The sequence below is a fragment of the Manacus candei genome, unplaced genomic scaffold, assembly GCF_025592945.1.
Source record: "Manacus candei isolate 608988 ecotype Guabito, Panama unplaced genomic scaffold, ASM2559294v1 h1tg000070l, whole genome shotgun sequence".
Taxonomy (NCBI): domain Eukaryota; kingdom Metazoa; phylum Chordata; class Aves; order Passeriformes; family Pipridae; genus Manacus; species Manacus candei.
The window spans coordinates 2,595,414-2,735,697 of NW_026138118.1; the positions used below are offsets into that span (position 1 = coordinate 2,595,414).

General features: G+C 53.8%; 1 protein-coding gene across 2 annotated transcripts; it reads left to right on the forward strand.

Moving 5' to 3' along the window:
* Nucleotides 1–10,270: 10,270 nt before the first annotated feature.
* PTPRU (protein tyrosine phosphatase receptor type U) lies at nucleotides 10,271–77,972 on the forward strand. Of its 2 annotated transcripts, XM_051807085.1 has the most exons (32): nucleotides 10,271–10,460; nucleotides 28,223–28,351; nucleotides 36,306–36,577; nucleotides 36,652–36,733; nucleotides 37,600–37,715; nucleotides 37,810–37,984; nucleotides 38,931–39,224; nucleotides 39,805–40,113; nucleotides 43,692–43,801; nucleotides 44,110–44,311; nucleotides 45,159–45,261; nucleotides 45,679–45,952; nucleotides 47,576–47,612; nucleotides 48,122–48,260; nucleotides 50,295–50,324; nucleotides 51,610–51,767; nucleotides 55,124–55,314; nucleotides 56,800–56,872; nucleotides 57,791–57,867; nucleotides 58,595–58,612; nucleotides 59,413–59,449; nucleotides 59,775–59,872; nucleotides 59,956–60,072; nucleotides 61,087–61,241; nucleotides 62,704–62,839; nucleotides 62,923–63,072; nucleotides 63,174–63,347; nucleotides 65,825–65,965; nucleotides 68,456–68,581; nucleotides 71,295–71,452; nucleotides 72,540–72,675; nucleotides 75,157–77,971. In XM_051807085.1, exons 2-32 carry the CDS (start codon nucleotides 28,321–28,323, stop codon nucleotides 75,217–75,219), a joined length of 4,182 nt encoding a protein of 1,393 aa, XP_051663045.1. In that variant the 5' UTR covers nucleotides 10,271–10,460; nucleotides 28,223–28,320; the 3' UTR covers nucleotides 75,220–77,971. The 2 variants fall into 2 exon arrangements, with proteins under 2 accessions (XP_051663045.1, XP_051663044.1); XM_051807084.1 differs by lacking the exon at nucleotides 10,271–10,460 and having other exon boundaries at nucleotides 28,225–28,351; nucleotides 36,306–36,566; nucleotides 75,157–77,972.
* The last annotated feature ends 62,312 nt before the right edge of the window (nucleotides 77,973–140,284 follow it).

Below are 140,284 nucleotides of genomic sequence, written 5' to 3' on the forward strand. Positions count from 1 at the left end.
CGGGTGGGCACAGGAGCATCCTGCTGCATCTGTGTGATCGCAGGACCCTGGAATTATTTAGGTTGGAAAAGACCTCTAAGATCATCGTTTTGAGCTCTGTCGCCCGAGTGGCACCACAGTGACACTCGCTGTGATTTGCTGTGGTTTTTATCCCTGAAAACCTGTTGATGGCAGAGATTTTTATCCCTTGGTTTAGGAGGAGGAGTTGAGCCCAGCAGGTTAAGCCCGACCCCAGGAGTTAAGCCCGACCTCAGGAACCTCGTGTGGGCTGTGTGTGCTCAGCTGCAGCTCTCCCAGCACTTCATCAACATCCCATCCCTGGAAGCTGGAGCAATCAAGGCCAGGTTGGAGCAACCTGGGCTAGTGGAAGGTGTCCCTGCCCATGGCAGGGGGTGGAAGTGAATGAGCTTTCAGGCTTTTCCAAGCCAAACCATTCTGTGTTTTAGGGAGAAAAGCCCCTTTTCTTCGATTTATTTCCGGCCACCCTATCTGGGACGAATGCACCCACCACAAGCAGGGAGAGCTGCAGGGAAATGTTCATCAGATGATTATTTAAAACAACAGATGCCTGACACAAGTGGAGAGGAAAAAAAAAAATCTCTGAGAGTAATTTAATTCAATGTTTTGTATAATTATCTTGAAGGAAAGGTCTCATTTATTCTTCCAATTAAAGCTGATGAGATTGGAGGGGGAAAAGGGAAGCGGAGCCTCCTGCCTTCCCCATCGACCTGTCACAGCAGAACAAACAGCAGGGCTTAAAAATGATTCCTCACGTGAGATTGGACTTCTCTGGGTGCTGGGAGAGCCTGTATATGAATCTTGGTTTGCTCAGCACAGTCTGTGGAGTTAGCAGATTCCTCCCTTAACACCATCCCTCCCTATGCCAGCCCTGGAGCTCCACTAGTCCCCACGGCCCAGAGCATTCCAGGGGGTTGAGAACCCCTTGGTGGGACCAGGGGGTGTCCCTGGTGGGTCGGGAGCTCCAAAGGGAAGTGGTCACATCCTGCTCCTCCCAGACTTTGGCATCTGCAGTTTGGGGGATCAATTCTGTCCCCGCTCTACAGCACTAAAAATAGACTTCTCCCACAGTTTAGTGGGATCCTGAGCACATCCATGTCCTCTCACCATCCAAGGAGATGAGGCTGTCTAGGTAATTAAACTGCTGGACTGATTGGAGCTCTGATGGGCCAATGGTGATGTGGGGATGATGGAAGACTTCCTGAGGTGCAGGTTGATAGAGAACTTCTGTCTTCTTTAAGCTGACTTCCAGCCCAAGGAGCTCAGCAGCGTGTGGCAAAGGGTTAATCACTAATTAAAGCAGCCAAATGAGAGGCCTCTCCATCCCCTTACAAACATGTGCCCCCACAAACAGGGGCTGGCAGACAATTTATGATTATTCTGTTGATGTTTCTCCTGTAACAAGCACAATTTCTGGGTGATTAATGACTACTTCATATCCTGGAATTGCACTTTTTTGTAGGAGAGATGCATGAAAATCCCCTTTGCAGTTGAGGGTTTGGGAGTGGGTGGGGAGAGGAGGAAGAGGAGATGGTTCCTCAGCACTTGGATCTGGCCAGGGGAAGGAGTGATGCTCTGTGCTCCTCCTGCTATTGTTAATGAGCTATAATTCATCATATTATGATTTATGCAGCCACTGATTAATTGGAGTTGCTCATACTCAGCCATGGCCTGAAAGCAGAAGTGCTGCCAATAAGTTTGTGCAGAGCAGGGTGGGAACAAGCACCTGGGTGACACCAGGGTGACACTTGCTGTGATTTTATCCCTGAAACCTGTTGAGGACAGAGATTTTATCCCCTGGTTTAGGGGGGAATAACCCCAGCAGGTTAAGCCCGACCCCAGGAGCACAGTGCTCTCCCAGCACTCAATCAAGTTAATGTGGAATTATTAATTAACTGCTTATAAAATTGACACACTTTTTAATTAAAGGGGATAATAATCTATTGCCTTTTCGGTGGAGAAATTGAAAGTGTGCCTGCTTAGCTTAGGAATAATTAGGGAAGCTGAGGCTGGAGAGATCACTGGGAAGGGGTTTTGGGGGGGGGCTTTTGGTGTTACATCTCAGTGGCTGTCCCACCACAGCCAGAGGTGGTCCAAGCCCTGCTGGATCTTCTGGACATTGGGTCAGGATACTGGGCTGGGATCCCAGGGCTGGGATGCACCAACAGGTAAAAACAATGTGCAAAATAATTCCCTTTTCCTGGCAGAGAAGGGGGTGCTCAGGATCACCCTGTGGAGGGGCTGCACCGACCCCTTCTCCCTTTTCTTCCTGGTCACTGCAGCCACCATCCTCCTCCTCCTCCTTCTGTGAACAGTGGAGAGTCTTGGGGCCGGGTCCATCCCCACCTCCTGTTTTTTACAAGGCTTAGGGCTGTTATTTTCCCATTTGGAGCCCCGCTCTCCCCAAACCCAGTGTGCTGGCAGAGCCCCCTGGCTCTGACGTACATCCCCTTTTATTAGACATGCCTGAACCTTTGAATGAAAAACACATTGTCCTTAAAGACCTGCTTTACATAATCCTTGGCTTATCCCTGAATCCCTCGTTTAACACCTCTGATGGGGGCTGGACAATCCCATAAACTCTTGAATCCTTCACCTTAAAGCTTGTGCTCGATGCTCCCGGCTCTGCGTGGTGGCGAAGGCAGTGGGATGGGATGTCCAAGGAGATTTTATTTCATTTTCTAAGCACACTGACAGCTGTTTCTGGCCTCTCTGTGTTGTTTTTGTTGGTTTTTTTTAATCCTCCTTTAAATTGTTTCATTGTCAGATAATTGAAAAAAAAAAATGTATGGAAAGAAACAGGACGCTCGGCGGCGAATGGAGAATTGATGAGTTCTGATCCTCTGCCAGGGAGATGAACAAGGAGGATTCAGCTCCAGCCGTAAATAAGGAAGGAGAGGGAGATGCTGAGAGGATCCAGCTGTGCTGGGACATCGTCCTTGCTTGCTCCTTGCTTTTCCCATCCCTGCTTTTTCCTTTGCCTCCGGTCCTCGGGTTGTGCGGTGGAGTTTGTCCATCTCTGGGTTCTCAGGGGATTTAATGCAAAAATCATCCTGTTCAGGCATCTTTCCAGCTTGGGACAGTGCAGGAGCTGGGCCTGGGGTCATTGTTTGGGGGTTGATGCAGAATTGAGGTGTGTGTCCAAAGGGAATCATCCAAGTGTGTGTGGGGGGGGGCACAGCTGGAGGGGGGAGATGCTGCTTTTGGGGAGATGCTGCTTTTGAGCCCCATGTTGCCCTGATGACACCCAAAGGTGTCATCACCCCTGTGTGACTTTGCAGGGACATCTCTTGAAACAGCCTGAAAAGTTGCCCAGGTGAAGAAAAGCACCAACTCACTGTCTTTTATCCTTTTTAAACCGTGTTTTAACTTTTCTTTTTTTTCCTCCTGTTGGCTGCAGACCCGAAATGCTCCTACTGGAAACTGTGTGAGCCTGACCCATCTTAATTTGGGAAAAGAACTGATGGATCAGAGGGTTCTGCTGGTTCCAAAGCCAGTTGGTTTTGTTTGTTCCTGTTAAATGCCCGATGAGCCCTTTTTGTCTCCAACTGCTGAGCGCATCCTTTCTCCAGAGGGGTTTGGAAAACCACCAAACCAGAGCTGCTGATGCTCAGAGGAGGCCAAACAAGAGGCAGGAGAGCTGACACTCGGATGATTTGCCTCCCCCCTCAAAAAACAAAACCCCTTCTCTGAGGCAATGCCAAAGGACGTGGCACAGAGAGTTTTGGTGAAAATTTGCTTGGGTTTAATGCCTTTATTCTGGATTTTTGTTTTGTTTTGGGGTTTTGTTTGTTTGTTTGTGTTTTTTTGTTTCTGTTTGGTTTTTGGTTTGGTGGGTTTCTTTGTTTGTTTGTTTTTAAATTACATTGGTTTTATTTCAAAGTTCAGGGACAGGGAAATCCACTCAGTTGGAATGGCAGCTGGGCTGAATAAGTGCTGAGTGGCTGGTTGGACAGACATTCCATGGTACTCTGGAATATTTTTGGGGTGAAAAAGCTGTAAAAATTCCAGGAGCAAATATGGCTCTCCCAGACATTTCCAGATGTGGGGTAGGGACTAAAACAGAATCTTGTGTCCCCAGTAATGTGATTTTTAACTGTTTTACGTGAAAAAGCTGTCAGATGCTGGGTTAGGAACCACAGGGAAGTGCAGAGCTACTCCTCTATTTCAACCCCACCATCATGGAGGTCTTTCCAGGAATTAAAAAAGAGACAAAAATGACCCAAAGTGAGATAAATAGGCCCCAAAAAAGGGTGGCTGGAGGAAACATTTGGGCTAAACCTACTGGAGTGGCAGCAAAGCAGCTGGTGGGTGCAGTGGGTGCAACCCCAGGTGGGTCTGGAGGTGACACCAGTGGTACCAGTGTCCCCACATCTGTCACACTCCATGGAGGACTGACATGGGACATTTTAGTGGGGTGGCAGAGGGGGGGACAAGCAGAGCCCTGATAAGTGTTGGGATTTTAGATTTTGAAGTGGAGCTGCTGCCTCTGGAGGGAGGACCTGGGCATTTGCATCACTCTGAGGAAATCCCTGTAAAATCCCACTGGGGGGATTGATGGCACTGGGAGATCAGCTGGAGCCCTGCAGGGCCAGCCCAGGGGCTCCCGGCTGCCTCGCTGGCTCCGGAGCATCTCCCACAGGGACTGGGATGCTGCCATGGGATGTGCTGGATGTTTCACCTGCAGTGCAGCTCATGGGAAACGCAGGGGCAGCTTGAGAAAGCTCCTTTTGCGAGGAAAAGCAACCCTTCTCCTTGGGATTAGTGCCTGGGGTGAAAAAAGAGCAGTTTGCTGGATGTGTGTGGACCCCAGACTCAGCCACATGTGGGGCATCCGTGAGGCTGTGCCACTGAGCACTCAACAACACACTGTTGGAGCAGCACCTGGGGGAGGATTTAGCTCTGGGTGTTGGCACTGATCCTTGGGCTTCCCAATTCCCTACGGAGAAACCCCAGTGCCCTTTGAGCCCAAACCCAGAGGTGGGTCGGGTCGGGTCTTAAATAACATCTAACATCTAACATTTTCCTGGCTATTTCCTCTGGAAGCTCTTGTTCATCCCTTGCACTGAACAGGAATAGGGAGTTTTCTTTGGATGAAGGCACAGGAGTTATTTCATCCCTTTCAGGCTGTGATAACTCATCTAATAGCCCCATTACATCCGGCCACGGCACCGCGTCTGACCGCTCAGGGCTGGACAGACGGGGAGGGGAACAGCAGGATGAGATAATCTATTTTGTCTGTTAAGAAAAGGAAAAGGGCTTTTGGCATTAGCGAAATGCAGGTGATTTGAGAAAATAGCAGGGACTCGTTGGAGGGAAGGAACTGGATGGGGGTGTAATAGGTGGAGGCAGAGAAAAAGCAAAAGGAGGGATGTGAGGGGAAGAGGGAGAGAGGCTGGAGGAAAGGGAAAAGGAGGGAAAAAGGCAGAAGGGGAAGATTTGTGGGTGAAATGACTTAAAATTCAGTGTAGGGGGTTGTGTCCCCAGGCTGTTTGCTGCAGGGAAGGCACTGCCAGGAGCGAGCCAGGGAGGGGCCGAGGGCTCTGTGTCCTGTGGGTTCGATGGGGAAAAATGGGGAATTATTGTGCTGGCAGTAAAGGTGGTATTCTGAAAGAAATTAAAATTTAATGAGTTTTGGCATGGAAAGCCCTGGTCAGCGTGGAGATGGTCCAGCTGGTTTGGGGGAGGCCGGTGGGTGCCACAGCTCTATCCTGCAGCTACTGGGATAAGGGCTCAGGGCAGCCCCTCTCCCTCAATCAGAGGGGTTTACAGAGATATTTGAGAGGAAAAAAAAATCCTCCCCAAAGTACCATGGACTCCTAAGAGATTAAAAGCCCCAAATCCCAGCTTTTTGCCCCCAGCCTGGGAGAAGCCACAAGATGTGACGGGGCCGGGCTGCGCTGGCGGCTGCTGTCACCGAGCACCCCGGGGCTGAAAACATTTCTCCCTCGAGTGGGAGGGACAGTTCCAGTGGAGACCATTTGCAATCACAGCAGGGCCTATATTTTTCCTGCAAATGACTATACTTGAAGAGCGATTACTTCATTTTAACTCGATTGCTCCTGCAAGACGCTCGGGGCTGATGGCAGCGGGGAGACAGGGCAGGGGAAGGGCTGGGACTCGTGTGGAACCCATCCTTCCAGTGCTCAGGGTGGAAGGAGATGCTTGGCAAGGAATCAGAGATAGGATTTGCACTCCAGGAATGGGGTAGAGCTTGGTCCTGACGGGTTGTCAGTGGCTCCATCCCTGTAGCTGCGTGGAGAAGTGCTGTCTGTCCATCTGTACTTCCATCCTCCCTGCTTCCCTTTGTCCCCTCCACGCAGGATTAGTCCCAGGCCATGTGTGATGGGTGCTGTGCTGTGCCATCCCTGTGCTCCTGTCTGTACCCCTGTCCCTGCTCTGGCCCCACCTGGGGAGGTGGTGACAGGCCCTTGGCCAAACTTCCCTGCCTTTCAGACCTGTTGGGCAGACGGGATTTGAGCTGGATGTGCTGGAGGGGGAATTGTCCTCATCCAGAGCCCCAGGGACAATTCCTGCTTGTCCCCAAACCTGGTGGCACTATGAATGAATCCCTTCTATGCATGCACCACCCCCTCCATGCATCCCAGCCATGCATCCCTCCACACATCCAGCAGCTCCATCACCCCAGGAGGTTCCTCCAAGCCCCTTCCCCAGGGAAGGAACCCCTGGGAGGTGACGGCTTCCCGTGCCCTGGGCCAGTGCCAGCCCTTCCCTGGAACAAGGAGCCTTTGTGGAGCCCAATCCTGCAAAATTCAGGCTGTGTCCTGTGTGCATTAATGATCCTGGTTAAGCAGCACGATGTGTCACCAAGAGAATCCCAGAGCTCACCTGAGGAGGTGGTAGTTGGGACTGGGGCTGTGAGGTAATGGAGCAGGATAGTGACTCACAGGGAATTGAGGGCAGTTCTGTTGTGACAGGCTGGCTGCAAAAAAAAAAACCCTTTTTATTTCAGTTTGCAAAGCGATTGGTTTGGAAACACAATTTTGGAGTTTAAAAGGCAGTGGGAAGCACAGTGCAGGGCTCCAAGAGGCTTGTGTGCCTTAAAAACTCCGTGTTTCCAGGTTGGTTCCCCCAGAATCCTGGGAATATCCTGCTGCTGCTTGGCCTCAGATGCCTCTCCCTGCTGAAATGAGATGTTTCTGTTCAGCTGCTGGGACAACCCCCCCCATATTCCTCCCCAGTCTGGGCAGAGAGTGTGCCCAGCTCATCCATTGGGTGCTGCATGACCCAGGTCCTCTTCCCAGCAGGATTTTGGGGGTTTTTCCCTTACTTGGGGTCTGGGGGACCCAGCAATGCCAGCACTGTGCCAGCCCTTCCCTGCCTTTGCTGCCACATATCTAAGCAGCTTAATTCCCTTATCAGGCATTATTTTAACAGGCTTTTAGCCCTGCTGGGAGGGGATTTGTCAGGATCTCTCTGTGCTTGGCACGGGGCACATCCACACCTGGCTGGGGGCTGGTGTGCTCTGGAGAGGGGTGTCCATCACCCTCTGCCCTCCCCCCAAATTGTGCTGGTCTGGCTGGGTGGGTGCTGCTCTGGTTTGTCCCTGGATTCCCCGTGGGAACAGATGAATCACTGCAAGTGTCACCCTGGAGCTTACCTGGCTGGAGGGCTGCTGGGAGCAACTGGGGAGACTGGGAATGGAGGGGAAATGTTGTGCAGCAACACAGGGAGGGGTGACACTGCCAGGGGGATGTTTGGGGCTGGGGCTCTGGGGTGACCCCAGATCTGCTGAGCCCCTGTCCCAGGGAGGAGGGGGCAGGGATGGGCTGTGCAGCATCCCTGGGTCAGTAGGTTAGTGCAGTGGGTCAGTGCAGTGTCCCCAGGGCTGTGCAGTGTCCCCAGGGCTGTGCAGTGTCCCTGGGTCAGTAGGTTAGTGCAGTGGGTCAGTGCAGTGTCCCCAGAGCTGTGCAGTGTCCCCAGGGCTGTGCAGTGTCCCTGGGTCAGTAGGTTAGTGCAGTGGGTCAGTGCAGTGTCCCCAGAGCTGTGCAGTGACCCCAAATAACAAAGCCATCCCAACACAGAGAAGTAGCACGGCAGCATCCCTGGGGATGAGCTAACTTGGATGAAGATTTTGGTGCTAGTGGGCGGTGTTGTCCCACTTCCAGGACTGGGAGCTTCCCGGTGGATTCACCAGGCTCAGAAACACCCAGGTACCATCCCCTGTCCCCGCCTCACCCTGCTGGGGGCTGGCACTGTGTGCTGCCTGGGCAACATCATGGCAGGGTGATGCCAACACCAGGGCTTCTCCCTGTGTGACCTGGGGTGAAAACTCCCAATATTTCCAGCGTTGTTTCCCTCTGCCTTCCAAGTTTCCCTCTGCCCAAGCAGTCTCCCACCCTGTAGCCACAGCCAGGGCTGGGTGACCCGAGCACGGATCACGCCGGAAAGCTGATGCAAAGCCCCCCCTCCTCCTCACCCCAAACCTTTGGGAAAAACATTTTCCTCCAGAAACAGGGCTGGAGAGGATGTCGGTGAACAAGGGGCCTTTCATCCCCGCTGGCAGCGCCGACAGGGACACCGGGGGCTGCCAGTGCTCCGTGCCCGTTCCTGCGCCTGCGCCCGGGAAAGGGACGGAGATTTTCCTTCCCTCTGAAAACCCTCTTGGGGTTTTCTCCTTCCTGCTTGCTCTGTGTCCTGCACCCCTCTCTCTCCACCCTGGGGGACAGTGGCTTTGCTGGGTGTCACTGGGGTCCCCTGTGGCACTGCCACTCCCCATCCAGCCTTGTTTCCATGTCACCGTCCTGCAGGGCAAAGTGTCATGTCCCTGTCCCTCGAGGACACTGTGGTGGAGGATCAGGGGGTTTCAGGGACTGAGGACCCCTGTGTGGGGGTGGAGAGGGCAGGAGGCTCTGCCCCCAAAGAGCAGCAGGGCCTCTGTCCCCAGTGCCCAGCCTGGGGGTCCTGGCTCTGCCCCACAGCCTTGGGCACAGCCCGTGGGTGATGGGGGGCACCTGAGGGGCTGGCAGCACCCACCCCAGGGTGGGTGTCACCCCTTCCCCAGCCTCCTCCCTGCACCTGCCCTGCAGCTGGAACCCCCCCGGGATCCACTCCAGCTGTACCCATGAGGACACCCCTTGTGTTTGGGGGGATCCCGGGAATCCTTCTGCAGGCGGGACCCCCCCACCTGCGACTGTCCCTGCATCCCTGCACACCCCTAAAACCGGGGACCCCCAGTACCAGAGAAGCCCCCTCCTTTAGCCGTGCACCACCCCCTCCCCACAAGTCCCGGGACCCCCACCTTTCCTCTCCCCCGGTACTCTTCCCCCTCTCCCTCCCGGATCCACCACACCCCCTCCCGTAACTCCCGGAACCACCCTCCCCTCCCCTCCCCTCTCCCCCCGGCACTTCTTCTCATCCCCTCCGTACCTCCGAACCCCCATCCCTCTCCCATCCACCGGGGTAACTCCCGGGACCTTCCCCTCCCCTCTCCTTCGCTACCACAGCTCCTTTCCCTTCCCCCCCAGTAACTCTCGGGACCACCCCCTCCTCCCCTCTCCCCCCGGTACTTCCCCCTCCTTCCCTCCGTACCTCCGAACCCCCTCCCTCCTCCATCCCGTAACCTTCCCCTCCCCTCTCCCCCGCTACCGTAGCCCCCTTCCCTTCCCCCCTCCCCAAAATAACTCCCGGGACCCCCCTCTCTGTAATTACCCACATCCCCTCCGTACCTCCCAACTCCCCTCCCTCTCCCATCCGCCACCCCCCCGTAACTCCTGCGACCTTCCCCTCCCCTCTCCCGCGCTACCGTAGCCCCCTCCCCTTCCCCCCCTCCCCAAAATAACTCCCGGTACCCCCCCTTCGCCCTCCCCTTCCCCCCCTCCCCAAAATAACTCCCGGTCCCCCCCCTTCCCCCTTCCCTTCCCCCCCTCCCCAAAATCACTCCCGGTACTCCCCCCTTTCCCCCTCCCCTCCCCAAAATCACTCCCGGTACCCCCCCTTCCCCCTCCCCTCCCCAAAATCACTCCCGGTCCCCCCCCCTTCCCTTCGCCCCCTCCCCAAAATCACCCCCGTACCCCCCCTTCCCCCTCCCCTCCCCCCGTCACCCCCCCCATCCACCACCAGGGGGCGCCGCCTCCCCGCCCGTTCCCTTCCCGTTCCCATTCCCGGTTTTCCCCCCCCCCCATCCCCATCCCAAATTCCCCCTCCCCTCCCGGCGCTGACGTCACGGCCGCCGCCGCCGGTATATTTGAGGCTCGGGGCGGGCGCGGGGGCCCCGCTGCGCCCCCGCCGCGCCGGATCCGCGGGCGCGCAGCGGCGGCGGCCACGGCCCCGCCGCCCCCCCCCTTCCCCCCCCGCCCCGCGACCCCCCCCCCATCCTCCCCGGGGTCACCGGGCACCGGCCGCACCATGCGGAGCGCTCGGGCGCTGCTGCTCGCCCCTCGCCCTGCGGGTCTACGCGTTGGACACCGAGACGCCCGCCGGTAGGAGCGGGGCAACGGCGGGGGGGTGTTGGGAACGGGGGGGGGGGGGTTCTTGTTCCGCCACCCCCCCCCCCCCCCCCCTCCGGAACCGGGATGGGGGTTCCGCCGCGACCGCCACTTGCAGCTGGAGGGTCCCTTTTCTACCGGAGGGTCCCCGGGACTTTCCCCCTCCATGGAACCACCGGGATCCTGCCGCCCCCCCCCCCCCCACTCCCCGGGATCCGGGATGGGGGTTCCGCCGCCCCCCCCCCCCCGTCCCGCCGCCTGCAACCGAGATCCCCCGGAGACTCTGTGCTGCCGGAGGGACCCGCCTCCTCCCCTATGGAGCTACCGGGATCCTGCCCCGGGAACCGGGGTCTCGTGTGGCGCTGCCACCCCTGGGAAGCGGGATGGGGGTTCCGCCACCCCCGTCCCGCCGCGGCGGCCGCCACCTGTTCCACCGGAGGGTCCCCAGGACACCCCCCCGATGGAACCACCGAGGTCCTGCCGCCCCCCTGCCCGGGCTCCGCGGTCCCATGTGGCACTGCCGTGCCCGGGAAGCGGGATGGGGGTTCCTCTCTCCACCGGGGGAACTTTTCCCTCCCGCTGCAGGGGGGGGGATCTCGGCTGCGTCCCCCGCGCCACGGATGCTCCGCTCGGTCCCGGTACCGTCCGAGTCCCCTCCCGCCGCACCCCCGGCAGGGAAAACTTCCCCCGGTGGCAGCGCTGGGGGGGGATCAGGAGAAAGGAACCCCCATCCCGGTTGCCGGGGGGCGGCGGGATCCCGGTGCTTCCATCGTGGGGTCCCTGCGGGGGTTTGGGGACCCTCCGGTAGGAACAGGTGGGCGGCCGCGGCGGCTCCGCTCGCAGCCTCCCGGCTCTCGTTGTGCCGCGGGGATGCACAGTCGGAGTTGTACCGAGACGGCGGTCGATGGACTCGATTTTATTCATTTATATGTTTTTAGTGTTTCCCTCCTTTCCCCTGAGCGCCCCAGCGGTCCCCGGGACCCCCCAAAGCACGGGCTGGGGAAGGGCTGATGCGGGGACCGATCCTTTCGGGAGGCAGGGGCTCGATGCTGCGGAGTGCGGGATTTTTGGGGCTCCCGAGGCGCTACCGAGGGCTTTGTGGGGGGAAACTAAGGCACGGGAGCTGGTGCCTCATTCCAACGGGTCCCCGGCGCTGCCACCCCCATCTTTTAGCTAATGCTCGGCACATCAAAGTGTATTTTGCCTAGTTCTGTAGTTTTTCACCTTTAAATCCAAGCAGGCTCACCTGCACACAGTCCCCATGTTGGTGCATGATTTTGGGTTTTTTTTTGGGTAGTGGCTTTTCTCCAAAAATTATAAATAGTGACACCCGTCAGCAGAAACAAGAGACGGCGGCTGACCCGTGTGGTGGGGGGATGGAGACAGGGATGGTTGGGGGGATGGATACACGGGGGGATGGAGGGGATACGAAGCTGCTGTGGCTCCCCGGCTTTGTGGGGTGGAGGGAACGGGTTTGTATTTGAGGAGGGGGCAGTTGTGTGCTGGTTGGGGGGAGGATCAGCTGCTTGTGCTTCAAGGCAGAGCAGGGGAGGTGATGAGGACACTGAGGCAGCTGGTGAGGGGCTCTGTTCTGCCAGAGGAAGGGGCTTCTGCACCCCCAGGTGTCAGAGGGGGGTCTCGAGCTGTGCTGCCCCAGCCCTGGTGTGTGCGTTTCTCTGCTGGCTCTCGGGGCTGAGCTGCCGCAGCCTGTGAGAGGTTGGAGGGGCTGTGGTGGGGACACCTCGGGGCTTGGGGGGGCTCTGTGGGGTGGTTTTCCCTCCCAAGCAAACCCTTTTCCCTCTGTGGGCTCCCTTCCCTGCGAGATGGCATTAGGGAAGGGCAGGATCGAGCCCGCTCCTGGTGTAAATCAGGAGCGTGTTTATTCCAGCATTTCCCTGAAGATGCAGAGCAAGCTCAGCTCCGCAGTGGAGCCAAAGCAGTGGATCCAGCTGGAGGTGAGGGGTCTGCTTGCAGCCCCCCGGCTCCATTGCAGGTTGCTTTTTAGCTGGATCTGATGTTTGCTCCTGCCGATGTGGTTTGGCCGCCTGCAGGGATATCACCAGGCTCATCCCTGGGGCTGGGGCTGCACGGTGGGCAGGGCTGGGAAAAAAATATTTAAGCCCTTTGCACCTGCTCTGGGATCAGCGGAGACCCCGGAGCCGGTCACGGGAAGGACCAGCTGCTTGTCTCGGTGGGGATTTTCAGGAGGGGGAGAGGTTTTCTTGCTTCGCCTTTGCAAAGAAGGGGCACAGTGTGATCCCTTCTGCAGGTGGGGGAACCGAGGCACGGCGTGTCCGTGTCCAGCTGAGCTGGGAGGAATCGAGGTACCCCAGTCACGGTCCTTCCACTGCCTTGGGGTGCTCTCGTCTCCTTCCTGCAGCCTTCAAACTTTTGCAGCTCGTTAGGATTTCGCAATGACCGAGCTGTCGGTGCCGGCCCGTTGTGCTTGTCATGGAGAGGACCGGAGTGGTGTTGGGAGGCACTTGCTGACCCTCCAAACCGAGTGATCCGGGGGGGTCTTGCGGTGCCAGCGGGCTGTGACAGGGACCTGTGATTGTCCCTGGTGGGATTTGCCAGCCCCATCTCGCCTCTCCGGGCTGTTTGCGGTAAAACACGGAGCCTTTCCCTGCTGGAAGCCTGTGGCCACGAGCAGGCTGGGCCCCGGGGCAGCGGGTTGTGCAGGCTCAGCTATTTCCCTCCTCCTCTTGCTTTCCCCGATAAGAAAGGTGGATGTGGCACTCGGGGACGTGGTGGCCTTGGAAGCGCTGGGGAAGCAGCTGAACTCGATCTTTTCCAACCTAAATAATCCCACGAAGCGCAGCTCTGCTCCCTCTGCACTGCACCCCAAAACTTCAGCAACGAGCTGCCCCCCGGGGGTCCCCAAGGCTGTGTCCCCCCAGCCCGTGTCCCCCTGCATTCCCAGGCTGTTTTCCAGCGGTGGGGACACGCGGCCGAGGTGCTGCCTGGCACTCCTGCCGGAATTATGCGGAAGCTGTTTGCACTCGGCTTCGACTTCGTTAGCGGCAATTAAAGCAAATAAAACCTTTGGGTTCGCAGCTTCCACTCGGGAGGCTGGGGTTGCTGGGGAGCATTGGACTGCGGTCGGTGGCGGCTCTGGTGGCACCAGGACCAGTTTTGGGGGGGATTAGGGGGATGGTTGCTGGTCGTGGTGATGAACCCCTTGCTGGGGGTCAGCCTTGGGGCCCCCCAAGCGTCCTGTCCCCCCCCGACAGCGCTGGCAGGAGGTGGCGGGGCTGACCCCGACCCCGGCGCGGCGGTGCCGTCTCGGTTGAGTGAATGGGAACAGCCAAGCAGACGCCGTTTGCAGGGCTGGGATTGGGGTCGGGAGCAGAGCAGCCCCTCGGCGTCCCTCTGTCCCTCCCTGGCCGTTAACTGTCCTGGGGGTCTCTCGGGGGTGCTGGGAGAGGGGGATGAGCGGGATGCTCTGCCTGTGCCTCGGGGCGGGGGTCAGGAGCGGGGCGGCCCCTCCTGCTGCTGGGGCACAGGGTCAGTGTTTTGTTTGAGCTCTCCGGTGCCTCATCCTGCTCTTCCAGCGCTTTTCCCGGTGGTTATTTCCCTCCACCTGGCTGCCCAGGGCTCTCCCATGCCAAGGCATTTTTTCCTTCCCAGCCCTCCTTCACCGAGCGCATAAAATGTGCGAGAACGAGAATGTTACATTTTCCTTGTCAGGCTTGGTTGTTTTTTTGTTTTTTTTCTCCTTCCTGCCTGTTCTGCCGTGCCAGGGAAGAGGCTCTTTCTCTTGTTTGCTCCTTCGTGTGTGTGTTTTTAATGCCCTGGGAGCACCATGCCCTTTCCCGGAGCGCCCAGACAGTGCAAACACCCCTCGGGCTCCTGCGTCGGGATGCTCCGGAAAATCCTGTTGACGTGCCCGAGTGTGCCCAGGGCAGAGGTTTCTGGCTCCCAAGCCCTTGGCTTCGCAGTGTCCCCTCTCCACACACCGGAGTGGGGTGGATTTTCACCATCTCTGAGGGTGAAGCTGAGTTTAGGGATGTTCCAAGTGATGCTGATGCTCCTGGATGGACCTGTCCCTCTGGCTCCGTATCTGCAGCTCCGTGGTGGAGCCTGGCAATGCCTGTTGGTTTTTTTTTTTTTCCCCCATCAAGACTTACAGTTGTATTTGTTTCATTTTTACCCTTTTCTTCTTGTTCCAAAACTCCTGTTTCATGTTTTTTCCCCTGGGTGCCTGGACCTGCCCTGGCCTTGGGAACAGGGATGCTGGTGAGTCACCTCCTGGCCCTCACTGCACATTTTTCCCTTTGTTATCCAAACTAAGACAAACCAGCTCTATTCCAGCTTCCCTGGGAGCTTTCCCAGAGCAGAGCCCAGCAGGATCAGCACCCTGGGGGAGCAGGGACACCTCCTGGAAGACCAAGGCAGGTGCTTTTTGGTGGCTTTAACCCCTGTCCTGGCTGTGACAACCTCCCTGTTGATGTTGGTTTTTCCCCTGATTGCACCCGGGATGGAGCTTTTCCATCATTTCATCACCCCATCCTTGCTCTGCAGAGGGGCTGAGAGCCCTGACCATCCCAAAACACCCCATAAAAATCCTCTCCTGGCTGCAACCCCTCTCCAGGGATTTGCTGCTTTGCTTTTGGCAGCTGTGTGAGGGTTAAGCATGAGGGGCTGGAGGCAGAGGAAGGCAAATCCCTGCTGCATCCCTGGGAGCTGGGAGGTAGCACAGGCTCTGGAGAGCCTTATCAACGTGGCCCTGCCATCTGCCTGCCTAAACCTCCATAAATAAGCTTTTTAATAATCTATTATTAACATGCACTATAATTGTCTTATTAGACATGTCTGGGAACCTTTAGTTACTGCGTGATTAAATGTCAGGATTCCCAAACCTCCTCTCTCCCGTGGCAGCTTGGGATTTGCTTCGCAGCGTTCCATGGATCCTGCTCTCCCATTCCAGCCTGGAGACACACCCCTCCTTCCCCCCAGCCTGCAGTTGGTGAAACTGAGGCTTTCCCCTCCGGACAAGGAGGATTCCCAACAATTAATCCCCTGGAGCTAATTGCCTCCTCGTTGGCAGCCTTAAAATAAATAAGTCCTGGAGATGGAGCTTTTCCTTTCCGCTGCAGGTGGCCTGGCAGAAGCTGCTGCTGCTGCTTTTCCCTGTGCTGGGATGGTTGTGGGTGGGTGATGGGGTGGGAGAGAAGGGGGTGCCAGCCTGGCTGGAGGGGACCTGGGGGCACAGGACCTGCTTTTCCTTGCCGGGTGAAGGGCATCTCTGGGGAGGCAGGAGGAGGGATGTGGAGCTGGCAGGTGCTGGAGGGACTTTCCTGGGTGTTCCCTGAGCTGTTTGCTTTCCTGGCCCTGGAAACAGGAGCTTCTACACCCTGTGCCCACATCAAAAGCCAAAGTGCAGCTGCTGGAAGGCAGAGGCAGAAGAGCCTGTGGGGCAGCCCTGTGCCCCTCACCCCTGCCAGCACTGGGGGTGGCTGTGACACACCAGCTGCCCTTTGGGCTGTTATTTTATTTGGTTTTCTTAACTCAGGAGTGTTTTTCCTGCTTACTGGGTGGTTGTGGGCTGCAGTTTATTCCCTGGCTGCTCCAGGTCCTGCCTGGGTGTCACAACCCTGGTTTGCAGCACCTGCCTGGGCACTGGTGTGGGTGGGACACATGCCCATGGGTTTAACCAGAGGTTTAAGGGGCTCAGGCTCTGTACCCTCATTTTTCTCACCTGCAGAGTGAATCCAAGCATGGATTGTGGTGAGCCAGATGGGGCTGTCCCTGTTTCCTGCCCCTGGGTACCTTTGCCTGGGTACTGGTGCTCTGCTCACTGCAGGATCAGGATGGGAAAGCTCCCCCTTCCTCCTGCCCCCCTTGCTGTGGGGTGCAGAGGGGTGTGGGGGCTGTTCCTCTGGGATTCCCAGCCTTTGGAGTGCTTCTTGCTCCAAAGTGGAGCCTGGGCTGCAGTGGGAATGCAGGGAGAGTGATGCTGCTGCAGTTTGGGGTTCAGTGGGGCTGTGGGGTCCTGCTGTGTGACCCCACACTGTGGGAGCCTCCTGACTGTGTTTGCCCGTAAATTTGTCATTTTCTGACCTTCCTGCCTCCCAAAGTGCTCCAGATGTTGAGGAGACAGGAGCTGGGTGAGGGCTGGGGGGTGCTGGGCACCCCTTTGGCCCCTGGCTTCCCCCCCCAGTGTCCTGCAGTGGGTCTGGTGGCCCCAACTCAGTGGGTGGGCTCTGGGCAGCCCCACTGCTGATGGGGGAGCAGGGACACCCCTGCCATGCAACCCCTGCCCAGGGACCCCTCTGCCCACCCAGAGGAGACCCCTGGAAGCTGGGGAAAGCCCCCATCCTCACCAGGGGTGCAGTGGGGAGCAGAGCATTGCACTGGGGGGTGGAAGTGTATTGCAGCTGGAGCAACTGCCTGAATATTTTTGTCATACACTATTTTTTGATGCCTTTTTTTTTTAATTTGACTTGAAAAATACTGGCAGACTGCCTGTGACAGGGTGGCAGTACTGGAGCTCTCCCTGGCTCCACAGGGCTGCCAGAGGGTCCATCCTTCCCTGAGGGTCCATCCTTTCCTCCTGTGGGGCTGTGCTGGTGCTGGGCTCTGCCCCAGTGCCCACCCACCATGGGCTGGGGAATCCTAAATCCTGAATAAGCCACTGCTTTGGTTTCCTGGACTCCCAGGTGGATCTGACCTTTCTTGGCGTTGTTAAGTTAATCAGGGTGGTGGCTGGGATGTGGTGGCTGGAGGTGCTCTGAGCTCTCCCAGACAGGACCAGGGGACAGGGTCATCCATGACCTGATGAGTCTTAACGAGGCCACTGTCCCCAAGGCTTTGTTGGGTGCCTGTGGGTGAAGAGATGAGCCTGGTGTGCTGCTCCTGCTGGGGATCCTCAGCCTAATTAGCCCAATTAGCCCATCTGAGGAGCAGAGGGGGGCTCAGGTCCAATGTGCTTCACCCCACAACTGGCCCATCAGCTGCTGGATGGGTCCCCCGGAGCAGGATGGCATCCAGAGGCCAGTCTGGAAGAGCAGCTCAATCAGTTGCTGTGGCCCAGGTGCTCCCCCAGGGTGGGTTCTCATCCTTGGGGTGCTGCCTGAGGGCTCTTCCTGCTGTCTGCCAGGAGATGGGGGGGATGGCCCTTTGTCCCAGGAGCTGAAGGGGCTGGAGCATCGCAGGGATGGACTGTGGCAGGCTGCATTTCCGTGCTCACATGGGTTTGGAGGTGTCCATGGAGCTGCTGGAGTCTTGGGAATACTCTGCAGGGCTCCTGGGGGTGCAGCCCCCTCTCTGGGCTGTGCTGTGTGGCCCTGGTGCTTTAATTCCCCCCAGATCCTGAGTCGTGCTGGTGGAGGGTTCAACAGCAGCAATTCCCAAGCCTGGTCAGGAATCCCAGGCAGATCCACCCAAGGATGGTGTCTGCTCCAACATCCCTGCTGCTGGAAGCAGTGCAGTTAACAGCATAAATACTTGTCACTTAATTACTGGGTGCTGCAGCTTGGTTAATTGAATTAGCTGAGGTGGGTGGTCGCCCCCCCAGCATGTTAAGTCCCTGCTGGGACATCTGCTTTTGGTGGAGGTGGGTTCCAGAGCTTTCCAGGGTGTTTTTGGGCAAGGAGCAGCTTGGGGGTGACTCTTGAAGCCCCCCCCAGTGCCATGGATGTGGTGCAGGTTCAGCCACTGCCCTTCTGGGTCCCCTCCCAAGGACTCTCCTATTTCTGTTATTATTTCTACTTATTTTTACTGTATTTCCATCTGTCTGCTGAGTGATAATATCCCATTGATTTTCTGCAGCCAGCAACCAGCTTGCTTTCCCTGGATTATAACAATATTAGGCTAAAGCAGCACATCCCCACACTGGGCTATTTCTCTTTATATTAACTGAACTTTTTATTTAGTCTCTCGCCCAGGCTCCTGCCTGGGGAGCTGCTGCTCACCGTGCCTGCCTCTCAATGACATTTCTCCATGCAAGGGGCCATCTCCTGCCCTCCTTCCCATGGGATGGCTGGGTCTGGTGGCTGCAGGTGGCCAGGGATGGGAGCTGGAATCTGTCCAGGGCAGGATGTGTGCAGGGAGGGGGTGAAAGGTGCTGTGCATTGGGGTTTTACAGGGTGTTGTGTGCACTTCTGGCACTGCAGGGCCTCTTCTCTTCAGTTATTCCTGCAGAATTAGTGTAATCCCAGAGTTTTTGCTGGAATGGGTTAAAGGTACTGCAGGGGGTGGGCACCTGCCTGTGTCTCAGCTGGGTTTTTATAGGACCTATGAAAATAAAGAGGGCAGGGATGGACTTTGAGCAGCTTTGCAGAGAAAAGAGAAATTTGATTATTTTTTTTTTCTTAACCATTTGTGCAGCCAGTGCTGGAGGGGAGGTAATAAAGGCAATAAATGAAATAAATAAGAGCTGTTGAGGGAAAGGCACCATCCACAGGCTGCTGTGACTCTGGATGTACAATGTGCTGTCCCTGAGTGGGGTGGCTTTTATACCTGCTGTCTGTGTGGATGCCTTCACCCAAGACCTGAGGACATGATCCTAAAGGGATTTTAACCTCTGGGAGCACTGGGTGGCACTGGGATGATGGTGGAGACCATGAGATGAGTTTGCTGGAGCTGCTGGTTTTTGCCTCAGCCTCAGGGATGGATGGATGGATGGATGGACAGGTGGATGCTCAAGCTGTCACTGGCTGGGGGTGGCTCAGCCAAATTCATGGACTGGTAAAAACAAACCTGTTTGTTTTTTTGGGGCTCAAGTAGCCATATCCCCAAATTTACCTGGCACGGTCCAACACACAGACCCATTGAGCACAGGAATCCTTTTGATTCCCCCGTGGAGGCTTCTGCTGGTGCCTTTAAGCTCCCAGCAGATCCCAGGCCCCCCCATTCCACAGCAAAGGGTCCAGCTGAGCCCCCAGCACTGGCAGCCAGACACAGAAGGGATTGATGTGCCCACGTCAGCCCCGTTGGCACCTTCTCCCCCCTTGGTGTCAGCCTGCCCACAGTGCTTTTCCTGGCCCTTCTGGTGACACAGAAGGAGGAGGAGGGCGTTGACCTGGATTTTGGATGTGCTCCTCTTCCTCCCCTCTTTATTCCTCCCCAGGGCTGGGAGCAGGGCTGGGCACGGTGGGGATTGTGTGGCTGGGTGGTTTTCCTGGGCAAGGGCTTTTTGACAGCACAAGTGGCCCCTTTCTCTGCCCTGAAAGGCCACAAATAACCCTCAGAGCTGCCTCCTGAGGCTCTCCCAGCACTGGCATGTGATCCATCAGGGGCAGGATTAGCCCACCAGCACTGAGCTCCCACATCCATCACTGGGGAGACGTGGACCCCCAGGGCAGGACCGAGGGTTCCCCCCATCTTTATCCCTGGAAAAGTGGGGTTGGTTTGGAAAACTTGCTCTTTCCCGTGATTTCTGCAGCTGGAGCTGGTGTTGGAGCCCCCCAGGGTTGTGGTGATGCCTCTGCTGCATCCTGGGGCAGCTGCTTTCCCTCGTGCCAGGGGAATATCTGTGTCTTCAGGCATTCCCTGGAAGCAGCTCAGGGCTCTGTCACTCTTGGGGCTCACAGCCCTGGTCTCTCTGGGTCCATGGGAATGTGGGGTGGATAGTCCTCAGTAGGGATGTGGGGACCTGATGGTGATAAAGGACCCCGGGGGGAGCTTTTTTCCCTTTTATTTTTCAGTTTATTTTAATTTCCCCTCCCCAAGGTGCCCCCCAGCTCCACAGCCCGGGAGCTGGAATTGCACCTGAGCAATCCATAGAGGCAGGATGGAGATTTCCAAAGGCCTGCCTTGTTTTTTCTTCCCAGGGAGTGGAAGAGGCAGCCCCAATGATGTGGATTTAGTGGCCTCCTGGCTGTGGAGCTCGAGGGTGTTTTTGTGCTGCAGGGGGGGCACAAGGGATGCTGGTCCTTTCTTGGAGGGATCCAGATGCTTGTCTGGGTTTTCTCTCCAAGCTGGATTCCTCAGTGCCAAAGGATTCCCAGCCCTTCCCCTGGGAAGGGCAGGAACAGCCTTTGGGTGGGGTGTTGAATTCACACATCCAACTCTGGGGTTAAAACCTCCTGGCTTGGGCCCCCCAGCATTGCTCCAGAACAGCCAGGGAGGTGCATTCCAGGGAGGCATTCCTGGTGGAATCTGCCTTGGGATGGTGCAGCACCCTGGTCCCAGTGATGCTGATCCCCCTGGAGCTGCTTTGGCTGTGGGATATGGAAGAGGAGCTGCATTTGGCAGCTGGATGTGCCCCAAGGAAGGGCTCTGGCAAGGTTAGTTCCTACCCCTTTGCTTTTTAAATGCGTCTTCACCATAAAGTGACCAAGTGTGGGCACACCTGGTCCTTGCCCAAGCACAAGCCATCCCCTGTGGCATTCCAAACCCTTGGAGTTGTATTTTCCCAGTTGTATTTGCTTCGGGGTGCCTGTAATGAATCCAGATTTCCCAAATCTCCCCCATCCCCGGGGTCCTTTGGAGGCTGCTGGGACTGGGAGGTTTGACACCTCCACGGGGACCTGCAGGTAAAAACCATGAAGAGTCTTCAGCAGCCAGAAAAAAAATTAAAAAAAGGAAAAAAAAAAAAGGAGATTTATGTCTTCTGTAGTTGGTGGCAGATGGATATTGTTCTCCTAGTCCTGAGCTTTCCAAACACTGAGGTTATCAGGCATAAGTGACTTATTATGCAAATCCTTCTGTCTTAATATCTGGCTGCTCTCTCCCTGGAATTGCATTGGCCAAACCCCACGCGTTCCTGGAGCTGCTAATGTTTACACATTAGCTCCTTTGGCTAATAGACAAGGCTTCAAGTTGCAAATTGATGTTTCTTACAGCTGAGCAAATTATTTTTCTATTAAATACAATATTTAAAATGATTTGGAGCACCAAAACAAACTACTGGTGAGAATTTTAATGGTGCTGCTTTCCGTGTTGTTCTAATCAGCTTTTATCAGGGCTGAGAAGTCAGTGAATTGTTTTATGTTTTTTTTAAAAACGTTTCTGTTTGGCAGAATTGGGGAACAAGTTGCAGAGGGAGGGGGTTTATTGGGGAACAAGTTGCAGAGGGAGGGGTTTTATTGTCCTTTCAGGGGTGTGTAATGCACAAAACAACTTTCAGACCCCTGTGAGTGAGCAAAGGGCAGCTAAGGAGGGATTCAGCTCCTCTTTGCCTGGACTAGAAGAGGTTTTTCCCACTTCTGAGACAGAAATCCTGGGAGGTTTGGGCTTGGCCATGGAGCTGTTGGGGTCCCTGTGTGGCTCTCACTGGGAATGCTGTGGCACAGGACCCGCTCCCTGCCTGGGTTTTCTCTCCCAGCTGGATTCCTCAGTGCCAAAGGATTCCCAGATTCTGTGGCATCATCCCCCTGGGAAGTCTGAGCCCTTCCCAGATATAAGTGGGGTCTGTGCTCCCGTATCCCTGCGGAATGCTGTGTGTGGAATGTCTCATTTGAGGTGGATTGCAGGACGTGTTCCCTGCCAGCACCCGGGGAAAAGCAGCTCCCAGTATTTCCTTCCCAGGGCACATTCCCGTGGGAGTGTGCCAAGGAAATCACCTTTAAATAGCAGCTGGGATGTGAGAGGTGGGAGGCTGGCTCTGCTCCACGGGGGTGCTGGGGAAGGGATGGCACCTCGTGGGGATCCTGTATCCCAGAAAACCCCGGCTCCCTGGGCTTCCTGCCATCCCTGGGGAATGGTGCCAGGGCTGCTGGTGTTATGGCACTTCACCAAATCACCCCCGTGCCTCAGTTTCCCCATTTGCAGCAGCACTTGAACCATTTTATCCTGTGTAAAGAGCTTCGTCCTTTGGTGCAGGAAAAGCATCTTCCTCACGTGCATTTAAGAGGAGAGGTCATGGGTGGGATATTCTGGGGCTGTGTTCCTCCAGCTCCATCCCTGCTCCTCCTGGGAAGCAGGGAAAGCTGTGGATTTGGGTGACAGAGGAGCTCTGCTCACCCCCTGCCACGCTGGTGGGATTGGATGATGGTGGTGGTGGGTCAGTGGTCACAGCCCTTGAATGTTTGCATGGAACCACTTGGCTGCTGGGGAGATGTGTGGTGTGGGTCCTGTGGAAATCCCACTGATTTCCTGCTGATAATTACGTGGGATGAGGGGGACAGGAGCTGCTGGAAAAGGCCAGGGCTAAAAAATTTACCTTGACTCCGAAAGGTGTTGGCTCCCCTGGCTGGCACCTGTGCCATGGGGGGGAGTCTTGTGCCACTCAGGCTTCTGCCCCAGGATGCTGCACCCCAGAGGTGACCGTGGGGCTAATCCAGTCCTGGCTGAGCCAAGATGGGAGCAAAATGGGCTTTTTTCCATCAGTAAATCCTGGGCACCCAAGGAGGGCAACACCACCACCCAGACCCCTCAGGGCATCGTCTGATGGGGATGTTACACTAATAATGCACCAGAAAGGGGACAGGCTTTATAAAAAATGGGTTTATACTCAGAATTTTAGCAAGTGCAGCATCCCCAGAGCTATGAAAGAGGGGCAGGTGCCCAAGATCCCATCGTGGATGGTGCTGGGCTGTGATCCCATCGTGGATGGTGCTGGGCTGGGATCCCATCATGGATGGTGCTGTGATCCCATCGTGGATGGTGCTGTGATCCCATCGTGGATGGTGCTGTGATCCCATCGTGGATGGTGCTGGGCTGTGATCCCATCGTGGATGGTGCTGTGATCCCATCGTGGATGGTGCTGGGCTGGGATCCCATCCTGGATGGTGCTGGGATCCCATTGTGGATGGTGCTGGGCTGGGATCCCATCCTGGATGGTGCTGTGATCCCATCGTGGATGGTGCTGGGCTGTGATCCCATCGTGGATGGTGCTGGGCTGCCCTTTGGCACAGGAGCCTTTTCAAGGCTGCTCCGTGGAAGAAAAGAGAAGCCCGTGGAGCAAGTCCCAGGGTGCAGGAGGTTAAACAGGAAAGGTTTAAGTGTGTAATTAACTTTGAAGCGAGAGGAGCGGGGCCCCGGCGGATGAAAGAGCTCGGGCTGGGCTGTGGGCAGGCGGCCACGTTCCTCGGTGGCCATGGAGAATTAATTAGATGCTGTCCTTTGTGCTTGGCTCTCTGGTCTTTCTTTTCCTCCCTCTCCTTTGTGAATCCCTGTGCTTTCCTCCCTGCCTTTCCTCCTCTCCATCCCTGTGGAGGGGGATGCTGGGTGGCAGCGGTTCCCAAGGGGTGCTGGGTGGCAGCAGGGCCCTTCTCCCTGCTAAATCCAGTAAACTGCCTCTTTTTCTCTCTTTTTAAGAAAATTTAGCTCATCTGGCGTTTAACCTTCGTGTTCTGCTCCCCTCTGCCCACTGTGGTGGTACCCAGGGGGATGCTGAGCAGCACTGGTACCAGGCGCCCTGGCAAACCCCTCAAGCCATCTTTTTTTGACTTTCTTTTTAAATAATTTTGCTTCATCTGGTGTTTAACCCCTGTGTTAGTGCTTGTCCCTCTGCTGCCTTCTGCTTGGGCACGTGATGGTGCCGTGGAGGTGGCAGTGGTGCCTGGAGTGGGGTGGCAGCAGTACCAGGGGAGGAGGCTGAGCAGCACTGGTGCCCATCTCCATGGCAAATCCCTCAAACCACCTCTTTTTTCCTTTCCTTTTTAAAAATTTCGGTCTGTCTGGTGTTTAACCCCCACGTTGGAACTCATCCCTCTTCTCCCCACTGCCTGGACACACCACAGGGGTTTTGTTTATTTAGGGTGTTTAATGGGTACATCTCATCCTTGGCATGGGATGCCTGTCATGCATGGGGCAGGCTCTGGATTTGGGGTGATTTAGGGGTGTTCAGGCTTTGTCTTGGACACACAACACCCCTCCAGGAGCAGACCAGCAGCTCCCTGCAGTATTTTTAGCTGCTCTGGTGTTCAGATCACACCTCCCTCACTCCTTCACCTCCCCGCCCCGAGCTGCTGTCACCCTGGCCTTGAGCCAGCACAGGGAACTGGGGGCTCCTTGTTTCCTCCTGGTGATTTTTAGGGCATATCCACACCCAGAGTAATCTCATCCTGCTCCCTCAGCCCTTAGGATGGATATAAAACCCTTCTGTTGCTGCAGACAGGTATTTCAGATTCCGGTCTCCCTGCCCTCCTTGCAAACACGTCGGTGAAACCTTAATTCTTTACCCTCTGCTCTGGGTTTCTCCCCTTTGCCTTCACCCCCAGCCACCCTTGGAGCTGGGCTGTCGGCATTTAATTGCTCAGGTGTTAATTTTTATGCCCTTAATCTTATTGATGGGGAAGGAGAACCTGCTCCTGCCCAGCCCTGTCCTTGGATGGGGGAGAGAGACAGCGCCAGGAGCATCCCATAGCTCATGGAAACCAAGGCTCTGCCAAACCCTTTGGATTTTTTCCCCGTGTATACAAATCACAGACAAATTAGTCAGGGAGATGGAGTGGCCAGTGGAGCTGCCCTGGTTTTGTGCCGTGGATGGGAGGGAAGGCTCGTGCTGGGAAAAGCACTGAGCAATAAACCTGTCCGGGGAGGGAGACGGATGGGCTTGGCCAGCTGTGCCTCTGCCAGCAAAATATCTACTCCATAATTGCATTTTAAACTTCTGGAGTCTTGTGGGTGGCCCAGGGTCCTGCTGGGGGGGGATGGAGCAGTGGGGAAACTGAGGCACGGGGTGGGTTGGTGGCAGTGGGATTTGGGTGGGGAGATGTCCCTTCCTCCTCCTCCTCCTGGGCTGCATCTCCCTGGATGTTTTCAGCAGCTGAGGATAGTTTATTGGGGGTGAAGGAACCACTTTTCCCTGTGTCTCTGCCAGCCTGGAGCGCTGTTTGTCTCCTCTCTGGTTTCTCAGACCAAAAAAAAAAAAACAACAAACAACCCCAAGAACAAATTTCTGCCTCCAAGAATATCCCGCTCCAGAGCAGATCTTGGAAAGAAACACTCAGGCTTTTTTTTTCTTCTTCTTTCTTTTCTCTTTTAAATCACTTGGCACTTAAGTCTCTGACACTGTTTTATTTTGAAATTTATTTTGTTTCCTTCCCTTCCCGGGAAAGTTTGACAGATTTGTGCTTTTTTTTTTTTTTTTTTTTTTTCCCTCCTCCCGTTGGGGAAAGTGCAGCCAAGTTTCAGATTCTCTCTCTCTCGAATCCGACGCGTCTCGTGGCGAGAGCTGAGGACCCGGGGGCTGCAGTGCGGGGGCACATCCCGCACGTGGGCTGGGCAGACGCTCCGTTTCGGGAAGGGTTGGGAAGAAAGCTGTGATGTCTCGGTGCCTCCAGGCGTACGAACAGGAGAGGACTCGCTTTCTGTTTTCTCAAAGAGAGGTTTCTTACGGTTCCGAGAGGGAAAAAAAAAAGCAGCTGGTGCGACGGAGCTGGGGCGCGCCCTCGGTGCTTTAAAAATATTAGCGCAAAGAGGAGGGAGAGCTCCAAAGATATGTAAAAGAGTTGGGGATTGTCGCTTTCTGGGCGTTTTACGGGCTTTTTTTTCCCCCTTGGTGTTTGGACTCGTGTTTGTCTGAGCGATGCATCCAAGCATCCCCCAGCACGGGGAGGCACAGCCCTTGTCGGCAGCAGCGAGGCCATTAACCGGCCAATCCCCGGGTGGTGCTGGGGGAATTACTGATGTAATTTGGGATAAAACGGGGAAAAAAAACCCAGCAGAAATAATCCCCTGGCCCGGCTCCGCTTTCCTGCCCTCCCGTTAGGGGATGTTTGCCCTTTGTTCGTTCCGCTTGCTCAGGGCTTTTTGAACACGCCTGCCCTGGTCAGCCCGGGGGCCCCTTGTCAGCCCAGGGCCACCCCCCTGTCAGCCCCAGGCCCCCCCCCCTGTCATCTCAGGACCCCCCCAGTCATCCCAGGACCCCCCCAGTCAGCCCCAGCCCCCCAGTCAGCCCAGGACCCCCCCAATCAGCCCCAGGATCCCCCCAGTCAGCCCCAGACCCCCCCTGTCAGCCCAGGGCCGCCCCTGTCAGCCCAGGGCCCCCCCTGTGAGCCCCAGCCCCCCTGTCAGTCCCAGGATCCCCCCATGTCAGCCCCAGGATCCCCCCATGTCAGCCCCAGGACCCCCCCAGTCAGCCCAGGACCCCCCCAGTCAGCCCCAGCCCCCCAGTCAGCCCAGGGCCCCCCCCGTCATCCCAGGGCCCCCCCCCGTCATCCCAGGACCCCCCCAGTCAGCCCCAGGGCCCCCCCCGTCATCCCAGGACCCCCCCAGTCAGCCCCAGGACACCCCCAGTCAGCCCCAGGGGCCCCGTTAATTAGCGCTGGTTCCCCGGTCCGGTGTAATGGTGGGTTTAATGGGACAAAGGGTCTGTGTTAATGACCCAGGGGGTTTAATGGGACAAAGGGTCTGTGTTAATGACCCAGGGGGTTTAATGGGACAAAGGGTCTGTGTTAATGACCCAGCCCCCTGCGGCCCCACGGACAAAGCCGGAGCTCCAGGGCTGGATGGATGTGGGATGATGGGCAAGGCTGGATGTGGGATGGAGAGGCCGGTTGTGGGATGTCAGGGGGGATGGATGAGGGATGATGGGGGTATCTGGGTGCAGGATGAGCCCCCCACATCCTGGTTGGATGTGGGAAGATGGGGGAGCTGGAATGTGGGATGATGGATGTGTCTGGATGCAGGATGGGGGGCTGGAATGTGGGATGTTGCAGGTGGCTGGCTGTGGGATGGTGAGGGCAGCTGGATAAAGGATGGAGAGGCTGGAATGTGGGATGCAGGAATATGGAGGGCTGGATTTGGATGTTGCAGGTGGCTGGCTGTGGGATGGTGAGGGCAGCTGGATAAAGGATGGAGAGGCTGGAATGTGGGATGCAGGAATATGGAGGGCTGGATTTGGATGTTGCAGGTGGCTGGATGTGGGATGATGAGGGCAGCTGGATGAAGGACAGAGGCTGGATGCAGGATGAGGGGGCTGGAACGTGGGATGATGGGGATGGCTGGATATGGGAAGATGGGGGGGCTGGAATGTGGGATGCTGGGAGTGTCTGGATGCAGGATGGAGGGCTGGATTCACGGTGACAGGGGGGTCTGGATGCAGGATGGGGGTTCTGGAATGTGGGATGTTGCAGGTGGCTGGCTGTGGGATGGTGAGGGCAGCTGGATAAAGGATGGAGAGGCTGGAATGTGGGATGCAGGAATATGGGAAGGCTGGATGCAGCATGGGGAGCTCTCTCCATGTCACCTATCGTGGGGACAAGTGACCTTTTAGATTTACTCCCAGTACTCCATTTAAATTCCATTTAAATGCTCAGCCAAGCACCTTGTGGGCCAGGGAGGTGGTGCCTGGCTTTTGCCTCTGCAAAGGGTAAAAAACAACCCCAACCCCCAGCAGATAAATATCTAATAAAATATAACTTATAAAAGGACTCAGCAGCACTGTCCCACAGCTGGGGGGGCTCAGTGGGGCATTTGTAGGGTGTTGGAGGTCCCTGCTCAGACCTGCCACCCTCGTGTTGGGCCATGGGCAGACCCCAAAGAGTCCAAGGTGGGTCCACAGGCAGAGGGCTGGGGCCAAAGCAGGAATTTCGTGTGGCCACCACAGCCCAGTGCCTTTTTTTGGGGGAGAAACCCCTGGTACAGTGACCACCCCCTGGGAAGCAAAGCTGGGAGCTGCATCCTGCTCCCAGGGCTGAGGCATCCCTGGGAGCTGAGACCTGCCAGCTCATTGCACTGGTGGGGCAGTGACTGGGAGCAGTGGGGCAGTGGCAGCACTCAGCACCATCCCCTGCTCACAGGGGGGGATGTCTGAGTCCCCCTGCATTCTGGGGGGCAGGACACCGCCCTGGGGGGGCTTCTGGGGAGGGAGCAGTGGCTCTGGGGGGTCTCAGCAGGCACTGACAGGACTCTCCCCACAGCTGGCTGCACCTTTGAGGAGGACAGTGACCCGAACCAGTGCGAGTACAGCCAGGGGGAGGAGGATGACTTCGAGTGGGAGCTGATCCGGAGCTATTTGATGCCTCACCTGACGCCTGACCTGCCTCACGGTGAGTCCTGGTGCCCCCCGTGTCCCTGGGGACCTCTGTCCTGCACACCAGGGCTGGCCTGTGTCCTCTCCTGCTTTAATTCCTGCTTGGAATTTAAATTTAGGCTTGGCTTGTGTGGGCAGGGTGGGTGTGGTGTGATGAGCTGTGTCGGTCCTCAGCACAGCAAGGCAGGATGTGTGTGTCCCTGGGGGAGGGTGACACTTGGGGACAGGGAAGGTGGGACCCTGTTGCTGCTGGGGGAGGAGGGATCTAACAGCCCAGCAGGGACAGGGACACTGTGTGGCTCCAGGTGCCTCCATGTCCCTGCCGTGCCACCCCCAACCTGGGCCTGTCATCTGTCTGGATGTGGTTTTGGGGTGGAAAGCAAAGATTCCCAGCTTTTCTCCCTCTCCATGTGACCTCTGCCATGGCTGGGTTGGCTGCCCTGGTCTGGCTGAGGGCTGTGTGGGGGATGTCCCCTCTGCCTGGGATGTCCCCTCTGCCTGAGATGTCCCCTCTGCCTGGGATGTCCCCTCTGCCTGGGATGTCCCCTGTCTCCCAGCCTGCAGCAGCTCAAGTGGCTTTCCACACTTCCCATGGCTCTTGGCAGCATCTCCAGTGACACCAAATTCCTCCTCTGCAGCTGCTGGCAGCCAGGATGCACCCAGATCCCCTCCTAAAGGGGCACCCTTGGAGCTGCTCTCCGTGCCTGGGATCTGCAGCCAATGCCTGCTCTTCCCTCACTGTTGTCTCCTGCAGGCTCATGAGAAATTCCCACCTCTGGGAGATGTGGAAAAGGGGGATACAACATGTTTCTGGCTCTTTCAAGTGCAGGGAAGGGCTTGGAGTTGGAGGCATCTCCGAGGCATCTTGGGAACTGTAAAGGAAGAAAATGCAAATGGACTTTTTTTTTTATAAATCTCATTGCTTTTAAGCTGTTTTTTTGTTATTTTCTGAGTCCATCTCCTCTCTAATGGCCAGGCTGGGGGAGCAGAGCCAGCCAGGCAGCCATGGGGAGCTCCCCTCTCCCATGAGGATGATGTGGTCATCATGCCTGGGTGGCATTTGGGGGCTTTACTTGCTCCCTGCTCCCAGATCTGTCCCCCCGTGACCCCCTTGAGTTGTCCCTGAACCCATTTGCTCTGTGAGATGCACTGGGCTTGGGATGCTCCTTGTTTTTGGGACTGCTGGCTCCTGCCTGGTCCTGAGGCTCCATCTCCTGCCCAGCCTGGAGGGCTGGTCCTGTGCTGAGGATGGGCAGAAAGAGGAGAGCTGGTTTAGGGCTCGACACTAAAAACAACCTTTTTTTATTTATTAAAATATCACCTGCTTTATAGAAAACTCTTTTCTGCTCCACCAATCTGCCTCCAGCTGTTTATCCTGTGCCTTGTTCATGCCAGGGCTTAATTTGGCTTTTCCCCTCCGCTAACTCTCCTCTTCCTTTACCTTTTCCCATCACCTTTTCCTTCCATCCCGTCCCCACTGGCATGTCCTGGGTGCTGGGTGAGGGCAAACGACCCTCAGCCTGCCTGTGGGACTGCTTTGATGGTTTTCTAAATAATTGCTTTAAACTGCACTGTCCTAATTGGTGTGTGTCCAGGGGGGGTTTGTCCCTGGGCAGAGAGGGGGGAAGCAGAGCTGGGGCTTGAAGTGGCTCGTGATGGAGAGTCTGAAACGTGTCATTAGTTGGGTTTTCTGCTCGATTTTCAGCTGTCATTTAAATCTGCAGTGAACTGTTTAAAGCCTGGGGGCTTGCAGGGGGCTGAGAGTGGAAGGGGGCTGCTCTCCTTGCTCGAGGAAATAACTGAGGCTCAGCAAGAGATGGGGGATCAAAGGAATGCAGAGGATTTAGGAAATGAACTCCAGGCTCCAGGGGGAAGCCGATGTGACTGTCCCAGGTTGGATGGTGCCCTGGGAAGAGCACCCAAACCTCCTGGGTGAGGGACAGTGACACCCAAAGGGATGCTCATCCCCTAATACCAGGTAGATCCTGTTTTCCCATGGTCCTGGGGCACCCAGTGGGTGCAGGGCCCCTGGTTTTGTGTGGTTTTACCCACGGGGCTCCTGCAGCCTGATGGTCCTGCAGTGGCTGAGGGGGATTTCGCAGCACTGGGGCCTCTCCAGGGAGCACTTTCAAAAGGAGCCTCGTGGTCTTAGATTAAAATGAGTTTTTATTGGAGATCAGCCAGTTTCAAGGAGCAGAGGATTTATTGGAGCGGGTGCTGGCTGCTGGCCACCTGCCTCTACCTTTCCAGCCTGCTTTCCTTTTGCTTTCTTGTTTGGTTTGTTTGTTTTTTTTCTCCCCTGTCTCTCTTTCACCTAAAGATGATGGATGGGTCTCTCCCACGTTGCAATAGTGATTTTTATTTTTTTTTATCTCTTTATTGTTGGTGTTTTTTTTTTTTAAAGGAGCAGTGGGGAGCCAGGGAGGGCAGGTGTGAGGCTGCAATCCCACAATGGTTTGGGTTGGAAGGGACCTTAAAGATCATCTCATTCCACCCCCTGCCATGGGCAGGGACACCTCCCACTAGCCCAGGTTGCTCCAAGCCCCCTCCAACCTGGCCTTGGACACTTCCAGGGGTCCAGGGGCAGCCACAGGTTCTCTGGGCAACCTGTGCCAGGGCCTCCCCACCCTCACAGGGAACAATTCCTTCCCAATATCCCATCTCTCCCTGCCCTCTGGCAGTGGGAAGCCATTCCCTGTGTCCTGTCCCTCCATCCCTTGTCCCCAGTCCCTCTCCAGCTCTCCTGGAGCCCCTTCAGGCACTGGAAGGGCTAAAACAACATCTTGATGGGTGAGTTTTTTCCCTCAAATGGCAGTTTTTCCTAGATTTTCCTTCCAAACTCAGTGGCATTAGGAAACCCTCTGTGACTCAGAGTTTCTGTGCCCTGCATGGAGCTGCCGTGTCCCTGTCTAGCCCTGTCACTGAGCTGGGGGGTGACCAAGCTGTTGTCCCCACCCTGGTGAGCTCTGCTGTCCCTCCATCCCCTCCAAGGAGTCACTCCTTCAGCTGGCAGCTCCAGCTCTGCTTCCCAACCAGCTCCTGCTCCACATCCATAAAAACCTTGCAAAATGAAGCCTGATTTTTTTGGCTCCCTGGGGGAATTGCTGTGGGTTGTCCAAGGCCACAGGAGATCAGCTCTTGGTGCTGGAGCTTCCCTGGGAGATGCTCAGGGCAGAGGCAGGGATTGAATCCCTGATTCCTGTGCCTGCCCTAAGATGGAGAAGGACCTGACACACGTGGAGGCACTGACAGCTTCATTTTCCAGCGGGATTTCCTGGAGACAGATGCTGCAGTGCTCAGACCTGGTCCCTTGGCACCTCTTGTCTGCCTCTCCCTGTCATCCTGCCTGGCTTTCCACTGCCTTCCAAGAGCTCTTGGAATTATTCTTTTCTTTCTTTATTTTTATCTCTCAGTGGTTTTGTAGGAGGAAAAACTCATTGAGACAGGGAAGCAGAGGGGGAGTGGGTTCTCCTCTCCTCTTCTTGCAGGGCTGTTTGGGTTTTTCCTGGAAGGATCAGTGGCAGGCAGGACCCTTGGGATGGGCAGCGTGATGGGGAGAGCTGCCCCTTTCCTGCAGGTGAGCAGGACTTCACCTGGAGCTGGGGGAAAATCCTGTGGGAGATCTTTGCTCCCCAGCTCTTGGCTGAGGTTATTGGAGGGTTTGATTTATCCTCGAAGACCTGCTTTGAATTCCAAGGAAGATCTGATCCCACAAGTGGGAAAATTTACCTGGAGACCCCCCATGAGGATTTGCTGGGAGGGTCCAAGGCTCTCTGTGCTGGTTTTGCAGCTCAACCCTCATCATTGACTTCTGCAGAGCAAATTGCTGGGTCTTCCTTAGGGAACAATGCTGGAACCTTGTTTCTCTCTTCATTTATCTGATTGAATTATTATTATTTAGTGCTTTTTGAGTCTTTTCTTTTTTTCCACAGAGCACTTGGGCTCTTTTCTAAAAGCAAACCTGAAAGTGAAAATATAATACATTGCTGCAGCTGAGATGGGGGGGGGGCACAGAGGGGCTGATGTGTTATTTGTGGTGACAAAAGGGGGGTGACAGCTCGCCTGGACCTTTCTGGTGTCAAACCAACCTTAGACTGAGGATCAGAGGAAGGATTTAAGGAGCGATGCACGATATTGATGTGCACCCAAATCCTGTTTTGGATTGAGGTCTCCACCAGGAGATGCCTCAGGGCTGCTTCTGCAGCTCACATTTCACGGGAGGTTTGGAAATGGTTTCTCTCATCGTGGTTTTTGGAGCAGATTTTGGCTGTGTGATGCCAACATCTGGATACAGCTCCAAAATAACCCTTGGCTGGGATAGTGCATCAACCCTCTGGCTGCTGGGAATGGTCCTGCCTGTCCCCCTCCGCCTTTGGACACCCCTCCTCTCCATCCCTGCCTCCAGCTTTGCTGGCAGGAGTTAAGCTAAGCTTTAAAAGCTGGAATTTGGCAGTTTGCACAGGTTTTGCTGCAGCTCTGCTTTTGCCCTGGCTGGGAAAGCTGCTGGACCCTGGTGTGTGCTGAGCACCCAGTGGGGTGGGGGCTTGGAGGGGATCCCTGGAAGTGCTGGTGGATTAACAGGGAACAAGTGGAAGGTGTTTGGGGAATGCCCAAGTCCTTGCTGCATCTCTCTCTGAGGGGCTGTGCAGCCCCCCTTGTCCTTGGGTACCTGGGAGCATCCCCTGGAGCTGCCTGGCAGCATCCCAGATGGATCAAGAGCCCAGGGAGGAGCAGGTTGGGGACCTGCTGTGGGACTGTGTCTGCAGGCTGTCACCCCTTGTCACCCTTTTGTCACCTTGTCTGTCCTGCTGCCTTTAGAGCTCCCTGGGCACTGGTGCTGCTGGGGGAGCACCCACGTGGGGCTCTGCTGCCGTTTTATTGGGGTGCATTAAAAAAGCAGCCCAGAAATCTCACTGACAACCACAAACATCCTCTTTTAAAAAAAAAGAGAGGGGCTGCTGAGGGTGTTCGTAACCCCCAGCCACCTCTGCCTGGAGCTCCCTGCTCCAGGATATTCCCAGTGCCAGGAGATGCCCCTCGTGGGATGCAGGGACAAGTGTAATCATAGAATCATGGAATGGTTTAGGTTGGAAAGGACCTTAAAGCCCATCTTGTCATCTTGTTCCACCCCCTCTATAGGCAGGGACACCTTCCACTAGCCCAGGTCACTCCAAACCCTGTCCAGCCTGGCTTTGGACACTTCCAGGGATCCAGGGGCAGCCACAGCTTCTCTGGGCAACCTGTGCCAGGGCCTCCCCACGCTCACAGGGAAAAGATTCCTTCCCAATATCCCACCTATCCCTGCCCTCTGGCTGTTCCAAGTACCTCTGCTTCTCCTGTGTTTCAAAAAACAAACCCAACCCACACCCTGGGCTTGAAGCAAAGTCCAGATATTTACAGCAGAGGAGGATATAATTAGCACAAAAGCAAGCAGTTGGAACCTGCTTTTTCCGATGCCGCAACACCGGGAAGAGAATTAATGGGGGAAAATTGTGTGTGTGGGAAGCCCTGTCTGATGAGGGAGGCTCAGGTGGATCCCTGCTCCCAGATGGCCTTAATGGGCATTCCGTGTCTTTTAAAATAACCCCTCGGTGGTTTAATTTTAGTCTTGGCCTCTTTATTTTGGTCCTGTGGCTCTTTGTTTGTGAAGGGAGGGCGGGAGGAAGGGCCTGCGTTTGTTAACGAGGGCCAGTTCGTTAATGAGGTGGCCTTTGGGACATGTCCCCTGGCACGAGGGGGGGGTCAGCAGTCACCCCCCACATGCCACAGCCTGGACCAAATGGAGCTGATCTCGTTGGAGCAGAAGTAATTTTGCTGGGGGGAAAGGAGAGGAGAAAAAAGGGAAGTCTGGCCGCGGTGCCTTCCCCTCTGTCGGTGAAATGAGCTGTGCTGGGCTCCAGGGACATGAATTGTCATCCTTTTAGTTCACCCTGAGTGGCCACCCCAAGGGGCCAGGTGGCCACGTGGGTCAGGGACACGGGGAAAATTGGCCTTTTGGGTGGTTTCTTTGCCTTGGCCCAGCTCCCATCCCTGAGGGATGCACTGGGAGATGTGGGTGGTACCTGGCACTGTGTCACCCCAGCTGAGGCTGGGACCCCCTGGGTGTGTTGGGGTCCCCTCAGGTGCAGGTCCCAAATGCTGTGGGGGATGGATGGGTGTCCTCTGCAATCCCAAATACTGTGTGGGATGAATGGATGATCCTAAATGCTGGGAGGGATGGACAAGTGCCTCCTACGATCCCAAATGCTGGGGGAGATGGATGGGTGTCCTCTGCAATCCTAAATACTGTGTGGGGTGGATGGGTGCCTTCTGTGATCCCAGATGATGGGGAGGGGATGGATGAATGCCTCCTACAATCCCAAACTCTATGGGGATGGATGAGTGGCCCCTGTGATCCCAAATGCTGCAGGGAATGGATGGGTACCCTCTGCAATCCCAAATGCTGTGGGGGATGAATGAGTGCCCCCTGCAATCCCAAATGCTGTGGGGGATGGATGGGCTCCCCTACAATTCCCCTTTGCCTTCATTAGGCTTTTCTTGGAGCTCCTCAGTGAGAGCTGATGGGAGGAAGTGCCTGGATTTGGAATTAGCCAGTGGTGAGAGCCATTAATAATGGAGCACAGACTGTCAAGAAAACAATGGTGGGCTTGGATAAACGGCCCAGCTTTGCTACTTACAGCTCCTGCTGTTATTAAAATGGAGATTAATAATCCCCTCGCCTTTGGTGAGGGGGAGGATTTGGTGGGGCAGCTTCTTATTTTCCCTGTGTCCCACCCACCTTGTACCCCAGCCCCTGGACAGCTGGGACTCCTGTATCCCCCTCCTGCCTCCAGACTGCCTGACTGGAGTGTGCAGGGCAGGGAATGATGCCGCCTTTGGGATCCCCTTTTGGGATTTTCAACCTGCCTGCCCCAATAATTAAGGCTTCAGGGTTGCACTGGGGGCTCCTGGCTTTGCTGCTGGGGATGTGGGGGGGACAGGAAGTGGGATACCAGTGGCTGCCAGTGGTGGGGCAGGCCTGGGAATGACATTCCTGGCATCCCGGAGAGCAGCGATGGTTGCACTCGTTAAGCAAACGAGCTTTCTCCCCCTGCTGTGCACAGTTTAAACTCGGCAACAACTGCGTGGTAAACGATGGGAGGAGCTGGGAATGGGAATGACACAGCTGGGGCCCGGCTGGGGAGGGGGACTGACGCAGCTGAAGCTGTGAGAATTAAAGGGCAGCAGGTGGAGGGTCTCTGGTGCCATCGAAGCCATTCCTGACCCCGGTGCCCTGGGAAGAGGGGGCAGGTTATCCTGGAGGCAGCTGGTCCAGTCCTTTCCTCCTCGTCCAGTAGCCAGGTTCCATCTCAGTGTCCTGCTGCTGCCCACATCCAACAGACTCCATCCTGTCCTGCACATCCCCCAGGGCATGGACCACTGTCCTGGGGAACATGAGCATCTTTGTGATCCCACATCCTCCACCTCCTCCATCCCTGCTGGCAAAGCTCAGGAGGTGTGGAACAGGGGGATTAAAATCATAGAATCCTCTGACCTGGACAAGGACCCCCAAGGATCATCCAGTCCAACCCCCAGCCCTGCACAGACACCCCAACAATCCCACCCTGTCCCTGAGAGTGTTGTCCAAACCCTCCTGCAGCTCTGGCAGCCTTGGGGCTGTGCCCACTGCCCTGGGGAGCCTGGGCAGTGCCCATCCAGCCTTGGGGGAAGAACCTTTGCCTGAGATCCAACCTGAGCCTGCCCTGACACAGCTCCAGCCATTCCCTGGGTGCTGTCCCTGCTCCCCCAGAGCAGAGATTGGAGCTGCCCCTCGGGAGGAGCTGCAACTTCTCCTGAGCTCTGCCCTCAGCCTGCTCTGCTCCAGCTGGACACACCAAGTGCCCTCAGCTGCTCCTCCTATGGCTTCATCTCCAGGCCCTTCACCATTTCCTAGTTACTCCACGCTCTCCCTCTTCTCCCTCCCTCCGCAGGCTCCTACCTGATGGTGAACTCCTCCCAGCACGCTCCAGGCCAGAAAGCTCACCTGCTTTTCCAGGCCCTGAGCGAGAATGACACCCACTGCCTGCAGTTCAGCTACTTCATGTACAGCCGGGACGGGCACAGCCCCGGCACCCTCAGTGCCTACGTGCGGGTCACGGGGGGCCCGGTGGGCAGCGCCGTCTGGAACGCCTCGGGCTCCCACGGCCGCCAGTGGCACCAGGCAGAACTGGCTGTCAGCTTGTTCTGGCCCAGTGAGTACCAGGTGAGCCCCAGCAGACCTCCAGCCCCCCCCTCAGCCCCCCTGGCCACGGGTGACTGCAGTGTTTGGTGCCGCAGGTCCTGTTCGAGGCGGTGGTGTCCGGCGAGCGCAGGGGGTACCTCGGCTTGGATGACATTCTGCTCCTGAATTATCCGTGCTGTGAGTGCCAGGGGGTGGGGCTCGAGGGGGGTGGCAGTGGGGAGGTGGGTGCTGGTGTCCTGGTGCCCGTTGGGGTGATCCTGGAGAGAGCTGGTGGACTAAGGCCGGGTGCAGCCTGGGTGTCCTGTTGTCACCTGGGCTGGTGGAGCTCCATCCCCTGGGCACCCCTGAGGCTCCTTTCTCCATCTCCATCCCCATCCCTGCCAGCTCCAACGTTGCTTTTGTTTTTATAAAACCTTGGAAAAGCACAGACTGAACATGGGGCTTGAGTGTTCCCGTCAAGAGGGTCCACCCAGACCGGTTGGAACCCAAAATCCCAGGCTGTCCCAACACATTGGCTCTTGGGGTTCGCCACTTACTTCTTCCAGAGACCTGCCCCTCTCTATCAACCCCAGAGCCTGCCTCTGGCAGGGATGCCAGAGGGTGCATCCCTCCCTGGGACACTGGCTGTACGGAGACAGGAACAAATTCTTGACTCTGAGCTGAAGCTGGTGTTTGCTGGGTGCTTTGGTGTAATGCTTCTCCTTGGTTGGTTGGTACTCCTGTAAAACCTTTTGCCAAAATGCTTGGTTTTTTTCACTAAATAAAAAGAAGTCTCCTGGGAAAAAGTCTGTGGCTTTTTCTCTTTACCTGAATTCAAGGTATCAAAGAGCTGAAGGCTCTGGAAAAGTTCACGTGGGTGAACTCTTGGAGTCTAAACATCTGTAAAACACCCGGTAAAGCTCGAGGCTTCGGGACTGGGGTTTTGGAGCTCGGCCCCAGCCACGACATCCCGGGTGGGTTTTTTGGGCATGGTGGGATTTTTTTTTTGAGGATCCCCTCAGAGCTCGGCCGCTTTGTCACCTCTCCCTTGTGCCCTCTGGCAGCCAAAGCCCCTCATTTCTCCCGCCTGGGCGACGTGGAGGTGAACGCGGGGCAAAACGCCACCTTCCAGTGCGTGGCCGCCGGGAAGGCGTCCGAGGCCGAGCGCTTCCTCATGCAGGTGAGGGGTGCTCCTGGTAAAACCCCGACCTGGGGACAACGTCTGGTGGCCCTGGGCGTGCCTGCAGTGACGTCTGGTCTCTCCCGTGGCGCAGAGGCAGAGCGGCCAGGCGGTCCCCGCCGCCTCGGTGAAGCACATCAGCCACCGGCGCTTCCTGGCCACCTTCCAGCTGGACGAGGTGTCCAAGGCGCAGCAGGATCTGTACCGCTGTGTCACCCAGTCCAGCCGGGGCTCGGGGGTCTCCAACTTCGCCGAGCTCATCGTCAAAGGTGGGTGATGTGCTGTTGGGTCTCTGGGTCACGGATGGGCCGTCCCTGCTCTGCTGCTGGCAGAGGAGGAGGAAGGTGGGATGCCCGGGGCAGTGGGATCGCAGTTTCTTCTTGCTACACACAGACTTTGCATCATAAAAACCAGGAAACTGCCTTTGCTGGTGGCCTGAGATGATTTATTTTTGATTGCAGTAGGTGGGAATTAATTAATTATGGTGAAACTGTGTGGCACCACGCTGGGCTGTGTATCTCATAAAGATAATTAAGGTTTGATCAGATGAAACCCTATTGCAGCTGTTAAAGCCTCACTGAGGGCACATGCACAGGCTGAAGTTTGAGGACTAGCTGGTGCCCTCCTGTACTTTGGTGTCGATCCCCACGTCCTCTGGGTGGGGAATCCGAGTTTGTCCCGTGCTTTTCAGCATGAATCATGGAACGGTTTGGGTTGGAAGGGACCTTAAAGCTCTAATTGTTCCACTCCACGTGGCAGGGACACCTTCCACTAGATCAGGTTGCTCACAGCTCCATCCAGGGCCTTGAACACTTCCAGGGATGGGGCATCCACAGCTTCTCTGGGCAACCTGTGCCAGGGTCTCACCACTCCCAGAGTAAAGAATTTTTTCCTAATATCCAATCTAAACCTACTCTCTGTCAGTGTGAAGCCATTCTCCCTTGTCCTGTCACTCCAGGCTCTTGTAAAAGGTCCCTCTCCATCTTTTTTGTAGGCCCTTCAGGCACTGGAGGACCACAATTAGGTCATGCCTAAGCCTTCTTTTTTGCAGACTGAATGTGGTCGGTTTGTGTGGGAAGAGATGTTTGGGATGTGTCAGCTGTAACGAGTCAACAATAAAATTGTGGCGGCCGTGGTTGTGCCAGCGTTGGCCTGGCTCTGGGAGCTGCTTCTGGAGGGGGACGCTCCACCTGCCCCTTCTCTGTTCTCTTCCAGAGCCCCCCACACCCATTGCACCCCCCCAGCTGCTCCGGGCCGGCTCCACCTACCTCATCATCCAGCTCAACACCAACTCCATCATCGGCGACGGCCCCATCGTGCGCAAGGAGATCGAGTACCGCATGACCTCGGGGCCCTGGTCGGAGGTGCACGCTGTCAACATGCAGACCTACAAGCTCTGGCACCTGGACCCGGACACCGAGTATGAGATCAGCGTCCTGCTCACCCGGCCCGGCGAGGGGGGCACCGGCAAACCGGGGCCGCCCCTCATCAGCCGCACCAAGTGCGCAGGTGGGTCCCACGGGGCCACCCAGGGCGGCTTTGGGAGAGGTCCCCTGCCACCCCCAGCCCTTCCCACCACCCGTGGGCGTGGAAGGATGTTCACTGCCATTAATCCAAGCCACCCACGTGCATGTGTTGGCAGAGGAACTTGTCTCCTCGTTAGCGCCGACTTCTCCCTTCACGCCAATTAGAGCTAATTAAGCTTCCCAGGGATGGCACTCTCCTCCTTTCAAGAGCCTGAAAGGGGCTTGGTGAGAACAGAAGGGCTCCCATGGCCTCTCTATCTGGTTATCTGGGGCTGCTCATAGGGTAGGTGCTCCCGGTGGAACTGGTGCCCGACTTCACCTCCTCAGGGAAGGGATGAGCCCATGGGGGCTGCTGTCCCTGCAGTGTTGGTGGCTGTGAGACCCAGTGATGTGCCTAGCCCTGTCTGCAGGGCAGCAGCATCCTGTGCTGGGGCTGGTCCCAGTTTTGGGGCCAGGGTTGCTCTCTGCACTCACCCCTGTAGAAGGGTTTTCCCTGACAATGCACATAAATCCATGAGACGTTTTTCTTCCTCGCTCATCTCTCCCCGTCTCTTCCCACGCAGAGCCCATGAGGGCCCCCAAAGGCCTGGCTTTCTCCGAGATCCAGTCCAGGCAGCTGACACTGCAGTGGGAGCCACTGGGCTACAACCTGACCCGCTGCCACACCTACACCGTCTCGCTCTGCTACCGCTACTTCGTGGGCAGCGGCCACAACCAGACCTTCCAGGAGTGCGTGAAGATGGAGCGGAACGCCAACCGCTACACCATCAAAAACCTGCTGCCCTACAAGAACATCCACGTCAAGCTCATCCTCTCCAACCCCGAGGGCCGCAAGGAGGGCAAGGAGGTGGTTTTTCAGACCGATGAGGATGGTGAGTCCGCTCAGGGAGGTGCCCCACCCCCAGAAATGGGACTCTGTGGCTGTTGAACTATCAGTGTGTTTCTTGTGGTGGGCTCTCAGCCCAGGGTGGGAATATCTCCTGTGGCATTGAACTTACAGGGAAGTGAAAAAGGTGTTGCAGCCTCAGGGCTGCGCAGGGGGAGGTGAGAGAAAGGGGCATTGGTGGTGGTTGGGGAAGGGAAGTGCTTGGGGGCTGGATGGGGGTGTCACTGCAGACACACTGCCCTCGGCCTCGGAGTGGAGTTTGACCCATGCCCGGTCTGGTGGAGGGTGTGAGAGTTGGCTGATGCCCAGCTCCTCCCAGCACAAGCCTCCTCACTCATCCCTTATTGGGAACCAAAGCCTGGTAGTGATAATAACAGCAATTAAAACAATTAATGTTTTGTACTTAGGTAACGTCTTTTATCTGCTTGGTCGCTGATGGATCCAGCACTGCTGAATTCCTGGGAGAGAGCTGTTAACCAAGGCAGGAGCAGCTTTACTTGGCTCCCCCAGTGCTCTTCCCCAGTTCAGTTTGCCCTGGAGCAAGTTCAGGTTGTGCAGATGAGCTCTGTGGTGATCAGGGCCCTTGTTTTTTGGCACAGCATTGCTCCTGAGAGGCTGAGCTGTTGTTTTCCCCCTGTTCTGGCTGTGCCCCGGGGTTGGGTCCCTGCTGCCAGCACCTGAGTGGGGTGATGTCCTCGCTGGAGGCTCCATTGCTCCATTGTTTTGGAATCTTCTCCAAGGCTGTCCTGGAGCTGGGGCCACTGTGCAGGTCTCCCAGGTCTGGCCTTACCTGCACTGCGTCTCTCCATCAGCAGTGTTTGGGTCACTTGGGCTCTGGAGAGCAGTGGATATGGCAGGAGGCACAGGACAGGGCTGGCTCTGTGTGTCTGGTGCCACCCATCAGTGACAGGCCACATCCAGGGCTGGCCTCTCCCACTGGTGACTCCTGCTTGTCACATCCTCTTTGCTGCCCCACAGGGATCTCCCCCGTGTGCTGTGATGCCCCTTCAGGGGCAGTTGGGCAGCCCCCACAGGGGCAGAGCTGCCCCTCTCATGGCTGGTGGGGCCAGGGGGCCTCATCCTGCTCCGTGGGGGCTTGTGTGGGTGCAAGGAGCTGCTGCAGCCCTGGGTGGATGCTGGGTGCTGAGCACCAGGAGCATCCCCGGCTCTCCCAGAGCCACGTGTTAAACAAAACCAGAATTAATCTCCAAAGCACTTTTTTTAGCATGAAGAATCAGCAATTAAGGTGGAAGAACTGATAACTGCAAAAGACTGGCTCCAGACCCCCTGAGGAGAAGCCTTCCGTGGAATTCCCCTGCATGGGACTCTCCGTGATTTGGGACCCACCAAAATGTGTGTGTGATGCTCGTCCCTCCTGTTTCCCAGGCTGGAAAGCAAAACCTCCAGAGCTGGAGCGGGACTGAAGTGTCTGAAGAAACCTGAAGTGTCTCCAAGTCCCGTTTTCATCTGCAAATCCTAAATCCAGCACCCTCCTCTGCACAGCAGCACTTTCCACATCCCCAGCTCCCAGCCTGCCCCTCCAGGGGCACCTCCCTCCCCATGGTTCCTTTCCCAGCTCTGATTGCTCCAGCTGTTCTCACCGGGCTGTGACTGCTCCAGCTGTTTTCTGATGGAATATTAATACAGGAGCTCCAGATGTCTTTTTGCTGTACTGTAATCACTCCAGCTGCTTTTCCCTGTGCCTCGATTAACTGGGGCTGGTGGCTTCCCCCTTGGATTGAACTTGGGGCCGTGGGTACATGTGGCCTCCTTGAGATGGATCCATGGATATCCACCTATGGATATATGGCCTTTATTCCACGTGGGCTTGGCACAGCATCTCCCTGCCTGCCTGGGAGGAGGAGAAGGAGTTTTGCTCCTAGAACTGGGTGATGAGCAGCCACCCGTGCAATTAAGCCAAGGTGCTGAAGGCTCATTAATCACAGGACCCTTAATTGTGGTTTATTTTGGCGCGAGGCCAGTTTTGGTGGCAGCATCTGCTGGTGCAGAGCTGGGGCTGGTTTTGGTGGGCTGCAAAGATGCACATGCACATCCCAGGTGGTAAACCCTGATTCTGGGCTGGAACCCCCATCTCTGGGGCGTTAACAGCTGAGCCAAACCAAGGGTGTTGTTCGCAGCATCTTCTTGGACCCCGGGTAAAGTCGTGCTGGTGCATGGGCAGGACACAGGGAGGGATCTGCTGGATCCACAGGTTTTCCAGCTGGTGTTGCAGTGCTCCATATGGATGCAGGTGACCCACAGCTGGAGATTTTGTTCTGTGTACACAAAATGATGAAACTCAACCCCAGGTGCCTGTGTGTTGCAGCGTGTTGGTGCTGTGAGGAGCCAGTTCTCTCCCTTGCAGTGCTTGCAAGCCCAAATAAATAGATATAAATCCATAAATAAATATAAATATGTGCATATATGGATGGCAGAGGGGTATATGCACATCTGGAAGCTGTTGTGTGCATCCTCTACTGGACTCAACCTGGTGTATCATGCCTATACCTACATACATAAATATATAAGCTATATATGTTATAATATTAAGATAATACATAAATTGTACTCTAGACAATAATTTAATGATGATACAATATATAATAATAATATAAAATAAGATGTAACTGTATATATACTACAGGTCATATATAATACATAATGATAGAAAATAATACATAATTATATATATAGCATGGGTTATAAGATATAAAAAAAAATATATAGGTACACACATTCCTGCCCTGAAGGTTTCCTTAATTTTCCCAGGGTTTAATAAGAGCCTGTGTACACGTGTAGGACACAGTGCCTCTGATTAAATTAAGTTGTAAATCAAGTGGAAACGCCGTGTTTGCACGGTGGGGGAGGAGATCCCTCCCTTCCCTCTCTCCCGCCCCGTAATTAGATCCGAACAAAAGCTGTGAGGGAAAAGAAAAAAAAAAAAGCAAAGCAGAGGGGCAGAGCTGCTGTCCCTCTTCAAGGAGATGGGGGGGTGTTTTGGGAGCGGGACTTTCCCAAGCCGTTGCCTCTCCGTGGAGAAATCCACGATAAAGGAGCGGATATCGATCCCGGTGCTGCTGATCGCCATCGGTGATTACAGTTATTGTTGTGCTGGTGCTAATTAGAGGGGAGGGCTGGGACACGTCTGTCTGCAGGTGAGGATGTTGCTGCTTGCTGGCAGTGTCTCCCCAGGGTGCTGGTGGCTCCTGGGGGGGATTTAAGTTGTGGGGGAAAAGGGGATTGATTTATTTTGAGCTCGGGCAGGTTGTGCCAGTGATGGTGGGTGGGAATTGCTGCTGGAAATGGTACCTGTGGGATTTGTGCCGTGGGAGGGGGGGACATCCTCCTCCAGTGGCAGTCACCAGTGGGCCCAGGAGCTCCCCTTGGGGAGGATCTCCCTGGGGAGCCACCAGCCCTGTCTGGTGGCACATGTTGGAGCTGGGTGACATGGCAAAGGGGATGTGGTGGCTCGGTCACGGGGCCACCTGGAGGGGTTTCCTGGAGGATTTCTCCTTCCAAACTGGTTTCGTGCTGCATCCAAGCATGTCCCCTTTCCTTCCCCAGTGCCTGGGGGCATCGCCTCGGAGTCCCTCACCTTCACCCCGCTGGAGGACATGATATTCCTCAAGTGGGAGGAACCGGTGGAGCCCAACGGCCTCATCACCCAGTACGAGGTACATCCCGGAGGGCTGCACTCCCAGGGTGGGGACACAGGGACACGGGACAGTCCTGCTGGGGGGACACAGTGGAGGGAGTTTGGGACAACTGCTGCTGTTGCTCATGGGGATTAAAGGCGACTGCAGCACTGCTGCTGCCCTCAAGCCCTTCGTTTGGCTTTTCCAGTGAACGTCTGCTTTTGATTTACCCCAAAAAACATCTACCTCCAGGCTGTCCCCATGACCCTTCTTGGAATTCATCCCCTTCACCCGAATCCGGGGTCTCCCCCCTCTCCCACGGGTGACGCTCTGCCCTGTCCCTGCAGATCAGCTACCAGAGCATCGAGTCGTCCGACCCGGCCGTCAACGTGCCCGGCCCGCGCCGCACCGTGTCCAAACTGCGCAACGAGACCTACCACGTCTTCTCCAACCTCCACCCCGGCACCACTTACCTCTTCTCCGTCCGGGCCCGCACCGGGAAGGGCTTTGGCCAGACGGCACTCACCGAGATCACCACCAACATCTCCGGTAGGTTCCCGTGGCTCCGCGCCACGGCTTCGCCTCCGCTCGGATACCCTGGGGTGGTGTCGACCCTCTGCGTCGCTCCTGTGAGTTGGGTGGCTGGGAGGTTTGTGGGGACCGGAGGCTGCTGTGGAAGGATGCTCTTGGGGGTGGCAGCTGTGCCGTGAGCCCCCCAGGCAGCCCCCCAGCTTGGTGGGTCCCTGGCTGGGGAGTCCAGCCAGCCCAGTGCTGGTGAGTGGTGCTGTGTGAGCTCTCAGTGTAATTGGGCTTCATTAACGAGCCACGCAGTACTCGAGGCTCTTTGCTCACGTCTGTGGTGTCACCATTAACCGCAGCAAACGGGCTGAGGTGAGCCCAGATGGGGGCACTGAAACTGCAAACCAGCTCAAGCTGGACCACAGCAGCTGCCAGTGATGGTTTGGGGGCCACAGGGCTATGCCAGGCATGTGGGGGGTCCCTCATCTTGGTCTGGGGGTGTTGCTGGGCTGGCTTGGGTGTGTTTCTGCCCCAGGGTAAAGGTCACACTTTGATTCTAGTGATTCCAAGTGCCAGTGATTCTGACTGGTGCCATCCCTGGGCACATCTTTAAGCCCTGGAGCATTTGGGTCCTGCCAAGGTTGGATCCCGCTCCTGTCTCCTCCCCTCTGCCAGACCAGCATTGTTAACCCCCCTCAGTGCACACCCAGGGGTCCTCTCCCAACCCTGACACTTGTTCAAGACCTGGAGGGTCACACCGTTGGGTCACACTGCTCGTGCCTCAGTGTCCCCCCTGAGCTGGGGGCAGCTCTGAGCACATCCCTGGGGGCCGGGACTCATCCCTGAGGGCCAGAACTCATCCCTGCTCCCTTTGCAGCTCCCACCTTCGACTATGGGGACATGCCATCGCCGCTGAGCGAGTCAGAGAGCACCATCACGGTGCTGCTGCGGCCGGCGCAGGGCAGGGGGGCTCCCATCAGGTAGGTCGGGGCTGTAGGAGGGTGAGACCCCCACAAATGGGGTGGGACAGCACGGTGGAGCTCCAAAGGAAGGGCAGGACCGTGTTTTTCCCGAAGCTGTTTATTTTTGGGTGTCGGTCTCTTCTCCCAGTAGTGGGACAAGAGGGCACAGGCTTAAGCTGTGCCAAGGGAGGTTGGAAATTGGGAAGTTCTTCACAGAGAGAGGGATCAAGCATTGTCAGGGGCTGCCCAGGGAGGGCGTGGAGTCACTGTCCCTGGAGGTGTTTAAGAAGAGACTGGATGTGTCACTCAGTGCCACACGGGCTGGGTGACAAGGTGGGGTTGGGTCACAGGTTGGGCACAAAGATCTCGGAGGTCTTTTCCAACCTGGCTGATTGTGGGATTGTGTGACTCTAACCCGTGCCTGGCCCTTGCCAGCACTTACCAGGTGATAGTGGAGGAGGACCGTCCCAAGAAGCTCAAGAGGGAGCTGGGGGGGCCGGAATGCTTCCCGGTGCCCCTCACCTTCGACGACGCCGTGTCCCGGGGCTCCGTGCACTACTTTGGGGCAGAGCTGCCCGCCAGCAGCCTCACCGAGGCCAAACCCTTCACTGTGGGGGACAACCAGACCTACAGCGGCTACTGGAACCCCCCCCTGGAGCCCAAGAAGGCCTATCTCATCTACTTCCAAGCCATGAGCAACCTCAAAGGGGTGAGTGCCCGTGGGACCCCCCTCCGGCCGGTGGGTTGGTCCAGGCAGAAGGCAGGCTGGGGTTTGGGGGGGTCAGGGAAAACGGGGCTTGTTTGAGGTCTCCCTTGGGTCACCCTCTGGGCTCACCCCCAGTGTCCTGCTCAGGGGGAGCTGGTGCTCTGGGCTGCCCTTCTGGCACACTGGGACCGTGGAGGGGTGTCCCATTCCTCCCAGCACCCCTGGGCTGTGTCTGTCCCCATCCCAGTGCTGACACTGGAGAGGGAGGAGTCCAACCTCCCCCACCCACCAGCCATGACTCCAACCAGCACCAGTGCCTGGGACACCCCATTCCTGGGCTCATCCTGGCGTGGAGAAGGACCATTTGGACAGCAGGAGCTGCGTGTGCATTGCTGGGATGCACTGCTGACAGGACAGCGAGTCCCAGCTCCAGAGAACTCCTGCGAGCTCCTAGGCTGCCTTTCCCTGCCTTCTGCTGCCTGTTCCCTCTGTGAAGGTGCAACAGCCCTGCTCTGACAGCACCCCCACATCCCTGAGCTGATTCCTCCAAGTCACTGATGGGACCACCAGGACCCTTCTCGGCATCACCTGCTCCGGCACGTCCCATCCCACCCAGGGGAGGGTGAAGGCAAAGCAGCAGGACCACGGCTCCATCCTCATCCTGCACAGCTCCATCTTGCTGGAAAGGTGCTGGTTATTGAATCCTCTCCTCGGCTCCAGGGTCGTTCACACCTCGCTGGGTTGTAATTAGAGCCGAGATGGACAGGGAGGATCTCGGCTCTGGCTCGCTTGGGCACTGCTGGATAATAACTGGTAGCTGATGCTGGTTTACAGCCTTCCTGCTGGGAGGCAATGGATTTGTCCTGGCTGCTGTCAGACATTGCAAAAAGGCTGGATCCTGGCTGGAGTTGTTCAAGGGTTTTGTGCCAGATGAAGCAAGAAACAGGAGAAGGAAAAGCTGGTAACCCCAGGGAGAGCAGGGCTGGAGCCGACCCTGCCCTGGGCCTGTGGCATGGGCAGGTCTCAGTCCAAGGGTGGATGGAGCAGCATTGCCAGCAACAGTGTCCTGAGGATGCTTGGAGAAGAAGGCAATCCTGCCAAGATGGTGCTTTTTTGTTTTGCAGCAGAAGTTGGATGCGTGGAAAGATGGAATATTTTAGCTGAACCCGTCCCTACATGGCAAATGTTAAAACTGTTGGCTGGCAAACTTGTCAGCACATACAGAGCACTGGGACTGGGGCTGAAAACTTTAACTGATGGAAAGAAAACCCCCATGAAGCTCTGGATGACGACCTGGGAATGTTTTAGCTGTGGCTGGTGACCCGCAGCTTACCTGGATCTGCTGGGTCCCTCTGAGGGTCTTGAGCTTTGCCATCCCCTCTGTGCCAGGAGCAGTGGACTTGGCTAACCCTGGGAATGCTGGGGGCAGCTCATTCAGCAGCATCTCTTGGGATGTGGGTCCCCGGGAGCTCTTTGGGTGCTGCAGCACAAATCACCAGCGAACTCCCTCGATTTTGGGGGGTCAGAGCACCAACAGACCGGCCTTGTGTCTACCCAGCCTCGCTCGGAGCGGGGAGCGGAGCTCTGGGATCATCCAGCACTGATCCTCCTTTTTTACCTCCGTAGGAAACCCGGCTGAACTGTGTCCGGATCGCCCGCAAAGGTGAGCCCACCCTTCCCCAGCCAGGGGGGTCCCACCGAGGCTGTGGCTCCAATCCTGCGGCTCCTCTGGTGGTTGGGGCTGTGCCGGTGGGTGTGGGGACCAGGGCTGCTGGTGGTTGGGCTGGGTGTGATGGTTTTGTTCTTTCCCACTTCCTCTGGTGCCTGGGGTTTTCCCCTCGGTTGAGTTTTCCCTCTGGATGCCGCTGTCGTGGTGGGGGGGGCAGGCTGGAGTCGGTAGTGCTGGATGCTGAATCCGGGGATGGCTGATCTGACGTGGGGCGTGACAAAAGGTGGCACAAAGGGACTTGTCTCACCCCACTGGAACTGAGAGAGGGCCTTGCCCGTGGTCATGGTGTGGCACTGCAGAGCCCTGTAATGTCTTGGTGGAATAATGTGTTCATGGAGCAATGAGCACCCCATGGGACAAATCCCGGTGTTTCCGTATATGATGTTGCCAACGCCCCTGGAGCTGAGTGATGACCCCTCCTGCCTGTCCTTGTGCCCTGGCAGCTGCCTGCAAAGAGAGCAAGCGTCCCCTGGAGGTGTCACAGCACTCGGAGGAGATGGGCTTGATCCTGGGGATCTGTGCTGGGGGGCTCATCGTCCTGATTATCCTGCTGGGAGCCATCATCGTGGCCATCCGGAAGGGGTAAGGAGACCTGGTGTCATGGCTGGTGCTTCATCTGTCCCTTCCCCCGAGCTCAGCCCTTCTCCACCGCCCCAGCACTAACTGGGAGCTGCTGGTGGTGATTGTGCTGCGCTGGGCAGACCCCAGACCCTCCCTTGAGCTGGGTGTCCGTGTGCTTGTGCATCCCCCCAGGCACTGTGGGATCTCAGGAGGCACTGGGGACCAAGGAGCAAAGTCCTGGGGATGTCCCTTCCCCCTCAGGGCTCTGGAGCTTTGTCCCTCTCCCGTGTATTTTTCAGTCTTTTGCCTCTTTTTGCTGCTGCTTTTTGGCTTTGTGCTGCCCTGGTGATTCTGCAGAGATGGAAATGCTTCTGGCCTGTGTCCAGGCCCTGGGACAGTGCTGAGCCAGGCTGTCCCCATCCCACCAGCTCTCCCCCTGCTAACAGCAGCCAGGGGACCCCAGGGTGTGCAGCCCTGCACCCCTCAGCCCAAAATGACAAAAATCAGCTTCATCTGCACTGAGATTTCTCTGGGCTTCCCTGTTGCCTTGGCCAGCCCAGGGCTGGATCCATCCATGGGAGTGCTGTTGGCTGAGGTCTGGAGGGTCTGGCTGTGCAGGTCTCCCCCTCAGGGGTTGGGCTGGGGCCAATCCAATGCTGGACCCCTCTGGGGTCGGGCAGGGGGGCTGCCCACCCTGGTCACCCCTGGGTGTGGGTGCTCAGAGCAGTCCAGCGCCTCCTTGGCTTGTTTTAATGGGGAAGCACTGAGCTTCCAGTGGAATGTGGACAATCCCTTACTGAGATCTCCAGCTGGCTCTAAACGAGTCATTAAAATTTGGGCGTGCACCAGAGGGGAGGTTTTCCCCGGGCTGATGATCCTTGGGGACCCCCAAACTGCTCTGCCACCCCCAGGGGAATCCCCACACTCCCGGGCTCTCTGGAAAGCTGAGCACACCCAGCGTGGGTGGGGGAACCTCAGTGGGGTGGGAGGGAGAGGAGGGCGAGGGCTTTCCAGGACACTCATCCCTGGGAGCGCTGGGGAAACGCGGCCGCTGCTTTTTGCTTGGGTGCAACGCCCCGGAAAGCGGCCCTGGAAAGCGGCTCCTTCCGTGCGGGGCCGGAGCCGGGGGGGCTCTCAAAGCCAGGGAGAAAGGACAGCAATTAAACACAGGGCTGGGGATGATGGAGCAAAGTAAGTGAACAGCCGGGGGGGAGAGAAAACCAGCGGGGCACAACCTCGGCCCCGTGGAAACGTGCAAAGCTCTTTGTGTGTCCGTGCGCCCCGGAGGGATCCTTGTGGATTTAGAGCGGGGATGTGGCACCTGGGCAGGGTTGGCTTGTGACTCCGTTAGGTCTGTCTCTGATGGAGCAAATGCCAGTGGTGCTGATGGTGTTTTGGGGAGTGCTGCTGTGGGTGGGAAGCCACAAGTGTGGCTGCTGCATTCCCAGTGCTGAGGAGGAGGAGGAGGAGGAGGAGGAGGAGGAGGAAGAGCAGCTCTGCTTCAGTATCCCGGGGTGAACCTGTTGAAGGACAAACCAGAGCCACAAATCAGACCTGATGCCAACAGCCCTGAGTTTGGGGCTGTGGGCAAGCTGGGATGAGCTCATAAATCTCCTCCAGAGTGTTTTGCCGCTGGAAAAACACTGATGTGGTGGAATGGGAAGGCAGCTCTGGAACAGACTCATTCCTAGGAAAAAGTGCACTGGAGACGTGATGTCCTAACCCCATCTATCCCACTGGGACCCTGACCAGCTCCCTGAGCGAAATCCCTACATTTTGGACACGTTTGCTGTTCACTCTTAAAAATTATGGAATAGCCCCTTGGACAAGGGCACTGTGGGCACACCCCACCTCTAGTGTGGTCACCCTGAGAGCCGGTGCTTGTGCTCTGCTGCAGGATGTTGGCTCCTGCCTGGAATAAATAACCTGTGGATGCCAAAGGGGACCTTTATGGTGCATTTAATTTTCTGGCAGCACTGTAACCCCCCCTTCTCTGTGCTGGAGAAAAGCTGCTTATGCAATTTCTGCTGCTCTCTTTGTTTGCACGCTTGCCAGGAGGAACTACTATTCTTATTCCTATTACCCGTGAGTAATTGTTGTTCTCTTTCTCCTTTACCCTCCTCGGGGCCACCCCCCTCACCCTACTGCTCCAACAAGTCCTTAGCTCTGCCCAGTACATTTTAAGGGTCTCTTTGGCTTGGGAAGATAATGCTGCTGAGCTTGTTAGAGGGAGAAAGCAACATGAAGGGGAAGGGTCAGTGACTCCGGGTGGAATTTTGGATTTTGGCAGCATCTTGCAGTGTGTCCTGGCCCCACTGAGACATGGGCTCAGATCTCCTGTTCATCCCTCCCCTGGTTTAAGCCCTGCTCTGGCTTCTTCAGAGCCTGATGCTGCCTCTCAAAAATATTCATTCAGGGTCTTGAATTTGGGGTGTGAGGTTCTGTTCCTCAGCTTTCCCAGAATCTTTGTCGGATGCCTAACGGGGACCTTGTCCTGGGGGAAAAGCCACTCTGGTGGGTGCTGAGCACTTGTGTAGTCAGGGGGTCCAGCCTGTCCCTTGGGGTGGATTTGGCCCCCAGCATGGTTTTAGGATCACAGAATGGTTTGAGTTGGAAGGGAACTTAAAGATCATCTAATTCTACCCCCCCTGCCATGGGCAGGGACACCTTCCACTAGCCCAGGCTGCTCCAAGCCCCATCCAACCTGCCCGTGGACACTTCCAGGGATGGAGCAACCACAGCTTCCCTGGGCAACCTGTGCCAGGGCCTCCCCACCCTCACAGGGAAGAATTTACCCCTAACCACTGATCTAAATCTCTCCTCTTTTACTTTAAAACTGTTCCCCTTGTCCTATCACTATTTGCTCGTGTAAAAAGTCGCTCTCCCCCTGTTTTATAAACCCCTTTAGGCACTGGAAGGGGCTCTCAGGTCTCCCTGGAGCCTTTTCTTCTCCAGGCCAAACACCCTCAGCTCTCCCAGCCTGGCTCCAGAGCAGAAGGGCTCCAGCCCTTGGAGCATTTTTGGGATCCGTGTCCTCCTTGCACTTGCCCTGTGCAGCAGAGTGATGCCCGTGGTGTGCTGGATGGGCTGTGTTGCAGCTCAGGGGCAATGGATGGGGCAAGCCTGGAGAAACCGGGCTGGGGGGAGCTGGGGCAGCCCCACATGATGCCAGATGGCTGGAGAGAGCCTTTGCTTACACATGGAGCACTCCTGGCTGTCCCAGGGGAGGGGACAGGATGGGACATCAAGCGTGAGCAGCCGGCAAGGGATGATCCAGCTGGGGACAGCACAAAACCAAAGCATGGTGACCCTGGGATTTTACAGCACCTTTGGGTGAGCCCTGCTTATTTCTGCTTCCTCCCTACTGCAGGAAACCTGTGAACATGACCAAGGCAACCATTAACTACCGGCACGAGAAGACCCACATGATGAGTGCCATCGACAGGAGCTTCACCGACCAGAGCACCCTGCAGGAGGACGAGCGCCTGGGGCTGTCCTTCATGGACACCCACAACTACGGGAACAGAGGTAAGGATGGGAGTCCTGGCATCCCACTGCTCCCACCCCACAGCTACAGCAACCACAGTGAGGATGGGAACCCCGGTATTCCCCTGCTCCCACCCCACAGCTGTGGCAACCAGGGTAAGGATGGGGAATCCCGGCATCCCACTGCTCCCATCCAACCACAGCAAGGGTGCCCAATAATCCCTGAATATCCCAGAAACAGCCTGCCAGAGCTCAAGGAGTGTTTGGGCAATGCTCTCAGGCACATGGTGGGATTGTTGGGGTGTCCTGTGTGGGGGCAGGAGTTGGACTCCTTGTGGGTCCCGTCCAGCTCAGGAGATTCTGTGGTTCTCTGAATATTTATCCAAGGCTCAGTAAGAAGGTGTTACATCTACTTCAGCCTGATGTGTGTGGCACGTTGCAGGCTTTTCCCTGCCCTGTGTAACTCTCCAAGGGCATTGATCTCATCGGTGCCTGTGGTAACTTTTATCATCATCCAGGCTGTGCTGAAGGGAAAAACGCTCGTGGGCTGCTCGAGCTGGGTCTCTGCATCTTCTTCACGTGGAGATCTGAGCTTGTGGCTGGGCAGCTTGAGGCCGTTTGTGGGCTCAGAACCTGTCTGCACCCCCCTGGAGCTGTGAACCCCAGCTCTTCACTCGCTCAGGGCTCGGAAGCTTTACACCAGCCTTCCCCAGCACACCCAGCCCTGGCCTTCCGAGGGTTACCGAGCCCCCGTGTTGGCATCTGAGGCAGACTGATTCCTTCCCACCCACTGGAGGATGCGTCTCCACGCTGATTTAGTTGTAAAATAACTCCTTGGATGCCCCAGTTCCAACCATATGCTAATAACATCTGTTACAGTAACTTCAAGATGCCGCTTCCACGCGGCTCTTCCGCACCGGCTGTGGGATTAATGTGATTCCCGGCATTGTCTCACGGATAACAGAAGCCCAGAGGGCAAACTTTTCTTCTTAATACATAGAACTAGGTGTATTTATGGGTTTTTTTTTCAGTTGCTGTCCTTGAAACGCTCAAAGGCTGGTGGGGCTCTGTGTGGGCTGAGCTGGGGAGGTTGGGCTGGCTGCCATGGCTGGGGACAGCCCCCAGTGGCTGTGAACGTCCTTAATTAACGAGGGTAAATGAATGGGCTGCTCTCTTGGTGGCTGTTCCCCACCAGGCCTCAGTTTCCGTGCATTTAAAAGAAAATCACTAATCCTCAGGGAAACCTGGGTGGTTCCTCAGTGTGTGGCTGCCTGGAGCCGTCAGCACCTTGCAAGTGCCAGCAATTAATTTCTCATTAATCCCAGGCCGGGTCATGGGGCACTCCTGGGTTGTCCTGTTGGTTCAGCCGGGGAGTGAGATCAAATCTCTGGTGCATCCAGCTCTGGGGGTGCTCAGCACAGGAAGGATGTGGAGCTGCTGGAGCAAGTCCAGAGGAGACCACGGAGATATTCCAAGGGCCGGAGCCCCTCTGCTCTGGAGCCAGGCTGGGAGAGCTGGGGGTGTTCACCTGGAGAGGAGAAGGCTCCAGGGAGACCTGAGAGCCCCTTCCAGCTCCTAAAGGGGGCTTAGAAAAAACAGGAAGAGCAACTTTTTATATGGGCAGATAGTGATAGGACAAGGAGAAATGGTTTTAAACTAAAAGAGGAGAGATTTAGATTTAGGAAGGAATTGTTCCCTGTGAGGGTGGTGAGGCCCTGGCACAGGTTGCCCAGAGAAGCTGTGGCTGCCCCATCCCTGGAAGTGTCCAAGGGCAGGTTGGACGGGGCTTGGAGCAACCTGGGCTAGTGGGAGTGGGACTGGATGAGTTTTAAGGTCCTTTCCAACCCAAACCTTTCCATGAGTCCCTGCTTGCCCAACCCCTGACAGCAACACAGAGCATCAGGTTTTGTGCAAACCCTGATTTTAGGATCTGGTGGGAGACCTTCCCTTAACAAATGCAGGTGAGATCTTAGTCTGGCTCTGCTGGTAATTACACAGCAAAGGCACAAACCAGGTAAATACTGCATAAACTCCCCCATTAAACAGCAGCCAGCTCCATTTGTGGCAGCGGGAGGAACACGGTGCCGCTCTCTAGCAGCGAGGAAAATTAACTGTTAAGCTGAGCTGGAGACTTTGGCAAGGTGATATTTCAGCTCAGGACTTTGTGTGAATATTTGGGCACAGAGCTCTTGCCTGTCTGCATTGGAGTTAATTGGAAATAAGGTTATTAACCCCCCTAAGGTCTTGCCTACTGATTTCTAATAGATCTGCTGGGGTCCTAAAAAGGCCGTGATGGGTATTTTTAGCTTTGTGGGGTAGGAAGAGCTGTAGAGAGCACGAGGAATTAATTCTTTGGTTTACTTTGCTTTTCCCATTAAACTCCCTTTATCTCAACCCACGGGTTTTGTCACTTTTACCCTTCCAATTCTCTCCCCCATCCCAGGAATGGGGAGGGAGGGAGTGGCTGGCAGGGCTTGGCTGCCCCTTGGGGTTAAGCCCCAACAGTTTGGTTCACTCCAGCCTGGAAGTCAGTACTTTTACATAATTCAAACCAACTAAACTTCACAGGCTGCTTGCAAGTCACATTGAGCAAAACTGTTCTGAAGAGAGGCTTCTACGTGACATGTAAATCCATTTTCCATGTACAGCACAGAGCCAGATAAGGTGTGATATGGTTTGAAGCTGGCTCCCTACCAAGTCTCCAAACCTTACCACAAGAAGTCGTGCCCCCCCCCAAAACCTCAGGGAGAAGAGGGGAAAAAAACCAACCAAGAAAACCGAAACTAGAGAGAGACAGCTAAAGTGATATATATAAATATATTTACACATATTACAGTTATATGCAATTGAAATATATATACAACTTCACAAGGGAAAGGGAAGGGGGAAGGAAAAAGGAACAAAACCAAAATAAAATATATATATATATCCCGATTAGTAGCCCAATATCTGGCAACTAAAAGAGTTAGCAAAGAAATCTCTCACTACTCTCCTTGGGACAACCGAGGGTCGCTCCGGAACGATCGCCGGCAACCTCCATCTCCCAAGGTCGACAAGGCCTGACCAGGCCTCGCTCCCCAACAGGACAGACTCAACAGCAGGGAACCTGCCCCTCCAAGCCACCAGAAGGAAAGAGAGTGAAGGCCTCTCCTCCTTTCTTCTTATAGCCTGGCTTACGTAAAAATCATAGGGAATACTGGGTAAATCTGGGCCCTTCCTTGGTTACAGACTGGTCACTGAGGAAGGCCCAGACCAAACCACCACAGGTGCTATCCACGGAGACCAAAACGCTCCCGGGGGTGTTTCCCTCCTCCCTCTGCCAGCGCCAGGAGGTGACGGGGACGCCGCCCCAGGTTTTGCCCCCCTGATGGGCTGTGGTTGCCCCTCTCTTTTTGCAGGTGACCAGCGCAGCAGCGTGGTCAACGAGTCCAGCAGCCTCCTGGGGGGCTCCCCGCGGCGCCAGTGTGGCCGTAAGGGCTCCCCGTACCACACGGGGCAGCTGCACCCGGCCGTGCGCGTGGCCGACCTCCTGCAGCACATCAACCAGATGAAGACGGCCGAGGGCTACGGCTTCAAGCAGGAGTACGAGGTGAGAACACCTCCTGCGGCCCTCCCAGCTGTCCCTGCCTGCCCAGCCCCTGGCAGCAGTGCGGGGGATCAGGTTTTGTGGGATCCGCTGGGGGACCTTCCCCTGGCAGAGGTGAGGTCTCGGTGGGGCTCTGCTGGGGGTTCCACAGCAAGGGCATAAAGCAGGTCAGTGCTGCATAAACTCCCCTGTTAAACAGCAGCAGGGGGATGGACAAGGTGGCACAGGCAGGATCCACGTGCAGGGAGGAGATGCTCCAGAGCTGGAGCTCACAGCTCTCTGGGCTGGCACTGTCAGCATGGGGGGTGTCCCTGGGTCTGGATCAAACCTCTGGTCCTGGCAGCTCTGGATTTCATTGTCAGCTTGAACAGGTCCCTGAGAGGAGCCAAACCAGCCCTGCCAGCTTTGTCTGCAGTGCGTCATCCCACCTCTCCTGCAAGGGCTGGGGATGCTTCCTTCGTCCTCCTCCTTCCTCCTCTCTTTTCTCCTCCTTCCTCTTCTCTTTTCTCTTCCTTCCTTCCTTCCTCCTTCCTTCCTCCCCCTCCCTTCTTCCCCCTCCCTTCTTCCTCCTCCCTTCCTCCTCTTTCTCCTCCTTCCTCCTCCTCTTTTCTCCTTCCTCTTCTTTCTCCCCCTTTCTTCTTCTTCCTCCCTCTGGGCACCACAATGTCACGTTCTTCTGCTCCCAGACACACCTGTGATACGTGAAGCTGTAGCCCAAGGACAAGCAATCTGGCAGCTCCCAAGACCATGAAAACCCTGGGGGGAGGATGCTGGAAAAGGGGATCCCTGGAAGAGGAGGGATTTCCCTCCCAAGGGTCGTTGGCTGCATCATGCCCATCCCACCTGTTCAGGCCAGAGCACTTGTAACAGAGCACATTATTTCACGTGCCTCTGCCTCAGCACACCCTGCAGGGGTGATTTCCTGACTCCTCGGTGTCCCACAGGTCTTGGGGATCAAAATTCCCAGTGAAATTGCTGTTTAATGCTCAGCTGTGTCAGGAACAGGAGCTTCCCCCCCCTTTCATGTATTGGACAAACCAGGGCTTGTGATAATCATTAGTGCTCCTTGAAAAGCTGCTGTATGTTCTTGGAACTAGTCATTTGAAAGCACTCAGATATTATGGAAGGGGAGAAAACATGTAATTTCCTTCCACTTTCCTCCTCTTACACCAATCTATGAATGTTACTGTTATTACACACAAACCTGTTCTGTGCTGGGGAGAGAAAGGGGGCTGGGGAGGTTTAGGGAAAAAAAGAAACCCACAACCAACCCTGGGAAAAAAACCAGGCAGTCTGTAATTTGCTGGAAAATGGAGCATTTTGTGGATGCAACAGATGTGTGGAGCTGGGAGAGCGTGCTATGGAGATGGAGCCAAGTGTTGGGGTAAGGGGACCACCCTGTCTGTCCTGCTCCCCAGGAAACTTGTGGGGCTGGAGGGGACCCCACAGTCCTGCCCTCGGCTCAGGATATCCATCCTTTCCTTCCAGAGTTTCTTTGAAGGCTGGGATGCTTCGAAGAAGAAAGACAAGACCAAAGGGAGACAGGATCATGTGTCGACATGTGAGTGCCTTTAGACACCCCAAACAGCTTCAGAAACCTTCTAAAGGGCTTTGGGGGCTTTTTTGGGGGAAGGTTGGACTCGAGTCCATGGCAAGGAATAAACTGGTGGGGTTTGGTTGGTCAAGGGCAGCAGGAAGGTCCTTGCTTAGTGCAGGGTCCCAGCCTGAGAGCTCCTGTTGGGCATCAGGCTGGAGCAGAGGAGGGCCTGGCTGGAGCTGGATAACTCCTGAAGATGAGATATCTTGGGGTGATGACACCATCACCAGGATATTCTGGGTGGTGCTGGAAGGCCCCACATAGCCTGAAGTATGTTTTCCTGTATGGACTTCTGAGAAGCTGCAGCCCTGCCCTGGAGAGCTTCTGGTGCAGATGTGCAGGATGCTGGGGACAAAAAGGGGTTAATTGAGTTTTTAGGACAGAAGATTAGGGAAGGGCTTGACCCCACCTGAGAGAGGATGCTCTTCACCACCTCCCTCCAGTCCTTGTGGCACAGCCACCTTGCTCCCTGCCACATCTCTAGAGACATTCCTGCAGGGATGGAGACACCAAGCCTGCTGCTCCAGGAGCTCTGGTGCTCTCCACCTGCTTTGTCCTCAGCTTCCTGCCTTCCACTCCAGCATTGTTCAGGACCCCAGAGGACACCAGAGGCTGGGCAGAGCTTTCTGGGCTCTGGCCATCCTGGTGCCCAGCTAGGCTGGAGGATGAGTGCCCTCTTTTTGGCAGGACTGGGCAGAGTTCAGGGAAATATGACGCCAGTCTAAATCACCATCTTGTGTTTATCGCTCCTGAATATGCACCACCCACCTGAGTTTTGCAGGTTCCTGGTGCAGAATGATTGCACAGGGTGCCTGGGGGGCCCTGGGACCTGGTGGGTGACCAGCCCCAGGCACTGATGGTCCCTTCTCCCCTTGTCCCCAGACGACCGTCACCGTGTGAAGCTGCACCCGCTGCTGGGTGACCCCAACTCCGACTACATCAACGCCAACTACATCGATGTGAGTGGGGACAGGGCCTGTCTCGGGGGGTCTGGGCTGCAACAGGAGCTTCCTGGGGCCTGTCAGGGTCTGTCCAGCAGCATTTTGAGGAGTTTGGACAGCCCAGGGTGGGCTGGTCTGTGCATCCCTGAGACACACCACAAAGGACCTGCCTGATTTGTTTCTGTTCATCACCAGTTTCTGCTTGTTGCTCTGTCCCTCCTTTCTCATTTCCTCTCTCCTCCCTTTTTCTATCCTTTCTTTCCCTCCTTTTGTGACTGTGGATCTCTGTCCTCCCTGGGTGAGGGATGCAGAGGTTGAGGGGGCCAAGGGACTACCTGAGGCTCACACTGGGGTACCTCTGATCCTGCTGGTGCCTGTGAGTCTGGGCAGAGCTCAGCCCCAGTGAGAGTGATGTCCCCAAGAACAATGTCCCCTGTCACCTCCATGCTGCGACCAGGGGAGGTGCAGGAAAGCTCCATCAGGCTCCAGCATCTCCTAGAAGCAGCAGCAAATCCAACTCTTCCCTCCTGTCCAGAGGATGTTGTCCGTCAGTGGTGGCCTGATGCTGAGATCCCAGTGCCTGAGCAGCCTCCCTGTGCCTGTCCCCTGTGTCCCTTCTCCCCTGTGTCTCTCTGTGACCTGCTCTTGGTCGTGTGCTCTAACCTCTCTCTCTGATCTGTGCCTCACTAATGTCTCTGTCTCTGATCTTTTTCTCTCAAACCTGTGTCCCAACGGGATCGTTAAGATTCGGATTAACCGAGAAGTAAGTAGATGGTTCCCCCTCTCCTCTGCTCCCATCTCCTGCCAGGCCTTGCCCTGGGCAGTGTGCTGTTAAATAACATCAGGGAAAGGCAGGCTGGGAAAATGTGTGGATAAACCTGGATATGGTGCAGGGAAGGGGAAAGCGAGGTCTGTGTGGCACAGGGAAAGCAGGGCCCGTGTGCTTGGAGGAGGGGTTGAATTGATCCCATAAAATCCCCTGTGAAAGGAGCCATGGGAGATGGAGAAGCCACTGTCACCTCCCTATGTGTGCTGTGGTTTAACTCTGCTGGGCCCATGACCAAGCAGTGGGACACTGGGTCCATGGTCCCTTTGGCAGCAGCCTGGCTGGAATGTGCTCTTTGGGCTGGCATGTCCCTGTTAAGAGTTGGGAATGGTGTCTGTAAGCAGCTGGGATGAAGGAGGGGAACAGGGATGTCACTCAGCACCACGTGGCTGCTGTGGGATGGGGTGTCATTAGTGGGGCTCTTGTGGCAGCAATGCCAGTGGCAGCAGGAGCTGGTGGATCCTGGGATGCCCTCTGGGTGCTGCTAAAGATTTTAATGCAGACCAGGGATGAGTTAGGAGTCTTCCATGGAATGCAGGAGGTGCACCCTCCCAGGACAGGGTGTTCCAGGTGCTGGGTGACTGCTCCACCTCCTCCTCCCGTGGTGGTGGGCAGCACTGTGCTGGTGGGCAGGACCAGTCGGGTGACTGGGAAATGTCTTACGGGGCTGTGCCCCAGCTCTTGGGTGTCCCAGTGTCCCCCCCAGCTCAGGACTGATGTCTCTGCTTCCCTTGCAGGGCTACCACAGGTCCAACCACTTCATAGCCACCCAAGGTGAGTGTGGCATCCCCCTCCCTGCTCCCCCAGCCCTCTCAGCCAGGGGTTCTGCAGCCCCTCATTTAGCAGCTGGCTTTTGTCCCTGGTGGGATCTGACCTTGCTGGGGCAGGAAAGGGTGACAGGGGGCCACTGTGGAGCAGCTCCCACCCCTTGGCACCACAACCCCCCCCACGACCCTGCAGGACAAGGGCTCTAAAATGCCGTGGGGGTGTTTGTGCCTCAGAGGCAGGAGGGAGGGCGCAGTGGCATCGCGGTGCTGCCGGGGCTGGGTTCTGCTGGTGGTGCCCATCCATCCCTGGGGTCCTTTCCTCCCTCCCACAGGGCCCAAGCAGGAGATGGTGTACGATTTCTGGCGCATGGTGTGGCAGGAGCACTGTTCCAGCATTGTGATGATCACCAAGCTGGTGGAGGTGGGCCGGGTAAGCACCTCACCCCATCCCTTCCCTCCAGGCAAGAAGCCACCTCCACAGAGCCAAAACCCCACCCCATCCTCTCCTTGCAGGTGAAGTGCTCCAAATACTGGCCAGATGACTCGGAGATGTACGGGGACATCAAGATCACCCTGGTGGAGTCAGAGACTTTGGCTGAGTACGCTGTGCGCACCTTCGCCCTCGAGAGGGTACGGCCCCGCTGCTGCCCACCCTGCCCTCAGGGACAGCTCCCACCACCAGCCACGGCCTGGCATTGACCAATACCCTAGTTACTAACCCAAAATGGGGCTTTCACCCCTGGTTGAGGTGCAGCTTCTGAACCCCAGGGACACCGGGTGTAGCTCCTTCCTTTGCCTTTCCCCGGGCTCTGCACCCTGTGCTGGGCGAGCGGCTCAGCCCCGCGTAGGGTTAGGCAGGGAGTGAGTGGTTGGTTGGTTTGGGCAGGGAGTGAGTGGTTGGTTGTTCTGGGCAGTGAGTGAGTGTTTGGTTGGTTTGGGCAGCGAGTGAGGGTTTGTTTGGTTGGTTTGGTTTGGGCACCGAGTGAGTGTTTGGTTGTTCTGGGCACTGAGTGAGTGTTTGGTTGTTCTGGGCACTGAGTGAGTGTTTGGTTGGTTTGGGCTGTGAGTGAGTGTTAGGTTGTTCTGAGCAGTGAGTGAGTGTCTGCTTGATTCAGGCAGTGAGTGAGTGTTTAGTTGGTTTGGGCTGTGAGTGAGTGTTTGGTTGTTCTGGGCACTGAGTGAGTGTTTGGTTGTTCTGAGCAGTGAGTGAGTGTCTGCTTGATTCAGGCAGTGAGTGAGTGTTTAGTTGGTCTGGGCAGTGAGTGTCTGGTTGGTCTGGGCAGTGAGAGAGTGTTTAATTTCCTGTCAGCACTGTGTGAGTGCTGTGGGGGAGAAGGATGCTTTCCTCTCCCCTGGGCTGGAGGTGATGTAGGTAACTGGAGATGAAGCCGGTGCAATTTACCCCTCAATCTACAGGAATATCAAATTGCTGCCTGGTTATAGGGCAGGGAGCAAAGATGCTCGTGGAATGAGACCTGAGGCTGCTGCTGCCTCCTCCTCTTTCTCCTTGGTTGCTTTTTAACCCTTGTGCAGTCAAGGAGAAGGGAGCTGTTGTATGGTCCACCTGAGCGGATGCTGAGCTGGCAAAATCATGGATTCCTGAGCAAACTGGAGTGACTTTGCCCTCTCACCCTTCCCTTACAGAGGGGTTACTCAGCCCGGCACGAGGTGAAGCAGTTCCACTTCATGTCGTGGCCCGAGCACGGTGTCCCCTACCACGCCACAGGGCTGCTGGCCTTCATCCGCAGGGTGAAGGCGTCCACCCCCCCTGATGCTGGCCCCATTGTCATCCACTGCAGGTACAGACGTGGCCATGGGGCAGAACCAGCCCTGGGGGGAACCATCCACCTCCAGGATGGGGTTTGGGGGGCGTGGAGGGGGGCCAGGGAGCACGCTGTGTCCTGGGTGCTCTGAACAACGCTGAAATCTCAGAGTGATGCTGAAATATTCAACAGGGAGATATGAAAGGTGTAAATTGGGTTTCTAGTGAGGGGAGGCTGAGGCAGGGAGGGTGCTAGGGCTGATGGTTTGGGTGAAGGGACCTTAAAGATCATCTAGTCCAACCCCTGCCATGGGCAGGGACACCTTTCATTAGACCAGGTTGCTCCAAGCCCTGTCCAGCCTGGCCTTGATGTCCTTCTATGATGTCACCCCTGCAAAATGTCACCCCTGGGCTGGTGGCAGCAAGGATGGGAGGCTGGGGCTGGTCCAGGGGGAACAGCCCTGTTTTGGGGCTGCCACAGCACCTGCCACTGATGACACAACTCTGTCCTTATGGGGGGGGTGGCACAGGGGAACAGGCAGCTTGATCCCTGCTGATGGTCAGATATTGGGTCTGGCTGAAGGGAGAGGGAAGGGGGACAGAGGACAGCCCCTTTCCCAGGGTTACCCACAGGGACAGGCTCAGCCACTGGGGTGCTGGAGCTGGGAGGACACCAGTGGCAGTCTGAGCAGCAGTGGTGGCTTTCTGGCATTCCCATGGGATGGGTTAATGGCTCTCCCTCCTGGGCAAGCGAGCAGCTGATGAGTGGGAGGGATTTTTTTATTTGATTTGATTTCTCCCTGTCAACTGCCTCATCAGCCTTCATTGAACAGCCAGGGTGATTAGTGCCCGCAGCCTGTAATCACTGCTAATCACCACGAGTGATTCACCAGCCCCAGAAATTAGTATTTCACTGGAAAAGACTGTAGGAAAGGAGCAGGGGGGGTGGTTCTATTGCTGACATGTCATGGGGGGGTGGGTCACAGCAACAGTAGGACTGTGAGTCCAGGGTTTGGGATAGCAGCACTGCTGGGCTGGCTCTGGGCATCCTGCTGGCTCTCCCTTGGGGGAATTCAGACCTGCTCATGCCAGGGGAACCTTCCTGCTCTCCCAGGGCTCGGTGCTGAGCCCTCCTTGGCCCTTTTGGGATGGGATCCTGGAGGACTGTTAGCACTCAGGTGGTTTAGCTCTCAGTTTTGTTGCAAAAAGCATGTGTTTTGTTGTCTTACAGTAAAAATGAACCTTAAACACGGGTGCCCCCCACAGCCTGACCATCACACACCCCTGGGGCTGCTGCAGTGGTGTTTGGGGGGGGTGTAAGGCAAAGCCAGGCTGTGGTTATGGAGGTGTGTGAGGTCCTGGCAGCCCCCATTTGCCCCCACATTCATGGGCAGAGTCCATCCACCGACCTTGCTCGGTGCCCAGCAGCACTTTGGGCTGCGTGTGGGTGCCAGCAGAGACTGGGAATGTGTTTGCTGTGTTTCTCACTCCCTCCCCAGTGCTGGCACGGGGAGAACCGGCTGCTACATCGTCCTGGACGTTATGCTGGACATGGCTGAGTGTGAGGGCGTGGTGGACATCTACAACTGCGTGAAGACCCTCTGCTCACGGAGGATCAACATGATCCAGACAGAGGTGAGCTGGCACTGGGCACAGCCGGGGCTGCTGTCCCCACGGAGGAGGGGGAGGCTCAGCCCTGTGCCCTCTCCCCACAAAAGGAGCAGTACATCTTCATCCACGATGCCATCCTGGAGGCCTGTCTGTGTGGGGAGACCAGCATCCCCGCCAGCGAGTTCAAGCCCACCTACAAGGAGATGGTGAGGATTGAGCCGCAGAGCAACTCCTCGCAGCTGCGGGAGGAGTTCCAGGTGAGCCGCCCCAAAACCTCCGCCACCCCCTCTTCCCCTCAAACCCACCAGGAAGGGGTTTTGGGCCCCGTGCTGAGAGGGGGGGACGTGTGTCCCCACAGACCCTGAACTCGGTGACCCCGCACCTGGACGTGGAGGAGTGCAGCATCGCGCTCCTGCCGCGCAACCGGGAGCGCAACCGCAGCATGGACGTGCTGCCGCCGGACCGCTGCCTCCCCTTCCTCATCTCCGTGGATGGAGACAGCAACAACTACATCAACGCGGCCTTAACCGACGTGAGTGGCCCCCTGCCTTCCCGGGGGATGGTGTGGGTCGTGTCTCAGGCAGCTTTTCACGGCTTGGTTTGGAGTTCCAGCCTCGTTTTGCACTGAGAGGGCTTGTGGCAGCTGTGGGGGAGGAAGGGCTGGGACTGCTGGAACCTGCATCCCTTCTTCTGTGTAACAGCATCCTGAAAGGACTTATCACCTCCTCCCACGAGCCATGCACGGAGGGGCTTCAGTATTTTGCAGGGAAAGTGGAGCAGAGGAGGGAGAGGAAGCTCATGGAGGGGTTGGTGGCATTGAGCCCCCCGTGTGCTGCCAGCACCCTGCTGTGCATCCTCCTGTCCATCCTCCTGCTGCAGTTCAGGGGCTCTGAACTGCTCCCAAAGCCACCATTCATCCCCTTGGGCCAGTCAGAAGGGACCCCCGTGGTGGCAGAGCTATTTCCTGGCTGCTGATGGTCAGGAAGCAGAGCAGAGAGGATGCTGCAGGCTCTGAGTGATGGGCCATTTGTCACCAAACCCACCTTCCTCTCCCTGAAAGGAGCTGGGGTGCTTTGCACGGCCAGCACTGAGCTCCTCACACCCTGGACACCTTCCCCAGACCCTCCTGGTCACAGCTGAGCACTGGCACCACACCAAGCCTTGCATTTTCCATCCCACGAGTGATTTATCCCGCTGGATCTCTGTGCAGATCCCATCTCCCTGATCCCTGATCCCTGCTCCCACAGCAAAAGCAGTTTGGAAAGCAGAGTGGGCTGCTGGTGGTGGGGAGTGGCTCCTGTTGGGCTGCAGTGGGATGGAGCTTTGTTTTCAGCTTGCTTGCTGTTTGCATATCCATTTTATTTTTATGCATCACTGAGCCTCCCTTAATCTCTGCTAAAGGGTCAGCGAATAAAATATTTTTTTATAGACAGAAAAAGCCCCGAGGATGAAATTCTCGCTGAAGGGATAAAACCCATTTCCCTCTTTGGGTAAAAAAAAAAAAAAAGAAAAAAAAGAAAAAAAGAAAAGTCTAATTTTCTTTTAGTGCTAAAGTGGTTTGCTCAAGGCAGTCTGTCCATCTGTCAGATGGTCTGGCTGCCTGTCACTGGTGCCACACCGTGTGGTGCCAGTGGAGCCGTGCCCTGCTCTGCACCAGCTGCTCTCACTTACACCTGTGCCAAAGATGTGGGTGCCAAGGCAAGCCCTGGGCAGCCCCTGGTGAAATCTGCTGCTCTCACCCCCCTCCTCGAGGGCAGAAAGCTCTCACCAGGCACCAGGGTCTCACTGCTGCCTGTGGGCAGGGCTGGGACAGCTCAATAAAGGCATTTCTGGGGGTGGAATGAGGAGGTTCTGCAGCAGCCAGAGGACCCCCAGTCAGCAAAGAGCTGTGCTGGGTCTGTGTTTGGGAGGCTGGAGCCCAGCTGTTAATTTGAGTCTGCTCAAAGCAGTGTTGAGCTTGGTGAGCTGGTGGCAGGATGACCAAGGGAAGGATTCTCATCTGAAGTACAAAGGAGAAAGAATCACAGGTTGGAAAAGACCTCCAGATCATCCTATGCCTGATTCCCACCTTGTCCCCCAGCCCAGAGCACTGAGTGCCACGGCCAGGCCTTCCTGGGACACCTCCAGGGGTGGGGACTCCAAACCTCCTGGGCAGCCCCTTCCAATGCTTAACAACCCTTTTAGTGAAGAAATTTCTCCTGATGTCCAACCTGAACCTCCCCTGGCACAGCCTGAGGCCGTTCCCTCTCCTCCTATCCCTTGTTCCCTGGGAGCAGAGCCCGACCCCCCCCGGCTCCCCCCTCCTGTCAGGGGGTTGCAGAGCCAGAAGGTCCCCCCTGAGCCTCCTTTTCTCCAGGCTGAGCCCCTCCAGCTCCCTCAGCTGCTCCTGCTGCTCCAGTCCCTTCCCCTGCTCCAGCCCCTCAATGTCCTTCTTGTCATGAGAGGCCCAGAACTGGACACAGCACTCGAGGTCTGGCATCACCAGTAATTTCCAACACCCCTGCTCCCCCACTTTCTTGCAGTTTTTAGGGATCTTTTGCTTGGGGATTTTCTTTCTTTCCCCAAAATCCATTGAACCCCCCAGGGCAGTGGTTGCTCCTGCTGCTCCCAGTGCCCTTTCAGTGGTGGGACACTGTGGGTGGGGGTGATGCTGGGGGTGATGCTTTCATTTGGGGCCAGGGTGCAGAGCTGGGGGCTGGGGCCATCTGGCAGCCACAGCTTCTGCTTGTTCTTGGCTCAAAGGTGACACCTTTTCCTTAGTTATTTACGCAAAATACCCTTTCCTGGGAGAGCAGAGGGTGGGTGCTTTCATCCTGCCCGAGGGCAGGGATCACTTGGACCTCCCCATCACCAGGAGTGACAAAGGTTGTCCCAGGGAGACCAGGAGAAGGTGGCTTTGGTGCCACTCATCTTCTGGTTGCACTGATTTTTTTTTTTTGGGGGGGGGGGGGTGACAACAGTGGCTCCAGTGCCACCACCTTGATGGTGCCTGTCTTTCCTTCTCCCCAGAGCTACACCAGGAGCGCTGCCTTCATCGTCACCCTGCACCCCCTGCAGAACACCACCACCGACTTCTGGCGGCTGGTGTACGACTACGGCTGCACCTCCATCGTCATGCTCAACCAGCTCAACCAGTCCAACTCTGCCTGGGTGAGTCCTGCTGCCCCCGGGCACCTTGCTGCCACTTGGATCCAGCCATCCTAGGGGCTGCTCAAAGCCTGGTTTATCTCGAGGCTTGGTTTTAACGACTGTCACTGCTGGGAAGGATTCCTGGCACCAATGTGTGCTGCAGGTGGAAGAAGGGCATCATCTTTGCCCTGGTCTTTGAGTCCATCACATACTTACCTTTCCATCCACTGCTTCAGCAAAGGGTTTTCCTGGCTGGTGACTGTCTGTGTTTTGTGCTGTCAGCCTGTTGTTCTTACAAGCTGACTGGAAGGTGTTGCATTTCTGGCAAACGCTCTCTCCACAGCACAAGCTCCTTCCACAAAGCAGTTTCCTTCTCACTCATCATTCAAACAGCACCTTCACCTCGAAGGGGGGCTTTAAGTGTGTTTATTTTTTGGAGAGTGTCTGCTCAGTAGCTCACTACTGACGGCGAGTCAGCAGCAGGTTTGCAGTGCTTGTCTTTTTGTAAAATAAAACTCCTTTAAGGTCGACAGCTCTTTTAAGCCCTTCGCAGCGAGATAAGCAGCAAATTCCATGTGGTTTGAGAGATTTTCATGGTTTCTCCCTGTCTCATTACCACAGACTGTAAAGAAGTTATTTGCTGTTGAGAATATATCTCTCTGTGTGAAAAACATAAGTAAAAATGAAATGGCACAAGAAGAATTTCTTTCCTGGGCAGTGACTGAGCAGTGGAACAGAGACCAGAGGGGATGTGGAGTCTCCCTCACTGGAGATATTCCAGAACCATCTGGATGCAGTCCTGTGCCATGCACTTGTCTCCCCTCAGGCCCTGTAAGGCCACAATGAGGTCACCCCAAAGCTTCTCTTCTCCAGGCTGAACAATCCCAACTCTCCCAGCAGAGCTCCTTCATCCCTCTGACCATCTTGGTGCCTCCACTGGACTCTCTCCAGCAGCTCCATGTCCTTCCTGTGCTGGAGCAGCTCTGCAGGAGGGTCTCATCTGAGGGGCAGAATCACTTCCCTCGACCTGCTGCCCGTGCTGCTTTGGAAGGAGGCAGCAAACCTGATTTTATTTCTCTCAGCCTATTCTTTCATTCCGTGGTCCAGCAATGAAAGCCTTCCCGTGAGCTGCAGCTCCTGTGAGGCTCCTCTGCCACCCTCCCCCAGATCCCTGTCCCCTGCAGCCACCACTGTCCCCTGGCACCACCCTCTGCCATTTTTCTTCTTTACCCAGCCCTGCCTCTCTCTCTGGACGTCCCTTCCTCAGGGACGTCTGTTACAATATTTAGCTGAATCCTAAATGTTTACCAGTTTAGGACCAACAGGTAATAAATCACCCTTTCCAGCAGGCAGCTCCAAAAGGTGACTTAGAGGGTACAGCCCTCACTTGAACCACGTCTCTTGCTGAAGGAAGTTTTAATATCCAAATTATAGTTCTGAGTCTGGAAGGCTTCGAGATGTGGGAGATTTATGGCCCCCATTAATAACCAATTATTTCTCAGACAGGTTTGCTGTGTGGTTGGGCCCAGGCTGTGGATGGCCTGGGTTGGTAAATGCCCTGTTAAAGTGTGGTGACAAACATCATCTGTTTTGTGTCCATGCTGGTTTCCAGCTGTCACAGTGTGAAAACAATCTCATCTGTGCCCCCTGGACCGAGCCATCCGTCAGGGCCGTGACGGACACGTGGAGCTGCTCCCTGGGGATGCAGGCTGGGTTTGCTTTCACTTGGTGGGATGTCCTGGCCATGGGATGAGGGGAACTGTCATCCCGTGTTGCTGGGGCTGCTGATGCCAGAGTGGCTTCTAATGCCAACAAAGCTTGAGAGCAGAGTGGGAGCACAGAATCACAAAAGCAGCTGAGCTGGAAGGGGCTTAAAAGGATCAAGGAGTCCAACCCTCAGCCCTGCACAGGCCCAGCCCCAAGAGTCACCCCCTGTGCCCCAGAGGATCAGCCAAACCCTCCTGGAGCTCTGGCAGCCTTGGGGCTGTGCCCACTGCCCTGGGGAGCCTGGGCAGTGCCCAACCAGCCTCTGGGGGAAGAACCTTTGCCTGAGATCCAACCTGAGCCTGCCCTGACACATCTCCAGCCATTCCTTGGGGTCCTGTTGGTCAGCCAAGCCCTGCTCCATCGTTGTGCAGATCCAGTCTGTGCTTGCTGGAACTGGGGCACAGCCCATCCTGCATCCTCGTGGACCAGCTGCTGTGTCCGTGCAGTGGGAGGGGGCTGTGTGGATGCTGGGGGTGGGTCTGACCTTTCAGCTTTGATCCCTGAACAAGCTGAGAGAGAGAGAGATCTTCCATCCATCCCTCCATCCATCCCTATCCATGTGCTGTGGTCGCTGTGTGAGTAACAGCATCGTGGTCCAGCATCCCATCCTGGTGCCACCCCTGTGCCGGGAGCCCCCCTTGGTGTCCAGCACCAACCACCCGCTTGCCTGTCACGTGTGATGCCCTTCCCCGTGTCCCAGCATGCATTCCCAGTCCTGGTGAGCTGTTGTTCCTCTCCCCACAGCCCTGCCTGCAGTACTGGCCCGAGCCAGGGCTCCAGCAGTACGGCCCCATGGAGGTGGAGTACGTGTCTGGAACAGCAGATGAGGACATCGTGTCCCGGCTCTTCCGAGTCCAGAACATCACACGGGTGAGGGTCTCTGCTCTGGCTCCATGCCAGCAAAGGGGAGGGGGGCTTCATGTGTGTCTGTGTGTGTGCCCAGATGCCCCCAGGCATCTCCCAGGGCTGGATGAGCTCACATGAGGGTGGGTTGGTTGCTTTTTTGGGGAAGGGCTGGGACATCCCCAAGAGCTGCTGTGTGTGAGTCCTGGAATCCCAGAATGGTCTGGGTTGGAAGGGACCTTAAAAATCATCTTGTTCCACCTCCCTGCCATGGGCAGGGACACCTTCCACTAGACCAGGTTGCTCCAAGACATGTCCATCCTGGCTTTGAACACCTCCAGGGATGGGGAGTCCACAACCCCTCTGGGCCTTCTTGGAAGACCTTTGGAGAGCAGAATGATGATGCACCCAGTGAGGCCACACAGTCCTGGAGCTGGTCATTGCCTGTGTAGGTAACTGAATGGTGCTGTAGATCATGGAATCATGGAATCTTTGAGATGGGAAAAGACCCCTGAGATATCGAGTGCAACTGTTCACCCAGCACTGCCAAGGCCACCACTGACCCGTGTCCTCAAATGCCACATCTGTGTACTTTTGAACACTCCCAGGGATGGGGACCCCACCACTGGGCAGCCTGTGCCAGGGCTGGACAACTCTTGGTGGAGAAATGTTTCCTAATATCAAACCTAAACCACCTATGGTGCAACTTGAGGCCCTTTTCCTCTTGTCCTTGCCCTTGTTCCCTGGGAGCAGAGCCTGACCCTCCCCTGGCTCCCCCCTCCTGTCAGGGAGTTGGAGAGAGCCAGAAGGTCCCCCCTGAATGCTGGTGTCTTCAGCCTAGTCCAGCCCCCCCAAAGGATGCAGCCCCAGCAGAGAAGACCCTGCAGAATTGTCATTGTTCCATCCAAACCTTTCTGGAGTTCCCAGCTCCTTGCAAAATGTTAGAAAACTGTGGGAAGACCTTTCTCCTCCTGCCTGGAGGTCCTGCCACACGTGTGTCACAGGGTGGAGACTCCCCACATGGGCATGGCACCAGCAGAGCCCTTCTCCTGCAGGGTGAGAAGATCCACCAAGTTTTTTACCTTGTTGCTTGGACATGTGGCTGGTTCATCTTGCTTTGAAATGAAGAGAAGTGCAGGGAAACAGGGAAGGGACACAGGCTGTGATGAAGAGCCTGTGTGGGTGCAGAGCTGCACGTGGAAAAACAAAAGCTGCTTTACCTACAAAAGCCATCCAGGGAGAGGTGACATCCTTGAAGGCCTTAAACTCCTGAGGGTTGCCAAGAGGCTGAGGCCAATGCCCCAGTGAAGGTCACCAGGCAGATGGGAATTAGGGAGCTTGGAAAGGAGCGTGTGGCCTGGCTGATGGCCCGGCTGGGAAGGTGCTTCCGAGGGGTGACTGGGGCCAGAGGAGATAAATCCTGATTATCTGGACTCAACACAAAGAGGGTTTTGGTTCACGCTCCCTGTGGGAGCATCTGGCATTTCCTGGGTGTCAGCACAAAATCCTACACCAAACATGCTCTGCTCTCAGGTGGTGGAATATACTCTGTGCTGGATTCAAATTCAGCGTGATGGAAATCTCTGGATCTAAGGGGAGGTTCCCCCAGGGAGCAGATTGCTTGCAGCCACGTCGTGCCAAGCCTTTGCCTGCTGGGATGAAGCATTGGGGATGTCACAAGTCCTCCAGAGCTTTCACCTCAGCTTCAAAACACGTCCCAAAACTGTCCTTCCCGAGCTGGCAGAGGGATTTTCTCCTGTTTTAACTCCACTTACTTGTCTCATCTTCCCCCTCTGCCTTCCTGGCTTCCAGCTGGAAGCAAAAACTGGAGTCCAAGGTGATCAGCCCATCACACCACATCACCAACCCAAAGTGAGTCTCCTGGAAAGACTAGGAAAAGCCCCCAGAAAGGTTCAGAAAAGCCCCTCTTAAGGGGGTGCAGGTTGGAATGGGCACTGCATGCCCCCAGTTCCCAGCCCCCAGACTGGGGCTCCCTGCAGAGCCACGGGAATACCGTGGTCCTGCTGCTTGGAGAGGGTCTGGTGCTCATCAGGCATCTGAAATGGGGTGGACAGAGCCCTCCAGAGCTGAGCACCCCCCCCTCTGTGCCTGACCCCCCTTTCTCCTCCAGTGTGTGCTCCCCATGTGTGCTGCCAAGCCCTGAGTCGCATCTGGAATGTGTGACCATGGTCCCACCCCAACCAGCACTCCGGATGCTCCGAGTATTCCCGAGCAGGAGCCCCACATCTGCTGGGCTAAAGCTTGGCCTCGTTCAGCTCCGGGGATGTTTTTAATCCTCCTCCTGGATCCAGCTAACCAGATTAGCTTTCCAAACTAACCAGATTACCAGGCATTAAGCTCCTGCCTCTGTGGGTGGCAGCTCCTCGGCAGCCTCCTGGTTTACAGCGAGCGGGACAGGAACACGTCCCCGTGGATCTTCGTCGTGCAGGAGGAGGATGTGATGGAGGAGCCCTGGGGAGGCTCAGGGGGTCTGGTAACAAGTTTGAGGAGACACAGAGACAGCCTGAGGTGGGATAAACCACGTCTGTGGAGCTTTCAGGTGCAATGGGGTGGTGGAACCAGAGCGAGCTCAAGGAACCACCCAACTTAAAGCACCAGGAAAAGGTTTTCCTCTCTTTCTCCACTGTCCATGCCTGGCAAACCCCTCTTGCCCTCCCTCAAACCTTCCAGTAAATGAGGGCAGCCCAGGGGTTCCAGGTGGTGAGTTTTGCTTTTCTAGTTGCAGGAGGGGCACCTGATGGTCCGGCACTTCCAGTACCTGCGGTGGTCGGCGTATCGAGACACTCCCGACTCCAAGAAGTCCTTCCTGCACCTCCTGGCCCAAGTGGAGAGGTGGCAGAAGGAAAGTGGGGATGGCAGGACCGTGGTGCACTGCCTGTGAGTGTCCCCTGGGGAGGAGCAGGTTCTGCTGGTGGTGGGGAGATGCCTCCAGTTTCCATGCCCACAGTTCTGCCTGGAAACCCCCTAAAAAAAGCCCTCCCTGGGGTGACTTTGGAGGCACCTTGTGGTCACCAAGTCAAACGTTCTCCATGAGATGGATGCTCAGTGGGAATGACACCCTGGCACCATCCCTGCCCTTCCTGCCTGTCCCCTGTCCTGCAGCAGGGCCTGGCAGAGGTCCCAACCCTGTCACCATGCCCCGTGTGTGTGGCAGGCTCCAAAGGGACGGGGCAGGAACTGTGGCAACTCCCATCCTTTGCTTTTCATGGAGGGGGACGTAGAACCATGGAATGGTTTGGGTGGGAAGGGATCCTAAAAATCATCGTGTTCCAGTGGGCAGGAACACGTTCCACTAGGCCAGGTTGCTCCAAGCCTGGAGATGTTCTCCATCCCCCTCCTCCCAGTGGGTTTGGCTCACAAACACCGTGTGCTCCCCTCGGATGGGACCTGGCACGTTTGCAGATGGGCAGAGACAGCAGGAGAGCCTTTAATCAAAAATTAATTACAGCCTTGTCCGTCTTCATTAGCCTGGGGATAATTTGAGAACATGCTCTGTACAACACCGGCATCGTGTTCTCTCTTCCTCTCCCCTGTTCCCTTCACTGCCAGGGGTGAGACACGGGGGGAGAACAGCTTTTGGGGAGGTACCCAGTGCTCTGGGGGAAACATGGGGTGGTTCCTCCAGGCAGCACCACCCCCGTGTCACCAGCTCCCTGTGGATGGGAGGAGGGACACAGCAGCTTCCCCAAATTCACACGAGGAGCTGATCCATGGCAGGGCTGGACGCTGAGCCCAAATGGTCCAGGATCCAGCCTTGATGGTCCAAAAAGGTGTTTTCGTGCTCATATGAAGACTGGGAGGGCAGGATCACAACTCCTACCACCCCGTGGGGCAGGTTGAGGTCCCCTGGTTTGGGCACATCTCCTGGGATGCAGAGTCAGACAGGGAAGGGGGCACTTGGAGAGAGCAGGAAGGTGCTCTAATGCCATTTTCTCCCCACTGACACGTGTGTTTCTCCCACCAGGAACGGAGGGGGCCGGAGTGGCACCTTCTGTGCCTCCACCATGATCCTGGAGATGATCAAGTGTCACAACATGGCAGATGTGTTCTATGCTGCAAAGACCCTCCGCAACTACAAGCCAAATATGGTGGAGACCTTGGTAAGCACCAGAGCCCACCAACATCCACCCTGGCTGCTGGTGCCAGCAGAGGGGAGAGGTGCTGGGGCTCCCTAATTCCCAAAACACCTCCTTTGCCTCCCCAAATCCTGATGAGCATCACGGGCATGGGATGGGCAGGGAGGTGAGGCAGCTTCTCAAAGCAGCCTTGTCTTCATCCTGCCGTGCCAGCGTGGTGTCAGCACTGGGGTTGTTGGAAATCCTTCCCAGGAATCAGAAGGAGGGTTCACATCAACTCATGGGGATGTCACTGTGGTTCTTCAGAAGGTTTGTGGCGTTGGGAGCAGCTCTGAAGGGGAGTCAGATAAATTCCTGTTAGAAATATAAAAGGAATGAGGGTTTGGAATGAAATTATTGGGTGGAGGAGCTGCTGGGAGCAGCAGGGGAGCCACGTGCCCTGAGGAGGAGGCTGGAGGTGGCAGCAGGTCAGGGTGAAAAGTCCCTGCCCTAATTCAGGCCCTCAATAATGGAAGAGGGGATGGAGCAGCAGCGTGTCCGTGCCCGTGGTGGAGGAATCCAGGTGCCTCCTGATGTTTTAAAAGCAAGTCAGCTGGAAATGTTTACCCTGTTCGGATTATAAAATCCCTAAGTTGCAAAATGAGATGGTTTTTTGAGGAGGGGATGTGATTTGCATTAGGAATTAAAAGCGGAGGAGAAGGTGAGGGAGGGGAGAGGGGAGCAGGGGGAGGGATGCAGATAATGGAAAGATGATGTGACAAGCATGAAGCCACCAGGCCCATCGGGCTAAATTGCAAAGGTATTAAAAAAAAAAAAGGCAACGTTTCCCATCAGGACAAGAGCGTCCTCCCGCCTCAAATGAACCTGAACCAGCTATTCTGGGAATCTCAATCTCCCTGAGTCCCCAGGAGGCCGGATCCCTGCCTGGTGTAAGGAGGCACAGCCCTGCAGAGAGCAGCCAGCACGAGGCACCTCCCGCTGCCCACGCATCTTCCCCTCCGTTTGCCCCCGGGGTTTATTTTTATGTGATGATAAATGATGAAACAATCCCCTTTCTTAATCCCAAAAGCATTATGTGCTTTTAATCTGAGCTGTGGCAGCCTCCTCCCTTTGAAGTCCTCCTCTGCCTCCCTGCCCGCTCCCACCTGGGATCCCTGAGCAGCCGCCCACCCGTGCGGGATAACGGGATTTTCCTGCCGGTGCCCGAGCTGCAATCCCTGTCCTGCAGCTGGGATTTGGGGAGATGAGCTCTCCCCTTTCCTTCCCTGCGCCCACCTGATGTCCCAGCACTTGCAGCAGCACCAAAATCCTGATTTATTTGGGGTGTTTTCCCCCCCCCCATTCAGGCTGGTTTTGTTTGTTGGAGCAACAGCTCCTGGGGTTGGGCACTGCCAAGGTCGCAGCGTTCCCCTGAGCTTTCTGTGCATGGGAACAGGTCATGGAAAGGATGTGGATGGATGAGACTGCCTTTGCAAGCCCAATTTCAGTGACTTTTGCTATAAAACCCATGCTGGGCTTTCCCTGGGGGGAAGCAGAAGGTGGGAGGATGTTGGCATCATCCGTTGGTGTCTTGGGAAAAGAGGGAAGAGCGAGCCCGGTCCTGTTGAGAGTTTGGAGAGGAGCTTCCTCACTTACAGTCCTTGGCTCTGTCACAGGCAGCTCAGGCCTTGACCTGAGCACCAAAATGCTCATTGGTTTGGCACTTCCCTTGGAAAATTTGGATTTTTTGGGAGTGAAACTCCCGGGAGTTCCCTTTGTGCCTCTCCCCCCACGCACAGCAAACGCCCAAACCAAATCCCTGCAAGGGATGGAAAATAACTCTTCTTCATCAGCAGGAAGAGAATTTGTGATGAAGAATGTCCTGGCAGCCAGGGCAGGGCATCTCCATCCACCCAGACCATGGGAGGTCACCTTGGCACTCTCCCCAGTTTCAGCCTCTGCTGAACTCAGAAACAAAAACTCTCCTCAATTTCCTGCCTGAGGTTTTGTTTTGGACACCTCTGGCCCCAAAATCCATCATTCCCTTGGCTCTGCCACCACTGATTGACACATGAAAGTCACTGTGGTGGTGAGGGGGTCAGACAGGGGGGATGTGGTCACTGAGCCCCCCCAGTGCTGCTCCTGCTTGTACCCTGGGGTGGTGAATAAACTGTATTTTCATAGCAGGGGGATGTCACAGTCCTTGTCCATCCCTTGGGGGAGGTGAAGGTCTGTCCCCAGAAAAGGGAAATTTGTTGCCTGTGCTGCCTTTGGATCTGGAGGACAATGGGGACAACACCAACAATGGGTGTTGTTTGCCAGGAGTGGAGTTTCTCCTGGCTGTGGCATCAGCAGGACTGTCATGGAGCCTGGAGAGGGACACAGCCCCCAGCCAGGGCTGACATCCCATAGAGCCCTCACAGGCGTTTCCTTAGGGCTGTGGACATTTATTTTGCCTCAAACAGGGATAGATTTGGGAAATAATTCACTTGGGATCACAACATCCTCTCCTCTCTCTCCGGACAGGAGCAGTACCATTTCTGCTACGACATAGCACTGGAATATCTGGAATCCCTGGAGACCAGATAGCACCTGGCCAGGAGAGGGGCGGCAAGGGCTGGCACAGGGGTCGTGCCAACTGTGCATCTCCCACCTGGACGTTGCGTTCCTGCTGAAGGCGGGCCCGGAAACAGCAAAGGACCCATCGGGAAAAGCCCTGGGATCGAGGAGACGGGAGGACGTGGGGATGTGCTGGATGTGTTGGGTGTGTTGGCTGCTCCCCATCTTCATCCTCCGCTCTCCATCTTCCCTCCCTGCTGAGCGGCCACAGGTTGGATGTCACGACTCATCCCGTTCCTTGGAGTTGGGGCGTGCGGGATGTGGCCCCGTGGCGCTGCCGGGGGCCCCTAAAGCAGCTGGAGAGGAGCCCAGGGAGGGGAGGAAGAGGAGGACAGAAGGAGCCGAGGCCGTTTCCCAGCAGGGAAGGATGGATACCGGCAGGAGGGACGTTGGCTTTCAGTTCTGTGTGGAACTGAAGCCGCTCCCGAGGAGCCCAGGGGGCTGCCTGGGACAGAGACCCTCTCAGGAGCTCTTGAGTTTGTGCCCCTCTGCACCACGAGTTTGGTCTTGGCTTGTTTTAGTTCTGTGAGTTGCCACCCTTTGTGTGCCCAGCCCTGGGCAGAGCAGGGAGGAGGGATGAGAGAGTATGGGGGGCACCGACCGTGTCCTGCTTCAGCCCCGGGCCTTCCTGGCACCTCTGCCAAGCTTTGGAAGCGATGCTTCCCCTGCACCTCCACACCATCCTCCCCCTCTGTTGCACTTCATTCCTCCTGATGACCCAAAGGCTCCGGCCCACAGGGCTGTTTTTAACCCTTCCCTTGTGAATCGCTGCATTTGAAGCAAAACCCTCAAAATTCGGGTCCATCCCACGTTCCCCCTGGATGCTGCCCCCAGGCAGTTGTCCACTGATGCTCTTGGCTTTTGCTGGGGCTGGTGGAGCAGTTTTGGGGTGGTGTTGAGCTGTGCTGAAGCCCCTGAGCTGGGCTGTATATTGGGGCTGGGCATGGGGAGATCCCCAAGCCCCTGGTGCCACCCAGGGCTGGTGATTCAAGGCACTTGATACTTTTTTTGGCTCCATCCTGCTGCAGGTGGGTGTGAGACGGCACTTTTTCCATCTGATGCTGTGATAATTAGAGGAATCTCTGCTCACAGCCTGGTGGTAATAAAATGAACAGCCTCAGGAAGGTGCAGGCAGAGGGATGAAGGTCTGGGGTCTGCCCTGGGGACTCAGACTGAGGGGAGGTTGGGTCTGTCTTGAGGGCCAGGCAGAACTTCACCATCATTTTTTGTGGGGATGGAGCAGAACAGATGAGAAAACTGTCCTCCAGATGCTGGAGGGTGGATGTGGGCAACCCCATCCTTCATCCCTCCTTCATCCTTCATCTCTCCCTCACCCTCCTCTTATCCTTCATCCCCCATGTGTGCTCCCCCATCCTCCAGCCCCATCTCCCCAGGGCAGGGGCAGCTTCCCTGCCTTGCCCTGCCTGGAGCTGGGGATCCCTCTCCCCAGGGAATTCTCCCCAGGGAATGCTGAAGGCTGGGGGAGCAAACCCAGGGGATGTTTCCAACCCCCTTCAAGGGTGAAGGAGAGCAGGGAGATCCAGCCCTGCCCTCTCTCCCCTTGGAGGTTTCCCACCTGCTGTGGGGATGGGGGTCTCAGCAGCATCTCTGCCCAGAGCCTTGGCTCTCTCACCTGCTCACTGAGTAATTCCCAGCCTGAAAACAACTTATTCCAAGGGCTATACAACATTATTCCTGTTTTTTCCATCCCTGCTGTCTAACCCTGTCATGTGCCCATTCAGTCTCGTGACCAAATAGCCTTTTTTTTACCCTAAAATGGCCCAGTTACACCCCAGTGTGGTGACACCAGTACCTGGTAACACCAGCTCTCACATCACAAGCCTTGACTTGGAATAAATCCGTGTCCTTTTCCCAGTCCCCATCTCTCCATGGACATGTCCTGCTGTCCTAGGGAAGGCTCTGCATGGTGGGTGCAGAAATGTGCAGGAATTGTTTGGTTTGGGATGGAAATGGCTGAGCTGAGCCTCTGAAATCCCTGGGAATGGGATGATCTGGGGGCTGTTCAGTCCTGGGAGCCAGAGGGATGTTTTGCTGCTTCATCCCAGATCTTCCCCCACCTCCTCCCTGCAGTCCAGAGGGAGGGACCATCCCACAGGGATGTAGGTGAAGTGTTACCAGAAAGAGGAAAAGGTGAAAAATTGCAACCCCACTTAGTCCTGGAGACAACAGAAGCTGGAGGAGTTGTATATATGTTTTAAAATCCAGATTTTTTTCCTTTTTATTTTATTTTGATATCTCCTTGCTAGGTGTCTCTGGGTTTTTAGGGCATCTCTGGTGAAGGGCAGACTTTGAAATCCAAGTGCTATAAAACCCAGCCCACCTCCAGCTCCTACTGAGATGCTCCTCTGACACGAGGCAAGGACATCCTGTACATAGAAATATATATATATAGAAATCTATATATAAAAATATAAATACTGTTCTTAAGATGGATAATGTTTATTGGTATTACAGATTGGAGTGGTGCTTTTTTTTTGTTTGTTTGTTTTTTTAAATAAAACCAAACCAAACAAAAACAGAACAAAAAAAAAAAAAAGGAAAAAAGTTAAAACCCAAGAAAAACACCAAATTGGAACCATTTTGTCCATATGCAGGAAAGTTGATCCCAAAAAAGAGGCAGCTCCACCATGGAGAAGGAGGGAGGGACAGGTCTGATGTGGATTGTACCACGCACATCCAGCTGTTGTTTTAACTGGTTGGTTTTTTTAAAATAGTTTTATTATAATATTATTATTTTTTGGCTTTCTTTCCTTTTCAGAAGATCAGTTGCATAAATAAATGTTCCAAATTCGTGATGGCCTCTGGATTTCTTTCGCTGGCTCTGATCTGGGAGCTGTGATTTGGGGAGGAAAAAAAAAACCCTCTCCATCAGCCATATCTTGCTTTTTAAGGATATTTTGAGGAGTAGATTTGCAGGGCCAAATTCCAGGACTCCAAAACCTTCATGGCACAGAGGAGATGGGGTTGCCTTGTGCTTGCAGAGCTTTGCTGTTGGTGTCCTCCTGGAGATCCTGGACTGGGCAGGACCCACCCTGGGTGCTTCTGAGGGAAGTTTTCCATGGCTGGAAAAGGTGTTGTGGAGGAAGGAGAAACTCAGGGCATTTTGCAGATGGAAAATGAAATCCTGTTGGTAGGGAAGAGCCTTCAGGAGAAGTTCCTGCATTGTCTCTGGTGATTTATTTATTACAAAGCAGCCTTCAGTTGAATGTGCTCTGATATTAAACACTTCCAGTAACACTTGAGTCTTAATTTAATGGAGACCAAGGAAAAAAAAAAATCTAATTGACTTGTCAGGATTGTTTTTCATCTTTAATTAAGGCTCTTGAAGGAGGCAGTAATTACACTTTACCAATAAATAATGAAAAGGGGGATAATGCAAATTCCAATCAAGTCCTGCCCTTGGGAAGGGCTCTGGGTGTGTGGGGTCAGGCCTGACCTCTGTGTCCCCAAGCCCCCGGTGCTGTCCTGGTGGCCTTGAGGTGGCTTGGCCCCTGTGACCTCCAGTGCCCTGCTGGCCATCCACAGTGTCCCTTTCCTTTCTCTTCCCACCAAACCAGACTGGAAAAATTGGCATCTATAAAAAAATAACCCAGCGAGGTTATTTTGTGCGGCCACAGCCTGGTCCTGGACCCCACAGCCAGGCTGGCCACCAGCTTGGTGACCCAGCCAGAGCCATTCCAGAGTCCTGTGCTGCCTCTCCCCACCCTCCTCCCCCTGGTTCCCTCTGCAGCCTCACTCTTCCCAGGCTGTATTTCAGCCACAGCTCGTTGGGCACTCGCTGTCACAGGCAGCTAATGAGGAAAAAGCCTTTCCCCCTGGTTTATGACAGTCATCATTCCACTGCTGGGCTGTGATGGAGAGAGAGACAGCAGCTGCTGCCACCAGGGAGCAGGAATTATGGCTCGTGAAGGTAAAAAGAGGAGCTGTTTTGCAGGGACAAGGGTTTGGTGGCTGTCTGGGGCCCCGGGAGCTCAGGGGGGTGAGTGGCATCACTGTCCTTCCTTACCTCATCCCTGCAACTTCTCCAAGAGGCATGGACAGCCCAGAAGAGCCAAGAGGTCCCTGGAGGCAGGACAGACCAGCAGTTCAAGCCCTCACCCTGTGATGTCCCGTGGAGGTGTTGCCCCTTACGGTGTCCTGGTGAGTGACCTGTTGTGGGGCAGCCCCGGGAGGGGGGTGGGATGGAGTGGAACACTTCTTTCCCTGTTTTCCAGAGCCAAGAATGCCTTGGCAGGGGCAGGGCTTGAGGCACTGGGGTCCTGCTGCTGCTCTGCCAGGCCTGGCTGGATTAGAGCCCTTTAAAAGGAGCTCTTTGCATTTCAATAACTAATCCAAATGTGCCCAACTTTGGGCTCTTGGGAGTTGCTCACCAGCCCAACGCCTCCTTTGTGCTGTTATCAGCAGCACACACCCCAGTAGAGCTGGTCCTAATTTCCCTAAGCCAATGTCATGGTATTGTTGGAGGTGACCTGGATATTCTTGTTCCATCCCCAGGCTCATTCCCTAATCCTGGCTGACAGACAGTGCTGGATGTGCCAGGAGTCCAGCTCCAGCCCCTGGCTGGTGCCTGGCATTGGGACCCCTGTCTCACCCCTCTCCACCTGCCCAGAGGGGCTGGAATTCCCAGGGGATGCTCAGCCTTGTCCTGGCCAACCCCACCTGCCCTTGGAGAGCCCACAACCCAAAACCACCTTCAGGACACGAGGAGTGTTTTCAGGAGGGTGCCCAGGTCTCACCCCCCCAGTTATGGAGGGACATGACCAAGGTACCCAAAGGAATGGTGGGCAGAGCAAGGGCCTCCTTTTCCCTCTTCTCCTTCAGTGCTTCAGGCAAAGCAGGGCCCTTCCCAGTGGGAGGGTCCCACCTGGGCCACCCCACCCCAGGTCATGGCACTTCAACCCTCTCAGGTTTTGGCCTTTTCCTTTTGATGTGGCATTTGAAAGGTTGCCCTGAGCCAAGGGTGAGGGCTGGGGGAGGGTGTGTTAAACCCCCCTGATTAATCTTGGCAGATTAATTCATTAAAGCAAAACCCCAATTCAATTAGTCCCAGTGGCCCATTTATCACCTGTGATGGCTCTGGAGGCCAAGTGCTGCTGTTGGGCTGATCCTCTCCATCCCCTCTTTTATCCCTGTCCTCCAGAGACCCTGCCAAGACTTCCCACGCCCGTCTGATGAGGTTGGAATGGGGACAAACATGTCACACCCCTGTCCCCAGGTGCCTGGACCATCCATCCATCCTCACTTGGGTTATTTTGGGGGCAGAAGTGTGTGAAGGGTCCCTGAGTAGGATGATCTTTGTGGGATGACCTTGGTCCCATGGACAGCCCAGCTCTGCAGGGATGCCCAGGACACTTTTCCCAGGATGGGCACAAGGAGTAGAGTCTCAAGAGCCCCACCCAGGGATGTGCCAAACTCCCCAAGCTATCACTGCCAGCACGGACACCACACTTTTCCAGAGATTTCCCATCTCTCCAGTGCTCTAAAGGCTGTGGGATAATTTATTTAAGTCGCCTTAACGGGCCTGTAATCTCTGTGCTGCTCATGTCACCTCTAAATGTTCCATCCAAAGGCTCAATGGGAAGAATTTGTATTTCGAAATAAATATTTCCTCACGGTGTGCAAAATATCTAATCATGTGTTTATCCTTAAGTACTTCCAAAAGTCAACATAATTATTCCAGTCCCATTAAGTTTAATTTGCAGTAAATTATGCATTTAGCTTTAAGTTGAGTTTGTTGGTTAGAGTCAGGATAAAGCTCTTGCTATTTATAAAGCAGTATTTTAGCACGGATATAAAACACAAATGCTTGGACAAGAAAATCCTGCTCGGGAAGTTTGGGGAGAATTTCAAATAGGGAGGTTAACAAAAATATCCGTGGAGTGAGTGTCTAATCACAGATGTGTGTGAACACACTCAAGTCAACTCAAATGAACTCCCAAACAGTTTAGAGGGGCTCAGGCTGCCAAAAGAATTTTCCTCTGGCTGGAAAATGTGATATTTTCCTCGGGATGAGGTTTTGAAAAACAAATTAATCATTTAACTTTCCTCTTAGTGTCGTGTCTTTGAGGTTTTTACAGGCCAGGGAAGGTGTTCCCGCTGGAGGAGGTGGGACAGCTTTTATCTGTGATTTATCTGTGGTCTGGGATGTCTCTGCGGATTAACAGCTGTGGGTGATTGATCTTCCCCTTCCTGAGCAGCCTGAAGGCCTTGGAGTCAATGGAAAATCTCTGATGGCCAACAATGGTGCTCATGGCCCTTCCATGTCAGTGGTTGCTGGAGTCACATCTCCATGTGCTGGACCCATATCCCCATGTTCTGGACTCACATCCCCATGTTCTGGACTCACATCTCCATGGGTTGGACCCACATCTCCATGTGCTGGACCCACATCCCCATGTTCTGGACCCCCATGTCCATTTTCTGGACCTACATCTCCATGTTCTGGACTCACATCTCCATGTGCTGAACCCCCATCTCCATTTTCTGGACCCACATCTCCACGTGCTGGACTCACATCCCCATGTGCTGAACCCCCATCTCCATTTTCTGGACCCACATCCCCATGTTCTGGACCCAAATCTCCACGTTCTGCACACACATCTCCACGTTCTGCACACACATCTCCATGTTCTGGACTCACATCTCCACGGGTTGGACCCACATCTCCACATGCCAGACCCTCTGCATTTCGGGCTCTGTGGCCAAGTGACATTTTCCCCTCCAGTCCCAGGATGTGAAGAAGGCCAGGGGAGGACTCTCCACCCCAAAGAAACGTGTTGGGGGTGTGGGTGCACTGACAAATCGCCCGTTTGCTGGTGGGCTAGAGGACGGTCCTGCAGGGAAGGCAAGAGTGGAGTTTGTTGGGGTTTCTTTGAGGACTTCCAAGAGAAGATCTCTCAGTGCTTCACCTCTCCCTTCCTAAAACCAGAATGGACTTTTCTGAGCTGGAGTCTGTGGGTTCCTCCCCTCTGTGACATCCCTGGGAAGGAACTGTGTGGGGCAGAGCATCATCCATCACTCGCTGTCACCCTGGGGACAACAATCCCATACCCTTCTGCCCTCCCCTGCTCCCACAGAGCTCCTGCCAGGGACAGCCCAGCTCAGCGAGGCAGGACTCGCCCAGGGCTCCTGGGATGCTGCTGCTGCCCATTAAAAGGGCTCAGCTGGCTGGTGGAGCTGCCAGAATTCCAAAGAGGAGGCACTGAGCAGTGCCCGGGCCTTCCTTGGGGCCGGGCAGAGATGAACACACCCAAAATTACAGAGGGCTTGGGAACACCAGGGCCTGGAGCTTCCCCTCAGGGAGGCACTGGGGGCACAGCCGGGTCAGCAGCAGGATGGGACCCTCCCCTGGCCTCAGGAGAGTGTTGTGCCAGGAGCCTGGGGCTGTTCCTGCCAGATCTCTGCCCCCCAAAGGAGGGGTGCCTGTGGTGGTTGCAGATCTGGGAGACTTCCAGGGGGCTGTGCTGCAGTAGTGGGATTCAGGCTGGGGGCAGGGGGGCTCAGGCATGTTTCTCCCCTGGGGGGGGTGAGAAATGCAGAAAAACATCCCATCCATCCATCCATCCATCCATCCATCCATCCATCCATCCCTCCCCAACTCTGTGCCAGCCCCCCACCAATGTCCCCCTGCTAATGTTCCCCCACTGATGTCCCCCTGACAATGTCACCCCAAAAACATCCCCCACCAACATCCTCCTGCTGATATTCCCCCACCAATGGCCTCCCACCAACCTCCCCCACCAACACCCCCACTAACAGGCCCCTCCAACACCCCCCAATCTACATCCCTCCAGCACCACATTCCCCACTGATGCTCCCCCCCAAATATTCCCCCACCCATGTCCCTCCACCGTGTGCTGCCATTCCCAAGGATTTTTCCCTCCCTCACACCGAGCCCTGAAGCTCTTTTGCTGCCATGTGAGAAGTTCCCTGCAGCTCCCCCGGGGTGTTTTTTCTCCAATTTGGGACATGAAAAGATGTGCTGTCCCCTCACACCTGATGATCCATGTGGAACCCAAACCTCCCCTGACTGCAGACAGGTTTGGGGGCTGGCTCAGGACCTGGATGATCCCCCCCCCCAGTGTCTCACTGGTGTCAGATGTTGGCACAACACCCCTCCTCTAATGAACCATCACACCAACACCTCGGGCAGCCACAGCCTATTGATCCAGCCCTCCCCAATCCGGAATGGATTGCTGTTTAAAACAAAATAAAAAGGGAATAGGGAGCAGCTCGTCCCTCCCCGCTCTGTGGGACACTTAATGAGGTCTGAGGAGGGACTGGCTGACACGGCAGCTCCGGGATTTTCGTTTTGATAAAATTAAAATTCATTAGAAATGTCTGGCTGGGAACTGGGTCTCACAGCCTGGGGTTTTTTTTTCTGTTCCTCGGGATTAGCTTTATGGTGAGACATGTCCAGCTCAAGGCAGGGAGGCTGCAGGAAGGGCTGGGAAGGGGAGGAAGCCCTGAGGAGGTGCCGGTGGCTCTGCAGAGCCCTGGGAATTCACTGTGGTCCTGGGGTTGTTGGGTGGGATTCAGAAAGTTGCTGTTCCAAGGAAGGATTTAGGAAGTGCAAGGGATTTTTTTCGGTGTAAGCCTTTCCTGACACCCCACAGTGCATCAGCCCCTGCCTCCCCTGCAGCTCACCCCGGGGAGGTGCAGGAGCATCAGGGGGTCAGGCAGGAGCCTCTTCTGAAACTGGGCCTTTAGCTCTGAAATGCAGAAACTTTTCCAGGGTTGTAATAATTTCACAGCAAATTTCACGCTTAGATTTGGGTTGGTTTTGATTTGTTGTTGTTTTTTTTTTTTTCTTTCTTCTTCATTCTTTTTTTTTTTCTCTTTGAAGGAGAACATATTTCACCCTGTCAAACTGTTTCTCCTGAACAGACAGAGAGACTGAACCCCCTTCTGGGCATTCCTCCAACCCCCCTTTGGGAGTTCACCCATCAGTCCTGTGTTCTAAGGCTGGCATGATCTCCTACCCAAACCCCAGAGATGCTGCCAGGTGCCCAGTTATCCATGTGCTGCCCCTGCCAAAGCAATTGGGGACGTGCTGCCTTCTGGGAACATGTGCTGATGCAGGAGAGCAGTTCCAGGTCCCCCCTTTCAGGGAGGGAGTTTCGTGGTGGATTTGGCAGTGCCAGGTTCATGGCTGGACTCGACAATCCTGGAATCATCAAATCATGGAATGGTTTGGGTTGGAAGGACCTTAAAGCTCATCTTGTTCCACCCCTCTGGGCAGGGACACCTTCCACCAGCCCAGGTTGCTCCAAGCCCCGTCCAACCTGGCCTTGGACACTTCCAGGGATGCAGGGGCAGCCACAGCTTCTCTGGGCAACCTCTTCCACCTGTTCTTAGAGACCTTTTCCAATATAAATGATTCTGTGACTCCCTGGTTTATGATTCCCAGCTCCCTGGGGCCCTGTCTGTGGGATGCAAACCATCCCCAGCCCCAGGAGGCTGCAGAGAACCAGGGACAGGTGGAGGGCTGGGGGAAGCAGAGGTGAAATGCTGCATCCAAGGTCATGGAACATCCAGGAGTCACACACTGATCCCCTGTGGTTTAGGTGATCTCCAGGCCGGGTCAAGCTCCTGTGCAATGCCAAGGTGGGAGCTTCCCATCAAATCACATTCCCCATTTTGCTTTCTCTTTCCTGAGAGCTCTCAGAGACCATTAAGGGAAACAGGAGATGTTTGCAAGGTTAAGAGACTCAGTGTCTAAACTCCCCAGAAGGTTTGCAGTAATTTACAGCTGAAGGCAGAGAGGGCTCTTCATGGGGGGAAGGGAAATGCAATTTAAGAGAACACAAATAAATAAGAAGCTGCAGCAGCCAACACTGTCTGATTTAATCCCCAGCCCACGAGAAAGATTTATTCTGTTATCTGACGGTTTGATCACCCCAGGAATCCCGTAGGTCAACCCATATCTCCTGTTATTATCTCTGGGCTCTTTCCACCAAGATGCACAGGGGAGATTGGGTGAAGAGATGAACCAAAGAGGGGTGTTGATAGGAGTGTAATGGATGGGACCCCCAGGGACCTTCGTCGTGGGGGGAACTCCAAAGATGCTCTGCATCAGATGTGGAATGGCTGGAGCTGTGTCAGGGCAGGCTCAGGGTGGATCTCAGGCAAAGGTTCTTCCCCCAGAGGCTGGTTGGGCACTGCCCAGGCTCCCCAGGGCAGTGGGCACAGCCCCAAGGCTGCCAGAGCTCCAGGGGGGTTTGGACAACGCTCTGAGGGACAGGGTGGGATTGTTGGGGTGTCTGTGCAGGGCCAGGGGTTGGACTGGATGATCCTTGTGGGTCCCTTCCAGCTCAGGATGTTCTGTGAGTCTGTGGTAGAGAGGATGATGAAGAGTTGCTGTTGGGGGGTTTGTTCCCACCTGCAGCCCATCCACTCTCACCCCGTGGTCACTACATGGAATTTGGAAGGTGCAGATCAGGCCCCTGAAGGCATTCTGGGATCAGAAAGGCCAAATCTGCTCCCTGCTCTGGGGCTGAGCTCCCATGTGGAGGGTGTTGGTGGCCTTTGGTGGGGGTGGGAGGGTATGATTTGCACACTCATGTGCAAAGAAGCCCCCAAGGGAGGGAGATTTGGTCACAAGTGGTGGCCAAGCCTGAAATACAGCCTGGAAGGACCATCTGGGACTGGCATTAGGCCCTCAAGGCAGCCAGAAATCCTCTTGCAAGGATTAGAGCAGGGAGAGGGAAGCTCCTAAAGAGGCTGAGGGATGGATGAATCATGAAGTCATTAACCTTCATTAGTGAGGGCAGGCACAGCTCAGGTGTCTCACAGGTGATGGCAGGGAAGGAGGGCAGGACCTGAGGGCCAGGGAATGTCCACTGGGAACCCTGGAGCTGTTGGGGTGATGGAGCCTCGGGGTTTTCCTGAGGTGCTTGAGCAACTTCCTAGGGATGTTCCTGCAGGATGGTGCTGCTGGGCTGCAGATGCTCCAGGATTTACCTCCTGGGCCACCACAGCTCAGGGTATGACGTGTCCTTGTCTTGTCTGAGTGTCAGAACTGCAAGGCTGACCATTCCAGCTGGTTATCCTGTGTCTGGAGTCAGTGTGGGAGGAACTGGAGGACTCTCCTGTTGGGAAAAGTGTGGGACACCATGGGCAGGGCATTCCTGGGAGCCCTGCAGGGGCTGGCAGCTCCTTGGTTTAGGTGCCAGAGAAGTGGGAAACACCCCTCTAAACCCCTGGAGGAATAAAATGCACCTTGGAATCCATCCAGTGGGACACCTGCAGCGTGATTCCCTCCCTGGGGCTCTCCCTTCCACCCTGTTCCTGCAATTCCAGCGTCCCTTCCCAAACACCCTCTTTGCTCCCTTCCACATGTCTGGGAAAAATCATCCAAAAGACCCTCTGGGCCACTTTTCCCTCCCCCCCTGCCCCCCCATTTGGCTTCCTTCCTGCACATTTCTCAGGGCTCCCCCCCTCTTCTTCCCATGCTGCCTAATAATTTCCCGTTGCAGAGCGTGCCTTTTGCTGCTGGAGCTGCCTGGGAATGGCACCAAAAAAGCCACGGGAAAACTCTCCCACGCAGTCAGGCACGAAGCCCACAGAGCCATATGCAGAGGGAAATGCAGCCCCTACCAAAAACACAGCCAGGATGCAGAGACACAAACACACCCAAATAAACAGCCTCACCCCCCCCCCCCCCCAGTGCACCTGAAACGTGGCCACACAGGCAGGTGTGTTGAGGGAGCCTGTTTGGAGCCACTCAGAGGCACAAAAATGCAGGTGGACGTGGAGATTTTATGGGTTTATAGAGATTTATACAGATTTATACATCCCTCCCTTCTGCAGCAAGAGGAAATGCAAAGATGGGGCACATGAACTCCCTGCCTTTGCCGCCCTGCTGCAAGACCATTTGGCAAAGGACCCCTCTTGGTTTGAGTTTCTCTGGCTGGAATTAAATATGTTGCCAAGCTCCAGGAGCTGAGGCTGTTTGCAAACCTGCCCTGGCCCAATTTCGTGCCTTTCACAGGCTTTTTAACTCAGAGAAAGGCTGGTTAAATGCTGCACAAGGGTGGGCAGCAAACTGCTGGCCCAGGAGAGGGTGTGGGATGGGTAGGTGGAAGCCTAATTAGTGGCCTTGTCTTAATTGAGCACAGGAAGGGGTTGGGGATTGCATTTTTCTGTAGGAAAATGTTTTGTTTTGGTTCTTTTTCCTGATCCAAGGTTTTTTTTTCCAGCATTAACTAAATAACTGCTGCTATCCTGGCTGGGCCCTGCAGGCCATGCCAAGAGGGGAAGGTCTTTGACTTGGCTCCAAGAGGAGAGATTTTGCATGGAAAAGCCAGCCAGGGTCTTCTCTCTGGGATGATATCCAGGAGTGGGAGCAAAGGGAGTTTGGGCACTGCCCACCCATTTTGGGACCCCAAAACGTGACTGCTGCTTCATGGGGAAAAGAGGAAAAAATGCTGACTTTTCCTGGGAAGGCAAAGCTTGGGGAAAAAAAAAAAAGAATCAGGCCACTGCTTTAAATTTTTATTTTTTTTTTCATGCTGTAATTTTAAACCTTTCCCTCTGAGGAGCTCCCAGAGCTCGGTGTTGACATTGGCTCTCGGGGCGGGAGGGAGGTTTGTGGCAAACCACGAAGCCTTTTGCAATCAAAATAAAAAAGTAGCATCAAAAGGGGAAGGACACAACAGTGGGAGTGTTGAAACCTGATGTTTTCTCGTGATGGAATCACCACCCTGGAGGGATGGAACAGTCAGGGAGCTCTGGCAACTTGGGGACAAGGTGAGTGGGGGGCTTGGCAATGCTGGGTTAATGGTTGGACTTGACCTTACAGATCTTTTCCAACCTGAATCCTTCAGAGCCCTGCAGGCTGTGCTGAGCACACCTGGCTGTGCCCCATCTCCTGCTTGTTGTCACCCAAACCCAAGCTGGGGTCTCCTGCAGCTGCTCTGACTTTTGGGGGGACTCCAAAAGTGGTGTGCTCATGGGACTCCGAGTTAAACTGTCTCGGAGTGGGAGGTCAGAAATGGGCCAGAACTGAATTGTAGCTCTTTTTCTTCCATTTTTTATCACTTTCTAATTGCAGGGGATGGAGGTGGGCACTGCAGAGCAGCTACAAAGTCCAGTGGGGGGGGGGGTGATGCTTTCAGGGGTGTCCCACAGGGCAGGAAAGTGCCTGTGTGGGTCCAGCCAAAACCAGGCAGTGCTTGGAGAGGGGGAGGATCCGAGTTCTCCTTCCCGGGGCAGCAGGGGGGATGGTTTGCCTCCAGGCTGAGGTGAGCTTCTCCATCTCATTTCCCCCTCCCAGTGTTTGCCTCCTTGCCTCTCAGGCTCTCTGTGGGACACCTTGCTGCCTGTAAACTGCACTTAACACATCCCTGAGCAACGCAGAAGGAGAAGGGCTAATTGTTCAAAGTGCTGGGTAAATCCTGGCAGAGCGTTCCCGCTGTCCCAGCGCCCAGGGCTCCTCTGGGCTGGGCTCCTCTGCAGAGCCACAGCCACGTGCCATGACCTGGCTGCACTTGCCAAGGGCATGTGATCCCCTTGGCACAAAGTTTGGGGGCCCCAAACCCTGTTCAGGTGCACCCAGGTCTTTGGGATGAAGGGCAGGCACCAGCTCGTGAGGAAAAGCTGTTCCAGTGTGGGGGTTTGTGGTTTGGCACCTTCCTTGGGGCTGTGACACAGCACCTGAGGCACCCCTTGGTTGGTGAAAGGACAGTTTGGGGCTGTGCCACCAGCAGGGAAGCAGCCCAGGCACTCGCCCAGAGGTAGGACTTGGTGCCCAGCATTTAATTAGTGTCCAAAGGATTAACTTATTTCCAAAAATTGTGTTCAAGGCTTGGGCCGTTCCCATTTGAGAGCCTTCTGCTGACACCAAGGCACAGCTTGGCAGGGATTTGCATGTCCTGCCTCCATCCCTGCCCACTTCCCTGCCTGCTTTGCCTAGGGGGGTGTGCAGGGCAGGCTCAGCTCTGGTCAGGCTCTGTCCTGCCATGCTTGATGTGCTGCTCTGCCCAGGAAATGTCTCTGGTGTACAGGAGCTGTGGGTCCACCATCCCAGGTCCCCAAAGACAGCAGAAAAGCAGGTCAAGAGGAGACAATGAAGCCACAGTGAGCACAAAATGTTCTCCATGGGGATGAGGGATGTGTTGAGCCCACTGCATTCCAGGTGGGGAACCATCCCCTCCCCCTGGATCCCCCTCATCCATCCCCAGGGACCACCCTCCCTATGGAGACCCCTCCTTTGTGTCCCCTCCCTCTGGTGCATCATGGTGAGGTGTCTGATCTGTCCATCACCTGTCTCAGTTTCTCTCCCTGTTGATCTCTCTGCCAGCCCCTATTTAGGGTCACTGTGGGGTTGGAATGAGATGATCTTTAAGGTCCCTTCCAACACAAACCATTGTGGGATTCCAGGACTGAGTTTCCCAGCTGGGCCCTTCCCCAGGCTCAAGCAGAAGTGCCTCCCCTGTACCTGTGCCAGTCTGAGAGGTGTTGCACCTTGGAGATACCAGATTCTCTGCACGAATTTTGGAGCCTTGGCTGGCCAGGCTGGGTTTAAACCTGGGTTCATACACTCCCAACTTCAGGAAAAGCTGCCTGGGACTCCCAAAGCACTTCCAAACTGCTGCCCTGGGGCTTTGTACAGAGGCTGTGTCCAGAGGATGACCCGGGAAAAGTCCAATCCCTCGGGTTTCCTTGGCTCTTCCATGCCACCTGTGCCAGATGTGCCCCCATCCCCATCCCCATGCCCAGCAGGAGCAGGGCTGGAGCGGTGGCTGCACGTCCTGGCATCACACCCGTGGCATGGGGGGATGACAGAAGGGCTTTAACGAGGGTCTGAAAGCAACATCTTGTAAACTTTGGAGCAAAGAAGCTGCAGTTTGATTGGAACATGTTTGCTTGGCAGGGGCTGCCCGGGCCCCTGCTGCTGCTGCTGCTTTTACTGGTGCTAATTAGGCAGATTTCCATCCTGCCAGGCGCTGGCAAGTGGCTCCTCCAGCGAGTCCCAGCAGGCCCAGCATCCCACTGGGAGCGGTGGAGGGGACCAGTGAGTCCCCCCTGGCAGTGCAGGCTGGAGGTGGTCGTGCCCTGGGGCAGCTCAGTGGCACTGGAGCCTCCTGGGGTGGTGGCACAGGGAGGGGTAGTCCTGGCTGGGTGGTGAGTGCAGAGCACTGAGGATGATCCCAAAGCCCTGGGATCCCTCACTGAGGTCCCTGCTCTGCCCAGAGCACCCAGGCTGGGGTTTCAGCAGAGGTGTGCTAGCACCCTGGGCTTTTGACAATGATGTGATGGCCCAGAACAGGGAACACTTAAAAACCTTTACAAGCTCAGGACTAATCCCCCTCCCACTGGAGTCATCCCACGGGCACTTTCCCTTCCATTGCAACCATCTGCTTCTTTTGAAGCTTGATAAATATTTCCTTCTCCCTCCCCTCTTCCCCCCCAGTCTCTGCCTTTCACTCCTCCTCCTCTAAGGCAAAAACCCTGCAACAACCCAAACATCTGCAGTATCACCTCCTCCCACCCCTAAAAGCACTTCCCATTTTCTTTTTTCCTGGCACATCTTCACTTCCACTGTTGGGGGACGAGCAGGGACAGAAGGGGAAGTGGCACCGACCTGCCCCTGCCACATCTGTGCCAAGGCTGCTGTGGCTGTTTGCCAGGCTCTCTTCCCAGCGTCTCCACACACAGGAGATCCCTGGCTGGGGTCGTCAGGGTAATCCAATTCCTTGCTTTAATGTTTGTCGGGAGTCAGGTCCCTCTTAATCTATTACCGGTGTCATTAAAAGGGAAAATGTTTGCTTGCAGGGCCTCGGTGGCCTTTTAAAACTACTTACAAATGTAATTAGCAGCTACCTTAGGAATTTAACCCTTTCTTGACGTGGCCAGCTCTGTTTCCATGGAAGCAGCAAAGGGCCTGATTGGGAAATTTGGTAGGAATAGCCCAGATTTGGTGTCTCTGTGACTGTGAGGGATGTGCAGCTGCTGTGCTGGAGCAGGGGAGTCTTTTAAAAGATGCTTTGGGATCTGCAGGTGAGACTGTTGGTATTTAAGACAACATTCTTCTCGCCCTGAGCTTAGAGATGTCATGGCTTTGAGTTGCATTCCACCCCCTTTGAGGCACTTCCAGGCTTCCTCCAAGCTGGAAGTAGCCCAGTGACACTGGCAGATGGGATTTGGAGCCAGGCTCCATCCAAGCAGCCCTTATAGCCCAGGGGTGTCAGCAGTCCCGGCCATATGGGGCCTCCCAGAGCTCCACAGGGACAGGCCTGAGGATTCATCCATCTTCTCCAGCTCCAGCATTCCTGGGGCTCTGTTGTCACAGCCCCTGTGCCTCCATTTGTCACCCTGGTATGCTCTGGGCAACAGCAGGGCCAGCTCAGGGGGGTGTTTATTCCCATGGGGATGTCAAATATGCTCCAGAAACAGGGAGAGCATAAAGATGTCATCCCAGTAATGCTGTATTTTCCCACTGCCTGATGCTCCTGGAGGCAGATCCTGCTGCTGTGGTGGTTTTATTGTTTATTTACACCATGAACTCTGCAGAACTTCTTAGTGTGCATCCAGCTGGTGGGAAGAGCACACATATCCATGGGGTCCTGCTGCAGGAAGCTTTCAAAGGAGCTGGAATGTTCCTTTTTAATGAGTTTTTCACCCTTTGTTAAGGTAACAGAGCTCTCACCTTAAGTGCTGCCTTAGAAACCCTTCAAGGAGAGGAGTTGTGAAGGTCCTGGTGCTGCAAACCTGGGACAGTGGAGAGGTTGTGTTGCTTGGTTAAAGGTGAAGCATCTTGCTGATGCCACAGCCCTGATGTGGTGCTTAAATCTTCGTGTAGTTTTAAATTTCATGAATTTCCTTCATGAAATTCCTGTGGGGGAATTTACCCAGAGTCAAAATTGGCCCCTGGATCCAAACCTTTAATAGTGGGTGCAGGAACCTCCATCCTGCCCTGTGACTTTGGGCACCTCAGAGGAGTCTGGTGTGAGCAGAGAAAGCCTGAACTGTTGTCTCAGTTGAGATCTTGGAAAATGTCCCCAGCCCAAGAAAGGGGGACCTGGAATGGAGGTGTGCTTGTTCTGGCTGAAGGAAACCCTGGTCCCTCTGAAGTGATCACCTGCTGCTCTGCTTTTGAAGCACAGGAGAAACCAATTTTACCACCAGCAGCTCCTGCAAGGAGCTCTTGCCATAAAGAAGGGAGTTCTGTGTCTTAACAGCTCCAAAAACAGTCGTTTTAATCAAAGCAGTTGCTTTGCAGCTCATTTTTCTTTTCTGTGCAATTAAGAATTATCTGCATGGCAACGGCCCAGGCCTGGCTGAGCTCAAGCTGGGATGTTTCAGACCCTGCCCAAAGTCCAGTCAACAAGCTGCAGGATCCAGTGCTGGCTGATTTTGTAGCATGGAAGGGGAAAGGCTCAAAGGAACAGCTCGTGTGCAGAAGCCAAAAGCAACCTCAGCTGCAGCACTGGGGGAGCAGGGATGGGGGTTCTAAGGATGAGCAAAGAATCCCAGAATTGTTTGGGTTGGAAGGGATGTTAAAAATCACCCAGTGCCACCCTCTGCCATGGGCAGGGACACCTTCCACCAGCCCAGGTTGCTCCAAGCCCCATCCAAACTGTCCAGCCAGGTATAAATGACTGATTTGGGTTGGAAAGAACCTCAAAAATCATCTGCTTCCACCCCTGCCACCGACAGGGACACCTTCCACCAGCCCAGGTTGCCCCAACCTGGCCTTGGACACTTCCAGGGATCCAGGGGCAGCCACAGCTTCTCTGGGCAACCTGTGCCAGGGCCTCCCCACCCTCACAGGGAAGTTTCTTCCTCATATTTAATCTAAACCTACTCCCTTCTCCTACCTCACTCCAACCATACAATGCCTTTAGATTTCAGAATTGACATGTGCAGTAATCCACAGCTCTTGTTTTGGTCTCAGGCTTCTCCCAAGGATTTCTGTGTTGCATTTGCATCCAGAAACTAAAGCAGTTTAATGGTGGGTTGGTCTCTGCTCCCACCACTGCCTGCAGGAGTGTGGGAGGCTCAGGCAGAGCCCTCAGTTCAGCTGTGCCTTCCTCTGCTTCTGCTTCACAGCCAAACCAGCAACAACCACCCAAGGAAAGCAAACCCTTCTCTGCTTTGCCCCCAGCCCCCCAAGATGGTCCATGGTGATACTTGGGGGGGGCAACTGGTCCTCCTTCCCCCTGTGGAGGAGCAGCAGCACTTAGGAGAGGAGGAGGAAGGTCCACTCCTGCCCTTGCCATGTCTTGGGCTGCTTCTCCTGGGCCATTCCCTTGATCCAGTCCTGACAGGGTGTCTGAGGGTCTATCTGACTGAAGCATCCCCTGTTTGCATCTATCCAGGCAGAGTAACCCACCCCAGAATGCCTTGGTGCAGGCTGTGCACCTCTAGCGTGATTTAAACTGGAATTACAGAGCTGGAGGTCTGGCTTGGCTGGAATAACTGGGCAAGGTCCACATCTGGAGCCCTGGTTTGACAGTGCTGGCTGTGTGGCACAAAATCTGCAGTGAGAACCATGACTTCACAGATTCAAAGCATCATTCACGTTGGAAAAGCCCTTTAAGACCATGGAATCCAACCATTCCCACCAAGTCCCTAAGTGCCCCATCCACACAGCTTTTTAAATCCCTCCAGGCTTCATTAGTGCAAAAGTTCTCCCCAAAGCAAAAGCCGTTCCCGTGCAAACCATTCCAGCGGCCAGGCTGTGTCCCTCAGGAGCTCAGGGGATGGCTCTGGGCAGGCTGGGCATGGGGACAGCCAGGGTGGGGATGTCCCAGCCCGGGGTGACTCTGGCTGTGGGCTCAGCACCTGGTTTGCTCTCCTCCCTGGCAGCTGGCAGTACTTCGAGCTCCACCTATTGTCGCACACTTGGATGCAGCTGAAATTCCAACTGCAGGCGGATATCTCTGCAGCTCCTCGCCCGTCTAACGAGGAGCGCTCGTGTAAATCCGTGGTTATTAGGATTTCCCGATAAGCCAGGGGAGGTGGACGCTGCTGGAGAGGGAGCGCTGGCTTTTTGGGAAAGATTTTGCTCTTCAGGCTGAACTCTCATTTGCAGGCGGTGATTTTCCAGTCCCACCAGCTGCTTCCTTCCCTTCCTGGGTCGTGTCTGCGGCCCTTCAGCTGTCACAGGCGGTGTGGTCTCACCCCATCACATTTGGGGACACTCTTAGTCAAGCTCCAAGCCCCTCCTTGCAGCGCAGCTCCCCTCCTGCTTCAGCCCAGCTCTTCCCGAGCTCCTTTCACAAACAGCTTTTACAGCGGAAAAGACGTCCCAGATGGGGAAACCAAAAAGCTGGAGCCTGCCTGGCCTCGAGGGTTGGTTCCCGTGTGGTTTGGGGGAGCCCCGACCCCTGGCACAGAGCTGGGATCCCATCCCAGGAACTCTCCTCACCTTCCCCGGGGGCAGAAGCGTCGCACAGGCAGCTCGGCTCTGCCTGTCAGCTCTGCAGCATCCCCCGAGCGTCTCACTCCCCGCCGAGAGCACTTAATTACCATTAATTACCCCTGACTTGTTTTTAATTGTTCCCCAATAACACCTCCTGGTGAGGGGAAGAGGAGCATATTCTGCTGCAGCTACAACACCCGCAACTTTCCTCCCCTGGAAAGTTCGGAAGAGATTCGTTTTTCATGCAAAATTTTGTGGTTTCTGTCTGTCCTGCCCGTGGTGGGAGCATCCCTTTGGTGCAGGCACAGCGTGTCGGGGTTGATAGTCCAGGTTTTGGGCAAAATAGAGACTGGGGAGGAGATGGAGGTGGACTATCCAACATGGGACAGCACTGGGACTGTGACAGGATCTGTCACTTCTCAGCTTCACCTGCCCAGATCCATTTAGGTCTTTCTGCCCCCCCTGTCACTCTTCCCTACAGTGGTTTTTCTCATTTCTCTCCATACCTTGATACAACAGGATGAAATGGAACTGCATCAAATTTCAGCTGTCAGGAAGGAAATAATAATAATAATTATTATTATTATGGCAAAATCTCTTAAACCATGGAATAATCCTCCAGGGGAAATGGTGAGAGCTTTATTACTTCAGTCATTTCCACCTGGGCTGGACAGAAACCCTGGGACAAAAAATACTGGGAGAAATGCAGTAGATACAAGAGCACCTGGGGATAAAAGAAGGGTTTTGTACTGGGAGGTGACCTTGACTTGCTCCTTGTACATCCTGAGATGTAAAGGCACGTTCAGAGGTGGGAAATCCACTTTTAACAAGGGGCTGCTCTGTAATGAGCAGGTGAGATTTCTCAGCCCCCCCGGGTCCCAGAGTGTTGAAAGGAAGCCAGGCTGATGGGCTCTGTCAGGGAGTTAACCAGCCTGCTCGTATTCAGCCTTTATTGTTATTGAAAATCGACAGTTAGGAATTGAAGCCTGATTTTAGCCGCTGACATTTATTGCTGATATAACATATAGGCTCTCTCTCCTCTTGGAGCTGTGCAAACACGGCTCCTGCACTGCTCCCTGAGGAGCCTGGCCTTTGGATGGGGGATTTAGCAGGGATTTAGAGGAACACTGGGACATCCCAGCCTTTCCTGAGTGTTCCTCTGGGTGTCCCTGCCCGTGGTGTGACCACTGAGACCAACCCAAGGACGTGGGCTGAAGGCTGAGTGTTGTGTCAGCCTCCTTCTCTTCACAGTGGTGTGTGGATAAATAACCTCTTGCCCAGCTCCCAGTAGCACCCAAAATCCAGATTAACCCCACTGGCTGTTCATGACACCCAAACCAGAAGCACCAACAGGTCTGTTTTTAACCAGCTGCCCAGAGAAGGTGATGCAACATCCAGAGATGGGTAAAGCCATCCTGGATGGATAAAGGGAAGTGTGGTCTTCAGAGAGGTGAGAGTGGAAGCTGTGTTCCTAAAAGGGCTGGTCCAAGGACAATTTGGGCAGGGGAGAGAGCTCCCAGCTGAAAAAACGTGGGGAAGCAGAGGGCAACAAACCTTCCAGAGACACCCAGGCTTAGGTTTGGAAAAACCCATCAATATTCTTAGGGAAGAGCTTGTGAGCTCCTGAGCTGTGAGGAATAACTACAATTTTTAGCAATTTAAAGGGGATGGGAATTATGAGGGTACATCCCCCACCAGAGGGGAGTGAGGTGGCTTTGTCCAGGCAGAGCAAGGCATGGAGCAGGTGGATGCTGAGGTGTTTGCTGGTGCCTGTCCTTCAAGGACATCTCAGTTCTGAGGTGGTGTCCCCATGGCAGGGGACACATCATTGCACCCAAACTCCTCAGCCTGAAGGACCTCACTGTGTAGAAGATGATGGAGATGAGGGCAGAACATGGAGACCAAAGCCAGGGGGCACAAGCCAGTGTTGGTTGGTGTGGTTTCAGGACAGCAAGGAAATTCTACAGCTCTGAGCCCTTGGGGACCCTCAGTTATCTCCATGGTTTTCCTGTGTTGATGTCATCAGGCTTTTAGGACACAGACCTGATTTAAGAGGCAGCTCATCTCTCAGCCTCCTCTTGGCAGGCTCGGAACAAATCAGGAGCTCAAATCAGGTTTCTCTGGCAGTGTGGGCACAGAAAATGTTCTCCATCACAGGAGACTTCATTTGATATTTTAGCCTTTCATTTTCCAATTTCTTTGCCTTTCTTATTACTGATTATCTAACTTTACTTGGGGCTGATATTTCACATGCCACTTCCCCCCACCAAGGGAGAGTCAATTTGCCTTCCAACTCCATTAAAAAGCTCGTAATAAAACCTGAAAAGGATGGACAATGGGGCTAGTTAGGAACATTAAAATTAATTAGATATGGGAAGTTGAGTCTAGAGGGTTTCTTAACGCAGCTGAGTTTTATGGATTGTCATGGCTGGGCTCTCCCCACTGATCAGATGTCCTTCAGTGTGGGCTCAGTGGGACTGACACTGCACTGCAATGGGGATGCTCGTGATTTGAGGTGGTTTGAGTGGGCCCTGCCTCATAAAACACACACAAAAGCAGAGTTGGTGGATCTGTGAGTGATAAACAATTGATTGCATCTTATCATAGAATCACTTAGGTTGGAAAAGACCTCTAAGATCATCAGGTTCAACCTGGCGCTGCCAAACCCGCCACTAAGCGTGTCCCCAAGTGCCACATGTACACCTGCTGTGGGGTGTGAAGATGGTGAGGGATTGAAATGAAAATTGTGGTGCTGGAAACCAAAACCAGAGACATTTGTATGTGTGACAACACCAGGCTTGGGAGAGAGCAAAAGAAAGGAAGTAACAAAGCCCAGCAGGTATCTCTGATGGACCCTAAACCCGTGAGTAAGGTGAGGATACATCCTGGAAAGCCACCTGGAATGAGGTAGGAAAGGCCAGCACAGAAGACATGGCTTCAAGAGGGCTCTGCCAGATGTTTCCTTGGCTGAGAGTGGGACCTGTCAGCTCTGCAGGCCTTTTCATGGGCCATGGATGGACCTGACACCCTGAGAGCTGTGGCATGGGCTAGTGGCTCCAGTGGCTCTTTGACCAACAGCCTGACTGGGAAAGAGCCAAGCTGCTGCTTTGCACATGATCAGAAATCTGGGGATGTGGATAATGATGGCAAAAGTACTTCTGGGCAGGTTCTGCTGCTCTGACTCCCCCAGCAGGTCCATGGGCTGCTGCTCATTCATGCACTGAGGGAATGTGATCCCCTGCCAGGACCCTCCTGCCACCTTCCCTTGAGTTACAGAATCCCAGGATGTGCTGAGCTGGAAGGGACCCCCAAGGATCATGGAGTCCAACCCTGAGCCCTGCACAGGCCCAGCCCCAAGAGTCACCCCCTGTGCCCCAGAGGATCAGCCAAACCCTCCTGCAGCTCTGGCAGCCTTGGGGCTGTGCCCACTGCCCTGGGGAGCCTGGGCAGTGCCCAACCAGCCTCTGGGGGAAGAACCTTTGCCTGAGATCCACCCTGAGCCTGCCCTGACACAGCTCCAGCCGTTCCCTGGGTGCTGTCCCTGCTCCCCCAGAGCAGAGCTCAGTCCCTGCCCCTCCTCTGCCCTTCCTGAGGAGCTGGAACTGCACTGAGGTCTCTGCTCCCAGCACTGCATTTGCCAGGGCAGGTACCAGGAGCTGGGACACCCCTCCCTCTCCTGGACAGAGACAAACCCTTTTGTTCTGTGCTGTCCTCACAGGAGATCAGAGAGACCCTGAGTAAAGCTCTTGTGCTGCTTCCTGCTCTCAGAACAACTCCAGTGCTTCCATCTCCCAGCAATCCATCTGGTTAAAGGCTCCCTCCATCCCCCTGTGCAAGCACAGGGCTGCTCCCACATGGAGGTGGTTTGGAATTATTCAAGGGGTGTATGCACAGGCAGGAACAGGCTCCTGCAAACAAAACCTCCAGCAGCCCCCACACGAAACCTTTCCTTGTTTTGTTGACTCAAGGCAGGCAGAGGAGGGATTCTGGAGGAGCCTTGTGCTGGACCCTGGTGGAAATGTTATTATATTGTAAAAAACTGTTTGCTCTGAAGTCTTTCTCAGTAGCCTTAAGGTAATGGCCAAGGAAGGACAAACATCTCCTTCAGCCTCTCGAATGGTCCCTCCAGCTCAGGGCAGAAAATTCTGAATTCAGAGCTCTCCTCATCCCTCTGCCTGCCTGGCTGCCCTGTTATTGAGCTTTCAGGCTTTCCTGTTCAGCAGCTTTAACCAAATTTGCTCAGAAAATTAGAAAATTGCTCTGTATGTAACCGACCCACTTCCCCTGTCAATTCTTCCTTCGTGTCAGAGATCAGAGAGGGACTCAGGGAATTATCCTCTGACACATCTGGGTCCCAGGGGCAGCCTTTGAAGGGACTGGGCTTTGCTGTGGGGAAGGGGAGCTGGCAGAGAATGGATATTTGGGAAGGGAACAGCAGAGGGAGGAGCAGGGACACTTTGGTGTCACCTGCCCCTTTCCTCCAGGGAGGTTCTAACACCAGTGAGAGCTTGTTTTAAGTGTGAAGATTCTGAAAAAAACTCTCTCTTCTGATAGTCAGCAGCTCCAGGACACGGTGTTTGGGTATTGCCTGATGTCTTTTTGGGGTCTGCCACACACCTGAACCCCAAAACTGGGGACTGAAGTCTCCTTGTCGCATCCCCTCGTGCCATGGGAGCCCCACCTGCTCCTGCCCAAACTTCTTTGGGGTCATGGAATCACAGAGTCACAGAACATCCTGAGTTGGAAGGGACCCACAAGGCTCTTCTCATCCAGCTCCTGGCCCTGGGTGACCTGGCAGGGAAGGGAGGAACAAAGGAATCTCATCAGCTGTGCTATTTTATAATTCTTTATAATTTTCTGTTCTGCTCACAGGAATAAACACAGCCACAGGTGTGTTTGCCCAGGGAAAGAAAAGCTTGTTAAAACTCTTCTTTTTTGCCTTTTTTGGGGATGATTCTGTACAGGGCAGTCCCAAAAAAACCCATTATCCCCCAGATACCCCATGCAGGGACTGGGACTAACTCCTCTCTGCTCCTCCCAGAGCATTTGGAAAGGCAATTGCTGCTCTTCAGTGGAGGAAACCAGAGAAAATAATTTGAAATATCCTCGTGCCACAAATGCTTTATTTTGAGGAGCAGGCAATAAGCTGGCAGCCCCAAATGAAATATTGAATTTTAAGAGAGATGCAAACACATACAAATGAAAAATGTCTCTGATCATAAAGCAAGCATTTGGTAAAATTAAAATGGAATGCATTACTGTCCAAGCTGGAGACAGAAATGTCAGCAGAGCTGTGGAAGGGGAGGCTGACTACTTAAATGACCAAATGCAGCTATTGTTTTCTTTCCATTAATGCCAGTGGCAGTATTAGAAGGGGAAAAAAAAGTAATCAAATAGCCTGACAACAGTTTAGAAGTGAATTAAGTCCAGTCCTTGCAGAGGTCTCCTTAGTTTCCACCTGAGCAGGAGTGGAGACTTGAACTCACTCACATCCCGAGGGACAGGGCTGGGGAAGGAGGAATTAATTTTGCTGAGCAGAAATAATATAGATAATGTCATAATAATCATTAAAAGGACAAGTGGAATTGGTCTGGCCCTCGCAGCAATCAATAGGGCCCATTATCCAGTTGAATTGGCATTTGATGGCAATGGCTTGTTATCGTATTGGACGGGTCTGTGTTTCACATCACCAACTAATTCAGAGCCAGGGGTGGGTGGACATCAGGCCACGTGTGTTTGCAGGGGGTTTGTGGCAGGTTTGTGTTTTGGGGAGTGTTTGTGTGGCTGCCCTGAGCTCGAATGTCCTGTAGGATCCATCCCAAAGCCTCTTTGGGTGGGGAACGACCCAACCAACCCCCTCCAGAGCCTGCTGAGTTAATGACAATTATCTCATGGCTCCAGTGGGCTCTGGGCCAGGGCTGATGTGGGGAAGAACATGTTGTTTGGTGGTTTCAGCACCACCTGAAGGTGTGCAAATGCTCCAAGGGCTGCTGCTGCCTGGGGCTGCTGCTCTTGGGAAAGCTCAGGCTTGGCCAGAGCACAGAAAACTTGTCCTGAGGGAATTGCCAGCCTTGCTTGAAACACCCGTGGGGATCAGCTGGGGGGAGAGTGGGGAGAAAGCTCTGGAAATGTGGTGTTTCCTACATGGATCATTAGGGCTCTGTGAGGTTGGGAAAAGTGACACCAAAGTGCAGTGGCTTTGGAAAAACTCCATGAATGATATCCAGGCTGCAGCACCCAGGAGAGGGGCTGTGAACCCTGACACACCCCCGGGGTTCACCTGAGTAAGGACTTGCATCCTCTGGCCTCTCTCTTCCCATGGGATCCCCCAGCCAGAGCTGCAGGAGGGCTCAGGGATGACAAAATAAATGCTGAAATAAAGAATCACAGACTGGTTTGGGTTGGAAGGGGTATTAAAGATCACCCAGTCCCACCCCTGCCATGGGCAGGGACACCTTCCACTAGCCCAGGTTGCTCCAAGCCCTGTCCAACCTTGCTGGGAACTGCTGATCCCTGCTGGAATTGCTGCAATCCCCCTTGAATTGCATTCCCAGATGCAGGAACTCTGCTGTCCTGCCTCCCCACGGTGGAGAACTGTGATTTTCTGAGCCCTGAGGAGGCTCAGCCCCAGCAGGGCTGACAGTGGAGATGGTTGTTCTGCCTCGACTCACCAACCTTCCCAAAATTCCAGCTCAGGGTCCCAAGTGCCACCTTTTGGAGACAGGCTGTGGATTGCACTTTGCCAGGATCAGATGTGCCCTTCCAGATGGGATTCCAGGGAACTGTCACCTCTCTCTGCCCTTCCTGGGCTCAGGGTTTGGATGCTGAGCTGTGGGTGGAGGAGCTCACTGGGTTGGGTGAAGCAGCAAAGCTCCCAAGCATCTCCTCTGCCAGAGAGGCAGGAATGAGCAGCTCAGGAAGGACTTTCCAAGCTTCCCAAGGATCTGGGTTTGGAGTAGTGCCCTGATCAGGCACAAGACAGTTAATTTCCATTCTTCTCCAAGCAGGAAAGAGCACAGAGGCTAAAAAAAAATAAATAAATAAAAATAAAAACAAAATCTCAGTGATTTCAGTCAATTAACCCAAAGCCTACTGGCTCTGTTGCTTTTGGATTTTTCCTTTATTTATTTATTTATTTGATTTTATTTTAGATTTCTGCAAATGAGCCTTCCAGGGTCTTCGAGTGCTTCCCATGGGGAGTGACAATCACAAACGGCTGCCTCGCCTCTCCCCACGCCGCCTCTCCACGGGAGCTCAAGGAATCTTAACATCCCATCAAAAGCTAATTACATTCTGACACACCAATTGGAGACACTGGGAGGTGGGGGGGGGGGGAGAGCAGCTTATATAATGGGTTTTAAATTACATGGAATGGGCTGAATGTTTGGTGCTCTGAAGTGCCAATAGTTCACAGCAGCAGAGGGGGGGAAGGGGAAGGGGAAGAGTTAGAGTGGGATTTGTGCTGGAAACCAACTCCAGGTTGTAGGTCCAGGACCTGATCCATCCCACACCCCACGTGGGTCACTGTGCTGCACAGGGCAGGTGCAAGAAGTAGGTGGGCATGGACCAAAAAATGAGGGCTGGAGCCCCTCTGCTCTGGAGCCAGGCTGGGAGAGCTGGGGGGGGTTCCCCTGGAGAAGAGAAGGCTCCAGGGAGAGCTGAGAGCCCCTGGCAGGGCCTAAAGGGGCTCCAGGAGAGCTGGAGAGGGACTGGGGACAAGGGATGGAGGGACAGGACACAGGGAATGGCTTCCCACTGCCAGAGGGCAGGGATAGATGGGATATTGGGAAGCAATTGTTCCCTGGGAGGGTGGGGAGGCCCTGGCACAGGTTGCCCAGAGGAGCTGTGGCTGCCCCTGGATCCCTGGAAGTGTCCAAGGCCAGGTTGGAGCAACCTGGGCTGGTGGGAGGTGTCCCTGCCCGTGGAGGGGGTGGAATGAGATCATCTTTAAGGTCCCTTCCAAGCCAGATCATTCCAGGATTCTATGATTGTCCTCAAGCTAGTGGAAAATCCTCATTTTGGCTCTCAAGGCCTTGCCTGTCAGGCCATGGGACACTGGTGGTGTGGGGCCCAGCAGAGTGGACGTGGAGCTGCAGCATCCACCCCCCACCCCATCCTGGAGCAGCTGCTGTTTTCCCAGTCCAGCTGCCCTCATTCCCATGTGTCTCCCAGGACACAACTGGCTGGGCTCAGGAGCATGGCAGGAGGGTTGGGGCTGAGCAGGCAGCAAATTAACTGGAATTTCATTATCCAATAATTTATATGGTGCTTTATGTATTTTAGCAAGACACTTTCTTTAATGGAAGTTGCCCTCTGTCCTTGACTATTTACACTGCTGGTTTCCCAGGGACCTCACGTGATGCTTCCCTTTTTAGTGACCTTCAGAAAAGAGAGGAAAATGCTCTTCATCCCCCCTGATTTTTATCACGAATTTCATTCCCTTCTGCTTTGCAAGGATATATTCCACATATTCCTCTGGTTTAAAGCACCACAAGCTTGATTTTTCTTTGTGTGTATTGGTATAAACCAGGATTCACCCCCCAGGTGGGACTTGTGTTCTGGGCAGCCCCACAAAGGTGGGCTGTCTCTTGGCTTTGGTGACCCTGTCTCTTGGCTTTGGTGGCCCCAAACTGCAGGACAGGTATGTGGTGGCAGGGTGTAAGTACCAGCACGTGTGTATTCCACGTGAATTCCAGCCAGGAATGGATGTCCCACAGCTCAGCTCCCTTGTGTAGAAGCCTCCAGAGGTGCTGTCCCGTGCCACCACAGCATGGTGGCACTGCCACTTTGCCCAGACTGGGGAGAGCTTCTGGCAACAAAAGTCTGTGGGTTTAAAACCCTCACAGGAGGATTTACAACCCTTTTTGGGCACAGCCCAAAGCTCAGGCACCCGTGGGCAGGGTGAGCCAAGCTCTCTGTGCCCCCCCCTGCTGCCTGCTGGGTGGTTGTTGCCCCCACAGCAGGTCATTTATAGGCAGGGGATAAACTTCTTGGTGGTTTCCCTGTTGTGCATCAGGCAGGGGCACCAGTTTTTCCCAAGCTTTGTTGGGAATTAATCAATCCCTAACCCAGGGCAAAGCCTCCACGGAGTGACAGGCAGGGTCGAGCTGTTCCCCTTCCCGGCCTCCCTCTCGGATGGATTTGCAGAGCAGCATCAAGTGACTCGAGTATCTCCCATTTCCTGGTGCTCAAGAGCTGCAGTGAAAGCTCTCCTGGAGAGATGAGGGTGCTCCAGAGCACCACAACATCAGCCAGTGCCAACTGGAGCAGGATGTGGGAATGAGGGCTGGAGAGCCAGGAGCTGCTGCAGCTGGAGCAGTGCTGGCTGCCCCTCACTGCTGAGGCTCTCCTTGTCCCAGAAGGACCCTCCTGGTCCCAGAAGGACCCTCCTGGTCCCAGGAGCACCGTGCCCTCGAGGGATGATTCATCTCAGCCCCGTTTCACAACAGGATTCATCTCCCTGCTTCCAGCACTTCCTTTGAATTAGAGCTGAGAGGGGGTTGTGAGGAGGTGGGGGAAGAGCAAAGTTTGACTCATGGTCTCTGTTCCAGAGGATGGTGTGGGAAGGTTTTTGTCCAGGTTTTGTCTGATCTCCTTTGCTGTTTTAGCCCCTTTGAAGGCCACAGTGTCCTACAGAGCTTCACTCAAAAGCTGCTGGGATGAGGAATTGTGTTCCCTGGGCACTGCCTGTACCAGGATTGCTGCCTCAGCCCAGGGCCTGGGGGGATGTCCAGACTGAGCCCTGTGCCCCAGGAGTGCCCAGCACTGGTATCTGTGGGCAAATAAAATATAAATGATGCCTCAGACTGGCCTTTTGGAGTAGTAAGAACTGCACCCAGTAAAAGGAGGATAGGGACTGGGTCTTGGGTCATTAATAATTAGGATCTCTATTTATTAGTTTCACAGGCTTGGTGGGTCACTGGCTCTGTTCTGCTGCACTCTCTGCTCTCCTGCGGCACCAGTCACTTTTAATTAACACCAGCAAAAGGAGAGGATTAAACCAAAGCTGAAATCCAGCAATGCATCAACTTATGGTTCCCCTGGGCAGCAGGAGAACCCTCTGATGTCCCTGAAAGGGCCCTTATGGGTTTTTGGCTGCCCCAATTCCCAGCCTGGGTCCCACCAATAAATCCTTTCTGTCCCCACCATTCCCTGCCACACAGTGGGAGCTGGTGGGTGGGATGGTTTGGGTTGGAAGAGACCTTTAAAGGTCATTTAGTTCAACCCCCCCTGGGATGAGAAGGGACACCTTCCACAGACTGCTGCTGGTCAGTGGGAACTTAAACTTGAGCTGGGATTTTCCAGGACACCAGGATGGGAGGGTGATGGGCAGGAAAAGCTGCCTTGGCACAGAAATGAGTCATTCTGGAGCACAGGGCTCTGCTAAAAGAGAGCGAGATTGAAGCTCAAAACCCATGGATGTGCCCTGATCCTTCGCTAAACTGCGGGATGAGCAGGTTTTTGTGTCGGCTGCGGGCTCTGCCCGCCCCCACAGCATCCCAGCCGGGGCTCAGCATTCCTTGGGGGATGAATCCTGCTGGGGTGGAAGTGTGGGAGCCTCCGAGGAGCTCCTGCCTTGAAGGAGGCTCCTAATTGCCAGTAAGGTTCACCCAGCCCTGCTGCAAGGCTGGAGTGGGTGGAAGCGACGCTCCAGAGGAGGGGTTTGAAGAGGAAAAGAGGAAATGTCTGAGGATTTCAGCTGCACAGGAAGCTCTTTGCTGCTCACTCACAATGATCTGAGGCACCACGGAAGCAGAGCTTGCTGCTCTGCAGTTGTGTTTCCTCAGTGTGAAACCCTCCCCTCTCTGGGGGGGGGGGTGGGTGTGGAAGTTTTGACAGGAGTTTTTTGATTTTTGCAGAAATCAGGTTTATGAAACGTTGTTGCTCGTTGGGAAATTCTTTTAAAAACGGTGGTGACAGGAATTGACCTAAATCCAAAATGCAGGGAGGTGATGCAGGGAAAGCAGAGAAATGACCTAAGAAATCAATATCCTCACCAAGATAGGACTGAGAGCAGGGATATGACGTTTGCATTTTGCCTAAAACACTTAAAAGGAGAGAGTCAGACTCCCAGATCTGTAGGTTTTTTATGGTCACAACAGTCTGGTTGGCCTGCTCAGCATGGGCTGATTTCCAAGGGAACTGAAAACAGGGAGATGACTTTTCCATTTTGCCACTGACATAAAACACTTAAAAGGAGAGAGTCAGACCCCCAGATTTGTAGGGTTTTTTTTATGGTCACAACAGTCTGGTTGGCTCGCTCAGCACGGGCTGATTTCCACGAGAAGATGAAGAGGAGAAGTGCAAGCAATTCCCTCCCTCCAGCTTACATGTTGCAAATTACCGACAATCAGCCCCGGAAAGTTTTGCAGCAGAATTGATGATGTTGCGAGGCTCGAGACTGGAACCCTCCCGGTGATTTGGAGAGAGCTGGAAATTGCTTATGATCTCATGGTGTCAGGTGTCTCATTTATAATAAATAAATACAGAAAATACACCCCAGACAATTGCTGTCAGATACCAGGAGTCATCAGCCGGAGAGCTCCCTCAGAATTTGGTATTTTAGGTCAGCTGGGTTTAACTTATTGGAAACCGCAGGCAGATAAATATCAAGGACTTTCTGAGTCAGAGCTGTGGTATTCTGAAGACATTCAGTTGTTCATGTGGGGTTTGGGTCAGTCTGTAAATGAATAAATGAAGTGCAGAGCGGAGCAAAAAAAAAAAAAACCACTTGCGAAATTTCCCATGAAATTAAAAAGCAAACCTTGGGTTGTTTTCTTTTCACATCCCATGAATATCAAAGGCAGGGCTGCACTGGTGAGCCTGGCAGTGGGTTCAGAGAGAGGAGCATTCCTGGGAAGGGCAGGGCTCATTTACAGCGGTTGAAATGGAAATGGAGAAATCCCACTTTGTCCTGCAGGGCCGGAGATGAAACGCGGTGGCAAAAGTGCTGCTGGAGGTGCCAACGTGACGTCTCATCCCATGGCAGCGATTTCAACCCCTGCTAATTTGTAAACACGAGGGGGGTCACGGTGGAAAACCTGATTTGCGGAACTCTGCAAAGGGAAAATGGGACTGTCCAGCCTGTCTGGGCTGCCTCTAATCGTCACGGCTCAAAATCCAGAGCCCAAATCCTGGTGATGAAAGGCTTGTGGATGGACCATCTCCTCTGAACCGACCCTCCCGCTGGCACTAATTCCACTGACGTCAGCCCGGCAGAGAATCTGCTCCCCAGAATTATTCCAAGCAATTGTTTAGCGAATAATTCCGAATAATGAAAATGCAGGAGGGGAGGAATGGGGAAGTTGTTTGCTGTCGGTTCACAAAAGAGGGAGAAATGGAGGAATTTATCATGTCAATGGCTCGCCTATGAATTATTCATTCGCTTCACGCAACAAAAATAAAAATTCCTTCCCCCCCCCTCGCCCCACGAGCCCCCACCCAGAGACAAGACGAGGTTCGCCGGCTTTGTTGTAAGGTGTTTAATGTGGTTTTGATGCGCTGCTGCCGGTCGTGCCCCCCGCCAGCTCCCCGACTGTCGCATCGCACACGCGACACGCGAGTCCCGCTGGAGGGGAGCTGGGGAGGGGATGTAAAACAGCGGTGCCCAAGCCAGGAATGGTGCCAGAGAAGCCATAAACGAGTGGAGAGAGGCATTAACAGCCCATAACCTGCTGCTGCTCCCCCAATAACGGGAGGAGGCTGCAGCAGCCAGGGACATTAGGGCGATGTTTTACTGCCTCCGCGCTCCCGAGCATCCATTTGGCAGCGGGGAGGGGAATGCCACTGGTAAGAAAAGGGGTTGGCGAAGGGAGGCAGAAGAAATGAGCTCTGGTGGGTGAAGGAGGATGGGATGGGAAAGGACAAATGGCCGGTTTTTTGGCCGCCGGCTCCGTGGGGTGAATGTTCAAAGAGCGAAACCTTCAGCAGGGGCTGGGGAGGGGTTGAACCTTCTCCGGGTTGAACCTTCTCCGGGTTTAACCTACTCCGAGTTGAACCTCTGGTCTCTCGGAAAACCCCAGCCCTGATCCCCATCAGTGCTCAACCCGCAGGTGACCACGTGCGTCTGATCTGGCTTGGAGATGGGTGAGTGGAGAGCCTGGAGCACCCCAAACTGGGCAGGGGAAGGAAATTAGGGAGTGGATATAAGGTCTGGAGGAGCATCTGTCTATTTTTCTTGCACCGCTGTTTAAACTTGCACCGATTTAGCTAAAAATGCCATTTAATACCCCACTTAAGTTACCACTGTAAGAAATGTCTGTACAAGGGCTTTCACTGAATTGGTTTGAAGCCTCAAGTAGAAAATGGCGTAATTTACTGGAAGAGGCAAGAACTTCCTCTCATTTCCATACAATAAGAGTGCTCAAATGGAGCCAATCTCTCAAGGAGCTAAGTTTACAATGCTAAGCTGAGTTTTCACTAATGACACACATTTTTAGACTGAGAAATGAGACTAGAAAAAAGCCCCCAAAAGAATCAGATTATCATCTGTCACCTTCATTAAATCTCTACTCTCTTGCCTCTCTAAGACCTTCTCAGATTGTCTGGGATATCACAATAATTCCTGGTTTCTCTTTTGATGTTGCCCTGCCCACCCATGGTCCAGTGGAAGGATCCTGTGAGTGTGAGGAATAAATATTGGGAAATCAGGTTTCCTTAAGGTCCTTTTCCTTGGGGAGACAGTTGAGGAAGCTCAGTTTGGCAAAGTTCATCCTTTCTACTTAAACCAAAGGTGAAAGGATTTATTCCAGGTGAGTGTGTGGAGCAGGAACTCGGGGCAAGGGATGGAGTGACAGGACACAGGGAATGGCTTCCCAGTGCCAGAGGGCAGGGATAGATGGGATATTGGGAAGGAATTGTTCCCTGTGAGGGTGGGGAGGCCCTGGCACAGATTGCCCAGAGAAGCTGTGGCTGCCCCTGGATCCCTGGAAGTGTCCAAGGGCAGGTTGGGCTAGTGGAAGGTGTCCCTGCCCATGGCAGGGAGTGGGACTGGGTGGTCTTTAAGGTCCTTTCCCACCCAAACCATTCCATGATTTGGGGTGAATGTGTTCTGTGGATGTTTGGATCCCTCAGGGGCCTCTGCTGTGCCCCAGGGCTGCACTTAGGGTTAAATGCTGAGATGAAGGTCTGAGGGATGAGCTGATTTCTCTGGGAGCCCCCATCCTTTCCCACCCTTTCTCCTGCTCACTCTTTTTCTTGGCCAGCCCCATTAAAGCCACTTGTCTGTGCAGGGACTGATTTCGGAGGAGCACAGAGTTAATTCTTCCCCAAAATGAAAGACTCTGGGAGCATAAACCAGTCTCTGCCTCTCCACCCCTCTGGGTGGCTGAGCCTGAGGATTTCAGCCCCCTTTCTCCCAGCTCTGGGAGCCCTCCCCGAGATTCCAGCCAGGAGGGAGAGGCAATACTTCTCCTGCATGTAGATTCAAGGATAAAACGACAGATGTCTTTCATTAAACATCTCCAGAACGAGCTGTTCAGGAGGCAATATGTATTCAGCCGCCATCAATATTTCATAAAGCCGTAATAGATGTTATCATAGATCCTCCATCCAATATTTATTGCTCCATAATCACCCCTCCATCGCACCAGGGCTCTCCATCCCCCCTCCCCTGCCCGGCCCCCATCAGACATGCACCAGGTACATGGGGCTTAAATGAAGTGCAAACTTAGTGGCACAATAAATTTGAAGGAGTTTGAAGTTGTTTGTCTCTTCAGGCACTTCCAGGCCCGACGATAACGAAACAAATCTGCTTTGCAGGAGGCGTTTTTATGGCAGGGTTTGGAAGGGAGTTGGCTCCGTGTAAATCTCGGGGTTGAGGCCATTAGGAAGTGTTTCAGCTGCAGTGAGGCTGTGGCTCCGAGTCTGGGGGTGTTGGAAAGCAAAGGGCAGCGTGGAAAATACGAATCCTTTTGGGAATCTGCTGCTGGGTCGACACGGGAAGGAGAGACCTGAGCGTGGCTGGAGCCAGACCCTTCCCTCCCTGCCCCCACCAGCATCCTAATGAGCTTCCTGAGCAGTTGTGCTGCTTCCAGGGGAGCTCTGTAGGGAAAAGGATTGGACCTGGAAGATTTATAGCTGGGATTTTCCAAGGAGCCTAATGGATGGAATTTTAGAGCCAGCATGGCTCGGGAGTCAGACCCCTGGTCGTGATAATCCTTTGTGCCCTCCAAGCCCATCAGTCTCAGGGAAGGCAGCTGTCACCCCCACACTGCTCCTTAACTTGGTCAAACTTCTCCAAAGCTTTTGGCTCCCTGTCCCAGGACAATCCCAGTGGCCAGAGTGGAGCCCTCCAAAATCATCAAATAAGTGGGGGTTGGAATTGGTGTCCAAATGGAGTCTTAAAAGGAGGTTCTGATCAAAGAGCTGTCTTTTCTCATGGAGACCCTTAATGGCTGGTCCTGACCCTGTCCCATTTAATGCCCCCAGGAATGAGCCAGGGAACAAAAAGAGAAGAATCTGTTAAGTCTTCACTGAGAAATGTTGGAAGCGACACAAAGACTGGGGAAGAAAAGGGGCCCTCACAGAGCCCCAGTGAATGATCCCCAGCCTGGGGGGGGCTTGGCAGCCCCAGGTCGAGTAAAATCACATTTTGATATGGCCAAATGTCAGACCATTCATCCCCTTTAACTGAGACCTTCTAAATATCAGGTCCTCTTGTGGTCCTAGGAAGGGTGGAGGCACTTCCAGGGCAGGAGTTGTTCACTGTACCTCAGATAACACTTAAGAGTGGGATGAATTGCCTCTGGAAAATGCCTTTTTCTCTTTCCTGACCGTGGACACAGCTTGGGTGAGGAGCTTACTTCAAACACATCACTCCCACGTGGCTAAAGGTGGGAAAGGATGCCTGGGGAATGCAGGGAGTAACTGCAGGATTGGGTGAGTGATGACTCAGGAAAAGCCCTGGGAGGTCGTGGATGAGCAACTTGTGATGCACCAGTTTTGCACAGGAAGGTTTTATTCCCCCCCTGTGCTTGGCACAGCATCCAAAAGGGTGGGGAGATGTTGGAGGAGACTCAAAGAAGAGCAGAAGAACAATAATGAATAGGAAATGACGCCTTTCCAAGGGAAAATCAAGGAGTGGGATCTGCTTAGTTCAGCAAAGAGGGGGCAAAGGCACCATTACACCTGCAGGGAGGGGAAAGGGTCGTTTCCCAGAGCTTCCCAACCTGGCAGGGAGAAGCTGCAGGAGCATCAGTGCCTGGAGGGCTTTGCCAGCCCAGCCCAGCCCAGGAGCAGGGTGGTGTTTTTAACAGCAAAGGAAATGATTTGGTTGTGTTCCTGGATTTCTCCTCACGGGGTGTTTTGGAAGTGATTAACTCGAAAACATCCTTTTTCAGGGGGATGTGATGCATGGTCCTGTTTCTCACAGGGGTTTAAACAGGGTCATGGACTGCAGAAAAGGCCTGAGGAACACCTGCTTTACTGGAATTTTATCATCTCTTCGGGCCTGTGGGGTGCTGAGGGGAATCAAACCATGGGGAATGTGCACAAGGGTGTGCAGGGAGATGGATGAATTTTTAGGATGTGCAAAAAACATCAACCTAAATGCTCACAGCAGTCTCCAAACGTGGGGCCTGAGAGAGGGAGAGAAGCGTTTTCCCCTCCAAATAAGGTGCCCATGGAGACATTGGGTGGTCAGGGGAGGTGTGGGTGGGACAGCCCAGGCGAGGTGGGACCGAGGAACACTTTCTGTGCCTCACTCCATCACATCCCTTTAAAACAACCCCCCGGAGCCAAGCACCAGGTCTGTAAACAAATGGGATTTCAGCTTTGATTCCCCATAAATCACCGTGTGGAGAGCAGAGTGTAATGAGCTGCTGCACGGGGCAGGCAGGGAACATTTTTATTTGGCTCTTTCGGGCCCCGAGAGCCCCCAGGTTTGACTTTGAGTTTCTGTGAAACAGAAAACGTTTGCTGATGGGAAGGAGCCTGAAATAACTGGGAAAGCTCAAGGGCTGCTGACACGTGAATAAATCCAAATGTCCTGGTATTTGGTTAAACTTGAATCTGAATATTTGTGTATGTTTTTTACAACGTTTACTTGCCTCGGGGAGCAATTTGTGGAGCTGAAACAATCCAAGACCTTTTTTTTTTGTTGTTGTTTTGGTTTTTTTTTTTTTTTTCTCTCTCTCTCCCCCTGCCTGGTATTTTCCACCCTCCAGGAAGTGAAAAAAGCCTCGAGAAGATTGGCTCCTCGCATTATTTTTTGTGCCCTTGCAAATAGTTCCCAGATGCACGGGGCTCAAGCTGTGAAAAATTCCCGGCTCTGGAAATGCCAACTGGGGAGCTGAGACTGGACCATTCATCTCATGGATAAATCCTCAGTGAGGCCTCAGCTGGGACCACGTTGCCTCGAGGTATTTTGGCAGAAACCCCCATTTTTCCCAACCAAGTGGGAAGAAGCTCCTTGGCTCCTTGAATTTCAGATTTCTGAGGGAACTTGGCTCCCTGACAACTTGGCTCCAACTGCTTATTATATGTAACACATAACCTCTTTAATATTACACATGGTATGTTTAACTGCTTAATTTACCCGGGGAAGTATTGCCAAGCACAGCCATTCTGTTGACATATCATTTGCATGATAAACTTGTATATTTTAAGCCACAAATAGGATGCGTCTGTGAACTATCTGTCTGCACTTCTACAAGCTCCCAGCACTGTAGGAACTCCTTGAATTAAAAGAACGGAGCTCCACATTGTGCCTGGGGAGGGAATGAATGATCCTTTCTTCCAAGGGGAAAGTAGAGACTCGTGGCTTGTCTACATCAGGCAGTGACATCGGGTAGGTCTGATTAAATCCTTGGCTGGACATTTTCTTTGGACAAAAAAATGACTTTTTTTCCCTTCAGAACATCTCTTCTGGTTTGGCTAAGGTTGGGAATGATTTTTTTTTCCCCTAGACAAAGGTGTTTTCCCTGCTGTGTGTCCAAGGGCACGTTGCAAGGAAAGCAGAGACTCGTGGCTTGTCTACATCGTGTAGGTGTCCTGACTAAATCCTTAGATGGATGTTTGCTTCGGACAAAAAATGACTTTTTCCCCTCCAGAATAACTGTTCTGGTTTGGGTAGGATTGGAAATGATGTTTTTTTTCTCTAGACAAATGTGTTTTCCCTGCTGTGTGTCCGAGGAACATGCAGCAGGTTGTGAACTGGGCAGACCTTTGCAGGTCTTTGAGATCCAGCCTCTCCTGGATCCCAGCTCATGGAATCACAGAATGGTTGGGCTGAAAAGGACCTTAGAGCCCATCTTATTCCACCCCTCCATGGGCAGGGACACCTTCCACAGACTAAGTTGTTCCAAGCCTTGTTCAACCCGGCCTTGAACACTTCCAAGGATGGGGCAGCTGCAGCTTCTCTGGGCAACCTGTGCCACGTTCCAATTTATCCCTCCCCATACCCTTTCTTCTCTCACCATGCATTTGTGAGTCTCTCTGCACCCTCTCCCACCTTTTGGAGGTGGCAGACTCTGCTCTGGTGTTTTCCAGCAGGGAATAACTCCCTCTGTGCCACTTCCCCAGCCCTTTGTCACATCAGTCTGGCAGTCCCACAGTTCTCCAGAAAGCTCCCTTTGAAAGCTCAGGGTTGACATCTTGAAGTTTTAATTTGACACTTTTCCAACAAGGGGAAGCATTTATTGCATTAGACAAGTTGATGCAGCTCTCGGGTCAGGAATTGCACTTCTTTGCCACAATAATGGTGTAAAGTCCTCATCCTTTTGTTGTGTTATCTCTCTTTAATCATGCAGAGACGCTCCCCAGTAATTTTAATCAAAGGCTCAAGAATCACTTATCTGAAGACTAAATGACTCAATGAGAGGAGAAACTTTGAAGAGCTTCAGTTGAGCTGGGAGGAGCAAAAAAAAAAAAAAAAAGAAAAAAGAGGAGAGTTTATTTGAAACTTTTTTCTCCTTTTCTACACGTGTCGTTATTTCCCACAACTTTAGCTGGAGAACCTTTTGGTGTCTGGAGAGGGGTGACAAGCTCTGTCTTGTCTGTCTTGTTGCTTTTCCTGAACGTGGCTCAGACAATGAGCCATATTTTCACCAGAAACATGTTCCCATTGGGAAAAAGATGGTGTGGTCAAAATTGAGAAGAGTAGAGCAAAATGCCAGATTTCCTGAATATTTTTTTCCCTGTTCAATGAGAATATTTGAGACGGATTTGTCATGGAAAGAACCCTTTTACCTTGAAATGACATTTCTAACGAGAAAACAAAAAGGTCTATTTTTGGCTGGAACCAGAAAGTCTTGTGGAAGCCCCAAAAACTTGTAAAAATCCCTCGAAGAAGAGTGTATAAAAGGAATTCAGGGGAGGTTTGTAAATAGAAGCTTTCTGGTGTGGATTTCTGCTGTTTTCACAGCTCATTGTGTTGGAATTGGCCTGTTCTGCCTTGGATTTCTTCAGGGGCAAATCCCGTGGAGCTCCTGGCACAGAGACCTTCTCTTTCCACCTGGCACAAAGGCTCTGCAGGGGATTTGCTGGGGTGTAGCTCTCTGGAGGTCAGGATTATCCAAAGTGGGTGCCCAGCTTGCCATGAAGTGTGTCTCCAGCAGTTCCAGGGGCTGGAAGTGTTCCAGCACTCCAGCCTTTTTAGGTTGCCTTGGCTACAGCAAGTAAAAGAGAACCTTCCAAAATTGCCAGTGCTGTTTGAGTGACTTACCTGGGTAGAGCAGAGAGTTTCCTCATGGCAGGGGAACAGCACCATCCCTGCCTTCCAGCCGGGGAAATCACTGCCTGGGATCGCTGGGTCGTTTGAGGATCAAAGTGTTGGAAGGGAATTGGAGATTTCCAAGGCTTTGTGGAAGAGATGAGTCTCCTGGGGGCTGGTTTTGCTGCCACATTGTCTGTCCTTGCAGGACCTCCTGCCTGAGGAGCACAAATCTGCCCATGAGTTTGTTTCTGGAAGTCATTTCACGCAGCTCTGCACAGCCGTGGCAGGAACAGAAGCGCTGAACTCTCCTCCTGAGGCGTTCAGGGCTTGATGAGAAGCAGGAGTGAACATTAATCTTTTGACATACTGTTCCTAAGAGCTTTATTTTTCAGACTTTCTCTGTTGGGAGACCTCCTGAGTAAAACCTGGATTGAAATCCTGCTCATGACACGGTGGTTGAGGCCAAATCTCCCTGGCCAGGATGTTCCTGCTGCAGCTTCAGTGGCTTGTCCCAACAGATTCTTGCTGTGGGTTTCTTTTGATGGGAGAACATGGACTGACTGTCTTTCCTTTCACCTTCGAGCTCTTACTTTGGTCACAGGGGTGAAGGAAAAGGGAGACCCTGAACAAGAGCCTGGTTTTGGGTGGTTTTAGCCATTTCCACCAGGCACTTGTCACACTCATGTGACAGACCCACGGATAGACACACTTGGGGCTGGTTCACAGGATGGGTCAGGCTGGAAGGGACCACAGGGACCTTTGCATCTGCACAGCAGCAGACCCAACCAGCCCCTCCTGGATCCCAAATCATGGAATCACAGCATGGTTTGGAAGGGACTTCAGAGCTCATCTCATCCCACCCCCTGCCATGGGCAGGGACACCTTCCACTAGCCCAGGTTGCTTCAAGCCCTGTCCAACCTGGCCTTGGACACTTGCAGGGATGGAAGTGATGGGGATTCCTGCCCAGGTGGCATGTTGGCATTATGGGATGTTTTCCAGGCCCTGAATGCACCCAGTGTTTGCCCTGCAAGGGCCTCATCCACACAAACAGCCCCTGGCCCAGGAGAAAGAGGATTCCTTTCAAAGCCAAACCCTTGCAAGGGTTACTTTTAAAAGTGATTTAAACTAAAACTAGAACTGCTCTGAGAGACTGTGCCTTTGCAGGGGTGGTCTCTCCTTATTTCCCTGTGGTTTTGCAGGTTCCCCTCAGAGCCTCTCTACACTCTGCAGTAAGAACGTCTCACTTTCCATCTTGGTGCTCCCAACTTTTGCCCTGTGGGTTCCCATCTTCCTCTCCAGGGGCAGTCTGCAGTTTAAGGAGGTGATTTATGGCTGCTGGCAAGTCAGAACCAGCGAGAGCTGCCGGGATGGAGACTGGCTGCCTGATTTGCCACGCTGATAAGCAGGAGCCAAAGGCACCCAGATGGTTGTGGCGTTATCAGTCACTGTGGAGCTCTGAGCAGATGGGTGCTATATAAACAGTTCTCAACTGTGCTCTTGTTATTGATGCAATTGCTATTAATACTATTTATAAGTATTACAGGAACCCAAACACAGCCCTGTGGTGAGGAACACAAAGCACACTCGGCGTGGCTGCTGGTCTGCTAATTAATGAGGGCTGTCAGTCACACTGTCTGACGTTACAGCTGATGAGGCAATGGCAGCACAGCTTGATTTTCCAAAGGTTTGGGAAAGGGTTGGTGTGGTGAGTCAGAGCCCAGGGAAAGCTGTGGGGGTTGGAGAGGGTGCCCAGCTTCAGATAAAACCGTCAGGGGAGACTGAAGATCAGGGTCATGAATGATTTGTGGATCTTGGGAGAAGCAGTTTGGGGCTGGGGCTGTTTTCAGGCATTTCACAGAGTCACAGAATATGCTGAGTTGGAAGGGATCCACAAGGATCATCGAGTCCAACTCTTAGCCCTTCACAGGACACCCCAAGAGTCACACCATGTGTGCCTGAGAGCACATTTTGGCTCAGCACTGGCTGTCTGAGGCTTTGCAGCTTTCTGGGCTCTGAAATCAAGGTGGTTGGAGCATCTGGACCGGGGCATTTTGAAGGGTATGATTTGTGCCTTGGTGCCAAAGAAAAAGAGTTAATTGAGGGATCTCAGACCTGCTGCTTCCCTCTCATTTCAACTCTGCTCCTGACCTGCTGTGTGTCGTCCCATAAATCTGAGCCTCCATCTGTCTTGTCTATTTTTATTACAGGGTTTTTTTGGGCCAGGACTTGGCTCTGTGTCTGTCTGCAGCTCAGAGCACAACAGGGTGCTGGGCCTAATCAGGACCTCTAGATCCCAGAACAATGCTGGGAATGAGCTGACTGGAGGTGGTGGTTGGAGCTTGACAGTGCTCCAGGGGCAGGATTTGGCTGGCCTGACCTGAGACCTGACCCCTGTGAAAGCCTGAGCTGTTTTCCACAGCCTGGTGTTTCCCCCAGAGCTGAGGGTTCTTTTTCTCCATAAGGATTATAATGGAGAGAGCTGAAGGTGTGTAAATGGAAGTGTTTGACTTCCCTGTGCCTGTGTCAGGGTGAATGACACCCTCCCAGAGGCTGGCTCTGAGAGAAGGGCCCCTTTTCCCCTCGAGGTGTAAAACTAATCCAGTGAGTTGGGAAGTGGCTCATTTTACTGCCATACAGAGAAAAGTGAGCAAAGTCTTTGAAGTCCCTTCTTGCCCAGCATGTGATGTCCTCTCCGTGTTGAACCCCAGGAGATGAGGAGCACTAAGCACAACCTCTTGGTGGGGCAGTGGCATCTTTGAATGCCACTGAATGTCACAGAATCATTTAGGTTGGTAAAGCCCTCCAAGACCTTTGAGTCCAAACATTAAACCAGCACTGCCAAGGCCACCACTGACCCATGTCCCCACGTGCCACATCCACTGGGCTTTTAACTCCCTCCAGGGATGGGGATTCTACCACTGCCCTGGGCAGCTGTGCCAGAGCTGGATGACCCTTTCCATGGAAAAATTTCCCCCAATATCCAGCCTGGCAGAACTTGAGGCCATTTCCTCTCCTCTTCAGAGGAGAAGGACCAGTGACCTCCTTCAGCTTCAAATTCCCTGACATTTGTAAAAACCCTTTTTTACAAGCACCTCAATCTTAAGGCACTTATACACCTTAAAAAAAAAAAAAATCAGGCCTGGATGCTCCAAAAAACCTCTTTGAAAAACCTGGGTCAGTCTAGGAATGGCTTTAGACAATATTTCCCAGCTGTGTGTGTCGAACACAATAAAGGAGTCGGAGGCTCCTGCCTGATACAACAGCACAGGAAAGATTCATGGTGTGTGTTTTACCCCCCAAAGAATTTCTTGGCTTCCCAGTGCTTCGTTAATGTTCATTGATTATGTTTACTGCACCGTTAGAAAGCCATTCAGGGATTTATTGGGCTGGCTTTAAACACTGAAAGTGAGTCATTGCCCTGCCCCACTTGTGCTGAGCCTGAGACTGACACTGAAGTTCAGCAGGGTGAGATCACGGTCCAGGGATGAAAACCCCCCCGGGAAACTTGGCTTTGAAGGCAACAAATGGGTTAAAACCGGCTTGCTAAGACACATAATTACACAGGAATAGCTTAATTTCCTCTTCCTCCCCGTTTAATCAGAGCTAATAACAGGATAGCAAGAGGAATTCAGCCCCGGTGGGGCTGAGTGCCCTGGAACAAAACCGGCTGTGCAGGCAGAGCCCAGCTCTTCACTCCAGCAACGGGGAATGAGGGATTTCTCACTGAAGGATGTTCATTGAAGAGCAATGGGACTTGGCTCTCTGCCTCCCATCATAAATTTGAATGTCTCTCCTCAGATTCAGACGATTACGGGTGAGACATGTTGGCAGTTTCCCTTCAAACAGAAGGGGGATGATGGAGTTTTTCTTAGAATTTAGGATTTGGCTCAACCTGAGTCATGGGATGGGCCATTAGCCAAGGAAAATGTAAACCCATTCTGGAAGAGCCATTCATATTTTTGTGGGTTTTTTTTATTTATTTATTTTTAATTTATTTATTTATTTTTTTATTATCGCTTTGAGATTTTTTCTTTTCTTTTCTTTTTTTTTTTTTAATTGCATTGCTTCAAGGCCGTACTGGGGGTTTCTAGCTGCTGCTGCTGCTAATAATAATAATAATAACAATAATAATAATAATGATGGTAACCCATTGAGATATGTACTGGCACTTTGGGTCCTCCCAGCCCAAGCTGTGAAGTTTGAGTCTCCACAGCTCCCCGTGATCCAGGGAGCCAAGCTCTGGGGGTGTGCTCTGAGCACAAGCCAAGCTTAACATTCCTACTTGCTTTTGCTTTCAGACTTGCTGGTTTTGGAGCATGTGGAGTCCCTATTTTTCACTGGTGAACCTCTCCACCAAGATGTGGCATGAGGTCATGCAAACTGAGTCTTGGGGATCGTTTGCTGGCTCCTCATCCCCGTGCCAGCACTGTTGTGGTGGCAGGTCTGCTGTAACCAGGCCAGCTTAGGGGCTGCTCTGATTTACAGCACTTGGCTACAGCCCCCTGGATCCACACAGGGAGCTTGGAAGTGCTCCTGCTTTGCCAGTCCAAAAATGCACATTTGTGCCAAGTGAAAACATCTCCCCACATGTCCCACACCGCCAGTGTGCTGCAGGGATCTCCTTTAGTGCAGATCCCAGCTCACAGCTGGGAGTCCCCCTTCCCTCCACCCCACAGAGACCTGGGCAGCCTCCAGGAACGAGATGAACCCAAACAGACTGTGCAGGGAAAGCACGAGGCGAGTCCAGCCGAGATTTTTTTCAATCTAAAGGAGAAAAAATTTCGCGGCAGGAAAAGGGCAGAAATAATCTAAAACTCAGCCAGGAGTTTAAATAAGCCCAGGTCAAACCAGCAATGTGAGAGGAAGCCTTGAACCCCCCCCCAAGTTTAAGAGCTCTGGGCCCCTCAGGTCAGATTACCTTGAGGTTCTGCAGGAGAGCAGCACATCCCAGCCCAGCTCAGGGTGGATTTTGGGGACAGCTGGAGCAGGTCTGACCTGCTGAGGCTGGAGGGCAACAGCCAGAATTCAAGGAGAAAAAAGAGTTTATTGCTCTGGAGGGATGAATTCAGGTTGGCTCTGCTGGAAGGGAGGGGTTGGTGGTGATAAATCAGTCGGTGGTGCTGGGAGATGGCCCTTCCTGACGCCAAAGCCGTGGCTGTGCACAGATGCTTCCACCTCTTCTTCCATCCCATCTGAGCAAATAACCCCTCCTGGAGCCAGGGAGGGACAGCTGGAGGGGACAGCCCAAGATTTACCCGGGGCCAGAGCCCTGCAGGAGCAGGGGGAGGGCCGGGGGGGCCGGGCAGTCTCAGCTGCTGGGAATTATCGCCGCTCCATCAGCGCCAGGAAGCACACGTTGGGTTTTGCCAACCCTCTGGATCGCAGCTCCTGAGGCCCTGCTCGGGTGCTGAGGGCTGCCTCTGGATGTCTGGAGGTTTTGTGCACTCACCCCAGTGCCTGGGTTTTTGGAAATGCTGCTCTGACACTTTAAAGCAGATGCTGCAGCCCGGGGAGGGCAAGCTCGGGATGAGATCATGGGATACGTTGCATTTGTCCGAGATTTTTCCGTGTAAACATCCTTGTCCTGTTGGGTTTCTGTAAAACTTGAGATTTCTGCAAAATATCTCTCCCCCTGCAAGTGTCAGCTTTTGTTGGAAGCGTTCATTTCTTCAGGAAAATAAGAATGAAATATTTCCCTCTGGGCTGATGTTAAACTATTCTGTCTGAGTTGCCACAAGTGGAGCTTTCTGGGTAAAAGTTGTCACCTGGAATGTTTCTGACAGAAAAATCACGGTGGATTTAGTCAAAGTATTTTGCAAATTCCTCTTGAATTGTGACAATGAACAAAGAAAACCCTGCACAACACCTGGAGTTCTGCCTTTCAGCAGTCTTAAATTGAAATGAGCCTTAATTCAGAAGCACTTCTTTTTTTAGACACTTAATTCCTTTTCACTCAACACACACACACACACACATATTAAAAAAAGAAAAAAAAGAATATTTGCAGCCTAAAGAATAGATTTTATTCCTATCAAAAGGGTTTGTTTTTTTTTTCCTCATTGTTAATATTGTTTGCAGCCAAATGACAACTCGGGTGTTTAAGTGTCCCAAAAAGATGTTCAAGACCATGATTTTCTCGGGGGAGGAGGGATTATTTTTCCTCTGTGGTTCCCCCACTGCCTGGGGTTCTGTCCCCCAGCTCTCCAGGGCTGACTGACAGTGTGGGCAGAGGCAGGTTCGTGTCTTGCTGTGCCAGAGGGAGCTGTTTTGACAGATCCCAATGGAAATTGCCTGGGATTCCAGTCCTGCCATTATTCCTTCCTGCGTGTTTCGGATTCCCTGCTCTCATTTTGGGACAAGCAAATGTCAAAACAGCACTGTGGGGGTTTTATCTCCTCTTGTCTCCGAGCCACTCTTGGTTTGCTCCCTTGTATCTCCCACACTCTCGACGGATCAGGAGTGCTTTGGGTTTCCGAGAGGCAGAGCAGCACTTCCCGCTGCTCCTGGAGGGCTTTTCCCACCCCACAGCCTGGAATTCACCTGCTCTTCCCTCACCCATTGAAGGCAGGTTCTCCTGGTGGCACAGCCCCCCTGGGACCTGCTCCAACCCCAGCTGGAAGTGGTGGGGGAAAAGCCCTGCCCCAAGGAGCCCAAATCCATGGGGAGGATGGGAGGAAGAGCTGGGCAGGTCTTCCTCGTGTGGCTCTGGCTGGGATTGGTTCATCCCCACGGGCACAAAAACAGGCTGAGGAAGTTGGAGCTGTTCAGCCTGGAGACCTCACAGCACCTTCCAGGATCTGAAGGGCTCCAGGAGCTGGAGAGGGACTGTTCAACGGGAACAGGAGTGATGGGTTCAAACTGAAAGAGAGGAAATTTGGGTTAGATAGTGGGAAGGAATTGTTCCCTGTGAGGGTGGAGAGGCCCTGGCACAGGTTGCCCAGAGGAGCTGTGGCTGCCCCTGGATCCCTGGAAGTGTCCAAGACCATGTTGGACAAGGCTTGGAGCAACCTGGGCTACTGGAAGGGGTCCCTGCCCATGGCAGGGGGTGGCACTGGATGAGCTTTAAGGCTTTTCCATCCCAAACCATTCCAGGATTCTGTGATTCCACAAAAGCCCTCAGCTCATCACCGGGGGCAGACAACCCATTCCTTCCAAAAAACTTTCTACCCAGTTTCCCTCTATCCCCCACTTAAACACGGGGGTTTGAAAAGTCCATTCCACGGCATCACATTCCCCAGATCCGTGTCTTTTCCAGCTGGGAGCAGGTAGCTGTGGGCAGAGAGCTGCCTGACCTGGATTTCCACTCTCCCTTGACTAGGGGAGTCTTGCTCTGCTGATGCCTAATTACATCCAGGCAAATGTTATTCCTGGAGCTCGGGTTCCAATCTCAGCTTCTAAATGAAGCCGTTTGTGGGATGTGGGGGAAGGGGGATGAGCAGCCACAGCCCCATTAACGATGGAAGGGGAGTTAATGAGTCCTGAAGAAATCCTGCATCTCACTGCCTGCCTGGCAGAGTGGACCTGCTTGTAACGGTGGTTTATTGAACTGCATTTTTTCCCTCTTCTTTTTAAAGTTCCTAAATATTTTATGAACACCTGTAGGGCAAGGCATCAGCTTCTCTCTCCTCGCCAGGCCGTGATAACTTACTCGGCGCTTTTATTGCGTGTTAAATTCTTTATGGGTGTAATTGTGAAACCTTCAGACGTGTTTCCAGGGCAGTCTTTGTGGTTGTCCCCTCAATGTGGTGACAACCAGCAGTGGAGTGTGTTCTCAGTGTTGTGCCTCTCCCTTTATGTTGCAGGTGGCACCTAAAAGTCTCCAGTGGGCACCATGTTCGGCTCTCCCCGTGAAAACGCAGCCAAATCCCTGCTGGGGGGTATTTCCCTGGGCTGGATCCTGCCCAGCCTGTGTGGAAGTTGGGAAGGATGTGGTGGCTGCTGGCTGTGAGCTCCTGTTTGCTCAGGAAAGGTTTGCCATCGGAGGGGCAGCATTAACGGGAGTGATGGATGTGCACGGCGACGATTCCTGGCACATCTGAAACTGGGAGAGCCAGGGGAGAGCTGTGCTGGGCTTCCTGGCCTGCCTCTGCTTCCTCTGAAATGAATCCTAAGTTGGCAGTGATGTAAAGGGGAGGGAGACAGGGATTTCTGGTTGTGACCCCGTGTCTGTGGGGTTATTTTGACCCCCCCCGCAGGGAGCCCTGGTTTCGCTGCTTTGTCTTTGAGGTGTTTGTGAGCCACTGGGCTCTGCTCTGGAATTACAGGTGGGGGAATAGGGTTGTGATGGAGAAATGGACCAGGACAAATGCAAATGCCAACATCTGCCTTTGATTCTGGCAGATAACTTGTTCGGTTGCTCATGTCTCTCTGATTTCACTTTCCAGCTTCAGGGATGCACGGCAGGAGGGGGCAGACAGGGAAAGAGAAGCTCCAAGGGAATGCTGAGAGAACATGGAAGAGAGGAGAATAATTTTAAAAATATATAAACAGAGGTATTCACGCTGGAAATGTCATCCTAAGAGTTCCTGCCTTTCTGTTCAGAACTGAGAGTGACAGGCAGGAAAAAAACCTCACATCCCGTTGCTTCCACAGCAGGTCCTGGCTGGGAAAGGGGAGGCACAGAAGCACCTGAGCCTGCAAGGAAGGCTCCCAGTCCCCAAATCATGGGCTTCACTTTCTTGTGGAAGCTGTCCCCTAAATGTGGCCCTGGGAATTCAGCCCTGACGGGTGTGTGAGCAGAGCTGGGGAAGCCAATTTGCTGAGAGGGACCCCGGCTGCTTCTCGTCTCTGGCAAAACCTCGCGCAGCACCTCGGGGGAGACACAGCCTTGAAATCTTAATTAAAAAGCAGAAAGCAGGGCTTCATGCTAGGCTGATATTGTGACTCTCTTCCCTTTATGGACAATTCTTATGCAAGCTCCCACTGTGTCTGTGGAATTGCTAATTTAAGGGAAGCTGCAGATTTGTGCAGTGCAGGGCCTGTGTCAGCAGTGTTTAACATCAGGAGATCGAGGTGTGTGCTGAACCCTGGCGTCGTTAGAAACTTTCTTTTTGTTTCTTGCAATCCTTCCTTTCTTGTCATCTACTTCAGAAGGCACCAGAAGGAGCATTGTCACCACCTGGGGTGTGTGGAGAGAGCACCAATAAACCAAAGTGTCACCAGCCAGCATTAAAACCCCGCTCACGGCCCGACAGTAGCAAGGTCTGTGTCAGCAGAAGATACCACATGTGGGCTCCCCACTCCTCAAGTTCCATCTGGAATTTTCAGGGGGAACAGCACAGAGTTCTTGGACAAATGCACAAACATCTCTGACCAGGAAGGCTGAGGAGAGAATTTGAGGGACCTGTGATTTGTTTTTTGCATGGATCCAAGCCTGGTGGAAACTTTGGAAAGCCAGACTGGCATTGCTAAATCTGGGCCAGGCTACAACCAGTGGATGTGACAGAGCTGTCCCATCTCCAGCTGAACATGAATCCCTCTAGAGAGGGCTGGCTTTCTTTTCATGCCTGATTAGGGCAGTACAAGCTCCTCTTTTGATGCATGACTTTGAAAAATTTAACTTAATCCCTTTAGTTTCTACATCTTTTTGAGCAAATAAAATCTTCTGTCCCATTATATCGGGAACCTGGTAGTGATGGGAAGGCTTAGGAGGTCTGAAAATACAGATTTTTGGGATGGTCCTAACAGAAGCACTCCCAGAATTAGGGAGATTTTAGGAACAGGCTACACCTTATGGAGATGGGTGACCCCAGGGGGATCCATAGCTCCTTTGTGGGTCTTTTGGGCACCTGGACCTTGCCAGACACCAGATTTTGGCCAGGCATGACTTGCACTTCCCTGCAGAGATTTAAGAAAGATTTCAGTTCAGATTAGTGCCAGCAACAGATGAAATCCAAGATAACTTTCTCTCTCCCCTTATGGAGGAAGGACATTTCCAGACAGTGCCTAATCCAATTGTGAAACTCTCTGCCAGGGCCAGGGGAGACCAAACCCAGAAATGGGTTTGCAAAGTCATTAGACAAATATGGCCAGAAAAGGGCCATCAAGGGCTTTTAAATATGAGTTCCTTACGGATCTGTCTGGCTCAGGAAGGCCCCGAGCTGCAGATGGCCAGAGTCAGGAAGGGTTTATGGCCTCCTGCCTGTCCTGCTCCTGTCCCAGCCCTACAGGAGACTGGCCTCGATGGACTTTTGATCTGATCCAGGAAGCTCTTCTTCCACCCTTATCACAAATGGCCTCTGAGAAATGATAAGAGATTGAGCAAAAGGGGAGGTGGAAAAAAACTCAGATTGGATCTCTGTTGTCAGCTCCTCGTAGGAAGGAAAGATTGGGACACAATCTGGGTCTTTCCCCTTGTCCCAGAGGTGTCCAAACTCTCTCCCTGTGGTCCAGCTGTGAGGATACAGCCCAGATGTTTGCAGAAGCTGGGAAGAGAAACATCCTCCCTCCAGCTCGTGGGTACAGGGCTGGGGGGGGGGGATGATTTCTCTGGGGACTGTTGATCACAGGGGTCCAGGAGAGCTTGAGCATCTCCAGGCTGCCAAGAGAGTGAGAGGACTGGCACAGCAAAGCCATTTGCAGACAGAACAGGCCAGGCAGAGGCAGCTGATGGATTAGTCTCTCATCTTAGGGAAGAGAGGTTTGTGTCTGCCTACGGGCACGGCTGTAAATGAGCCCCTAATGGATTCTGCTCCTAAAACTTCCCTGTAATACAGAAATAGCTGCATCCCTCACAAGCAGGAAAGGGGGGGGGGCTGAGAAAGGCTTTGAGTTACACAGGAGGGAAGGGATGCTGAAGCCCCTGGAGTGGTTCAGACGGCAAAGAAACCTCTCCTGGAGCAGGCTGGGTGGTGTGAGACTGGGAAGAGACTGGTAAACGGGAGATGTGGCCACCTCCCTCCCTCCCGAATTCTGTGTGCTGATGCTAGAATAACAAACGTCCCAAAGATATTAGTCCCTGTAAAGCCTCGCCCCAAACAAACACCTCACTCGGGATCAGCAACGCACCTTTCACCTGCCCCCGCTTCATCCCCGCACATCGGGCCCCCCAGTTCGGCTCAGGGAGCCTTGGAATGTGGGGGATCACCCTCCCCCTCCGCATCCCCTCCCTGCCGAGGCAGCTCCCGCTCTCCCGCTGGGTTTAACGGAGGGAATCGCGGCTTCCCGGCGCTCGGCAGGGCCGGGACTCGGGATGCTGAACAGCTCCGCACCGGCGTCTGCAAAAAAACCAGCAAACAAACCCCTAAACAAACACACGGCGTCTGCTCCGCGGGGACTTCGCTGTCTCTGAGTGGTTCTGGAGGTCCTGGATGCCCAGAGTTGATCCTGGACATCCCCCCAGCCTCGGCGGGGGATGACGGCTCAGGGGACTGCAGGAGCAGGGATGAGGTGCTGGGGGACACCTGGTCTAGTGGAAGGTGTCCCTGCTCCTTCCACAAGATGGGATTTAAGGTCTCCCCCGGCCCAAATTGTTCCACGGTTCTGATGCTGGGAAATGAGGTGGGGTCAGAGGGGAAACGTGGGCTCTGCCCCAGCAGCTCCAGAGCTCAGGTTGAGCTGAGCAAAGCCAGAGGTGGAGGGGGTCCTTGACGAACCGATGGAGGCAGGGTCAGTTGTGGGCCTGAAAAGCCCCAAAATACACGTGAAGTGGGGTGAAAGGCTTAGCAGGCAGCACCTCTTGCCTTGCTGAGGGGTTAAACAGCAGCGGGGAGATGCAGGGCCCCGTGCAGAGCCATCGCAGCAATGCCCTCTCCTGGAGACTTCTTCCTCTGAATCCTGGAAGAATCTGGAGATTTAGGATGCTCCAACTGGGGAAAACTCCAGTTGGGCAGGGCTGTTTTCTTTCAGTTTTATTTCCCCCCCCCATCAATCAGGGCTGTGATTTTTCTTTCTCCCCGAAGTTCTTTTAGTTTACCAGTGCCAGCAATCTTTTCCAGGGCCAGAATAAAATCCCCAGATATATGGGATTCTCCAGCCCTGGTGGGACTTGAACACAGGTCACCCAAGTCCCCAGTGCCCATCCCACGTGCAGCTCTGTGCTCTCCCCATGCAGAAGGACAGCAGCCAGAGCCCCCCCTGAGCAGTGACAGCAGAGATGAGCAGAGCCAGTTCTCATCTCTTCATCTTTCAGGTGAAGTCCCACTGACCTGATAAATATAAGAAAATCAGTCTGTGGCTTGAGGCAAGGGGTAACTCACAGGATATTTGCCTGGAGCTGAGCAGTGCAGAAAACAAGAGTGGCTGCAGGAGCAGGAGTGGAGCTTCCACTCGCCGGAGACTGGAGCCCCTCTGCTCTGGAGCCAGGCTGGGAGAGCTGGGGGGGTTCACCTGGAGAGGAGAAGGCTCCAAAGAGACCTTAGAGCCCCTTGCAGGGCCTAAAGGGGCTCCAGGAGAGCTGGAGAGGGGCTTGGGACAAGGGATGGAGGGACAGGACACAGAGAATGGTTTCCTACTGCCAGAGGGCAGGGTTAGGTGGGATATTGGGGAGAAATTGTTGGCTGTGAGGGTGGGGAGGCCCTGGCACAGGTTTCCCAGAGCAGCTGTGGCTGCCCCATCCCTGGAAGTGTCCAAGGCCAGGTTGGATGGGGCTTGGAACAACCTGGGCTAGTGGAAGGTGTCCCTGCCCATGGCAGGGGGTGGGACTGGATGGGCTTTAAGGTCTCTTCCAAACCAAACCATTCCATGATTCTCCCTTATCCCAGTAATGCTGTAGGGAAAAGAAGCCCAATCCAGCTCAAGTCAAGCTGGAGAGAAGTCCTGGAGTTGCCAACCTGGTCTGGTCAAGAGGATTGGGCCCTGCAGTGCAGCAGCCCTGGAGCTGCTTCCCAGACCCGCTGCCCTGTTCTGCAGCCCTGCACATTTGCTGCTACTGAAATCTGCCTTTCAAATGGGCGACCCCTGCAAGGTGCAGAAAGTGCCCTTTGGCTTCTCTGCTGGGCCAGGCTCAGCCCTGGCACTCCCTGTGCCCACACCACCCTCCCCTGAGCCGAACCCAGAGTTCAAGGGGTTGAAAATCCTTCTGTTTGGAGGTCACGGGGACGATGTTGGGCGTTGGACGAAGCCTGGCAGACGCCACCTTGCAAGGAATCTTTTTAATCTGCCAGATGATTTCCTTCCCCTTCCCTTCCATCATTTTTATGGGCCCGCAGGTCTCGCTGTGTCTCGGTGGGAGGTGGGATCCAGCCCGAGCTCCTGATTCATCTCTGCTAATTCCTTTTGCCATTTGCCATAATAACAATAATCAAAATGAATTAATTCGGCATTAGTGGCGAAGGAACGTTGGAACTGCACGGGAATGGTGCTGCAATCAAATAAGATACGTGTCAATTCAAAGGAAGATCTCTTTATCTCTTTAATAGCTTTTTACCTGCCTGGGACTGCATTTTACTCTCAAGGACGGACTGTGGTATTAATACAACTTTTAGTTGTTCTGAGATGTTTTTTATCTTTCACAGCTTGTTCTAAATATTTTAGTAAACATAAAGCAGTTGTCTTCCTTTCATCCTCCCTTAAAACGAGGCAGAAGATGATAAAAACTCTAGTTTTCCCCTCAACGAACGTACCTTTTTGTGGCTTATTGGGAATCAGGCAAAATGGATCAATTAGGGGCTTGTGTGGAGCTGCTTCTTGTTTATGGGGTGATAACTCCAGGCAGAGAGAAACAAACTCCCCGGGTATGTGGCTACAGCATTTATTAAAAAGATGTATTTATACAAGGGAAACAGGAAACACCATCAATTTATTATGAGCACTGGGCAAAGGTCAGACTAATAAAGAACTTATTGAAAATGGGACTTGGGTGCCAGATTTAGGGTCTTGGCTAAAACAGATGCTCAACTACACCCACCTCCCCACACACCCACAGGGACTGTCACCTCCCCTGAGATGGGACCTGAGTGATGATGGGGGGACAGAGATGAGATGCTGGATGCACCTGCCTTGGGCCACTTCAAGCTCTGGTGGCTTTGTCACGATGCTCCAGAGTGTTTGTGGCTCAGCCAGCTGCTGGCACTGCCCAGCCCTTCTCTCTTTGTGGGACATCTTTGGCCCTGTCTCCGTGTCCTGGGGAACACCCAGCAGAGATTTCCCTTCGCTCACAGGAGGTGTGAGGCTGTTCCTGGAGGGAAAGGCTTTACTTCCATCCTCGTGCTTTGCAGGGAGGAGACACTGGGTGGGAAGAAAGTGCTCTGACTACGTGGAGATCTCAGAGAGTGCAGCACAGCCAAGAGCCACCTGAGTCACAGAACCCCAGAATGTGCTGAGCTGGAAGGGACCCCCAAGGATCATGGAGTCCAACCCTCAGCCCTGCACAGGCCCAGCCCCAAGAGTCCCCCCCTGTGCCCCAGAGGATCAGCCAAACCCTCCTGCAGCTCTGGCAGCCTTGGGGCTGTGCCCACTGCCCTGGGGAGCCTGGGCAGTGCCCAACCAGCCTCTGGGGGAAGAACCTTTGCCTGAGATCCACCCTGAGCCTGCCCTGACACAGCTCCAGCCATTCCCTGGCTGCTGTCCCTGCTCCCCCAGAGCAGAGCTCAGTCCCTGCCCCTCCTCTGCCCCTGCCCAGGAATTGGAACTGCACTGAGGTCTCCCCTCAGTCTCTGCTCCAGCTGAACACACCAAGTGCCCTCAGCTGCTCCTCTCAAAGCCCTTCCCCATCAATTTATTTTAACACTGGATAAAGGTCAGACTGATAAGGGCCTTACTGAAAATGGGACTTGGGTGCCAGATTTAGGGTCTTGTCTTAAACAGGTGCTCCGCACTCGAGGCTTCCTCAGCAGCAGAGGGACTTGTTGAGGTTCACCATCCTCGGGCTGAGGGAAACCCTCCTTTGGACACCCTCATATCTTCCTTGTACTGTGGTGCCCAAAACTGCCCCCAGTATTCAAGGCCAGCAGTCCTTCTCTGGGGGTAAAGAACAGATGGACCTACCCAAGCTTCTGATTTGCACCAGGGCTGTGCAGGAGCTTGTCATGAGGTCCCCACGAACTTCTCCAAAGGTTCCTCAGCCCCAGCAGCAGGAAATCATCCCAGGGTGGCAGGTTCAGCCCCGGGGCCATTCCGTGCCCTGGTCTCTATTTCCCTGCTGTTCCATCCAGGAGAACATGGAGGGGTGAAACACGAAAGGCACAAATTAGAATTACCTCGCCGGTGTGACGGGCGGGAGAGCCGCGGCGCGGAGGAGCTGAATGGAATGATAAATCCCACCGCTTAAACCGTGTAATGAATTTTCCTGGAGATTTGTCTCAGAGTGAAGAGAGGGAGAGGAGGGGGGGGGGGAGAAAAGTATGAAATTCTCCTCGGATTTTGCAGCAGGGTTGCAGGCAGCTCTGACTGAAAAGTGTAAATCTGAAGAGTCCGTGCCTGCGGCGCATCCAAATAAGTTCCCCTTCCTTAATAGTCCTGGGTGCAATTTCCAGGGAAACGTCAAATCTTCTCTCCCTCCGCTGGCATTTGGTCTAATAACATTATTTTGTCCGTGGAGCCTGCAGAACTAACGTGTTCCAGCAGTAATCCTGCAGGTAAATATAGAAAAGAGGATTTTTTTTTTTTTTTTTTTTGCGTTACATGAAAACGTTTTTCGTGCTGTGAGGGACTTCTGTGGGGGGTTGGAAAATCCTGGGCCGTTGATTTGTTGGGTTGGCCTTGGATAAATCACTGTCCTCTCAGTGCTTATTTCTCCTGCCCTCGCTGAACTTCTCATGGATTTAGGTTTCGAGGCCTTTGGGGCAGTTTTTGCTGGATTTTTAGGGTTTCTGAAAGAGAAAGGAGCGAGAGGCCCATGTTGGGCATGTTGTTCCCTCCCAGCTCCAGCCTGGGAGGGAAGGACACCACGACAGAGCCTTTCTTTGAAGGGAAACAAGCAAGAAACATAAAAGAGCCAGATTTTTCCTCAAAAGCAGATTTCAGGAACCCACAGACTGTGCCTGATGCAACCTCCTTCCCAGCGAGCTCCAAGGGAACACGGATTTAGTGAATGACAATCCAAAATATCGATCCTGTTCCTCTAAAATGTACATTCCAGGGCATAAGTGAACCCATCTATCAATCTGTAGATGTGTTTTGATGACTGCAAACAGGAAACCCCAGTTCTTTTCCATGCAGGCTGTACATGGAGAAGGAGGCTGGGAAGTGAACCGAGACCTCATCAAGCCTGGGGAGCTCCTGGCAGGATGAAGACCTCAGTTCACAACTTTCCAGCTCGGAAAAATCAGGATCTCTGTGTAATCCAGGCTGTCCCACCACTGCCAGCAGCTCCCACCCTCCTTTCCACACCTCAACATTGAGCTACACCCTATTTTCTTTTTAAAAATTCATGTTTTTTTAAGAGAGGCCCAAAGGAAAAACCCTTCAAGTTGCCCCCTGTGGGAAAGGAGCATGGGGTGTGAGCAAACCTACAAATATGTGCTAGGAAAAATCCCTAAAAAATGATATTCCCTCAGGGAAAAGAGGAATGTTCCTCTGTGCTCAGATCATGTCATCTCACCTCACTGGTTTTATTCGGCACCAGGGTGTTGGTCGTCCTGGCCAGTGGGTTTGTGCAGAGATGCAGCAGATTTTAAAGGAATTCTGAGGGTTCTCTGCAAAATACACAATTTAATGTTAAAGAAAAAATTAAAAAGTGAGATGTTTCATGCAAATGAGTCTCTGATACAGCATCACCTGGCCTTGGCTTATGAAAAAAAGGAAAGGTTTTCATGGGATCTTCTGAGCTTCGGGGGCTCCTTTTTGATTCTCACACTGCACTGGGGGGGCTCAGGTTGGACACCAGGAAGAATTTCTTCATGGAAAGGGTTGTTAAACATTGGAAGGGGCTGCCCAGGGAGGTGGTGGAGGTGTCCAGGGAAGGACTGGCCGAGGCACTCAGTGCTCTGGGCTGGGGGACAAGGTGGGACCCGGGCACAGGGTCCCACGATCTCAGGGATGTTTTCCAACCCAAATGCCTCTGGGATCCTGTGATGGCATCTCCCTCCCTGTCCCTGTTCTCACTCAGCGCTCCAAGCCCATCCATCTCGTCCAACAAGGGGCAATCCTGGATTTGTGGCCCGAGGTCCATCAGTCACATCGACGGCTCCGGTTCCAGGTGGAACATTCATGGGAGCACCAGCCATGACAACTCGGACACACAAAGGCACCAGGCCACTTACAGCTGCTCAATGAACCCTGGCACTCACAGAAAGGTAATGGAGAGGAAGAGAAGGTTTAAACAATTAATTTTCCTGCCTCATTCCCCCTTTCCCGTGTCTCTTTTCCCCTTTGCTTTCACCCCTTTCCTTTGGGAGGGGAAGGGTCGTGTCTTGCTCAGGGGGGGTCCTGAGAGGGCAAAGTCCTCGTGGCCACCACTGTCACCACAGCCAGGGCTGGGGGGGATCAGTGGCAGGGGAAGAACTGAGCAGCCACCCCAGTTCTCCCAAAAATGCTTCGCCCCAAAAGTGCTTCACCCCAAAAATGCTTCACCCCAAAAATGCTTCAGAATATTGCAAAGGGAAGAAAAGGGTAGGGAGTGCTCATTTTTGTGTGTGTGTGTATATATATATAATATATATATGTATTATTGATAATACGAAAATTATAATATTATATTATAACATTACATTAAAATAATTAAAAATAATTAAAACTAAAATTATATACCACATTACCATATTATTATATTATATTAAAATTATATTATATAGATAATATGTATAACATTCTGCAATTCATAAATTTGAGACTTATAACCCTAAGCCCAAATTTTTTCTCCCTCTTCTGCCCCTGTTTTGCTCTGGCTGGGCAATGGGAATTTCTTTGCAATATCTCATCTAATCCTGTCCTCTGTCAGTATAAGATATTCCTTCTCGTCCTGTCCCTCCAGGACCTTGTCCAAAGTCCTTCTCCAGCTCTCTTGGAGCCCCTGCAGGCACTGGAAGGGGTTACAAGTTCTCCTTGGAGTCTTCTCTTCCCCTACTCCAACCCACCAGCTCCCAACCCCCTGCCATGTGATCCTGAGCAAAGAGTGTCTTCCCAAATCCTGTTTTTGCCTGGATTGAGCTGTGGAACATGAGGTTGTTTGTTTGCACACAGCTGAAATTTGCTCTCCTACCCACAAGTGTTGCAGTGCAAATTACACTTTTCCTGTGTTTGGGCCTTAGATTATGGAGCTAAAATTAAATTTAAACTCTTTGGCAGAAAGGTAATTTTTCCTAATCACTCAGGCTGCCACGCAGATCTCTGCGACTTGATTACGTTCTAATTAGATTAATTGGATGGAGAATAATTTCCTTCTCCGAGAAGATCAACTACAAAAGACAAGCAACTCTGTAGACTCTGCAGGGGGTGGGGGGGAAAAACACACAACAAAAAAAACCCCAGCCCTTGTTCAGAGCTTTAAAACCAAAGCACAAAACGCCCAGTAATTAAATTGTGAAAGAATTTATGAGCATATTTGGATGACCTAGGGGGTTGTTTTTCCTTCCTTTCCCCCTCACCCCCTTTCATAATTTTCCCTTGTGCTCTGCCTCCTTTTCTCGGGGCCTGTCAAATGAGATGTGGAATTCCAATTCCTTCCATTGATTTTTGAGATAAAAATTTAAGAAACTCAAAGTAACAAAAGGTTGCACTCCTGTGTTCTGCATGTGAAATGGGTTGTCTTTGTTCCAGGGGCAGAAAATATTGAGCTGTGTAATGCCTGGAGGTCTTTGGCCTGAATACTAATAGTCATTATTTACCAGAAATGAACACGAGCCAAGGAGGTTCAGCACCTCCTGATTGGCTTTGGCATCCCAACAAAGGCACGGAATGAGGGACAAGGGACGTGACAAGTGGATCCAGCTCAATTCTTTCACCTCACCCAACTTTATGAGCTGAGCTGCCTGTGAATTAATGTCCTGCAGTCCTTTTGCTGGAAGCATCTGGTTGCTGGTTGTTCCCAAACCGCCTGGAATGTGCTGGGAGGAGGAGGAGGAGGAGGCTGCATTCCCCACGTCCTTGCAGGGCTCTTTTTTTGCCCTTCCCTTAGGCAAGTGCTCACCTCTGCTGGGCACGAGTTCAGAGCTGAGGTGGGAGAACTCGTGGCTATAAATTCCCTGCTCGCCTGGGAGACACGGTTGTCGAGCAGGACGGCCCTTCCCTGCCGTGAGTTTTGTGGGGATGGGAAAGATGCTGAGCTGCAAGAGTAGCCTGGGGGTGGCTGGGGACCCACGGGGGGGGCCATGGGGAGGTGTCAGCTGGAAACTCATCCTTGAAGCTCCTGCTGTCTCTCAGCACCAGGACGAGACACGTCAGGGCCCGTTAACTTCTGGGAAGGACACGGAGGCTCCTCAGTTGCTCCCTGCTGTGTCTTAAAAATCCATGGGTGATTAGATCAGAAGGGCAGCTTTGCCACTTGACCTTCAGTGTGCCCAGGGAGGTCAATTAGAAGGGCACAAATGTGACCAGGTCTGCTCTGGTGACTCAGGTCGGTGCTGCTCTTTTCTGAACTGTCACAGAATCACAGACTTACTGAGGCTGGAAAAGCCCTCCAAGGTCATCGAGTCCCCCCTGTGCCCAATGCCCACCTTGTCCCCCAGCCCAGAGCACTGAGTGCCACGGCCAGGCCTTCCTTGGGCACCTCCAGGGGTGGGCACTCCAAACCTCCCTGGGCAGCCCCTTCCAATGCTTAACAACCCTTTTAGTGAAGAAATTCCTCCTGATGTCCAACCTGACCCTCCCTTGGCACAGCCTGAGGCCGTTCCCTCTCCTCCTGTCCCTTGTTCCCTGGGAGCAGAGCCTGACCCCCCTCGGCTCCCCCCCTCCTGTCAGGGGGTTGCAGAGCCAGAAGGTCCCCCCTGAGCCTCCTTTTCTCCAGGCTGAGCCCCCCCAGCTCCCTCAGCTGCTCCTGCTGCTCCAGCCCCTTCCCCAGCTCCATTCCCTTCCCTGGATATGCTCCAGCCCCTCAACGTCCTTCTTGCTGTGAGGGGCCCAGAACTGTCCTACAAAGATGCTGCCAAAATGCACCTTCCCAATACTCAAGGAATGAGCAAATTGTACCGGGAGCTGTGTTGGAGCCGAATAACACAGGACAGAGCCCTTTTCCCTTTCTCCTGCATCCATTTGTTTCCCTGGGAGCAGGGATTGATGCCTCACTAGTTCAGCATCTCCAGGAGGTGTTGGGCTGGTTTGTGCTGAATGCAAAGTGCCCCTCCAGGGTTTGAAATATGAAAAGGATTTGGATAGAGCAGATAGGCCACCCTGAAGATCTAATCCCCAGGAATAATGACAGGGCCTGGCAAAGCCGGGGCAAGTTGCTGAAATTAATAGCGAGAGATCTATTAAAGGGATTAGAGGCACATTTTAACACTTACAGCTTTATCTCTGGCTGGTTGTGGCAGGGACTGTATATTTCCCCAAAAACAAATGTCTGGGGGGTGATTTATAGGCTGGAGAGGGTGGAGGGAAACTCAGATTTCCAGAACTCTGGGCTTTGGCTGGGAGTGAGGGCTGGGGACGTGGCCCTGGGGGGGCATCACCTTTAGTGGCTTCTTTGGGATCAGGATGTGCCTGGGAAGGGATCAGGTTTTGTTCACCCTCTGGATCCATCCTGGAGAGCTTGAACTGGCTCCTGGATGGGAAGGTGCTCTGGGAGCATCCCAGACATTTCCAGAGCGTGGGATAGGGCTGGGACCACTCCAAAACACCCCCCCCCTACTCATATCCCATCATTATTAATGTAGAAACAACCAAGCACACAAAGCCCACCTTTACTTTTGAAGGGGAGCTGTGGCTTTGTTACCAAATCCTCCAAAGTTATCAGGATGAATAAACTTCTTTACCATTGTCTTTTTAGTGTTGGTGAGTCAGGCATTGCTTTATTCTGGTCGGGAGGTGGGGGAGTGACTGACAAAATCCCAATCTCCACACAGACCCCGGTACAAAACCTTTTCACCTCTTTATGCATCGTTAGCAACCAAAGAAGTCAGTGTCCATTGATTCTAAACGACATAATTCTCATTAATTATCATTCTGTCCACTATTGGTTATGGATTTCTTGCTGTTTATGTTAATTAGGCCATATTTTCAGTATCTTTTTCCTCCAGTAGGGACTTCTCAATATTCTGACTCTTTGTTAATCTCTTCTTTATCTTCTGGTTTCTGCAAAATGTACTTGAGGCCCATAAATTGTGCATTCCAGACGTCCAACCTCAACGCTCCATCTTTCTCTCCCAGGCTTAGTTAGTTTATCAAAACTTAAAGTTTCACTAATTTTCCCAAGCTGTGTTCCCACAAAAGCAGCATTAGCACAACTTTACTAAATGTTGGCTAAGGGTAACTTAAGAATAACCCACTATTAATAATTAATATGTATTGGTTATGATTAATTATAACAATTTATTAAAAGTTGATGAAAACCATTAATTCAAATGATTAAAGAGTTCTGTCACTTCCAAGAGTTTGAGGGGCCTCCATTTCTAGGGGGTAAGCTTTTGGGGGAAGGCAGTGGGGCTTCCTGCTTTCTGCATTTACAGCACACCCATGTTTTGTCTCCAATTATCCACTTGGACAGCTGGAAAACCACGAGTCTCTTCTGCAAAGGTGAGGCCCTGACATTTTGTCAGCATTAAGTGGACAGCTGAAGTGTATTTATGCACATATATCTCTATATCTCCAAATATTAGAGTGGCAGCTTTGGAGCTGTCAGAGGTCTGAGTGCTGGGCTTTACAGCCTCAGCCTTTTTTTGGATGGGATTCTGCCTGTGCCATTCGGAAGATTAAATGAAAAATAAAGTAGGAGATGGAAAACCTCATCTCCAGGACCACCAGAGCACTTTTCTGCAGCTCCAGGTCTGGGATATTTAACTTGATTCCTCCCCAGACCTGCTTCAGGGATAATGGCAAAGCTCTCCTGGGCTGCTGTAGGCAGGAAAACCATCTTCTAACCCTAAATATGTCATTGGCACATAGTAAATTCTGGGATGTTCCCAGGCTCTGGTTCATGGCACAGCCTGAGCAGGTCCTTTTATGTTCCCTGACACTCGTTAGGTGGTTTTAAGAGATTGGAGAGAATGGAAAAATCAGATTTAGTAATTTCTTTTACAACGTGCCCCTAAAAGGAGCCTCATAAAATATGAATTCCACTGAATGTGCTTGTTTCTAAATTCAGACCATGTGTCCAAGTGAATTTGTAGCTCAGGAAATGAAGGACAAACTGCCTGGGATGGGAGATGTGCAGACAGGCAGCTGCCCTCTCCCTGGCCTGCTGGTCCCTCCTGCCTGCCAGGGCATTTCCCAAAATATATTGCACCCAAGGCACCTCACCCTTGCTGTGTGACCCTCCTGCCTCATCCTGGTCCAACTCCTGATCCTTAATTTGCAATATTAACATTGGATTTGGATGTGGATGTGGGAAGATGTTGATGTCTCTCAACAGTTTTCCTGGGCTGCCCTGTGGCTCCTCCACCTCCAAGGAACAAACCTGACACTTAAACAGCATGAGGAAAAGTTTCCCTGCCCTGCCAGATGTTTTAGGATCAGCAAACCTCCTCTGCCAACCACGCTGGCATGGGAAGAGCAGCTCTCAAATACCTCCTGGCAGATGTTTCCCAAAATATGTTGCACCCAAGGCACCTCACCCTGGCTGTGCGACCCTCCTGGTCCAGCTCCTGCCTCCTCCAGCCTCAGCTCCTGATCCTTAGTTTGGAATATTGATATTAGATGTGGATGTGGGAATGTGGTGATGCCTCAACCACTTTCCTGGGGGGCTGCCCTGGGTCTTGCTCCTCCACCTCCAAGGAACGAGCCTGACACTTTAAACAGGATGAGGAAAAAGTTTCCCAGCCCTGCCAAATATTTTAGGATCAGCAAAACCTCCTCTGCCAACCACGCTGGGATGGGAAGAGCAGCTCTCAAATGCCATTTGCAATATAAAAGCTTGGCAGAGTAAATTGCTTTTGATCTGTGCAAATAATTCCCTCGGCGGTTTTGGGGAGGGTTTTTTTTGTATCCGTTTCTGCCGTGTTAACTCTGTGTTTTGTGAGAATTAATTTCACGATCATCAGCCCCACATTGTGAAAAGCAAAACCATTTCGAACCAGAAATGCCTTTTATTTTGCAAATATCAAGGCTGAAACACGAACAAAGACAAAAAATGTCCCAGAGGCAGCCAGAAAGGAGGGGGCTGGATGAAGCAAAAGTTATTTTTCCCAAACAGACATTTCCTAAAGTCCCAGCTTCCCCCTGGGGCTGAGGACTTAACTGGCCTCCAAGTCAATATTTTTTTCCCTCCTCCTTTCATTTTCTTGGGGTTTAAGGTGTGATATGGTCTTGCTGCAACCTTTGCAGGGCAGCAGTGATTGTCACTGGCTGAGCTCGTTTCTCTCCAGTGTGGGAACAGCGTTCCAGGGAGGGAAGAGCAGCAGGGAACATTGACAGCAGCGTGTTGTGAGCCATCATAAATTACCCACCAGGGCATGGAAGTTGGGTGTTTAATCAGACCCACTTCAAGGTGTTGCAGAACAAAATCTTCATGGGAAAATTGCCCAGGGGAGGTTTTAACAATGGATGAGCTGGGGCCATCCAAAGGGATGTGATACGGGAGCTTCAGGGATAATGGGGTTTTTTACATGATTTTTGGGCTGGCTCCCTCATGCTGAACCTTTCCTGGCTGCTGGAATGCTGCTCCTGGTGATGATTAACCTGCTGTTTAACTGGGGAGAGCACTGGGGTGTTTGCTTGTTTTCAGGCTCTGCCCCTCTCCATTAAAACCACAACAAAACCAGGGAGCAATTCAGGTAATTCCACGGGGGCTGAGAAGGGTCAAACACATTTGCTCTCTGATGAGAGGAGCTGGAGTAAATCCTTAACTGGGAGCTGGATGGATCAGGTTTCTGAGCATAGACAGGCAGAGGAAAAATTGGGAGGCAAGCTGGTCATCAGGAGGATGGATGGAGAGATTAAATAAAGATCTACTCAGCCATCCATCCATCTGTCCTCAGTCTTCATCTGGGAGGAGAGCTCGCTCCTGATGATGGGAAATGTCTCTGGACTTAAGAAGCAGGATGGATAGGTGGGGGAGCAGATGGATGCTTGGACAGCTTTCTCCCAATCCATCTCCATCTGTCCTTACACCTAAATCTTTATCTAATCTAGTTGATGCACACAGATAAATAGCTGGAAACCTGAGTGGGGAGTGAGACAGAGAAAGAATTTAGGATGCTGTGGAGAGAGAGGGGTTCTATTCACCCTCAGAAAGGAGAGGACACCATGTTTTTGGAACAGTCCTTGTTCCCTGTGGGGCCACAGCTCTGCCCTGGCCATGCCCAGGGCTGCTGATAACCTTGCTGTGCTCAGGCTTTGCCTTTAGAGCAGAGAAGGGAAAAAAAACCCACCCAAAAATTAAAAATATCTTCTTTTTTTTCCCTTTCCATCTGCTTATGTCCACTTTCCCGGGGCCTGAATGCAGGATCATTCAACAGAAAGTTATTGGGCAAGTCACTGCATTGGCTTTTTCTCTACAAATAATTCAGAGCCTCAGAAATTGCAACATGAATCAACTGGACAGCTGGGTCTGGGCATCCTGTCCTCCCACGAGCAGGGACATGAGGCCCTGCTCTGCCTCCAGGATGTCTGTGGCCACCCAAATGTGACAGCTCCAGGAGCTGACCCCAGGGCTGTGTGTTCCTCCAGGAGAAGCACAGTTTGCTGGGCAGCTTTTGGGAAGCAGGGAGCTCTGTCCTGGGAATGGGGATCCAGGAGCTTTTAAACACTGGGTTTCCCAGTGGTTTAGGGAGAAGGACAGAAGGACGAGATCAGAGAATTGTTTCAATTGGAAAAGCCCTCCAAGATCATGGAGTCCAACCATCCCCCAGCACTGCCAAGGCCACCACTGACCATGTCCCCAAGTGCCACATCCACATGGCTTTTAAATCCCTCCAGGGATGGGGACTCCACCACTGCCCTGGGCAGCTGTGCCAGGGCTGGGCAGCCCTTTTGGTGAAGAAATTTTCTTTAATAACCAACGTGACCCTCCCCTGGCACAGCCTGAGGCCGTTCCCTCTCCTCCTGTCTCTTGTTCCCTGGGAGCAGAGCCCGACCCCCCCCGGCTCTCCCCTCCTGTCAGGGGGTTGCAGAGCCAGAAGGTCCCCCCTGAGCCTCCTTTTCTCCAGGCTGAGCCCCCCCAGCTCCCTCAGCTGCTCCTGCTGCTCCAGCCCCTTCCCCAGCTCCATTCCCTGGACATGCTCCAGCCCCTCCATGTCCTCCCTGAGTTGAGGGGCCCAGGACTGACACAGGACTCATTCCTCACTTCCCTCCCTCCACTGGGATGCAGAGCTGGAGTGGTGTGTGAGCTCACAGACCCTGCTCAAGCAAAGAGCATGGGAATATTTTTACCAACAAAAGCTATTCCAGCCCCTTCCCCGGCTCCGTTCCTTTCCCTGGAAACACTTCAACCCCTCAATGTCTTTCCTGTGAGGGGCCCAGAGCTCCTGATGCAGAGGGAGAGATGTTCAGGATGTTTAGGAGCCGAGTGCTGTACCAGGCATCCCCAGCAGGAATCCACTCAGCACATCCCTCCAGTTTTTATCCTTTCTTCTTCCAGACCTCTTCCCAAACCCACCCAATGGACCCTGGACCAAAACTCTGGCAATTCTCCAGCCTTTGATTCCAGGAAGTGTCGTTCCTCCCTGTCCATCCAGAGCTAGCCCTGCAGAGGAGCTGCTCTTTTGGCAGAGATTTGAGTGCCCTTTGTGTGCCAGGATCGATAAAGGAATCGTGAGGGAGATTTCAGTAATAACGATCCCGATAATAAATAGGGCCACGGGCTGGAGGCTGAGCTCACGTGCCCCTGTGTTCAAAGATCCTGACCCCAAATGCTTGGATACCAGGAAATCTGCTCATTGATTTCATGACCCCTGGCTGGAGTTCTGAGCAGACAAAAGAGACGGGGAGGAAGAGGCAGGTGGAGCGGAGGCAGAGGATCAAAGGGACACCTGTTTGTCCCAGTTTAGCTTCTCCCACCTTTTTAGCTTCTCTCCTTGTCATG

Coding starts and splice junctions, on each gene's coding strand:
- PTPRU (XM_051807085.1), top strand. CDS start 28,321: ATGCCTCACCTGACGCCTGACCTGCCTCACG. Junction 45,262..45,678: donor GGCAGGGGGGCTCCCATCAG/GTAGGTCGGGGC, acceptor GGCCCTTGCCAG/CACTTACCAGGTGATAGTGG. Junction 63,073..63,173: donor AGCTGCGGGAGGAGTTCCAG/GTGAGCCGCCCC, acceptor GTGTCCCCACAG/ACCCTGAACTCGGTGACCCC.